Source organism: Panthera onca, chromosome D1 (genome assembly GCF_046562875.1).
Source record: "Panthera onca isolate mPanOnc1 chromosome D1, mPanOnc1 haplotype 2, whole genome shotgun sequence".
In the NCBI taxonomy this organism is placed as follows: domain Eukaryota; kingdom Metazoa; phylum Chordata; class Mammalia; order Carnivora; family Felidae; genus Panthera; species Panthera onca.
Window position 1 is genome coordinate 106,644,441 of NC_138348.1, and position 144,179 is coordinate 106,788,619.

Sequence of the window (144,179 nt, forward strand, 5' to 3'; positions counted from 1 at the left end):
TGTTCATCAGAGATCTTGGCCTATAGTTCTCTTTTTTTGTGGTGTCTTTATCTGGTTTTGGTATCAGGGTGATACTGGCCTCATAGAATGAGTTTAGAATTTTTTCCTTGTATTTAAAAATTTTTTTAAATGTTTTTATTTATTTTTAAGACAGAGAGTGACCGCATGAGCAGGGGAGGGGCAGAGAGGGAGGGAGACACAGAATCCGAAGCAGGCTCCAGGCTCTGAGCTGTCAGCACAGAGCCTGACACGGGGCTTGAACTCAGACTGTGAGATCATGACCTGAGCTGAAGTCGGACGCCTAACCAACTGAGCCACCCAGGCACTCCACTTTCCTTGTATTTTTTAAAAATTGTTTGAGAAGAACAGGTGTTAAGACTTCTTTGAATGTTTGGTAGAATTAGACTGTGAAGCTGTCTGGTCCTGGACTGTTTGGGAGCTTTTTGACTCCTGATTAATTCTCCTTGCTGGTAATAAACCTGTTCAAATTTTCTTTTTTTCCCTGATTCAGGGCTGAGCCACCTGAGCCATCCAGGTGCCCCAGTTTTATTGATTTCTTTTTTTTTTTTTTAACCAGCTCCTGATTTCACGGATCTATTTGTTTGCTATTTAAGTTTCTATGTTATTTATTTTTGCTCCAATCTTTATTATTTCCTCCTCCTCCTGCTTTTGGGTTTTGTTTGTCCCCCCCCCCCCCCCCCCACCCCAGTTCCTTTTCAGTGTAAGGTTAGGTTTTTAAAAAAATGTCTTGCTTCTTGTGTTAGGCTTATATTAACTATTTGCTTCCCTCTTAGAAACACTTTGGCTGCATCTTGAAGCTTTTAGACCATTGTGGTTTTCATTTTTATTTCCATGTACTTTTTAATTTCTTCTTTGATTTCTTGGTTGACCCATTCATTGCTTAGCAGCATGTCATTTAACCTCCATATATTTGTAGTCTTTCCAGAGTTCTGGTGGTTGCCTTCTAGTTTCATAGCCTTGTGGTAAGAAAAGATGTGGGGGTATGACTTTGATCTTGAATTTGTTCAGGCTTGTTTTGTGGCCTAATACGTGATTTTTTCTGGGAATGTTGCAGAGAATGCGTATTCTACTGGTTTAGGATGGACTATTCTGAATATATCTGCTAAGCCCATCTGGTCCAGGGTTTCATGCAAAGCCACTGTTTCTGAGGAGTTGAGATGGCAGAGCTGCATGGAGACCCTGACCTTGTCTTGTCCCTGAAACGCCGATAGATCAGCACCAAACCATTTTGAAAACCTAGCAAACTGACCTGAGGATCAATGCAACAATCTGCATAACTTGAGCCACAAAACTCACCAGAAAGAGAAAAATTTATTTTTATTTTTTTACTTTATTTTTCTTAAAAATTTGTTTATTTCATCTTATTCTATAAATTTCTTTTAATTTTTAAGTTTTTTCTTATCTTTTTTTTCCTCTCCTTTTTTTTCCCTCTGTTGTATCAAATTTCTTTCAAGAAGCAGACTGAAACACACCTAGGATCTAGCTCCCTTTAGTTGATTTTTGTTTTTAATTTTTAATTTTATTAATGTTTATTTGTAAGAGAGAGCACGGGCAGGGCAGAGGCAGAGAGAGAGGGACACACAGATTCCGAAGAAGGCTCCAGGTTCTGAGCTGTCAACACAGAGACTGACGTGGGGCTCGAGCTCGGGGACCGTTCAGATCATGACCTGAGCTAAAACTGGATGCTTAACTGACTGAGCCATCCTTTTCTTCCTTCAAAAGGACAAAATGAAGGAATTCACCCCAAAGGAAAAAACAGGAAGAAATGACAGCAAGGGACTTAACACAGATATAAGCAGGATGTCTGAATTAGAATTTAGAACCACGATAATAAGAATACTAGCTAGGGTTGAAAAAAGCATAGAAGACACCAGAGAATCCCTTTCTGTAGAGATAAAATAAATAAAATCTAGTCAGGCCAAAATTTCAAACTGCTGTAACCGAGATGCAGTCTTGAATGGATGCTACAATGGATGTAAAATTATGGAGAATAACGAAGCAGAAAAAAAAAGAGGGAAACAAAGGCAAAAGACCATGATACAGGGCTTGGAGAACTCAGTGACCTCTATTTGCATGATAAATGTTTCTTTATCCCCTTACTTAACATCTGCAAGTGTCTTTATGTCTGAAATGAGTTTGTTGTAGGCAGCATATGGATGGATCTTAATTTTTTATTTACTCTTTTACCCTCTGTCTTTTGATGGGAGCCTGTAGTTGATTTACACTCAGTAATCGTTGATACGTGTTCCTGTCCTTTTGTTACTTGTTTTGGGGTTGGCTTTGTAGTTTTTCTCTGATCTTTCTCATGCTCTCTTCCATAGTTGGCTGGCTTTCTTTAGCGATATCCTTGGATTCCTTTCTCCTTATTCTTTGCATATCTATCAGTGGTTTTTGATTTATGGTGACCGTTAGGTTTGTATATAACCTCTCCATATAGCAGTGTATATGAAGTTGGTGGTCGCTTAAGTTTGAAGCCATTCTGTATACCACCTCTGGTTTGGGTTTTATATGGTGTCATATTTTACATCCTTTTGTTTTGAGAATTCCTTGACTGATTTTTTTTTTTTTTTTTAACAGAAATACTTACCTTGACTGCTTTTTTGTTTCTTACTTATCATACTCTCACTTATGGTCTTTCCTTTCTACTCAGCAAGTCCCCTTTAGTATTTCTTGTGGGGCTGGTTTATTGGTCACAAACTCCTTTAGTTTTTGTTTGGCAAACTCTTTTTCTCTCCCTCTATTCTGAATGATAGTCTTCATGGATAGAGGATTCTTGGTTGCAGATTGTTACCTTTCAGCACAAGGATACTGTTTACCACTTGGTTTTCTTCCTGAATGTTCTATCCATTGATGTGAGTGAGTTGTTAAAGTTCCCTACTTTTATTGGATTACTGTCGGTTTCGCCTTTTTTGTATGATATTTTCTTAGGCATTTAAATTTGCTTTAATATTGGGTGGATTTGTATTTATAATTGTTATATACTATTGTTGGATTGATTATCATTGTGTAATGTTCTTCATTGTCGCTCGTTACACACTACATTTTAAAATCTATTTTGTCTGATGTAAGTATTCCTACCCCAGTCTTTTTCCCCTTCCATTTACATGGAATATCTTACTCCATCTGTTAACTTTCAGTCTGTGTGTTTCTGAACATACAGGTCTGAAGTGAATCTCTTATAAGCAGTGTATGGATGGGTCTTTATAATTTTGTAGAAATTTTTAATGTTTGTTTTGAGAGGAAGATCACATGTGCGTGAGCAGGGGAGTGGCAGAGAGAGAGGGAGAGAGAATCCCAAGCAGGCTCCATGCTCTGTGCAGAGACAGATGCAGAGCTTGCCCTCAAGACTAATAGGTCATGATCTAAGCTGAAATCAAGAGTCAGCTGCTCAACCAACTAAACCACCTAGATGCCCCTATGTAGGTCTTTTTCGAAAAATTCATTCTGTTACCATATGTCTTCTCATTGGAACATTGAAACGGCTTAAACTTATTGCTGGTAGGTATTTACTTATTGCCATTTTGTTAATTGCTTTCTGGTTGTTCTGTTTTTCTTGCTCTCGTAATTGATGAGTTTCTTGAGTGTTAATGCTTAAGTCTCTTTCTTTTTATATTGTGTATATCTTCTATAGATTTTTGTTTTGAGGTCACTGTGAGGCTCATATATAACATCCTAAGTATGTTGTAGTCTATATGAAATTGATAATTACTAAAGTTCAATAACATTCTGGCAGAACTCCATTTTTATCCCCTCCACATTATATATATATATATGTTGTCATATTTTACATCTTTTTATTTTGTAAGTCCTATAACCAGTTTCTTAGATATAATTGATTTGGTCTTTTAGCCTTCATACTTGCTTTATAAATAATTGACCTATCTTTACGATCAGTTTGTTTTTCTTCATGAAATTTTTAAAAATAATTTTCTTCCAATTCGGACCTTTTCTTTCCACCTAACGAGGTTCCTTTAACAGTTTTTTTTTTTTTTTTTTAAGTCTGGTTTAATGGTGTTAAACTCCTTTTAACTTTTTGTCTGGGAAACTCTCCTTCAGTTTTTTTTTAACACTATATTATTAAGTACTCAATAAATTACACTAGTATTGGAGGATACTTTTGTGTATTTTTTTCTTTTATTACTTTTTAAAATTTACATCCAAATTAGTTAGCGTATAGTTGCTATAATGATTTCTGGAGTAGATTCCAGTGATTCATTCCCTATGTCTAACACCCATTGTTCATCCCAACGAGTGTCCTCCCTAATGCCCCTTATCTACTTAGCCCATCCCCCCTCCCACAACCCCTCCAGCAACCCTCAGTTTGTTCTCTGTATTTAAGAGTCTCTTATGTTTTGTCCCTCTCCCTGTTGTTATATCAGTTTTGCTTCCTTTCCCTTCTGTTCATCTGTTTTGTCTCTTAAAGTTCTCATATGAGTAAAGTCATACAATTTTTGTCTTTCTCTGACTAATTTCACTTAGCATAATACCCTCCAGTTCCATCCACGTAGTTGCAAATGGCAAGATTTCATTCTTTTTGATCGCCGAGTAATACTCCATTGTATGTATATACCACGTCTTCTTTATCCATTCATCCATAGATGGACATTTGGGCTCTTTCCATACTTTGGTTATTGTCAATAGTGCTGCTATAAATATTGGGGTGCATGTGCTCCTTTGAAACAGCACACCTGTGTCCCTTGGTAAATACCTAGTAGTGCAATTGCTGGGTCATAGGGTAATTCTATTTTTAACTTTTTTTTCAAATAAAATTTATTGTCAAATTGGCTTCCATACAACATCCAGTGCTCATCCCAACAAGTTTTCTCCTCAATGCCCATCACCCACTTTCCCCTCTCCCCCACCCCCCCCATCAACCCTCAGTTTGTTCTCTGCATTTAAGAGTCTCTTATGGTTTGCCTCCCTTCCTCTCTGTTTGTAACTATTTTTTTCCCCTTCCCTTCCCCCATGGTCTTCTGTTAAGTTTCTTAAGATCCATATATGAGTAAAAACATATGATATTTGTCTTTCTCTGATTTACTTCACTCAGCATAATACCTTCCAGTACCATCCATGTTGCTGCAAATGGCAGGATTTCATTCTTTCTCACTGCCAAGTAGTATTCCATTGTATATATAAATAACATCTTCTTGATCCATTCTTCAGTTGATGGACATTTAGTCTCTGTCCATAATTTGGCTATTGTTGAAAGTGCTGCTATAAACATTGGGGTACAAGTGCCCCTGTGCATAAGCACTCCTGTATCCCTTGTATTAATTCCTAGCGGTGCTATTGCTGGGTTGTAGGGTAGGTCTATTTTTAATTTTTTGAGGCACCTCCACACTGTTTTCCAGAGTGGCTGCACCAGTTTGAATTCCCACCAGCAGTGCAAAAGAGTTCCTGTTTCTCCACATCCTCACCAACATCTGTTGTTGCCTGAGTTGTTAATGTTAGCCACTCTGACTGGCGTGAGGTGGTATCTCTCAGTGTGGTTTTGATTTGTATTTCCCTGATGATGAGTGGCATTGAGCATTGTGTCATGTGCCTGTTGGCCATCTGGATGTCTTCTTTAGAAAAGTGTGTATTCATGTTTTCTGCCCATTTCTTCCCTGGATTATTTGTTTTTTGGGTGTGGAGTTTGGTGAGTTCTTCATGGATTTTGGATACCAGCCCTTTATCCAGTATGTCATTTGCAAATACTTTTCCCATTCCGTCAGTTGCCTTTGAGTTTTGTTGATTGTTTCCTTCGCTGTGCAGAAGCTTTTATCTTGATGAGGTCCCAATAGTTCATTTTTGCTTTTAACTCCCTTGCCTTTGGAGATATGTCGAGTAAGAAATTGCTGTGGCCAAGGTCAAAGAGGTTGTTGCCTGCTTTCTCCTCTAGGGTTTTGATGGTTTCCTCTCTCATGTTCAGGTCTTTCATCCATTTCGAGTTTATTTTTGTGAATGGTGTAAGAAAGTGGTCTAGTTTCATTCTTCTGCATGTTGCTGTCCAGTTCTCCCAGCACCATTTGTTAAAGAGACTGTCTGTTTTCCATTGGATACTCTTTCATGCTTTGTCAAAGATAAGTTGGCCATACCTTTGTGGGCCCGTTTCTGGGTTCTCTGTTCTGTTCCGTTGATATGAGTGTCTGTTTTTGTGCCAGTACCGTACTGTCTTGATGATTACAGCTTTGTAATACAGCTTGAAGTCTGGGATTGTGATGTCTCCAGCTTTGGTTTTCTTTTTCAGGATTGCTTTGGCTATTCGGGGTCTTTTCTGGTTCCATACAAATTTTAGGATTGTTTGTTCTAGCCCTGTGAAGAATGCTGGTGTTACTTTGATAGGTAATGCACTGAATATGTGCATTTGTGTAGAATCGACTTGGATCATTACTTTGAACTCTTTATTGGGCCTATTGCTTATGTCTGTTTTGTTTAGCTCTTTCTCTGAAGTTTTTGTCTGATTCTTTGATTTGGAGCATATTCCTTCGTGTCCTCACTCTGACTTTCTGTGTTTGTTGCTATGAATTAGGTGGAATAGTTGGTTCTAGCCGTTCAGGAATGGACTTATGTAGGGACATGACCTGTGTAGACCATGTGTGCCTGTTGGGTTTGGCTGCCTGATGGAATAGCTCACAGGCATGGGCCAGGGGAGAGGTGGGGGTGTCCCAGTATTGGCCCCACTGGGACCACTGTGATGGGAAAGCTGGAGCTTGGACAGGTGTGGGTATGGGGCCGGGGCTGGTGCAGGTTAGGGCCCCGGGGCTGGGCATGGTGGCAGGCCAGCCAGGGCACTAGGACCTTGCCATCAAAGTGGAGGGGAACATCACCTGTTTTACCCACCAGCCCACCCGATGCTGGACCTAGTCCCAGCAGCCCCCTTGCCATTTGGCAGATGATCGACCCCTGGTTCCTTTTATAAACTGTAGATTTTTTGGGGGGGGGGGGGCGCCTGGGTGGCTCAGTTGGTTAAGTGTCTGACACTTGATGTCCGCTCCGGTCATGATCTCAGGTTTCATGAGATTGAGCTCCTAGTTGGGCTCTGTGCTGACAGTGCAGAGCCTGCTTGGGCTTCTCTCTCTCTCCTTCTCTCTTTGCCCCTTCCCGGCTCAGTCTCTCTCTCTCAAAAATAAATAAATAAATAGACATTTAAAAAATTTTTTAAATGAATGATTAGAAAAAATCAAGTGTTGTGATAGAGTCCCCTACCTAAGGAATGTGGTGAGGAAAAAAACCCTTCAAGATAAGGGGACGCAACCTGGCTCTCTGACTGAACATGACATTCTTCACGACGCTGTCCGACTGTACGTGACATTCCTCAAGACCCTGTAACATGAGGCCACCCGATCAGACCTTATGTCTGTGTATTACCATGTATACGAGACCAAGAAGTAGAAAATTTATAAAAGGCTACACCTCACTACGCTGGGGGCTCAGTTTTCAGGGTATGAACCCACTGAGCCGATGCTGGCACGAATAAAGCTGCTTCCTGGATAGAAAGACCTCAGTGTCCCGTCCCTCTGTGCGAGAATCCTGCCACACTGGAGGGTTTTTTTCCTCTCTCGCCACAGGGCAGACAGATCTGCTCCAGGTTCCTTAGTCCTGCCGCAGTTGGCAACACCAGGGTGGGGTCCGTCTCTCCCACTTTTCTCTCTGTGGTCCCTTTGTCCTCTGTCGCACAGGAGCTGTTCATTCAGCCCTCAGTGGTTCTTCAGGAGAGACTGCTCTGTATGCAGGTGTGGATTTGGGGAAGATGTGGTGTGTCCGTGAGGGAGGCGCGTTCAGGGTCTCCTGAGTTGCCATCTTGGACCCTCCGTCTTCGGAATTACAGTTTTACAACTGCTGGTCAAGAAGGCTTCTCTGAGAAGGTGACACTTGAGTAAAGACCTGAAGAAGTGAGGGAAGGGACCAGGAGGGTTAAAAGCGCGTCGAGGGTAATGATGGACAGGAATGCCCTGGGAGGGGAGGAGGGAGCACAGTCGTTGAGAGGCTGTCAGAAGGCCGGGGTAAGGGGTTGGATTTCCACAGAGAAACACGGCCTCCCAAGGGTGACGATGGTGCTGTTTGTTGCTGTGGGGCACGGGGCGGGGGTGGGGGGGAGCCAGGTAACACTGTAGGTGGCAGAGGTGACGGAAGAGGTGACTTCCACAGGGGACACTCCTGGTGGGATCAGTCTCAGCAGGGGATTCCCCCTGCGCTGGGAGTGGGGGAAGATTCTCTGCAGCAGGGGCGGCGGCAGGAGCGAGTAGGGGAGCCTTTGGCCGTGTTTGGGGAACAGGCTGTGGTCCAGCTTTCCTGGCACACAGAATAGAGAGAACTTGAGGGCCAGGCAGAGCCACGCATCTGGCCTCAAATTTTGCAGCTGGACGGCTTTCACGTGGAGCAGGGGAGTGAGGCCTGATGGGTAATGTGTCCTATCTGGATCTGCGAACCCACTGGAGGGTTTTCAGCATGGGACAGACCGACCTTTGTCATGACCCTGAGAGAGTATTCTGGTTGCTGCTCTGTGGAGAGTGGGGCTGGCCGGGGCAAGAGGAGGATTGGGAAGAAGGGGCCTTAATGTCGTACAGGTTATGTACAGGCCAGGGCAGTGGCACTGGCTGGCCCTCTGCGACGGCTACAGGATTTTACGTGTCCTGGATGGCCATGTGGCGAAACCCTCGCCCAGCTTCCCCCCAGTTGAAAGTCGGGTTTCATTTGACCTCAGAGGCGTGTCCCTCACACGGGCCCCTCTTCTGCCCACTGAATTGGTCTTGTTTACGTGCTCACGGGGAGGGACAAGCAGGCAGGTGCCCCATTGCTGACCCTCTTCTAGATTTATCCACCTCCTCAAAATTGTGTCCTACCATTTAGATGTTATTTAAAAATCTCCAGTATTTTCAGTGGCCCTTGTATTGCCTGTGTGCAGGGACCCCACGCCCAAATTCTCGAGGAGGCAGCCCCGCGGTGGGGCCGCGTCGGAGAGAACACACCCCGGGCCACGGGTGTTCGGACAGCAGTGAAACAAGAACGCTGTGCTGGCCAAGGATGAAGTCTGTTGCTTGCTCAGGCTGCTGCAGCCCCTGTTGGTAATGCTTTAAAGGCCCCAATTCCGAGCTGCTCAATAAGGATGTCTGCAGTCTGGCCTCTTTGGGTCTCCCAGCTTGCCCCCCCGCCCATGCACGCAGTAATTTAGCCATCTAAGGCCACTGTCCCCAGAAGGCTCTCTGTCACACCCCCTTGCCTCTGTGTGTGGTTTCTTCTGACTTTTATGTTTTCTGCCCCCATACAGCAATCACCCTCTGGGAGCCGGGTTCAAGGTCACTGTCTCTATGAAAATGTCCTGTCTTCCCAGAGCACTATCACAGGTTGCAAGCATCCCGCACTGTTTCCTCTGTTCTCTTTGGACTATGACCTCCTCAAGGGCAGAAGCCAAGTAACCTGCTAGCTAACGCGTAGCCTTGAACGTGAAGGAGGTGGTGGTCATCGTCAGTTCTCTCCGTGTAGTTTCTTCTTCAGCACCTCCTTCAGCAGCAGCTAATTTAGCGATTGATGAATGAATGAATGAGTCAGTCAAAGAGAAAAATGGAATCCGACACAGCCACCGGTCTTGTGGCACACATGCTTCGGACAAAGGGAGAAAGACGGTGAGCCGGTAGCTCCTCTAAAGCCGGCCCCAGGACCCCAACAGAGGGCTGCGCTCAAAGGGTATGAGCCTCCCTCCTGTCAGAAAGGCTGGAGAAAGCTGTAGGTAGAGGCTGGCCTTTATGTGGAGCCGGGTATTCTGTTTCTGCTGGTAAAGTGGAGCAGCAGGTGCTGGAACCTGGAGGGTTGAGAGCGTGGACCGTGCCCAGCGTGGGCGGGGTCGGAGGTCCAGGGTCTGTGATGGGTGCAGGGGCGGGTGGTGGACCCGGAGGTCACCGTGATCGAGGGCTCCGCATGTTGTAACGAGGCATCTGTCTCCATCATGCGGGCAGTGTGTGTGTGTTTTGGGGGGGGGGGATGAGCTGGAGGTGGGCAGCCAAAGGCTTCTAGGAAGCGTATTGTTAGGTTAACTCGAGCTACAGAGTGGAAGGGAGAGGGGTTTGATGGAGGCTGAGTAGGCGGTGGTTCCCAGAAGCCTGAGTCCACGCAGCGTTTGGGCAGGTGGTGATGAACCTGACATCTAGAAAGTGGGCTGAATGGAGAGCTTGGGAACCGCTGTGTGTGGTGTGAGGGAGGGAAGGAAAGGCAGGGGGCGAGGCGCCATTATGTCACAGGTTCTGGTGCTGGACGTTCTGCATGGCTATTTTATTACCCTGGTGCTCCTGGAAGCTGGGTCAAAATACTCCTTTTATTCAACAGAGGAAGTGGCTGAACTTGACCACGAAGGACTTGACTGCCCAAGGTCGTCCGTGTGGCGATTGGCTTTCAGATCGGGCTGCAAAGTTTGTGCATGTCCTGTTGTACCCTGGTACCTCCCCTCCACCCGGTAGGAGTGAGCCCTGCTGTGCTCTAAGCCAGAGAGGAGCTGGACACTCACCAGATCAGATCGCCGGTCCCTGTTTGCAGGTGGGAAAAATGGAATTCACCCACAGGAGCTTCCGGTTCCCTCCACCCGCCTCTCCTGCTGTTACTTTGCTTCTTTGCCCACGTGTTGCTTTGAACTGCAATCTTCTCACAGCCAGAAAGAGCCAATGTCAGGATGCATGCTTTTCCTTGGGATGGTGAGCCTCAGGAACGCTGGGGCTCGGAGGGTCGTGTGGGCAGAGTCACCGGGCGGTGGCAAGGGTGGCTGTGGACCCCGACCACGCTGATGGCGGGAAGTCATGCTTGCCCCCCCAGGTTAGCAGAGAAGGCTCCGAAGGCGGTCTGGTGATGCTGCTGCATGTTGAGATGGACAAACAGCCCTGAGAGATGGTCAGTTAGGACATACACCTGCCCCTGTCTCCTTAGGAGCTGAGGAAGCAAGCTGTGACGACCGTCCCCTAGCTTCTGCTGGGGCCTCTAGAGCCTGGCTGCTCAGTCCTTGAGGCACATAGATTTTTGCAACATCCCTAAAGCTTGTGGCCGGATTCAAATGTTCCCTTCTCTACCCCTTATGCACTTGGCATTCCCTGCTACCCATTTGGAAAGTGGTATAGGAAGCCTGCGTCTTAAATTCCTGTTGCATGGGTCAGGGTCTTCCAAAGCCAGTTGCCGCCTTCCTCTTTCCCCTCCCCCACGACCACTGCCACCTGGTGAGCTCAGTGTCACCAGGCAACCTCTGGCTGGGGAGGGGGCAGGGCAGAGCTGAGAATCTGGACCTTGATGGATGTCTGGGAACCGGGGAGAGATGGGGCAAGGGTGGGGGTGGGGAGGGTGTCCGTGAGGTCAAGGGCCCGATGGAGGCAGGGAGGTTTTTTAAGACCCTGGAGCTGGCGGAGCCTGGCTAAACTGCCCTGGGGCCGCTGGTGGCCTCCAGTCGCACTCTGGCCCCCTCCCACGGCTGTCCACCTCCACGTGTGCAATATCAGCCGTGAATTGAGCTGAGACTAGAACGTGCATGTGCTCTGGTCCTCACCCGACAGATTCAGAATTCATGGCATTTGAACATTCACTGCATTCGCCACTTGCAACGTGCTTTGTCGAGTCTTGTTAGTTGGGTAACAGAGCTAGCAAACCCATAAATCTCTGGAGTGTACAGAATCGCTTTTCATGTAGTGAAAACTGTCCTTCCCTGAACCTTTTCATTTGCACGTTTGAAACCGTTATTCAAGTGGAATGATAAGTCCATCTTTGGAAAGTGAATTGGGGAGAGAGTTCTGAAGGCTGGGGACGGAAAAGCCTGTGCCCCGGGACTCCAGTGTTGCAGTGTTCGGTGCTGGCGGGTCCCAAGCAGTTAAAGGGTGGCTGGGACACTCTGACGCTTGCCAGCACAGGCTTCTGGAAAAGAGCGGGGAGGGCAGGGCGTTCGGTGAATGGGAAATGCACTTAATCCTTGTATTTCCTGTGAAGCTTTGAGTGTTGGGTCCCTCCCTGAGCTCTCCAGGGGAACGGAAGGGAATGTGTTGGACCACCTAATTAAACTTGTCTGGCTCTAATCTCATGCTGAATTTGTGCAAATACAAGGCTTGGGAACTGCAAATGGCAGCTGCTTCGCGTGCAAGGTGTTGTTTGCAGTGGACAGAGTGAGAGTCCTAGAGCTAAGTGGGGGCTTCGCACAGCACACCCCAGAAGGGCTCTGTGCATGATTGGAAACGTTAGCAGTGAAGGTACTGCCTCTTACTAAGACCACAAGGGGCGCTGCGGAGGGAGTCGGGAGTCCAGCCTCCAATCTTGGTGGCACAGAACCGGCCAGTCTTGCTTATCAGAGAGGCTGGGGGTCCGTGGGTTTCCCAAGGCCCTGAGTAGGGAGCTCTGCTCCGGCGGCTTGGGTCTTGAGCCGAGCACGGCTTCAGGCAATCAGCACGGGCTTCAGGACAGGCGGATCTCTGGGTGTTCTCTCCCTCCAATATGAGTGACGTCCTAGTTATGCCTAGTTGTGCCTAAAAGCAGAGTGGTGAATGTGTGTGGGTCTAGTGGAGTACAAAAGCCAGAGTTCTAATTTCTGTTTTTCCTAGTCTTTCCCTGACCCTGGTGAAGTCAGAGCACAGGGTTCATTCCTAAACGTTCAGACAGGAACCCACACTAAGGACAATCACGGGCACCTTTCTGAGCACTGTCTTGCAGCATAGTAAACGGAAACAAGCATTTTGGAAGCAGCAGAAGGATTTGCCTTTGAGCAAGTGCTTGAACCTTTCTGAGGCCTCATTCTCTCGTTTCTAAAAAGGGATAATGCCCATTGCACAAGATTGCGGTCTAAGTACAGTCCCAAACCCTCAGATGTGAATGGTCTGCCGGTCAGCGCTCTGTGGATTTGAGAGGAGCAGTTATAAACAAGAAGGAAGTGCTCAAAGAGAAAAAAGCAATCAGCGGATTTCATCTGGCATCTTTCCACAAACGCGCATGGTCTACCTGAGCACATGCGGCTGTGTCCAGACCGGCTCTGGAGTTTGCCGTTGCCGGGAAGTGACATCCCCTTTGACTCAGGCCCCGGGGCCAGGGTGTGGCCTGGTTTGCTGAGCGGCACCTCCAGGAGTGAAAGCGGAACTGGGGGTTGGGGGGCAGTAATGCCATACTTGACCTACTGAGCTGCGAGCTTCTGGAAGGTGTACCTGGTTTTTATCATTTTTGTTACTCCATTTACATCTCTATTCTGATATATAGGAAACTCTTGAGCCATGAAGGGCCTGAAAATGGGGTTGCATGGATATGGGGTGCCAAGACCTCTTGAAACAGGTTGAAAGGTCATTCCTGAAATAGACCCCGCCAGTGAAAACGTCACACCACAGGCTTATTGGAACCAAAACTCTTGAATATTTTTAGCTCTGTGAATCAGAAGGCTCTGGGGGGAACATCTGGAAAGGACTGTGTATTTATTTATTGTTAAAATTTTTTTGTTTGTAAATGTTTATTCTTGGGGGGGGGGGGGCAGAGAGAGAGGGAGACACAGAATCTGAAGCCGGCTCCAGGCTCTGAGCTGTCAGCACAGAGCCCGACATGGGGCTCAAACTCACTAGCTGTGAGATCATGACCTGAGCTTAAGTCAGAGGCTTAACCCAAAGAGCCACCCAGGTGCCCAGGACTGTGTATTTAAATACCTGACATTTACATAACAATGACAGGGTGGGCTGAGGCCTGGCTGTGCCTTGCAGAGGGTCTAACTCAGTCCTCACAACCCTCTTTTATGGGGGGTTAAGAGGTGGGGACTCCTCCATTCAGTAACATGCGTCTCTGCCCATAGGGCGTGTGTGGGACTTGGCCGCCAGGGGCTGTCTTCTTAATGGCCAGAATGACAGTTGCACAGAGAGGAACGGATTTTTAAAAAGGTTACTTAAAAAACCCGAAAGCCTTTAAAATGTCAAAAGATTTTTTAAAAAGCTTTGAAAAATCTTTAAAAACACCAAAGGAACGTCACTGACTCGAAACCAGCATCAGATGCTGATAAATACACGTTCAACTAACGAGACACCCAGGGAGACTCATTTGTTCTGAGTAAACACGATTCTAGTTGCCGTCTCCAACTGCCCTTGACTTGACTTGATTCGGCAAGGTGTGTGAATCCTCTGTGGACCAAGGGGCGCGGTGGGGGAGGAATAAACTAGCACTGGCCCACGGGGTAGGCTCCTCGGATACCCCCGAGATCCTGTCTGACCTCTCCTACTACCGACAGAACGTGTTGGGTTCTCCACCGACTGTAGCTGAGTGAAGTCTGCTGACAGAGATGAAATGAAGGACCTAAATCCACACCCCAGGTAGAGAGCTTAAGGGGAGGGGTAAGGGGTAAGGAAAATACCTGACAAATGGCAAACACACACACACACACACGCACACACACACACACACACAAGCGCGCGCGCGCGCGCATACACGCAAACATCTGACAAGAGGAAACAAAAAACAACCCATCTGATGTGGAAAGAAAAGTTTCTTCGACTCTGACAGAGAACGTGAATACGCTAAAGTCATGAAGATCATGACACCAGTTTGGGTTTGTGACCACATGATGAACTAAGAGTATTTTCAGGTCACAAGGGAAGGGAACCTACTGCGAGCAGGCCCGGGGAGGGTACTAAGGCTGGTCCTTGCAAGGAGAGAGGTAGCAGACATCTATACAGTGAAGAGGTCTTCGGGTCACAAGAGGTGAGGCCCAAAGCCAGAGACAGTTGAGGCTGGGAATAGCCTAGGCGGGCAATTACTAAAATGGTAGGGAAGGGCCAGTAGGTCTCTGTGGCCTTGAACTGCAATTTTCACAGGCATTAATTTGGCTCCACTGCACCCATAAGGGGCTGGTGGGTGTCCTGTGGAACACCCCCGTTACCGCGGCCGAATGTCGGCAGGCCAAGGGACAAGAGAAAGATGCTCTGATTTCTTTAGCATCTGTGCCTCTGCAGGAGGTCCGTTTCCTTGGGAAACAAAAACAAACCACCATAAAAAAATGAACTTTTTAATTTTTTTTTTTTCTCAGTGGCAGAATCACATAGCTGTTTTGATAGGGATTTCCAGTAGGTCTAAAATACTGCTTTTTGGAGTTGTAAAAATTCCAATACAGAAACACACAGAGCAGACATAGGATAAATAGAATCACATCACTTTGTCCAATGGTTGTTCTAAACATTCTTGACTTTATTTTCCTAGAAGAAAAGTCTGAAGGGCTGAATTGGAAATTCTATCGGCACGCGTCTAGGGTTCAGGAAGAACACCACCTCACAGGAGAAGATGAGATCAGTCTCTGGTCACGTACAGCACTATGTTTACGTCTCTGAGGAGGTTCGCATGTTTGTGGGTATTTTGTGTTGGCTAGGAAACATAAGTTAAAAAAAAAAAAAAAACGAAGAAAATCTAAAACCTAAACCGTTAAAAAAAACCAAGCCACTGCTTTTCAAGGTCTTTTTCCCTAAAGACCTAAGCTGCTTTACGAGAGGGGTCAGAAGCTTTAATGGACAGCAAACAATTGGTTATTCTTTTGAAATACCTACACGGACGACTGACAGATTGGATATGTGGTTGAAAAGCGGAACTTTAAAATTTTATAAAACTAAATGAAGACGTGCACCAAATTCTCCAAAAAATTTTAACTGCCAAATGGTCAAAACCTTAAATTGTTTTCAAATCTTAGAGGCTACGGACCTTAGGGAAAAAGCTACTCCTAGCACATAACTGTGTTATTGTAAGGGAAACAAAAAGCAGGGGAGCGGATGACCTTAAAGGGCTGGGGGAAGTGACCGTTTTAAACAGTGGATGCGGTCAAGAGCTAGAGGTGTGTTGCAATTTTAAAATAAAGTAACTAAACTGGACGGTGGTGTTCCACCCCATTTACTGTTCCCAGTGAAACGGTGTGAAAATGTGACCACCACCGATGACAGTGCTGTGAGTGAACGTGCCCGACCGTGCGTGGTGCCGACAGACTTAAAATCACACGTGACCGTGTTCAGAATATTCACCAAGGACTGTCCTAAGGTGTCTCAAGAAGCTACACTAAAGATCTGGACAGAGAGAGCAGGGGTACACTTGGATTCTTGTAAAGAGAGCCACAATACAGCAAATGCACTCACATTATCGCTACAGTTACACTAGTCACAATTTAAATCTTACAGAATAAAGCTATATAGTATGTGAAATTACAGTATGTTTATCTTCTTAAAAACCACTTTTAAAGAAGGGCACATCTGTCGTCTTTTTTTTTTTTTTTTTTTTTTTAGAAGTCAAAAAACCAGCAGAAAAACAGAACGGATAAATGCAGTCTTTAAAATATTTTGTGGCTAATTACATGCTAACTTTGAAAATACAACAGAATTTTTGGTCCGTGAGGCCCTTAAAACACAAAATGTAGGCAAGGTGTTCCCATTTATCAATAGAAATACAAAGTTCGTGAAAAAAATTGGATACTTAGTAAAATATCTGTTGACCAAATGCTTTCTTTGTGTGCGGTTCAACGTTAAGAAATGTCGCTAATATAGAATGGGTGTGACTGAATAAATAAGAAAGATGCTTTAATAGGACAGGCTCAAAATCTTCTTTTGAAAGCCATCAACAGCATCAACTGAAATACCGTTCTCACTTCTACGTTAACACGGATCAGAACTTACTGCTTCATACGCCTGTTTTTCTCCCTCTAGGACAGAGATGAACAGACTGGCCGGCCGCCTGTTTCCCTAAGTCAGGTTCTGTTGCTGCACAGCCACACGGCCCGTTGATGTTCCTGTCTGTGGCTGCTTTCATGCTCTAAGTGCAGAGGTGAGTAGTTTATACAGAGGGTATGATTCTCGAACTCTGACTTAGTTACTGTCTGACCCTTTACAGAAAACGCCTGTCAACCTCTGCCCGAGGGAGTTGCCCAGACCAATCAAAAATAACGCACGTTTCTCTACTTTTATTAACTCTTTCTCTTATTCTCATGCACGTGTGCAGTTCATGTATTTTACGCTTCATTTGACTGGCTGGTGTATACCTAGGAAGCTCATCTTATATAAGGAAGTCGGACAGCAAAAATGAGAACGACAACCAAATATACCTTAGGGTCAGTGCCATTAAATTGGGGGAAAAACAGCTTGAGAGTTTTCAAAACACACACACCTCTGTACCCAGAGGCACCCTCTAACTTATCACAAACTAACAGCTACGACATAATCAAAGTATATTTGCTTTATAAATATATTACTGTCCATATACATAGATACATCCATAAAAGACATGTTAAATAATTATCTGTATAATCAATACTACTTTGTGTGTGTGTGTGTGTGTGTGTGTGTGTGTGTGTGTTTTAAAATTACACACTCTATTAAAATTATCAAAATAACTCTTTAAAAATACCAGGAATAAAACCATTGAAGAGTTGCTTTCCATTCAAGTGGTTCTAAATCTTATCATTGGTCATCCAGACTCCAGGCTTGGTCGTCCGCAACTCAGAAACATACATAGTTCAACGAAGGGAAAGTTAGCCACCGAAAGCCTACCACCCTCCTGTTTTTAATACTTGATAACAAATACGTATGCATGTGTGTATATATACATAGAAAACCGCGCTTATTAGTTATATTACATATTCTCATAAAGGAAATTTCATAAAAGCACAAAGTTCAAGTTTCTACCAGTATCAAACATTTTATACTGGTGTGCATTTCATTCAATGTTGAGGTCAATGACAAACTCTATCAGGATACAGAGATCATCAACAGACTGAAAACTGACATTATCACGTGCAAGAAAGGAGGAAATACTGACGGCCAGTAACTGGCCAGCTGGGTGCTACTCCCTCTGTAGTAAGACACAGAGACAAGGAACCGGCTAATGACTGTGCAAAGTACCGTCAACTGTCAGTTACTCGGGGCAGAAGATTCCAATCTGAATTCGTTCTCTTCTCTCAGCTGACCCCTTGGGGCAGTTTTCCTACTACCTCCCTCCCTTTCCAGTTATTTATTAGCAAGTCTGGTGAAAGACAGGATTAAGGTGAAAGTTTTGGCGACAATGAAGGTTTGGGGTCAGCTACGGATTTAACTGAATGATGGATCCTTTTACTTATTGCTTTAGATCATCAAGAATTCGCTGTATCTAAAGTCTGCCAACCATCTCATTCTTAAGCTCTGAAAGCCACATGGGTGTCAAAACAAAACCAAAACAAAACAAAAAGGAGGGGGGGACAAATTGTCCTCTTAAGAAAACTGCTATTTCTCAACTCACAGTGAATTACACTGAAGGATTTCAGTGTGAGTCGTTCAGAGCTATTCACTTCAGGACAGGTGCTCACAGGCTACAACTACTTTTCCTTAATCTAGAAGCCAGGAAGCAATGACAGGTGGCTACAAACGGTGAGCAGGCCACGTGAAAAGTAGGACCTACATTTCACCGAAGACCTCATTTCAATAAATGCGGTAAAGTGTGGCAGAATCTTCAGCTAATGGAAATGCTAAGACTAAGAAAATGGAAGCAAAACCTAGAATTTACAAACGCTTGCACGCTTAAGAGAAACAAAACAAAACAAAAAAGGCTTAGAACAGGACTACAGTAAAAGGTACTCCACACTGGTAACCCTATTTTTGGCACTCATTTAGCCTCTACACTGAAACTTGTTCTACAGATAGTTGACCGACGGAATCGAGGAGAACGGAGTCACGAGTGAGCAGGGTCGCGCTCAGACACCCCTCGGAATGGCAGGTGTGGCACCGTCCGCACGGTTTCCGGGCACAGACGGGGGCCACCCTCACCTCAAAAACAACAGCAATAATTATGTAGAACGCCACTTTCCTGAATTAAGTTTGCTGAACACGGTTCAGATTATTGGATATGTCAATATGCACAATGCCTTTTAGAAGCATTTACTGTGTACCCGATTCCTACTCGATGTGACACACAGTGTCACACAAGTAGTGAAAATGTTATCCTAGTCAAAGGTGCTCGGACGTTATTTTCAGGCAGCATTTTACCTTTATTTTTTTAAGTTCTCACTAGGTAAGTTTTAGGAGAAAGAAAATGCCAATAAGTGTATTTAATGTATTTTAATGTATTATATAAAACTAACACAGACACTTTTATTTACCTAAATTGTTACTTTTTATGCTCTACCCTATTCTAGACCTCAATTTTACTTTAAAATTTTGTATTTAAATAAGGGATAAAATGTTGCCCAAAAGTCTAATCATAGTTACACATTGGTGTGTTCACTAGATCTACAAATCAAAATAGTTCTTAGAGTTAAAAAGATACAATTTGTATCAACAGTAAAAGGTACTTTCTGGCTTTTCAGGGCTTTACTTCAAACTGTGGCATGTAGGGTAATCAGAACGACCAGGGCCTCGAGGCAGAGATCAGAGGAGTCTGTCACACGAAGAAAATTTCAGAGCCTGGAGGCAACAGTGGAGGTCGTGACAACCCCTCCCGCCGTCCGCCCCCGCGTGCGAGGTACGCCCTTTAAAGACAAACATGAATTCGCATCTAGCAAAACCCATGACTTTGAAACCAGAAATATCCCTTACTAATACTAGAACAGACTTTAGTCTGTAGCTAAAACTACACTATTTGTGGCAAGAATCTGGCCTTAATAATATAACAGGCCCCCCCCCCCCAAAAAAAAACCTACCTTCAGGAAAATGGGAAATATACACTATCTTACAAACGTTTTAAGTTACCATTTACAAGTCCACCACCACCACCTCCCCTCTAGTGCAGTACCAGTCAGCTTTGCATATGCTCAACACACAACACAACCCCCCCCCCCCCAGGCCAGCCTTGATAAATAGCGGGAAAGCTAAAGAGTATATTAAATATAAAAGTTGCATTGAGAATAATTAGATTCATTAAAAACAGGCAAGTATTGTGAAAGGGTCATTTTATCCAGTCTTGTTGTGCCCCCAAAAGAAAAAGACAAACACATGGAAAATACAGGTGAAGGAGGATCTGGGAATTCAATTCCGTTTCTAGCGTCTAGAAGCACATCATAGCTGGGTCGCACAGCTCTACGCTGGAGCACACGCGGCTTTTGCCTTATTGGGTAAGAAAAATAGTAATAAAATGGAAACCATTTTTTCCATTGATTGCATCTGCTTTCCTTTAAATCAACCATATTAAATTAACTCATTACTTAACAGAAAAAAAAAAAAAAAAACCCGAACAAAACTAGAACAATGAAAAGTGCCATATTGTAAATCATTCTAATATATAGACGGTTACCCATTTCAACATAAACTGGTAACTTCCGTTTTGTTTCAAATATAAAGTCAGTGCGGTAGTATATCTTTGTTTCTATAAATAATGATTCTAGCACAAAGAAGCCCACTTTCCCCAAATAAAAATAACTTAAAAAGCTGTAAAAGATTCCAGTGAAGCTTGGCTTGAAAAAATAGTCGGCTAGGGTCTAGTCAAATGTTCAACGTTCTGAAGGTATCGTAATTGCTCGCGATTGATAGACAAACACCAAGTTAAGAAAACACGAAACAAGGATAAAAAGTGCTGCATATAAACCCCTGATGCACCAAAGAGGAATATCAAAGATCACAGAGACATCTAAGAAATCAAACTGGAAAAATCTCCAGCCGAGGAGAGAGCTTTAAAAAGGAAATGTTAAAAAAAAAAGTTTCCATGTAAAGCAATCCCGTGATATTTCCACTAGGTGGGGCGATACATACAGATTCCATGATACAGTACTTCACAGAAATGGATACTATAGAACCTCCTTGCCGAGAAGGAGATCACATGTGCTATTGTAGCAAACCTCCCTCAGCGTTTGAGCTGAACAAAAAACTACTAAACACCACAAAGATGCATCGTCTCTCAATAACCCAGCTGGGACTTCTCCACCAAAATGGCTGCGGCGAGCTGCTGGGCGTCTGTCATGTGAGGGTTCCGTTTCATGACCGTCCTCACGAGGTCGGGCGGGAAGATGTTGCACAGGTTGACGTAGACCTTCTCCCGGCTGTCCTGGTACCTCGGGGGCTCCGCGGGCGGCCCGCAGTAGGGGACGCGCCAGGCGGGCTCCTGCTGCTCGGGGAGGCTCTGGAAGGTGAACTGCTCGTAGCAGGGCTGCGTGGAGCTGTCCGGCAAGGAGTAAGTCTGCCGGTAGCCGTACGCGTCCACCCGGTAGCCGGGCCGCTCCCAGCCCCCCGGCCCCTCCTGGTGCGAGTAAGGCTTCCGCTGGCGGGAGGGAGAGCCGTCGTAGAGCCGCGAGTCGGAGATGCTGTCTATCCGGGTGGCCACCAGGGCGCGCCCCAGGTGCGGCGCCTTGGAGTGGGCGGAGCCGGGCGGCGAGGGGTAGTCGCCGGGACAGCTGGCCCGGGCCCCGGCGGCGGGGTGCTGCAGGTGCACGGCCAGGTGCGGGAGAGGCGCCTTGGGGTGGTACTTTGGTTCTTCGTGACCGTAACTCTGCACGCGGGTCACGGGGTCGTGGAAGTTCTGCAGGAAGGGCTGGGAATTAAGGCGGCTGTGCGGGTGCACGTGCTGACACTTGAGACTCTCTTCCAGCTGGGGGTCGGGAGAGCTGACGTACGGGCGGTCGCCGTAGCCCACGTACGAGTCGCCGCTCCCGCAGCTCACGCTCCCTTCGCTGCTGCAGTCGGAAGCCACGGAGCTCACCCTGTAGTCCGTGTCCAAGGAGAAACGGCGCTCGGGGCTGCGCGGGCCGGACACGCTCAGGTTCGAGTAGGCGTTCAGCATGGAGTAATACCCGATGTCCACAGGCGAGTCGCATTTGGGGTACTGTTCGTAAGGCATTGGCGTGCCGTGATTTTTGGTTGCCATCAACATCGGAGGATACTGCCCCTGTATTCTTTGATCCTGAGGTGGGAAGTGAACTCCGGATGGAAGGCCGTTGCTTAAAGACGTAGCGCTTTGGGGTTTTGCGGTGGCAGTCGCCGGGATGCTAACTAAAGAAGGGACGGACCTGGTTTCCAATTTGTTTTTGGTGGGCAGCTTTTCCTCGAGGTCCTGGTAGACTTGAGTCCTGATGCTGGGGTCCGACTGCCTCTTGGGAGCGCCTCGTTTGACATCCGAGGCGCTGTCCGCTTTCGTGCTGCAGGGGACGCTGTTGCTTTTCACCAGCCCGCCTTCGTTCGCCGTTTTGGCTGCCGTGTTTCTGGACATGGCCCGGAGTTCGTCAGCCACCGACCGCTGCGGCTGACTGCCCCTCTCGGGATGGTAGTATTTGCACTTGTGGCCATAGGTGCACTTCTTCCCTGCGGACAGGAGAGCTAGTCAGGCAAAGGAGCACGCCGCCTGCCCCCGGCCCCTCAGCGTGGCGCTGCTGCTGGACCTCGGGTAAGAAACCCAGGCGGCGCGGCGGTTCGCGGGGCCGCCCCTCTGCTCCTTACTTGGGAGAAGGGCCGCCTTTCGGTGGTTCCCGCCTCCGTCCTATCGAGTCGCTTCCAGAGTCCCCAGCCCCCTCCCTCCCTGCCCATTCTCCTCGGGACGGCTTCCCCATCAGGCAGGACGTGGTTTCCAAGAGCAAACCACCCCGCGGGAATGTGATAAACCCAGGCCAGTCTGACGTGCACGTAGATGGAAGAAACTCCACGTTTTGAGCCGCCTGACGACTCACTTCACGTAGCACTGGCTGAGTTTTTGGAACCGTGTTTAAACTCTGGGAAGGGCATCTGCACTGAAGCCAAATAGGTCAAAATGATGAATTTTTCAGCGCTAACGCGTTTCCTCAAATTTAATTACAATCACAAGAACCGCACACTATGCCGTCTGAAATTTAAAATATTTAAAAAAAAATTTTTTTTAACGTTTATTTATTTTTGAGACAGAGACAGAGCATGAACAGGGGAGGGTCAGAGAGAGAGAAAGAGAGGGAGACACAGAATCTGAAACGGGCTCCAGGCTCGGAGCTGTCAGCACAGAGCCCGACGCGGGGCTCGAACTCACGGACCGCGAGATCATGACCTGAGCCGAAGTCGGACGCTTAACCGCCTGAGCCACCCAGGTGCCCCTGAAATTTAGAATATTTTTAGTAACAGGAGTTTAGCAACATATTGTGCACTAAAGGCGTATATTAGGGCACCTGAGCGGCTCAGTCGGTTAGATGTCCGACTCTTGATTTTGGTCCAGGTCATGATCTCAGGGTTGGTGAGACTGAGCCCCGCGTTGGGCTCTGCACTGACAGCACGGAGCCTGCTTGAGATTCTCTCCCCGTCCCTCTCCCTCTCATGCCTGGTCTCTCTCTCTCTCTCTCTCTCTTTCTCTTTCTCTCTTTCTCTCTCTCTCTCTCTCTCTCAAAACAAAACAAAACAAAACAAAAAAACCACACACACACACGCACAAACCCCCCCCAAAAAGGCATAAATACTTATAAAGAAAATTACCATATGGACAAGGCTGCTTTTTGTGTTCAGGAACAATAGGTTTCTTCCTCAGAAAATTATCGAGGCTTGGGCCGTGTCTGCCAAGGGGGTCATCTGGAGGCATGAACCTGTCAAGGACAGAATAGAAAAGATACCTAATTAGAAGGCTGATCATTTAATTCTAAAGACAGAAGGTCGACATTGATTCACTCTAAGGTATTTATAAAATTTTAATTTTAATTTATTGTCAAATTGGCTAACATACAGCGTATACGGTGTGCTCTTGGTTTTGGGGGTAGACTCCCGTGATTTGTCATTTACAATCCAATATTTTGATTCCACGTGTATGGGATAAAAAAAATCAGTACACGAAACTTTTTTAAATGAAAACAAAATGTGTCAAGCCAAATTTGTATTTGTTGTAATTCAAGTAAGTTTTGAGCCTTGCGTGTCCTCATTAATTCTTTCTTCCTGTCAGTCTTGGGATTTTGTAAGGGCTTCAGAAAACGACACCCTGAAGTTTTAGGAGGGTTTCATGACCCTCGACCTGGTGCGGTAGTAACAGGGGAAGGTGGGGGGGATGATGGGAAGATGTGATACCCACCACACCCCGGTCCGTGTTCCATGCCCGATGCTGGGCGTACCCCCTTTCTCTTCTTCCTGATCGTGAGACCTTGAAGTATGAGCTCCATTTTGCAGATTAATACACTTTCCTAAGGAAGGTTTTTGACCTGAGTTCACATGGCACAGTCAGGGTTCCATGTTTAACCCCCCAGTCCATTCTCTTTGCCTCTTAGCGGAGATGGAAAAAATCTCATGGATGCAAGATTTCAGGGCACACACAGCACCACAAAAGGAAGTTACACCTCGAGAGTTGTGCTAATTATGTCACTGAAGTTCAAATGAGCCAAGCAGTTACCCATATGTGAATAATGTCGTATGGACTCTTAAGAGAGTGTCCACGTGGCCGGGTAAGAACACTTAGCGGATAAGTGTTTACTATTAGCCAAACCAATATGGCAAAATTATTAAAAATAGAAGAGCTGCTCAATCCTGTAACCTTAATACAATTATTTTCCCCTTATGTGTTCCATTTTAGTTGTTTCTGTACGCAAACACATCTCACAAACACAAATACAATTTTGTGCTTTGTCTTCTTAACAAATATATTTCCGTTCCTTAAGAGTCTCTGTAATCACAATGCTAAAGGGCTGAAGAATATTCCACGAGATGGAATATTCCAGCGACTGAACTGGTTGCTCTGTTGTACCTTTAGCTGCCTCTGAATTCTTGGGTTTATAAATACAGAAATGAGCATCTCTGGTCTTTTTCCCCTCAGTATGTAAATTCCAAGAAATGAGATGGTTGAGTTGAGAGGGTGTACGTATTTTCAAGGCTTCTGCTAACCAAACCGAATTGCCTATCAGTTTCACTACATGTTTAACAGCATAAAGCACGTGCAAAAATATTTTTGTGAATTAAATGGGCAAAAACTATGTTCTTGATAGATTTGGTTTGCATTTTTGATTATCAACAGGTGAACTTTCCCCACATATTTGTAAATATTTCTCAGAAGAATTGCTTTTATGTCATCTGTCCGTTTATCAACTTAATCATGCATTTAACAAATGTATTTGAAAAATAATTAAGCCATCAATGCTTTAAGTAGATTTTGGAAGGCAGTGTTTTGGAGGTCAATATGTTTGAGATCTGCTTTCTCTGAAGATGGACACTGTCCCTGTCAGTGATGACAGACTTGCTCTGTGCGTGTTTTACAGGGCACGACCTGTTGCTCACACACGGCCTCCAGAGGCAGGACTCCGCGGTTTTCCTGACTCCCACTGAGGATTAGAGGGGAAATTGGAGGGTGGGGTGGGGTGGGGGGGGCGCTCCAGGAGCGGCTGCCAGGGTAGTGTGTTTTCAGGGAATTTCAGGGAAGCAGGATCACCGGTAAGGGAAGGGTCTTGCTTACTTGTCATTGACAAACGAGTACATTAACAACCGCTCATCGATGAACTTCTTCCACTCTGGTTTTTCATTGGCCAGGTCCCTGTAGTTGTCATTGGACACGATGACCCCGTCCGACTGGAAAGCCAGCTTCACGATGAACCTGTCGTCATAGCACACCACTCGCCTCCCCTGCACTCGCCTGGAGGGCGTGAACACCAGGATCTTCTCCTTCTCTAATTTGCGCAGGATTTCTTGATCTGCAGGAACAATCAGGGTGAGATTTCAGGAATCAGCATGTACCTAACACACAGGGCTATTTTTGTGCAACGTGAGCTTTTAAAATAGGAAATGGGTTTATGTAATCATTAAAAAAATTTTTTTTAACGTTTATTTTTGAGACAGAGACAGAGTATGAGTGGGGGAGGGACAGAGAGACGGAGACACAGAATCCGAAGCAGGCTCCAGGCTCTGAGCTGTCAGCACAGAGCCCGATGCAAGGCTTGAACCCAAGAATTGCGAGACCATGACCTGAGGCCGGACACTCAGCTGAGCCATCTGGGTGCCCCGTAAGTCCTCACTTAATTAGGATAATCTGCACTGTGTGGACAGAACTTACTTGTATCTCCCTGTATTTGTACCTCAGGGTTGCAAGGCTTGAAAAAGAGCCCAAAAAAGTGAGCTTAAAACGGTTTAAAACTTGGAAAGAATAAAGCTTAATGAGAATGTGCTGGGCTGTCTGCTACTACAGAAGGTTTTGCTGGAGAGCTGGGGCCCCAGGCTGTGGCAGGCACTTGGCTTCTCTCACACTCGCGCTACCCGCTATTCTGACAAAGCAGCTCTGCAACCGAGTCCCCCCCGCCCCAGCCCTGCCCCCCACAAGTCTGTTGGTTTGTAGTTTTGTCTTCTAAGCAGTGGGACTAAGTGGGACAGTCTGAGAAGCTTTAGAAGTAGCAGAGGCAGCAAGGGGGAGGGTCTCAGGCAGAAGGCTCACAGAGGAGGCAAGAGTCAGAGCTGTGGTTACAGATGTGGCCACTACATGTCTCGCGTCTTTTCCTGTGAAACGTGTGGCAACAAATGACAACAGCCTGACAGGGGCTGGACTGAATGAGAAGAGATCAGAAGTGATTCCAGGGGAGGGGCGCCCTGGGGGGCTCAGTCAGTTAAGTGACGGACTTCGGCTCAGGTCATGATCTCACGGTTTGTGATCTCACGGCTCTGAGCTGGAGCCTGCTTCAGATTCTGTGTCTCCCTCTTTCTCTCTCTGCCCCTCCCCGTCTGGCACTGTTTCTCTCTCTCTCCTCTCAAAAATAAACATAAAAAAAAAAAAAAAGGATTTTAGGGGAGAGCTGCCATAGAAAAAGAACAGGTAGAGGAAGGCTCCCAATGTCTTGTGTTGGAACATTCTTACGGCCCTTTGTAATGGACCCGTGTAGTGGTGTTTTTTTTTTTTTTTTTTTTTTTTTTAAAAAAAGGTGCCAGAGTTCATATTGTGATTCGTGATAAAGATTCTCCCCCAACCATCCCTTCTTTCTACTTTTGCTCTCACACTTCGTGTCTTCCCACCATTGTTTATACTGGCACAGAGTCATGAGGTCATGACTTTTTTTTTTTTTTTTTTTTTTAAGGCCGCTTCTCCATGTTTATTAACTGGAATGACTAATTTAAAAAAAAAAAATCGCTCTCTCCAGCGACTGATCACGGCTGTGCTATGATACCATGCTACGGTATGTGAAGCATCAACCGCCACCAGCATTAAGAAGGACCTCTCTTCGGGAAGCCATCAGTCACTGGAGGAACATGCAAACCAAGTAAGCAAAGGCTGGAATTGCCACAACAGAAGGATGAGCAGGGGACCCGGGAGGAGGGAACACAAGAGCCATTAGGGGTCTGCTGGCTCCGACGCTGGCATACGGATTTCAATGACGTTCCTGACATGAGATCACCGAGACCAGAACGTTGGTGTAGAAAAGCAGCAGAATAGAAGTGGTGGAAACGGGGGTGTTATCATCAGCAAGTAAGTCTCAGGTTCTGGCACTTTCTGTATCCGGCAGTCATATCTTATTGAGCCGGAGAGGCAGTCGGTCGGGTGGGAGAAGTCAGTGAGTCAGTGAGTTGTCATGTGGAAAAGCACTTAGCACAGTGCCTGGCGAGTTCTCAGTAAACACCGTTCTTCAACTTAATTTTAAGAGATAAAAATCGCAGAAGACCAATACAAAATCAGAAGCCTGGTGTCAACTATAGGATTTATCCTACTCTAATTATTTGTGCTTCCCTGATAAAAGAGACGTGGTGCCTGCCCTCAGAAGGTTTATGGCCATGGCCTTCGGCACGGTAGCAGATACTCCGTAAGCGTCTGCAGAATGAAGACATGAGATACTCTAGAGATGGATATTCTGGGGTCCTCCAGGTTCCTGACTGTGTTCATCAATAACCCATGGTACTTTATCTGTGGGAGTGTTTCCTCATACGTGGTATGCCACGAAGAGACTGAAGAAACAAGTGTGCTGGCCTAACGGTCATCCTGCTTAATCTGCTTTTTCTGTAATAGCTAATGAGGTAAAAAGGACACTGATTAGGAAAAGAAATCCGACCTTAAATAAATACGGGTTCAGTATGGTTAGTAAGTTTAAGTGGCTCTCAGATTCCTCACACAGTCCCTGATACATAGCTTGGTGCCTGGGAAGTAAGTCTTAACTTGCCGGAAGGCTGGCAGACACACTAGTCTGAATCTTCAGGTGACACGTTGCAAGATGTGTCATGTTTTTAAGACGGTGAAAAAATAACGGACTGTTTACCAGGTATGACCTGGTTACAGGTTTTCGTTAGAACGATGTCCCTGAGGGAGAAAACCCCTAACGACCTTTAAGCGACCCCTGAACAGCACAGGACTTAGGGTACTTGCTGACCCCAGACGCGGTCCAAAATCCACATAACCTTGGACTCCCTCAAACATGACTACTGTAGGCCAGTCGACACGTATTTTCTTTGTTGTGTGTATTATACACTGTATTCTTCAAGTAAGCCACAGTGAAGACGGTCCCGTGAGAATTACAAGACCGTATTGTAAAAGGTCGGCTTCGGAGTGGACCGGCGCAGCTCAAACCGTGCTGGTCAAGGGTCCACCGTAGTTGCGTGCATTTTACAAAGTCAGCCGCAGCCTGAGGTGTTCCAGAGGCTTGGCAGGCTGGCCTCTTAAACCCAGCCACTCTCCCCCTCCCTGTGATCACTTCCCCTTCTTCTTGGGCTCATGTTCCTTTCGTGCTCAAGCTTTCCAGGCACTGACATGTTTCAATATGTTTTCTTTTTCCATTTAGCTTTCCCCCGATCACTGAAGTATTACAAGTTCCTTGAGCAAAATGAGGAAAGGTAAAGAGAAATACTAAGAAGTGGGGAGAAACAAAACCTCACGACGTCATGACGCAGAGTCAATTACCGTTAACACTTCGGCTAGTCGTTTTCTGCGTATTGTGTCCTCTCCATCGGTGATCTACGTACACACATTCATGTGTATATGTGCATATGTACACGCACACAGTAACAAATCCTTTCATGTAAAAGATCACTTCCTCGGATCGTTAGAAGTTCTGCCCAAATACTCGTATACTCTGACTCCCTGAACCGTTCTAACGAAGGTAGGGTTTATTTCTATTTTTTTTCTACTACAAGTAACTTTGTGGTTGTATATCTTTGCTTGTAACTCTGCTTATCTTCTGTGGACTTATTCCTGGAAGGGGAAATAGTACATCTGAGAGTATTAATATTTTAAGACCAAACTGCTTTTTAGAAAGGTTGTCACAAATTCCGTTGCCACAGCAGTGAGGGAACAGCTCCGGTCGGGCACTGAGTCTGACCAGTGTTTCAATCTCTGCCAATTGGCTGGCTGAAAAATAAGAGTCGTTTGAGGTTGCCCTTCTTTAACGACGAATATGGTTGAACTTTTTCCTCTTATGGGGCACTTGAATTCTTTTGTGAGCAGACTATTCCCACCACATTACCATTTCTGGGAGGGCTCTGCATTGATTTTACCAATGTGTGTGAGCTCTTGATGTGTTAAGGACATAAGTTCTTTATTTGTTGTACTTTTTTTCCCTTAAACACGGTAACTTTTCTTATTTGCCTCAGAAGATTTCCCAAAACACGCAAGTTTAAATTTTAATGCAAGTACGTGTCATTTCCTTCCTAATGTCTTCTAAAAATGTTACATTTAGAAAGGTCTTCCCAGCCACTCGGAGACGATAGTGTTGTGAAAATTCTTCAACCGTCTGGAGTTTACTGTCACATGGTATAAGAGAAGGATCTAAATATGTACATTTTCCCCAAGAGTTATCCAATGTCTTGATGCCCCTGGTTGAATTTATGGCACCTTCTTCCCTTGACAGTTTATACACAGCAGGATCTAATTCCACAGCTCTGGACTCCTCCATGTCTTGTCTATCTGTTCTTAGGCTAGCTTAATAATGGTTTCATGATTACAGATAAAATTAGAGTCTTTAATCTTCCCTTCAGGTATGTGGTATGTGGTCTCTCTGTTTTTGATTTGAAAATGTCGTTTTCTTCACACAGGCTCTTTAGATTTTGTTCATGTTGGAGGTGAAGAGAGGGGCAAGAAGGGTTGTACGTGGACAGAGAATCACTTGAGCAAAATGTTCAACAGTCATTGACAGTTTTTGCCTGAAACTCACACATTTAAAAATTACAAAACAGTGCGAAATACAGATACTTTATTGAGATCAAGTCGTTTCCTTCTACTTGACCCCAGAGAGCATACCTCCAGGGTGTTACAGGTCTGTTTTGACCAGGCACTAATTTCATACAGCAGATGAGAAAACGGAGGTCCAAAGATGTTCATTCAGCATGATGCTCCCGGTCAATGGCTGGTAAGTATGTGGCAAAGCCAGAATTTTAAAGGTCAAAATTTCACAGAATTTGCAGTAAAAAGCTGCCAAGTTAAAAACGAAACACCAAACCCAAATAACTGGCTATGGAGCAAGGATTGCTGTTTTCTTAACATAATCAGATAGCTTGTAAACTCACCGGCAACTCTGAGGTGTCACCCAAGAGAGTGTGGCGGTCACACGCACTGAGGAACCAGAAACAGATGAGCGTCTCAGTGAAACACCTGATAGTGCCCGACACCTGCACAGGTGTGTATGGAAGCTACAAGCCAACAGCAAACGGGGCTTACCTGTGATAAGAGCATCAGGTCGGGATTGCTCTTTCCTCCAAGCGGGAACAAAAACTGTAATATCTTTGTGGCCTCTTTCCAAAAACCAATCCACTGCCAATTTTATTCCCCGACAGGAAAAGACTTCTTTGTTTCCATGGCTGAAACATTATTTGAGAACACGTTAAGACACAACAAAATCTAAATTTACAACTTCATTCAAATTTGTAAATAGAAATGATTCCCTAATGACAAGAGTAATGCATTTCAAATTTAAGATGGAGTTGTATAGCTCAGAGAAACATTAAGGTAAACTGAAAAGCTGAAAATCTGTGAGAAAGAAATAGGAAAATTGAGATTAATTGGTGGAGAATAAAAAAAAAAGTTTTTAAATGTCAGTTGTAAAGGTTAACTAGTCTGAAAGTTACAAGCTCTTTTAAATCAGGACAGGAAAAAGGGAAGACTTCACCACCACAGCAAGCATTTCAGTCAAATGTAAAAAGAAGCCACACAGAATAATATCTATAAACGGAAAATCACGCTTACAATGCTTAATCTCCTACAAGAGACACTTCCCGTGTTCTTCAATGAAAAGACACCTGGTTTCTGTTTAACACTATTGTGCCCGACAAGGCTTAATGATGACAAAAGGGCATTCAAAATTGGATTAAGCAGTCTTAGTGCCTAAAAGAAAATGCTCAAATAAAAGTGCAGTCACTCAATAAATACTTATCTAGCACCAGACTCTGCCTGTGCATTTTAATCTAATAATTCAAAAATAACATTGATACAGTTTTTAAAACTTTGAATGTAATGATTGTTTTTTGTTTTTTGGTTTTTTTTTGCAGCTTGAGCTCCATAATGGAGACAAATATTCTTTACTTCTTGGTGCTAAGGAGGGGGTGAATCAAGTAAGGTAAGTAAATGCTCTGTTCATTTTTAGCACAAACTGAACTTTAGGTGTATTAATATATTCTCGTAGACTCCTCCGAGGAAGTACTAGAACCATCTATATCATCCTTTTAAGGATAAAACAGAGATAGACCGACCTGCTCTGTAGATACTGAAGGCTGGAGATGCAAACTGCAGTGTTAACACTCCATGTTCCAAAAACTGGGTTGGGGCAAGGTTAGGGGCAGAATCAGAGGCAGTAAAGTCTCAGAGAAAGGGATACAGGAAGCGGGAGTCTGAGGTCCTATTTCCTAGGTAAGAAGGGCTACACGATGGTCCTGCCGATGCTCCAGCAAAGGACAAAGTGATGTTGAGTTTCATAGAATATACTGAAATCAGTCTTTTGAAAAGCTATAGGAAAGAATGGGATCATCTCTTAAGAGACTATATATACCGTTCCTAAATACAAACACTTGCTAAAAACTGACCGTATTTTTATTTTGTATTAATGCTTTGAAATCTAAGTGTGTTGTACTTTGCTAGTCCCAAATGACACCTGGTTTACTGAAGCTTGTGCATTTTACTGCTTCTGGCTCTACATGAGCATTTGCTCCCTGGTGACTTCACTTGGAAAGGGAAATGGTCACATTTTACTGCAGAAATAGAAGATTCTATCTTCTAATTAAAGAATGTTCACAAAATGTGTGGCAACAGCAAATCATTTACAGTCACAGAACAGAGATTCTCCAGATGCTTCAAAGGGGTGTCAGGCCCCGCAATCCTGATGGTAAAGGTTGTTGTCTTCTCCTTGTCCCACAACCCCCGTTGCCATCCGACTGGCCCAAGGCAGGAGGGGACCACACTGTGAATGATGCACAAAGACATAAAGAAAGCCTGGTTTCTGAGCAGAAAGACCTGCACCTATCTTTTGGACCTTGTTATTTCAGAAAAAATACTTCCCCCATTTTAAGAAACTGTAGTCAAGTTTTCTGTTAGTTGTAGCTAAGGACATCCTTGTCTGCTTTTTTAGTTGTACCATAAACTAAAGAAAACTTGGAAAGCTCTTTTAGTGTATAAAAACAGAGGGATAAACAAGTTATTAAATAATAGTAAAAATGAATTCACAAAAACGAATAGTAAAAACGAATTTAGGATAGGAAGCTATCCTAATTGTGAACTGAGTAATGGAAATGATGAACGGATTACTAGAAGAAAAAATAGTAATTGAACGATGAAGCAGAAAACATTTAGTAAGAATATAGATGACTGGATCCATGACAAGCTTGATCTCATGGACATGCACAAGACCCTGCAGAGAATAAGAGAAAAATCTTTTCAAGACCATGTGGAAGATTTATAAAATTGGCTATGTACTACGCCACCAAACAGATTTCCACAGACAGGACTGTATCCTACAGACAATATTCTTTTACAACATGTTATTACACTGAAGATACAAGGTTGTAGTTAAAAAATTTGTACTGTTATACAGTAGCAAGCCAATTTAAAGTTTTAATTAACAAAAATCCCATTTGTAAAAGTAACAAAAACTAAAGTCTAAGGAGGAAAAAGAGAGGCAAGAGTTTTATAGAGAAAACAAAAAGAGAAAGCCTATAATGAAGGCATAAGACAAGACCTGGGGGCGCCTGGGTGGCTCGGTCGGTTAAGTGTCGGACATGGGCTCAGGGGATGATCTCATGGTTCTTGAGTTCAAGCCCCGTGTCGGGCTCTGTGCTGACAGCTAGGAGCCTGCTTCAGATTCTGTGTCTCCCTCTCTCTCTGCCCCTCCCCTGCTCAAGCTCTCTCTCAAAAATAAATGTTAAACAAAGGGAAGACATGAATGAAAGGAACAATATACCATTTTCATGGATGGCAAGACTCATTTTATGTAGACAACAATTCTCAAATGAATCTGCAAGCTCACTGAAATTCCAATAAAAGCCCTCCAAAGGATTTTTAGGGAACTTGAGAAGCTCATCCTAAAATTGCTATGGGAGAAGAAAAAGGCCAAGAATATTAAAGAACAAAATGGGAGGAACTTCACCACTAACGATCAATATGTAGCATAAAACTAGTGATACCCAATCAAGGTTATATTGATACGGGCAAAGATTAAAAAAAACATGTAACAGAAAAGCAAGCTGAAGGTGAGACTTGTGTATAAATGACATGAGAAATTAATTTGAAGATGGACCATTTAACAAATGGCACTAGAACTGGGAGTTTATATGGAAAACATAAAATTATATTTTTTAGCTCTTACCATAGACAAAAATAAGCTGTATATCAAAGATTCAAATATGAAAAATACTATAAAACTTTGAAAGAAATTACAGGATACACTGACATTAGGATGGGGAAATACTTCTTAAAGATGACATACAACTGTGCGTTATCAAGGAAAAGATGGATAGACTTGAGTACATAAGACTTTTTATGTAAAAGCATGAACAAAAATGCATATGCATAAACAGGCCATAGATTAGAACAAGATATATGCAACATACAGAGCCAAAAAAAAAAAAAAAAAAGAAGCTAGGACTCAGATTATGTAAAGTATTCCTATACATTGAGAATAACCATTTTTTTAGGGCAAAAGATATGAACAGTGAATTCACAGAAGAGGAAACCCAAATGACCAACGAACATATGAAAAGATGCTCAATAGTGAAGAAATGCAAATTAAAGCCAAAAATGAGACACCACTTCACACCCATCAGATTGGAAAAAATAAAGTCTGCAAACACCAGATGTTGCCAAGGATGTGTGAAAGTAGGAACTCATACATTACAGGTGGGAGTGTAAATTGGTACAACTATTCAGGAGAACAATTTGGCAATACTTGGTAAAGTTGAAGGCGTGCTTTTCCTAAAACATAGTAGTTCCATCTCCAGGTATAGTAACACCCCACACTAATGTGAAATCATATTTAATGCAATTAGCAATTGGCTCTCATGCTTGACCCAGATCAGAGCTCACGTGGGGGCAGGGAGAGGCAGTCCAAGTGCTGATGTGAACAGTGGGTCTCCCAGCCTCTGGCCCTTTTCTCAGCCAGTCGTCTCCTGATCAGATCAAAGAAATGAATGCTAACCACGAAATCCCTGGAATGGTGGCTGTTGTCTTGGAAGTACCTTCCAGCCCCCAAGGCCCAGAGTCATCCCCAGAATTATTAAAAGCCCAAGCAGAGAACTACTCGGTGGTTCCCAAGTGCAGATGGGACTTGTACAGACTAGGAGAGCTTCAGGAGACTGAACTTAAGGTAACCTTCCTGAGGCATGTTGAAGGATGTGACTAATCGCAGGTGCTGGATACAACAGAAAGGGCAACTGTAGGAGGTTCTGATAAGGAATTAGAAAAACAGAGTAAGCCTGATGAAAAAATATATGCAAAACAGGACGTCAGAGCAAGCACAATGTAGCTACTAGGGCAAATGAACTATCTGTTGAATGTTTACCAGAAGAAAGTAGGATGATGTTTAAGAACTGAAGCTTTAATTCCATATAAATAGAGAAGACTCATTACAGTCTGTAGTCATTTATGGGCTATGTCTGCATGCATTTTCTCTGTAATAAAAATAGCTAATTCTATATTTATGAATTGGCATATTCCATTGGGCCTTGATTTTTTTTTTTGTTTCAACAATTTGGCAATAAACATGGCATACCTCAAGTGAGTCTTTGTAATGCTGAATTTGTTGGAACATTTGTGGCCACCTGTGATTACATAAGAGAGCCTGAGTGTTTGACAGAAGGTGTCCTTTTGACTCAGTTCGACTGGGTTCCCAGGGAGAATCTGAAACTCTTACTGCAAATTCTGAATTACTACTGAGCAAAACGTGTAATACAGGCTCAAAGTTCACAGGTGATTCACCAGTACCCGGGGCCTACCAGCAGGTGTCTTTCTTAAAAGGCTTATTTTACTCTGTCATGTTTGGAATCAGCATGCTTATAAAAATCCTGCTTTGCAGTGGCCACAGAAAGGCTCAGATGAAGTAGAGAAATTGGTATATTTATAAGGATTTTTAGAAAAACCTTACTGAAAATAATAAAAGGAGTATTGGTATCTCTGAACATCAGGAAATTAATGAAAAGATGAACTGGGACAGCCATAAAGAATGAATAAGAAACCCAACGCTCCTTTCTCCTAGTTCTCAAAGCCTTCTCTGCTGTTCCTCCTTTCCCCTCTTTGTCTGGAACTGAGAAGAAGGAGACAACTTTTTGGATGGATACTTCCCAGTGGCTTCAGGGTCTGAGGATAACTTCCCTCTGGAAGAAGGAAAATTGCTGGCCTTACCCAAATGTTCTGATGTGAACTCTACCTCCAAGATCCCCTACATTCATCATGTAAAACACAGGGCAGCAGAAATGATGAAGAGGAAGGAACGAGGAGTCTTGTGAACTGGGGTAAGATAAAGTATCCGGCTGGCAAACGGTTGCCCTGATAACTAGAAAGAAAGGGGAGACAGGAGTCACGCTACCAAACAGTAAGATGAAACTGGCCGGAGAGCCATACAAAGCAACTTTTCATCTCAACATGGGGAAGCCTTCTCCCTTCGGAGCTGCAAGGACTCAAGGGTGTTAAGAAGTTACCCAGCACTGCTGGGTGGATCAGACAGGGAAAGAGCCCAGGTGCCCTTTTCATGGCTGACATTCTCCATCTTCACTTACTTTCCCCTGCTCTGCAGATACGTGCAGACATGTACCAAAGTCCTCCACAGCAGGTCTTCAGTCCTACAGCCCTCTGCGGGAAGACGGATACTGGCTGCCTGCCTGGGGTGGTGACCCTGCACGGCTCTGCTTGATGCATGGAACAGGAATGACAGGGGCTAAACATGAGCCCCCCCCTCCCCCCCACAACCGAATGCCTTGGCCTCGGGGATCTCCGACAATGCAGGCTGTTCCTGAAGCCTCACACACCTGCTGGGAGGCACTGCTGGTGGCAGTCTTTGAAATCTTTCTGAAAAGGTGACCTGGGAGAAGCCGTGGGGCTGCGGCTGGATGAGTCTTCCACCCGTTTTCATCTGTGATTCACAGATGCATTTTCCAGACCCATGGGCATGGATTCAGGGGCAGATCAGAAGAGACCCTTGACCCTCTTCGCTTTTTTGGTTACCTTGTTACTGAAATGCAGGCACAGGTAAGAGACAAAGTTATTGGGTGATAAGGATATATACACTTCCTCACATACTGGCGTTGGGAAATGATGGAGAAAGGTGGAGGCAGAAAATCAGACACATAGGTCAGTGGAACAGAACAGAGAACCCAGAAACGGACCCACAACCGTATGGCCAACTAATCTTTGACAAGGCAGGAAAGAATATCCAATGGAATAAAGACAGTCTCTTCAGCAAGTGGTGCTGGGAACACTGGACAGCGACATGAAGAATGAGCCTGGACCACTTTCTTACACCATACACAAAAAAAACCTCAAAATGGATGAAAGACCTCAATATAAGACAGGAAGCCATCAAGATCCTCTAGGAGAAAGCAGGCAAAAACCTCTTTGATCTTGGCGGCAGCAACTTTTTACTCAGCACGTCTCCAGAGGCAAGGGAAATAAAAGCAAAAATGAACTACTGGGACCTCATCAAAATAAAAAGCTTCTGTACAGCAAAGGAAACAATCAGCAAAACTAAAAGGCAACCGACAGAATGGGAGAAGATATTTGCAAATGACATATCAGATACAGGGTTAGTATCTGAAATCTATAAAGAACTTATCAAACTCAACACCCAGAAAACAAATAATCCAGTGAAGAAATGGGCGAAAGACGCGAATAGACACTTCTCCAAAGAAGACATCCAGATGGCCAACTGACACATGAAAAAATGCTCCACATCACTCATCATCAGGGTTATACAGATCAAAACCAATGAAATACCACCTCACACCTCTCAGAATGGCTAACATTAACAACTCAGGCAACAACAGATATTGGCAAGGATGTGGAGAGAGAGGATCTCTTTTGCACTGCTGGTGGGAATGCAAGCTGGTGCAGCCACTCTGGAAAACAGTATGGAGGTTCCTCAAAAGAAATTGAAAATAGAACTACCCTATGACCCAGCAACTGAACTACTAGGCATTTATCCAAGGGATACAGGTATGCTGTTTGAAAGGGGAACGTGTGCCCCAATGTTTATAGCAGCACTATCAACAACAGCCAAAGTATGGAAAGAGCCCAAATGTTCATCCATGGATGAATGGATAAAGAAGATGTGGTGTATGTGTATGTATACATATATACACATATACATACCTACATGTATATATACATACATATATACATATACATACACACACAATGGAGTATTACTCAGCAATCAAAAAGAATGAAATCTTGCCATTTGCAACTATGTGGATGGAACCAGGGGGTATTATGCTAAGCCAAATTAGAGAAAGACAAATATCATCTGACTTCACTCATATGAGGACTTTAAGACACAGAACAGGTGAACATAAGGGAAGCAAAAATAATATAAAAACAGGGAGGGGGACAAAGCATAAGAGACAAATATGGAGAACAAACAGAGGGTTACTGGAGGGGGGATGGGCTAAATGGGGAAGGGGCATTAAGGAATCTACTCCTGAAATCATTGTTGCACTATAGGCTAACTAATCTGGATGTAAATTTAAAAAAAAATTAAAAAATAAAAATAGAAAAGAAACATGCTTTATCCAACCTTAACCTTTCCCTGTCCTTGCTCGTGTCTGCAATTTGTATGGACTTTTCCTGTTTCACCCAGGCCCAGAAACACACACGATGGGGGGTATACCTAGACACCTGTCCACTTGCTCTTTCACCTGTGAGGATCCTGAGCAGCACGTGTCCCTCTGGTGTCCCCCAATGCCATTAATCTGTGGGGAAGAGACCTGCTGTATAGTATTAAGGGCTGCCATGTTCTGTACTACAGGCAGAGTATTTTGAAAGTTGGAAGCCCCCGAGAGACCAGGCACCTGACTTAGTAGATACTTGGGGAGTGTCTGCCAGGCCGTGGGCAGAGTTTGAAGAAGACAGGCTTTGTAACATCAGTGGCAACTACTAAGCCTCAATTTAATAAGCCACAAGCTGCAGATTTCTTAGTCACTGCAACTTCCCCAACAGCTTTGTGTAATTCACTGTAGAGATCACTTTGCAGACCCAACAGCAGAGAAGGATACTGAGTTCGGGCCCAGGTGACGGAGGCCCAGAGACTTCTGTGGAGGGACTCTAACTCACAGACACGAGCAACCCCCTGTGAACTGGACCCTGGAACCCAAGGCGAGCTAAAATAGATGCAGATCATCTTGGCATATTCTTCCTAAGACTGGCACTGTCCTAACTTTTCACTCGTAAATTCACGGTCTCCATATCTAACAGAACTATCTTTATTCATATGTACCTCTGTAACAAATTTGAAAAGTACACAGTTTGGTCTTCAACAGGACAATTCCATAAACACTCGAAATAACATGACTTGCTATGTAACACCACCACATACGCTTCCCAATGGAGAATTATAGTATACTTCTTGATGTGTCTTTAGATTAGTCACCTCTGACGATTAAAGGGCTATAAAGGCATACTTTGTAATAGAAAAATTCAGGGCACTACGTATTGTAATGTAGTTTGCCTCAAAACAAGACTGAGAAGAAGGGGCTAATGGGCCAACCATTCCATCAGCAATATGCAGGAAATAGAATGTCCTATATTATTTCTCAAGTTATATATGCACATATCATTAACTGGGTTAACCAAAGGATAGGAAGGGTTACTTTAGAATTCTAACTTCTAGGGATGCCTGGGTGGCTCAGTCGGTTAAGTGTCTGACTCCTGATTTCAGCTCAGGTCCTGATCTCACGGTTTTTGAGTTTTAGCCCTGCATTGGGCTCTGCGCTGACAGTGTGGAGCCTGCTTGAGATTCTCTCTCTCCCTCTCTGCCACACCCCTGCTCATGCTCTCTCTCAAAATAAACATTAAAAAATAAAAGTTTAGGATTCTAACTTGTCATCAGTGGTAGACAGGAGGATTAACTGAAAAACACAGAAATCTAAAAGTGGAATGAGGGATCTATTAAAAGGGACTGCTTTTCAATTCTTTTGATGGCACTGAAAGGAGAACAAATGAGTCCCTTTTTCATTATCTTATCTCTTCCACATTGATTCTGCTACCATTTGAGTGTTTGTTTTGCATTAACATGTTATTTGTGTTGCCTGTAAAGAAGGCTGCAGGGAGGAGGCCGAGGAAGGCGCAGCACGAGGATCCTGAGCACGTTCCCCTCCCGGGAGGCACTGACACAACCCCTCCACTTCGTGGAGACCAACACAGCAGGCAGGCATGGGGAAAGACACCCTAATGTGGCGGCAACCCCCCAGTGGGAGGGGACCACAGGAGCAGTTATTCCCTGAGGAGGGAGGCGACCAAGGAGGGCATACCTGGCCCTGGGACCCTGCACTGAGAAGTCAGGCCACCAGAACGTCAGGCTTTGAAAACTGGTGGGGCTTCACTCTGGTGGGGGTGGGGGGGGCGCTGGAGGGCTGTAGTAAATCGTGTCTCCTCCCTTAAAATGTCAGCATGCTGTATTTCTTAGCCCAGGACACAGCAGAGAAGCAGCAGGTTGCAAAGTGCCTGGGATACATGCGAAGGGTTACTAACGTGGGAGGTGTACGTAAGGGGCAGGGATCTGAAGGTGCTCTGGGCACCGGTCTCCTTGCTCTCCTTCACTCTAGCTGGCCCAGTGCTTGCAGGAACCAAGTTGGACACTGCACCTACCTTGCCAGCCCTACTCTTCCTGCCCAGACATTCCCCTGAGGACTCACCCCACCCAATGGATAGCCCTGGTCAGGACTGGCACCTCTCCATAGCAGTTTTTCCCCCGGGGATGGGCCACTTAGCCCCACCAACCAGTGCACCTACACTGCAGCCAGACCTCTCAGAGGCACCAAGGACAAGCCCTACTGATCATGTGCCCACAGCAGTGGTGCTAGTAGTCTTTGCAGACAGCTGGGCTGAAAGGCAGTTCCGCTCACTGTAGCATCCAGAGGAGTTGTGCCCAGCCACAGCAGGAGGGTGCACTGTGCTTCTGGACACCACAGAACGCCTTGTACACGAGGCCAGGAGATGTAGCTGACCTAACACATAGTAACACACACGGTCAGACAAAGTGAGGAGATAGAGGAATGTGATCCAAAAGCAAGAAAAAGACAAACCCCAGGTAAGGAGTTAGACAAAATGGAGATAACCTATCTAACTGATAAAGAGTTCAAAGTAATGGTCCTAAAGACGCTCAATGGATGAGAGTCCTGAAAATACATGAACTCAATGAGAACTTCCACAAAGGGAAAATACAAAAAAAGGACCAGTCAAAGCTGACAAATACAGTGACTTAATGAAAAACATACTAAAGGGAATCAACAGCAGATTAGAGGATGCACAAGAACAGATCGGCGAGCTGGTAGACAAGGCAATGCAAAGCACCCAAGCTGAAGAGTAAAAATTTGAAAAAATGAGGAGAGGTTAAGGAATCTCTGGGGCATCAAATACACTAATGTTTGCATTATAGGGGTCCCAGAAGATGAGAAAGGGGTAGAAAACTTACAAGAAAGAAGATGTGAAAACTTCCCTAACCTGGGAAAGGAAACAGACCTCCGGGTTCCAGGAAGCATAAAGTGCCCTAAACAAGATGAACCCAAGGAGATCAGAATTGAAGGAAAAAGAGTTTCCCTGCACAGAGAAAAGTTAGAGGAGTGCATCACCACTAAACCAGTCTGAAAAGAAATATTAAAGGGACTCCTTAAGTGAAAAGAAAAGGCCCTAACTAGAAGCAAATTAAGAAAAAACTTCACTGGTAAAAGGAAACTTAATGGTAGAAGATCAATCACTTACAAAGCTAGTACAAAGATTAAAAGTAAAATTATATCTACAAAAATTAGACAAGGCACTTGAAGTAAAATAGGACCTAAACATAACATGGAGTAAAAGTGTAGTGTTTCAGAATGTGTTAGAACTTAAGTGACCATCAGCTTCATATATAGCATCCTAAGTATATAGCAATCTCATGATAGTCACAAACCAAAACCCTGTAATAAATACACACAAAGAGAAATCCAAGCATAAGGAAACCGAAGCATAAAGAAAATCATCAATCACAAGGAAAGAGCAAGAAAGCAGAGAAGTACTATAAAAACAACCAGAGGGGCACCTGGCTGGCTTAGTTGGTACAGCACGTGACTGCTGAACTCAGCATTGTGAGTTTGAGCCCCATCCTGGGAATAATGATTACTTAAAAATAAAATTTTAAACAATAAAGAGAAAATTAAAAAAAAAAATACCTGGAGACAAATGAAAATGCAAACACTACAGTTCGAAATCTTTGAGATACAGTAAAAGTAGTTGTAAGAGTCAAGTTTATAGTCAAAAATGAGAAAGGTCTTAAATAAAAAATCTAAACGTATACCTAAAGAAATTAGAACAAACAGGGATACCTGGGTGGCTCAGCTGGTTAAATGTCTGACTTCAGCTCAGGTCATGCTCTCACAGCTCATGGGTTCGAGCCCCACAGCTGTTAGCTCAGAGCCTGGAGCCTGCTTTGGATTCTGTGTCTGTCTGTCTGTCTGTCTGTCTCTCTCTCTCAAAAATAAACATTAAAAAAAAAAAAAGAACAAATAAAACCCAAAGCTAGAAGAAGGAAGGAAACAATACTGATCAGAAATGCACACTAAAATAGAATAGGAAAGATCAATGAAGCTAAGAGCTGGTTCTCTGAAAAAGATAAGATTGGTAAAACCTTAGCTAGGCTAACCAAGAAATAAGAGAGGACTCATGAATGAAATCAGAAAAGAGAGTTTACAACTGACATCACCAGAATACAAAGGATTATGGGAAATTACTCTGGAAAATTACATGCCAAGAAAATGGGTAACCTAGAAGAAATGGATAAATTCTTAGAAACATACAATCTTCTAAGACTGAATCAGGAAGACACATAAAATCTGAACACACTGATTACTGTAATGAAACTTAGTGATCAAAAAACCGTCAAAAACCAAAAGTCCAGGAACATATGGCTTCACAGATAAATGCTAACAAACACATAAAGAACAGTAAATCCCTCTTACAAAAAACTGATAAGGAATGCTTCCAAATACATTCTATGAGGTCAGCATTACCCTAATCTTAAACTAGATCAGGACACTGCAAAAGAAAAAAAAATAGACCAGTGTCCCTAATGAAAATAGATGTAAAAATCATCATCCAAATATAAACAGAATTCAAATCTAAGTTAAAAGGATCATCCATCATGATCGAGTGGGAATTATTCTATGGATGCAAGGATGGTTCAATACCCACAAATCCATCAGTGTCATACACCACATTAACAAAAAGAGGAAGACAAACCACATGATCATCTCAACAGATGCAGAAAAAGCATTGCCAAAATTTAGTATCCCTGTTTGTGATAAAAACTCTCAATAAAATGGGTACAGTGGGAACATACCTCAATGTAGTAAAGGCCACATACGGCAAACCCACAGCTAACATCATACTCAATGGTGAAAAGCTAAAAGCTTTTCCTCTAAGATCAGAACAAGACAAGCACATCTGCTTTTACCCCCCACCCCCATTTTTTTTACATTTGTATATGGTCTCACTAATTGTTAAATACCACAGTACTACTGAAACAAGAGAGCTGAGAAAACCTGTTTTTCATTCACATTAAACATCAACTAAAATTGTTAGTAAGATACAGTTTCGCTATTTTTACTACCCAGTAAATGAGGTACATCCAGGTGTTGGCTTGTTATTCCTGATTGGCTAATGGTCTTTTCATTTAAGGATGGGCTTCTAGCCACTCTTACCTGACCCAATTCCTGCACCCTTCTCTCCCTCTCCCTACCCGGGACGCAGGCCCAAGACAGAAGCTCCCCAAGTTGAGGACCAGTGTTTGCTGTCACACTGACGGATTTAGGAATAGACCCAGGACACAAGTTAGGCCAGTGAGAATTTTCACTATTTTCTCTGGAGCTCTGAGGAAAAGACCATCACCTATTTCTTCTTTTAAGGATGAGGAAAGGCCAAGTAGCTTGTGGGGCTGTTACAGAAAGAGTCTGAGAATGACGGTTACATGGGAGAAAGCAGAACCAAAGGATCATGGGAAAGACAGAGTCACTGACAAACTGTGGACTCCTGAATCCCACCTGGACAACTGCGACCCGATCCCTTATCATTCCCAGTTACTGAAACAATAATATTGTTTTAAACAAGCTAGCATAATTTATTCTACCAAGGCCAGCATGACCCTGATGCCAAAGCCAGAAAAAAGAAAAAAGAAAAAGACAAAAAGAAAAAAAAGAAAAGAGAAAAAAGAAAAAAAAAAAGACAATCACAGAACAATATCCTTGCTGAACAGAGATGCAAAAATCCTCAATTATCAACAAACAATTCAATAATACATTAAAAGGATCATTCACCTCAATTTATTCCAGGGATGCAAGGCTGGATGATTTGCCCCATTAGCAAAACGAAGGATAAAAAAACCACACAATCATCTCAATAGATGTAGAAAAAGCGTTTGACAAAATACACATCTGTTCATGATAACTCTTAACAAAGCGGGTGCAGAGGGAACATACCTCAATATAATAAAGGCCATCTGTGACAGACCCACAGCTAACATCATACTCAATGGTACAGAAAAAAAAAAAAAAAAACTTTCCCTCTAAGATCAGGAATAAGGCAAGGATGTCCACTCCCTCACCACTTTAATTCAACATAGTATTAGGAGTCCTAGCTAAAGCAATCAGACAAAAACAAAAAAATCAAAAACAAAAAAACAAAAACAAAAAACATCCAAATTGGTAAGGAAGAAGTAACAGTCACTATTTACAGATGATAAGATATTACATACAGAAAATCCTAAAGACTTCATCAAAAACCCATCAGACTAATAAATGAGTTCAGTAAAGTAGCATGATATAAAATAGCTGCATTTCTATACATTAATAACGAGCTAGCAGAAAGAGAAATTAAGAAAACAGTCCCACTTGGGGCACCTGGGGGGCTCAGTCGGTTGAGTGTCCAACTCTGGCTCAGGTCATGACCTCATGGTTTGTGAGTTCGAGCCCTGCGTTGGGCTCTGTGCTGACAGCTCAAAGCCTGGATCCCGCTTCGGATTCTATGCCTCCCTCTCTCTCTGTTTCTCCCCCACTTGCACTCTGTCTCAAGGTCTCTCTCAAAAATAAAGAACAAAAAAACAATCCCATTTACAACTGCCTCAAAAAGAATTAAATACTTAAGAAGAAATCTTCTTTTACATGTTTATTGTTAACAAAGAGGGGGAAAGAGAATCCAAAGCAGGCTCCGTGCTGTCAGCACAGAGCCCGATGCGGGGCTTGAACCCACAAACTGTGAGATCATGATCTGAGCTGAAATCAAGAGTTGGAAGCTTAACCAACTGAGCCACCCAGGTGCCCCAATACCTAGGGAGAAATTTTTTTTTTTTTTTTTTTTTTTTTTTTTAATTTATTTTTGGGACAGAGAGAGACAGAGCATGAACGGGGGAGGGGCAGAGAGAGAGGGAGACACAGAATCGGAAACAGGCTCCAGGCTCCGAGCCATCAGCCCAGAGCCTGACGCGGGGCTCGAACTCACGGACCGCGAGATCGTGACCTGGCTGAAGTCGGACGCTTAACCGACTGCGCCACCCAGGTGCCCCGAGAGAAATTTAATCACAGAGGTGGAATATCTGTACTTTGAAAACTGTGAGACACGGATAAAGGAATAAATATTGTTAACATGTCTATATTACCCAAAGCAGTCTTCAGGTTCAATGCAATCCGTATCAAAATACCAACAGTATTTTTTTTTTATAGAACTAGAAAAATAATCCTCAAATTTGTCTACAACTATAAATGACCCCGAATAGCCGAAGCAATGTTGAGAAAGAACAGCAAAGCTGGAGGTGTCCCAATGCCAGATTTGAGGATGTATTACAAAGCGATAGTACTCAAAATAGCATGGTAGTGCCACAAAAAAAGACACATAGATCATTGGAACGAAGATCAGAGCCCAGAAACAAACCCACATTTCTATGTTCAATTGATCTACAACAAAGGGGGCAAGAATATACAAGGAGGAAAAGACAGACTTTTCAGTAAATGGTGCTGGGAAAACTGGACCACTTTCTAACACCGTACACAAAAATAAATTCAAAATGGATTAAAGACCTAAATTTAAATCTCCAAATCATAAAACTACTAGAAGAAAACATAGGCAGTAATCTCTTGGATATCGGCCTCAGCAATATTTTTCTGGATTTGTCTCCAAGGCAAGGGAAACAAACCCAAAATAAACAGCTGGGACTACATCAAACTAAAAACCTTTTGCAGGGGGTGCCTGGGTGAGTCAGTCGGTTAAGCATCTGATTTTGGCTCAGGTCATGATCTCACAGCTTGTGGGTTCGAGCCCCGTGTCGGGCTCTGTGCTGACAGCTCAGAGCCTGGATCCTGCTTCGTATTCTCTGTCTCCCTCGCTCTCTGTCTCTCTCCCACTTGTGCTCTCTCTCTCTCTCTCAAAAATAAACATTAAAAAAATCCTTTTCAAAGAGAAGGAAACCATCAACAAAATAAAAAGGCAACCTACCTAATGGGAGAAGTTACGTGTACAAGAATATATCTTACGTCTATCGAAAATATATAAAGAACTTGTACAACTCAAAAACAAAAACTCTACAAATAATCCAATTAAAAAAATTGGCAGAGGAGCTAAGCAGACATTTTTCCAAATAAGACATAAAGATGGCCAAGAGATACATGAAAAGATGCTGAACACATCACTAACCCTCAGGGAAATCAAAACCACAATCGGATTACCGCAAGCCGGTCACAATGGCTAGTTTCAAAAATGTTAGTATCAAAAATGCAAGAAAGAACAAGTGTTAGTGAGGAAGCAGAGAACAGAGAACCCTCGAGCACTGCTGGTGGAATTATAAATTGCCATAATCTGGCCACTATGGGTAAGAGTATAGACGTTCCTCAAAAAATTACAAAAGAAGTACTATACAGTCTACTGATTCCACTCCTGGGTATTTACTCAAAGAAAAAGAAAACACCAGTGCGAAAAGATACATGAACCCCTATGTTTATTGCAGCACTATTTACAATAGGGAAGCAACCTAAATGTCCATCAGAAGAATGGATAAAGAAGATGTGGGGGAGATAATTCAATGGAACATTCCTCAGCCTTAAAACGTATAAAACCTTGCCATTCATGAAAACACGGATGGACCTAGAAGGTATTATGCTAAGTGAAATAAGTCAGACAGACACGTTCTTTGTGTGCAAAGAACACACTGGTCATCACCGGAGGGAAGAGATTTACGGGAAAAGGCAAAAGAGGTGAAGGGGACCGAGACAGACACACTTCCAGCTATAAAATAAGTCACAGGGAAAAAAGTACACCACAGGCAATAGAGTTGATAATATCCTAATAACTTTGTATGGTGACAGATGATAAGTACACTGAGTGTGGGGAGCCTTTTCTAATGTGTAGAATTGTGGGGTCACTATGTTGTACACCCGAAACGAATACAGCATATGGCAACCATATTTCAATAAAAAAAATAGGTGATTTTTATTCTCTTGTTTTGGTATTGATGTAGCAAGCATAGGACTTACAGGATCAAAGGAAAGCTCTTCCTGCTTAAACAAGTCTTTCCATAACTGATCTAATTATAAAAATAATACCTAGAAGGTCATACTAGTAATAAAGTAGCACAGCTAATTATTGTAACAGAAACAACAGCAGTTATAATACCAGGACTGCTCAATGGGGATGGCTCTTAGGGAGTGGGCCAATAGGGTGAAAATGACCGACCTTTGGGATGAGACAGGTGATCAGGTATCTTTACCACTTTTCTGTGTGACCGCAGTGAGTCACCCTGAACCTCAATTTTCTAACGTTTAAAACAGAGGCCAACCTGTGTACCCTGCGGGTGGGAGACGAACAAGGCGGCGTCCGTAAGGCACCCAGGAGGGCGCCAGGCGCATAGAGAGCCCTCGTCACCTCACTGGTGGCGACAAACCAGTGCCTCTACTCTCTCGTGTCCCTGTAGTCCTAATTTGTAGAAAATGGAAAACACTTACTTTGGAATGAAAATGCAACTGATAAAATAATCTCACCAGTAACAGTAAATTGTGATTTTGAGGGAAATGTATTTGATGTACAGAGATCACCACACTGAGTTTTCAAAAGAAACCAAAAAGTAATCAAGCTCATCAATCAGAGGACTGAAAAAAGGACACTTGCCTTTTTTTATAACCTTCTGTATATCATTTTTTATTTAAGTATAATATATGACCTAGAAGTATGCTCTCCCCTCCCCTGGAAGGTCCAGGGAGGATTATAAAACTCCTACGGCTTTAATGGGTCATTATATCAAGCTACCTGCAAGGATACAAGTTAGCAGGGTTTGTCAGTCAAGTGCCTACAGTGAAATATGTAAGAGCCAAAGGTATCCCTTTAAACTAGAAAACCATATTTGAATCTTTTGTACTAAGTCCTTGGAGTTTAGACTTAGTTATGTTGCAAGAAGTCAGGGTGCACAGGACGTTAATGACAGAATAATTGTAATATGATAAAACTAATAAAAAATATCGAGCACTAAATTATTAATATAGTCAGGGACTCTTCAAATATTTGACTACTTGATTTTTTTTTCTCAATTTTTAGGCCCTGATCGTACATAGGCCATACTGGACATATGAAAACAGATTTTAATTTTAAAGAACTCTTTAAAAAATGGCTTTAAGACCTTCTTCACTAACATATTTTTTTCATCGTTTTCTGATTATGGAAAAGAATGTCTCACGTCTATCCTATGTTCCTTAAGCAGGCAGAAAAGAGTGGAGCTGGATAGAACCTTGAATATGGAAAGAAGAGAAAGTTTTGCTTTCTATCACTCTGGAGTCTAAATTTTATGTTGTATGAGAATGTCTAATTAATTCCAGGTGCTGCCTCACAGGAATCCAAAATTTTCTTTTATCCTGAAGGTTCATACGACTGACTGACCGAAGCCAATTTTGTCACTCGTATAGCTGCTCGAGTTTATGATCTCTGATCTTTTTTCCGATAGGCCAAGATCACTTGGAAGCTAAACCTGGTCTTGAGGATACTGCACGTACCACCGGAAACTACATTGCTAGAGATTGTTAGTAATCTCTAACCATCTCTCCCTTGTTAGAGAGTACTTAATCGGTATTCACCAGACTGAATGCCCAACTTCCACGCTGTGGCTCAGAGACCCTTCGAGGCAGCAGGGAAGAGGATTTTTAAGTGGGAAACAAAGCTCTGCCTACACCACTCAATTCAAACAGAACTCTGATTTTGTCGGTTTTGAAAATGGGCTTCCTGGGGCGCCTGGGTGGCTCAGTCAGTTGAGCGTCCGACTTCGGCTCAGGTCATGATCTCGCGGTCCATGAGTTTGAGCCCCGCATCGGGCTCTGTGCTGACTGCTCAGAGCCTGGAGCCTGTTTCAGATTCTGTGTCTCCCTCTCTCTCTGACCCTCCCCTGTTCATGCTCTATCTCTCTCTGTCTCAAAAATAAATAAACGTTAAAAAAAAAAAATTAAAAAAAAAAAAGAAAAAGAAAATGGGCTTCCAGCAAGATTTGCAGGGTTATACTGCTTTTAAGAAAATACAAGTCTGAAAAATCACTGATGGAATAAGGAAAATATTCAATGCCCAAATTATGATGAAATATATGAAATGTAAAACAGTTTATCATTACCCTCCACTTGGTTACAGATTTAACGGCAGGGGGGCCAAGAGAGTTTTGAGAATGGAGAAGTGTGAGGAAAAAGGGAAGGAGAAAGACTGTGTTGACTTTATGAGGTCCATTATTTGAAGCCAAAATTAGTAACAGGAAGCACACCTAGTTAATCTCGATCCAAGTGCTGAAGAGAACGTATCTATTAAGTACATGTAAAGAGGTCTTCAATTTCAGCAAAAGTAGGGAACGTAGACCCTAATCACTTTTTCCTTTTTCATATAATTGGGTAACATTTCCCATGTCTTATTGGGAACACTACTTAGGTGATCTTTAATTAACTTCATTCACAGGTAATAGGATTACTAAGGTTGCTGATTGCTAGGTTACGGTTTAAACACATCTGAGATAACACGAAAGTTTATGGACCACTGGCCTATTAAAATAAAACTCATGACCGATGACCACCACATCTGCGGATTTAAGATTATAAAGAGATGCAGTGGAATATAACTAGTTCTTGTCTCTGTCGTATTCCACACTGATAGAATTAAAAACAGAAAACTAGTCATGATTCTTCGATTCTTTTTGTAGTCGCTAAGGATGTTCTTTACAACAGTAAGAGAAATGGGACACGGCCAGCTAGCCTGTAAGTAATACCCAGGATACTCACTTAGGGGGAAATTAAGCTGTCCTTTAATTAAAGGTAAACCCCGATTGAGCTGGGGCGTAAAAAGCATTCCGCTGAGAGGCTATCTAGTAGAGATACCACGTGAGCCATATACATCATTTTAAAAGGCATGATACAGCACATTTTAAAAGGAGAAGGCGGCTGAGACAATTTTAGCAATATTTAACTCGACTTATCAAAAATGATCATTTTAACATAACCAACACAGAAGTTAATAAATTTCGCATACTTTTCCAAAATGTGCTATGTATTGTACGTTTACAGAATATCTCAATTTGGACGAGGTACCTTACAAGTGCTCAAAGCCACACAGGTCCGTTGCACAGAATTTTGATTTGTGTTGAGAACCAAAACCAAATACAAATGAACTCTGGCATTTCGCAGTCTCTCTGTTAGTGCAAACTGAACACCTGCACTAGGTGTCCAGGAGGATTTTACTTTATTAATCGGGGGATGGACTTCAATGGCAAACAGGCCCGAGGACAAGGAATCCACCAGATGAGTGGAGGCAAATTTTAGAGCCTGGGTAAAATGACCTTCAGTATTCAAACTGACAACTGAAACCAGTTCTCAAGTTCACAAAACCTCACAAACCAGATTAGGTACGTGAAAGCCTTTGTGGTTTGAAAAGATCAGAAGCTAAATCACATTTATCAAGAATACTAAACTCTGCTTGTAGGTTATAAATACCTGGGTTTACCCCATTAGTCTTGATGTAAAGAAAAGTTATCACAACTTACACATATTCTCTGCTCACACTCTGACTCTAAAATCTGTATCTGATTTCCGTTCACTCTTTAAGGAAACGACTTCAGTGTTTCACCTGGAGAGCTTGTCTACATCCCTGTTAACTAACACCAACTGGTTCCGATCACAAGCCTTATTTGGGGGTGGAGGCAGATATGGTTAACGTCTCCATTCTCTGCCCTTTGATTAGTGTACGAGAGCAATGAATATTCTTAGTTCATCCTTTTTTCCAGTTGTCCATAACTTAACCTTTGCATATATTTTCAAATATAATTCTGTCCCCTTCTCTGCAGTCTCAGTGCTGAAATCCTTCTCTAAACTTCTCTACAGAGTGAACTTTTTCAAGGCAAATTTCATATACCACTCTTCCCTTATGTAATTGTTTTTGGTGGCTCCTTATCATTATCAGTGAGGCAATACAAGCATGGACCCTACTGGCCCAAAGTGGTCTACCTGAAATTAGCAGCAAAGAAAATATTTATCTTAATACTCTGCACAAAAATACACCAATAAAGGTTACCTACCAGTCAGGAGATTTGATCTAAACCCAGGAATCCTGGTTCCCTGACCAAGATAGAGGACTTGCCATGATGCGGGGGAAGGGACAGGGAGGATTTTCAATAATTCGTTCATATCAGAAAGAAAAGGCTGGTGTGCCTCGTTTTCATTCCATTCAACAGGAGAATCTGTACTACATCATCATGTGGGGGACTGATGACGGTCTGGTTTTTTTCTTGTTGTTCACTACTCACATCACGGATAGAAACTACAGCAAAATGTGGAGATACAGTTAATTTTAACGAAGTCATCAGGTGACCAGGTCATGGAAGCCTGCTGAAGAAGTCAAGGACTGGGGGGGTGAGGAGAGCGAAAGAGGAGGGGGGGGGGAATCTCTCTCCCCTCTCTCCCCTCTCTCGCTCGCTCTCCCTCTCCCTCTCCTTTCTCTCTCTCTCTCCCTCTTAGGGTCGGGAAGACGGTTCGGAGGACCCCGAGCTCACCTTGTCCCATGGATACACCAACGGCTACACCCATATAACTAATTCTGAAAATGACCCTCAGACTGGCAGAACAGACCTTTTACATGTAGTCATAGGAAGGGGGCTACATTGAAAAGGGTGGGAGGGGTGGAGCCCCGGCTGGGAACCTAACCTCTGGTGGGAACACCCACAAGTGGGAGGGAATCGTAAGCGGGGAGAAGACGCCCACGCCAGGTGCCCATGGCCCCAGGGGACCTGTCCTGGGAAGATGAGGCCACCCACATCTGGCTTTGAAAACCAGTGGGGCTTAACTTCAGGAGCTTTAAAAATCAGCAGGGCTCAACTCAGGGAACCACAAACATCAGTGGGCTTAATGCCAGTAGAGCCAGAGGGCAAGAGGAAAGCGAGTCCCCGCCCATCAAGAGCCAGTGGAGCAAAATCACCCCCCCCAAGGCACAGCATGGTAGCAGCAGTTTGAAAAGCGCCTATGGTATACACGTAAGAGTTTTATTGGCTAATCTGAGAATGTGTGATGGAGGGGGAGAGAACTGTGGATTTCCCCTGGGGCCAACGTGCTGACAGGTGCCATTTCTGATGCCCAGTCCAGACGGCCAGAGGCTTGCAGGAGCCAGCCCTAGCCACTCTACACCCACCTCGCTACCACCACAAACCCTGCCCCGGCATCCCCTGTGGACCTGCACCGTCTCATCCACCCACCCTGGCGGGCAGGCCTCCAAAGCTGCTTATGTCCCACCACACCCTGCAGGCAATCCCAGAGGGCCCGGCACCACTGCAAAGTGACTCCTGTCCCCGGGAGGGAGGTAACCCCACACGCTGGTGCGCCCACAGCTCCAGCAGGCCAGCCTCTTAGCCGGCGGCATAGGGGGGTAAGCCCTGCTCTTCAGTGCACCTGTAGATGTGGCAGAGAGGACAACGGCACGTGCCTTGTCTGACAGCCAGCTCCGCTCACCAACAAGAGCCCCTCTGTCACACGGGGAGCACGCCCGGTGGCTGTGGCAGAGAAGCTAATTGCAGATACCGAGTCTGACCGCTGGCTTGCCCACCAAGCAACCACGGCAGTGGCCTCAGGCCTCTCAACAGTATGGAGTCTGATGGACTCCAGTATGCCCAAACTAGACAAAGCGGGTCAATGCCGCTTGCTGGGTCGAAAGCAATCCAGATGAGCCACGACAGCAAGGAACATGCAGTCCACACGGGGAACACAGGACACAGAACCTCTTCTACACGAGACCACTGCAAGACGAGAAGACCCAGAGAACCTACCTAACACAGGAAAACAAATACGGAGTCCGACAGAATGAGGAGACAGAGAAATATCTGCTAAAGAACAAGACAAGTAACAAGACAGTAAAAGAGCGAAATGAAATGGAGATAAGCAATATGCCTAAGAAAGAATTCAAAGTAATGGTACTCACTAACTTGAGAAAAGAGTGGATGATCTGTGAGAACTTACAGAAATAGAGACAGGGATAGAAATAGAGATAGAAAATATGAAACAGGAACCTGTCAGAACTGAAGAATTCAATAACAGAACTAAGAAAAACACACACTACAGAAAATAAATAGCAGATGTGAGGACACTGAAGAACAGATCAGTGATCTGAAAGACAGGGTAATGGACAGCAACCAAGCTGAATAGCAAAAAAAAATAAATAAATAAAAAAATAAAAAAAAATAAAAAAAAATAAAAAAATGAGAGTAGGTTCAGGGAATTCAACAACATCATCAAGAGTAGTATCATTCACATTAGAGGAGTCCCAGAAGGAGAAGAGAGACAGCAGAAGGCAGAAAGCTTATAAGAAGAAATAACAGCTGAAAACTTCCCTAATCTGGGGAAGGAAACAGACATCCAGGTCAGGAAGCAGAGACGGCCCCCAAGAAGGTCCTTACCAAGACCCATAATAATTAAAATGGCAAAAAGTAGTGTTAAAGAGGAATTTAAAAAGCAGCAAGAAGAAAGAAAATAGCTACACGCAAGGGAAATCCCTTATGGCTGTCTGCTGATTTGGGGGCAGAAACTTTACAGGTGAGATAAAGTTTTGGATAAAATTCGGCAGGAGTGGCATGATATGTTTCAAAGTGCTGAAAGAAAGAAAAAAACCGCCACAACCATGAATACTCTACCCAGCAAGATCATCCAGAGGAAGAAGAGAAATAGTTTCCCAGATAAACAAAAATTAAAGACCATTACCACTGAACCAGCCTTACAGGAAATATTAGAGGGAATCCTTTAAAAGTGAAAAGAAAAGGCCATAACTAGAAGAAAATTACGGAAGGAAACTTCACAGGTAAAAGCAAATATAAAGTACAGTAAAATCGCTTATATCCACATAAATTAGTCAAGGGATATACAAAAAAAGTTGGAAAATATGAAATCTATATATAAAACATGGTGAGGGGAATACAAATTTAGTGCTTTTAGAATATGTTCCAACTGAAGTAACCATCAACTTATATAGCCTGTTATACACATAAGATGTTATATATCAACCCGATGATAACCACAAATCAAAAATGTATAAGAGACATGCAAATAATAAAGAGAAAGGAATCTAAGCACACTAAAGAAAGCTATCAAACCACAAGGGAAGAGAGAAAGAGAACAGAGAAGAACTAAAACAAACAAACAATCAAAAAACAAAAAAACAAAACACCCAGAAAACAACAACGAAAATGGCAATGAGTACACAGCTGTCAATAATTACTTTAAATATAAATGGACCAAATGCTCCAATCAAAAGACATAGGGTGACTGAATGATAAACAAGACCATTCTCTATGCCGCCTGTAACAGACTCACTTTAGACCTAGAGACACATACAAACTGAAAGTGAAGGGGTAGAAAAACATACCATGCAAATGGGAGCCCCCAAAAAAGCAGGGGTAGCAATACTTCCATCAGACACAATAAGACTTTAAAACAAAGACTGTAGCAAGAGACAAAGGACACTACATTATGATAAAGGGATCAACCCAATAAGAGGATATAACAATTATAAATATCTATGTTCTCAACATAGGAGAACCTAAATACATAAAGCAAATATTAACAGACATAAAGGGAGAAAATGACAGTAATACACTAGTAACGGACTTTAACACTCCACTTACATGAGTGGACAAATTACCCAGACAGAAAATCAACAAGGAAGTAGTGACTTTGAATGACACATCAGACCAGATGGACCTAACAGACAGAAAACATTTTCTCCCAAAAGAGCAGAATACACAATTTTTAAAAGTGTACATGTAACACTCTCCAGAACAGATACCATGATAGGCCACAAAGCAAGTTTCAATAAATCTGAGACTGAAATCATATCAAGCATCTTTTTTGACCACAACTGCATAAAACTAGAAATCCATTATAGAAAAAATCTGGAAAGAACAAGAATGCATGGAGACTAAAAAACGTGCTACTAAACAGTGAATGGGTCAACTGAAATATCAAAGAGAAAATTAAGAAATATATGGAAACAAATAAAAATGAAGACAAATGGTCCAAAATCTTTGGGACACAGCAACAGCAGTTGTAAGAGGCAAGTTTGTAATGGCACAGGGCTCTATCAAGAAACAAGAAAAATATCAAATAACCTAACTTTACACCTAAAAAACTAGAAAAAGAAGAATAAAACCCACAGCTAGAAGAAGAAAAGGAAGAAGAAAGATTATAGCAGATATAAATGAAACAGAGACCAAAAAAAAACAAGAGAAAAATCAATGGAACTAAGAGATAGTTCTTTGACAAGATAAACAAAACTGATAAATCTTTAGGGACACTGATCAAGAAAAAAAGAGGACATAAATAAATAAAATAAGAAATGTAAAGAAGTAACAACGAACATCACAGAAATAGAAAGGTTTATAAAAAAATATCATAAAATATTATACACCGACAAACTGGATAACCAAGAAAAATGGATAAATTCCTGGAAACATACAATCTTCCAAGACTGAATCAGGAAGGAAAAGAAACAATGAACAGACTGGTTACTATTAATGAAATTGAATCAGTAATCAAAAAACTCCCAACAAACAAATGTCTAGGACCAGATAGTTTCACAGGTGAATTTTACTAAACATTAAAGAAGAGTCAATACTTACTCTTTTCAACTATTCCAAAAAAATAGAAGAGGAAGGTAAACTTCCAAATTTGTTCTATGAAGCCAGCATTACCCCAATACCAAAACCAGACAAAGACTCTACAAAATAAAACTATACCAATACCTCTCGCGAACACAGATGCAAAAATTGTCAACAAAATATAATCAAACTGAATTAACAAATACATTAAAAAAAATAATTCATCATAATCAAGTGGGGTTTATTCCAGGGATGCCAATGTTGTCCAATATTTGCAATCAATCAGCATGATATATCATATTAACAAGAGGAAGAATAAAAATCACATGATATTCTCAATAAATGCAGAAAAAGCAATTTGATAAAATACAATATCCATTCATGATAAAAATTCTCAACAAAGTGGGTACAGAGGGAACATACCTCAACATAGTAAAGGCTGCATATGACAAACCCAAAGCTAACATCATATTCAATGGTGAAAAACTGAAATCTTTTCCTTTAAAATCAGGAAGAAGAGAGTGATGTCCACTCTCATCAGCTTTTATTTAACATAGTACTGGAAGTTCTAGACACAGTAATCAGACAAATACAAGAAATAAAAGGCATTCAAACTGGTAAGGAAGAAATAACACTATCACTTTTTGCAGATGACTTAGTACGCTACATAGGAAATCCTAAAGACTGCACCAAAAACTACTAGAACTGCTAATTTTAGTAATGTTGCAGGATACAAAATTAATACACAGAAATATGTTGCATTTCTATGCACTAAAAACAGGGGAAGAAAGAGAATTTAAGAAAACAATTCCATGTACAACTGCACCAAAAAGAGTAAAATGCCTTGGAACAAATTTAACCAAGAAGGTGAAAGACCTATGCTCACAAAACTAGAAGAGGTTGATTAAAAAAAAAAAAAAAAAATTAAGGATGATTCAAATGGAAAGATACACCAAGTTCATGGATTTGAAGAATATTGCTAACATGTCCATTCTATCCAAAGCAATCCATAGATTCAATGCAAGGCCTATCAAACACCAGTAGCATTTTTCACAAAAGTAGAATAATACTAAAATTTGTAAAGAACCACCAAAGAATCTGAGTAGCCAAAGCAATCTTGAGAAAGAAGAACAGCTGGAAATATCACAACCCCAGATTTCAAGATATACTGCAAGGCTCTATGAATCAAAACAGTATAATACTGGCCCACAAACAGATCAATTTAATAGGGTAGAGATCCCAGAAACAAACCTACATCTACATGGTCAGTTAATTTATAATGAAGGAGAGAATATACAATGGGGAAAAGACAGTCCATTCAATAAATGGTGCTGGGAAAACTGGATGGCTACATGCAAAAGAAGGAAATTGGACCACTTTCTTACTCCAAAATTTGTACTTCTAAATAAAATATTTCCAAAGTAAATATTTCTTTACACAAAAAATAAACTCAAAATGGATTAAGGACCTAAATTTAAGACCTGAAACCATAAAACTCATAGAAGAAAACAAAGGCAGTGAGTTTTTTGACGTCAGCTGTAGGAACATTTTTCTAGATATGTCTTCTTAGGCAAGGGAAACAAAAGCAAAAATAAGCTATTGCAAGTACATCCAAGTAAGTTTTTGCACAAAAGAAACGAACAAAATGAAAGGCAACCTACTGAATGGGAGAAGATATTTGTAAATGGTATGTCTGGTAAGGGTTAATATCCAAAATATCTCAAGAATTCATACAATTCAACACCAAAAAAACAAACTAGCAAGGATGTCGAGAAAAGGGAACCCTTGTGCACTGTTGGTGGGATTGCAAACTGATGCACCCACCGAGGAAAAGAGTAGAGAGGTTCCTCAATAAATTAAAAATAGAAACACCACACGATGCAGTAACTGCACTACTGGGTATTTACCCAAAGAAAGGGAAAACACTAATTCAAAAAGAAACATGCACCCCTATGTTTATGGCAGCATTATGTACAATAGCCAAGATAAGGAAGCCATCTCAGTGTTCATCTAGAGTTAAGTGGATAAAGAAGATATAGTTACATACCTACACACACACACACACACACACACACACGCACGCACACGCACAAGCATATCACTTAGTCATAAAGAGTGAGATCTTGCCATTTGTGACAACAGGGATGGACTTAGAGAGTATTAGGCTAAGTGATGTAAGTTAGGCTGAGAAAGACAAATACCCTATGGTTTCCCTTATATGTGGAATCTAAGAACAAAACAAACGACTAAACAAAAGAAAAAAAACACAATTAAATACAGAGAACAAACTGGTGGTTGCCACTGGGGAAGCTGGTGGTGGACGGGTGAAACAGATAAGGGGGATTCAGAGGTACAAACTTACATACATAAAATAAATAAGTCATGGAAATGAAAAATACACCATAGGGAATACAGTCAATATTATCGTAATAACGGTGCACAGTGACTACACTTATCCTGGTGAACGCTGAGCAACATATAGAATTGTCAAGTCGGTATGTTGTACACCTGAAACTAATATAACATGGTCTGTGAATTATACTTCAAGAAAAAGGAAATAAAAAAAAATTTTTTTAAAAAGAAAAAGGAAATCAAGGAATCTCAGGCATCAAAGTACACTGACCCCAAGTTAATCATACTCCCATCCATGACAGTTCTCAGAACTGTACTTCGTTAATGACAGGACAAGTCACCTGGTAACTTAAGCCACATGTAAAAGAAAAGAGCACTGGATTTCTTTAAGGAAAAATATGAATTTAAACTACTGGACACAGGGGCGCCTGCATGGCTCAGTCGGGTGAGCATCCGACTTCGGCTCAGGTCATGATCTCACAGTTCGTGGGTTCAAGCCTTGCGTCGGGCTCTGTGCTGACCGCTTGCTCAAAGAGTGGAGCTTGCTTCAGATTCTGTGTCTCCTTGTCTCTCTGCCCCTCCCCCGCTCACGCTTTGTCTCACTCTGTTTCTCAAAAATAAATAAATGTAAAAAAAAAAAAAAATTTAAACTACTGGATACATGTGGACTGAGACGAATTCAACTCTGCTGATTCCAGTTTAACGGAATCACAGGGTTTGAAAAGTTGTAAAGCTACTTGGAGGAAATGAAAATCACAGTATCCTAAGAATTTAATTTCAGAAATATGATAAACATTAATCATGCTTTATTTCTGAGGCATGCATTTCATGGAATATCTACATTATCAAGTATCTGTCCCATTAAGGAAAGAGGTCTATTGACTGAATGACCAGTTTGCTAAATTACTAAAGAGGGATTTTCTTTTTTTAAGGAATTAAAACCAACCGCACTTTTTGTCAGGATTTGTTACTCCAGCTCCACTCAATATAACTTTCACTCTGTTTCATATTTCAGAAACCCAACAGGTTTTGAATTCTTACTATTTTATATGCAAAAGTTTAGGGCTTTCTCTAAACTTAGTTCACCTTTCTATTTTAACACACTGACGTCCTCCATACTTAGCAGTGAAATAGTATCACAAATTATGCTACAGTAAGTTCTGGGTTTAACTGTCAATTTTTGGTGAATTGTTTATTCAACAGACTTACCCAGAACTTCTATCCATGTGGCGCATTCTAAAAAGCATATTAATCAGGGGCGCCTGGGTGGCTCAGTTGGTTCAGTGTCTTGATTTCGGCTCAGGTCATGATCTCACGGTTCATGAATTTGAGCCCTGAGCTGGGTTTCACACTGATAGCATGGAGCCTGCTTGGGACTCTCTCCCACTCTCTCTGCCCCTCCCCTGCTCATGCACACGTGTGCTCTCGCTCTCTCTCTCAAAATAAATAAACATAAAGGAAAATAAAGCATGTTGGTCAACGGGAAGTAGAAGCATGCTCCCTCCAAGGCAACACAGTAGGACCCCTGCAACCCTGGGACCTCTGGGGTCTATCTTGGTTATGCGGCTTGTCTCCGTGCAACTTTGAAGGCACCCAGATCTAAGATCCAAGGCTCCTTTATGAAACTGTAGAAATCATCACAGAAAACCACCAATATAAAATTAAGGCAAAAATTAAAATATTCCTATAAATCATAGGAACAAAATGGACTGCTAAATTGCTATGCTTATTAAACACTTAAATAAAACCCTAGGATAACAAAGTATTCATTACATGAGTTACTATATTCTGGATTGAAATCTAGAATCTAGAGCTAATGCAGTATAAGCGTAATTACTGAACACCTATTACATCCCAGGCACTTGGTATTAATTACCTTTAAGTCTAATAACAAGCCTGTAAGACTTCCCCCTTTTTCAGTTCTGAAAGTGGGGCTGGAAAGTTTTAACAATTCAGAATCACAAAAGTGGTATGTAAAGAACTAATTTAGACAAATTTTTAAATTTTTATTTATTTTTGAGAGACAGAGCGAGAGAGAGACAGAATGCGAGCGGGGTAGGGGCAGAGAAAGAGGGAGACACAGATTCTGAAGCAGGCTCCAGGCTCTGAGCTGTCAGCACAGAGCCCGACGCGGGGCTCGAACCCCCCCAACCGTGAGATCATGACCTGAGCTGAAGTCGGACGCTCAACCGACTGACCCACCCAGGCGCTCCGAGAACTAATTTTTTTAAAAGTCTCCTTTGGCAATTTCAATAAAAATGCCCTGGCTTTTCTACCTTTAACTTCTATCTAATCATTTTCTATCACTTCTATAGCTAGCATTTAAATGAAACTAAAATATACTCATCTTATATATGGAATCATTCTGCCTGAGAGATCAGAAAGAAAATAAAATAGTACTCTATTCTTAACTCATGCTTGTATTTACTTATTTTGCGTATGAATTTATTATGTAATAGGTTTGCTTAACTTATCAGGAGTGGGAAATTAATCTGAAAAGTAAAACCATGTTATATTTTATGAGACATGACATGGATGAAATCTATCTACATTTCTGTTAAAATAAGATTATGAATCTGAAGTAGATATGTATTTTTAAATGACTTTTTTTTACTTTATGTAGATCTTATAAATGGCAGAATATGAAAGTTTACTATGAATTTTCATGAGTTCTGGCACTTTCAAAGTTATGGACGTGGTACAACATTTTATTGTGACTGACAGTATAATTCTGCTATAATAAAAATTTCCTGTCAACCTGTTCTGTCCTGAAATGCCTGAAGCACTTTCGTTTAAGTGTCAGATTAAAATATATGACGGAGAGGAGAACAGAATCTGCACTGTCCCGTCTTTACAGCAAGCGATACAGGGGGGTGCCAAAAGGGTGTGGGGGTAGACGTTTGTTTTCATAATTATGTAAGAATAGATTGTTCAAATGCCTTCATTATGCCATCTATTTTTGAATCAGTTTTCCTGTGGATAATTTTCACCATGTGGGAGAAGTAAAGTTTAGAGTCTTACGTAAATTTTCCATTATCCAAGTACCTTTCATTTCCATTGGGAGCCGGTTTGGGTCATATGAGTTGATGTGAGGCTGACCCAACTGTGACATCATTTATCTAAAGGACACCCATCTCAGAAATTCATTTCTGCGGGCTCCAGGTTTTATAAATCTCATGCCCTTTGCGCCTCTCTAAAAGTGCGTTCCCCTCTAACGCCAAATACTCCACTTGTGCCTTTCTTGTTTCCTCCGTCAGAATTGCAGTTGGTTCGGTCTGAAGGCCAAACCGTCCTAGTCTTACTGTCTTTGTCTCCTGTGGAGACTCTCTTTCCCACCCCCTCCTTATCTAGGTTCATTCTTAAACTGAAAACGAAACAAAATCCTGCCCCAACATTCCTTCATCCTGTTTTTCCCCTTCCTCTGTCAACTTTCTACAATACTGATCTAGCTGTAGTTCTTCATTGCTTTCTTTCTTTCCTTTTTCTTTTTTCAAGTAGGCTCTATGCCCACTGTTGGGCTTGAAGTCACAACCCTGAGACCAAGAGTCACGTGCTCTACTGACTGAGCCAGCCAGACACCCCCATTGCTTCTTTTCTTGGCATCCCTGTAACCGGGCTTCCATCTTTAATGCCACATGGCATTCCTGAAGACAGTGACTTCCTGGCTGTCGTGTCCTCTAATCTCTCTCCTTAAAGCCTGCTCTTCTTCGAGTTTGACGGCATTTGTACATCCTTGGTTTTTCTAGCATTTTACTTTTTTCTAACATTTGTGCTTTTCACACTACTCTTTCCCTGAACTACCACTTTCTTCTGCTTCCTGATCTGTAAATATGCACATTTCATGCTAAGTGATTTTTGACAATGGCTACACATCCGAAATACCTTCACCCTTCAAAAATATATGATCATGTGGGCTCTACCACAGCCCCGTTCCTTCAGATTCTCCAAGCGTAGAGCCCAAGACTTGCCCTGGTGATTGTCATATCTGGCTATAGTTACAGGTGACCCTCCAGAACCTTCCTTCGTTAGGCTCTCCCCTGGAGATTCCATGATGTTTAGACCTTACAAATGATCACTCTGCTAAAGTAATTGTTCGCTAGTTCTGGATTTTTACAAGGAAAAAAAAAAAAAACTCATTCGGGAAAGATTAAACAGTAGGTTATTTTACTGAAAGACTTCTCAAGGCCGTATGTACACTTCATACTTCTATGCCACTTTAGGCCCTCTTTATCCCATTAGAAAGGGTTTTTTGCACCCAAATTGATCTACCTCCTATAATCCACTTTCTTTTTTTTCCAGTTTATTTATTTTGAGAGAAAGTGGGAATCAGGGAAGGACAGAAGGAGAGGGAGAGGGAGAGACTCCCAAGCAGGCTCCGTGTTGTCAGCGCAGAGCCCGAAACAGACCTAGAGCCCACGAACCGTGAGATCATGACCTGAGCTGAAGTTGGACACTACACTTGACCTTAGCCAAAAGGCCGAGAAGCGACTGCAGTTGGATGCTTAACCAACTGAGCCAGGTGTCCCTATGATCCACTTTAAACATCACTGCTAGATTATCAGTCTAAGGCACAACTGTACTCTTATAGTCCTCTTCTCAAAAATCTTCAATTATCTTTGGATTAGGGTCAAGTTTAAATTCTCTCGCTTGGCACTCAAGGCCTTAGAAGGTCTGACCTGAACCTTTTCAACTTGTTTTTATCTCTCATTATCCGAAAAAAAGTGTACAGACTTCAAAGTCAGGTATACATGGGTTTGAATTATGCTTTACCTGGGAGGAGCAATGCAAATCCTGCAAGTCTCATTGGCTTATAACTGAAAGAAAGATAATGCTGGTCCTACCTGAGAAGGTTATCTTGAGGCTTACAAATTGGTCCTTCTCATACCCTGTGTGTAAGTCCTCACCCTCACCCGCTAAAAACAGTGCTTCTCAAATGTCAGTACACATTCTTGGTAGCTGGCATACTCGTTACACAAGGAGATGTGTGAGTTGCACCTGGGTCTGGACTTGGGCAGTCCGCGTGGAGAGCTGGCAGGTCTCTAGAGTTACACAGCCCAGTATGGTGGCCACCAGCTCCAGGTGGCCCTTGAGGACTTGAAGTAAGGCTCGTCTGAACGGCAACGTGCTGTGAGCGTAAGATAGCCAACTTTACGACTTAGTATCAAAAGAGTAAGGCGAAATACCTAATAATAACGTTATCAATGACATGTTGAAAGGATATTTGGGGTCTATAAGCCTAGATAAAATATATCATCCATGTTAATTTTACCTGTTTAACTGTTTAGTGTAGGTACTAGAAAATTTTAAATGATGCACATGCCTCACAGTGCATTTCCAATGAACAGCACTGGTCTAGTATGTGCATTTCTAATAAGTTCTGCGACGATTCTGTGGTATCCTCAGATCACTTTTTAAGAAACCATGTGTGAAATGCTAAGCTCTCTGAAAGAATCAATGCCTTTACACATCTTTATAAGCCTCATAGTGTTCTGAACATTGGGGGTTATTTACTTTATACTAATTGAATTTAGATGCACTTAAAATTTTGAGTTCTTAAAATTCATAGAAAGAATTTCATTAGAAGTTTCGCTTTGGCTTTTTTATCCCCAGCTTGTAAGGAATTATTTTTGAATTTACATTCCTTAAGTGAAACAAAAAAATTTGAAACTCTAACTTTGATTTGTTCCCAAATCAATATAAACAGTTTTCTGAAGGAATTGGTGTTTTCCCCTAGGATTATTTGACTTCACCTAGAAATAGACTGTTTAACTGATTCCAAAATTGTTGAATATTATCACAGTCAAGTTCTTCGTTTAAAACTAGTGGTCAACACTCAACCAGGAATATACATGGATTTCTATGGCACAGTAATTTAGCCGGATGAGGAACAAAAAGACATGTATCTGGGGAAAGAGGGTCTGTATCTAAGGATGAACGGGAGGACAACTGGCAGAGCCCCCTGGCAGCTGGGAGGAAGAAAAGTGAAAGAGATGCGATTCCAAATATGTAAGCTAGGGGCACCTGGGTGGCTCAGCCGCTTGAGCGGCCGACCTTAGCCTAGGTCGTGATCTCCTGGTTCACAAGTTCGAGCCCCACGTCAGTCTCTGTGCTGACAGCTCAGAGCCTGGAGCCTGCTTTGGATTCTGTGTCCCCCACTCTCTGCCCCTCCCCTGCTCCCTCTCTCTCTCTGTCTCTCTCTCTCTCTCTCAAAAATAAAAACATTAAAAATTTTTCAAAAAATACATAAGCTAATGTGGGGATGCAGAATAACCTTGACTTCAGTGACTATTAGAAGAGAAATTGGTCACGACACTAGGAACACCTCTCAAAGATGGTTTAGTAATACCCAGTGAAGACTTTGGCACTTACCTCATGGCCACATTGCTGCCATCGATGACTACGGGTCTCAGGTTCTCCCCGTCATCCGCCACGAGCTCTTGCATCGGAGAGTCCGACCGCTGAGACTCCAGGGAAGGCGCTTCCCGCGTGAGACTGTTGACCGTACTAACCGTCTGTTCGGCCTCACTTTTGTTTCCAAGCTTGACGAGCTCTCCCAAGATGTCATTGATTAAAGCATCGGTACCGAGTTTATTGAGCACAAGCTGAACCTGTTCTTCAGAATAGCCTAACTTCAGTGCAAACTCTAGTTTTGTTTGGTATTCTCGCACCACATCGGGGGGTTTCTTCACTTCCTTGGAGGTAGTCTGGGACTCCTCAGGTTTAAAGTCTTGCAAAATGTCACTGCGTTTGAGTATGTGAGGCTCTAAGCAGGGAGACCTACACAGTTGTCTGTGAGTCTTGGTTAATAAGCATGGCTCTGCTGAAATGCTTCTCGACTGGTCTGACTCGTTATCGGAATTTGTGCTTTCTTCAGAGTCACCAGAGCTCACATTCTCTTCAGACACCTCTTTCTCTTCCTTCCCGGAATTAACTTTATCCATTGTTGGCTTTTCCACCATTGACCAAGGTACAGATGTACTTAAATGTGGGTCAGTGCTCTCCACATAAAGGTGGCCTAGGTCATGCCCCAGATGATCCTTCAAGCCCATGAAGCTGTTATGTGTACTTGACTCCACTTTGCTATTTTTTCTGTATTCCTGAATGCAAAGCACCCCGTATTCCTAGAGAAAAAATGCAAAATATTTAGAATCTCTTATGTACAGTTTCATTCCTGTTTCAGTGAAGAAGTTGAAAGATTATTTATTACCAAACTATACTGAATACCTACTTTGCAGTTACCTACATCTTCTCATCCCGCGGAACACCTTTGCCCAAGATGGCATCATGCCCCGTTTTTCAGATGAAGAAGTTAGGAATTAGAATGCCATGCGATCCCTCTGAGGTGACAAAGAAAATAACCAGTGGAACTGGGTTTTTTTTTTACCCAGTTTTGCCCGACTCCCAAACCCATGCTTCGCCCACTGTGTCATGATGCTTCTCGACCATCACGGAAGAGATCTTTCCACTGTCAGAAAGACCAATGTTTCCAGAGCGACACCTAGAACATTACCCAAAAGCATGTTTTAGATATACCAGGATAGGTTCTGTACAAGTTCTCTAAAAGAGTTGATAAACATCTGTAAAGATTAAAGAGAAAGCCATACGGAGAGAAAGGAAAATATTAACTTTACTGTAATTGAAAAATTGACGTTAATTTGGATCAAGCTTAACGACTTTAGGTTGACTTTATGTCAACCTAAAGACATTTCAAAAAAAATTTACGTGGTGTGCTGTAAAAGCACAATTGTACAACGGCCAACAAAGAATGAAATAATTACAGAGTGAATTCTACTCCATTTAGGAGATGAACAGTTTTGTCCTAACAATCTTTATTTTGTGACTACTGAACATAGTAACGAATACAAATCTTAATGACATGCCACCCTTACTGTCAAGGACACTACCATCTACTTCACTCCAGGGGAAAAGAGCTCTTTTTTATTCTGTGCACATTGCTAGAAAGCGCAGAAATGAAATCGTTCTCATAAAATTAGCAGCATACAGTTAAGTACACTGACCGTTATCTTAATTTCCTGCATTTTACAGAAGAAAATATTTCCCTGTATTATATCAGATAATTAGTTCACCATTATCTACGTTTTGCTAAAAAGTCATCCTTTCTGCTACTCCCTCCCCTGCCACCCCCAGGAATGCTTTACTGTTTAAAATGCTTTTGCTGTTTTACTAGTTTTCCTCAAAGTCTATTGGGAATCATTGTTATTTCTCTACCAGGAACAGGTTAGCAAAATAAAATTATCTGTTCTTGTGCTTCAGTGCAAGGGCTGTAAATTTACTTATTAAGGCAATTCCAGTGTTCCAACTGGGAGATTAGTAAGGCAGGGGTAGGTGAATTTGAGACTGTCATAAAACACCTATTTAAGTAATCTAAAAAAGAAAATTGTAAAAAACATTTTATTCTAAAGCTCTTCAACATCTTATTTACACTAGAAAGGAGCTATTATATAAATGTTAAGAGAAAAATGCTAAGTGTTCTTCTAAGAAGTCAAACATCTGAATGCATACTTGGTGAACTTATTAGAGAGTGAAGTATTTCCACATAATGAAATAAATTCTATTAAGTATGGTAAATACTAGAGAACAGAACATGGAATCTTTAGCTTGATAACCACACACTTCACATTTCTTCCGTGTGGAACTCCTACACACTTCTACAGGAGTTTCTCCGGGTTTTATCCCTCGAGAAGACAGATAACGCTGTTCTATTAATAGAGCGTTCATTCGTCTTAAAGGAACATCAAGTTCTCCTGGCCTGGGACGGCACAACTGATAAAAAGAAACACTCTTTAGGAGAGCTCTGAGCCGTATCTATTTCATTTTTTTTCTATTAATATGGATATGCACGAGCCCAATTATTTAGAATTAAAGGAAGGGATTCTGAAAGCACATCTTTACACCCAATGATTTATTAACTACTGTAATATACTGACACCATAATGCAAGTAACAAATCACAACAGAATCCTAATGAAGGGATACAGTTAAAAGAAAAATCTGCACCGTGGCCTTCGCAGAGCTCCCACCAAAAGTATCTCGAACAAGGAAAACCCTATTGGAAGCTGGGCTGCCTGGCAACCAGAAGCTGGTTGCTAAGCTGCACTCTTTTAACATGCCATCATGAATGCTAGCACAGTCAAAGAATAATTTGGTATGAACAAAAGCCTATAAAAGAGACTGGGACTTAAGTGCGTCTGGTTTACCCTCCGAGAACAATGCAGCTGCCAGGCCAATCTGGAAGCTCCCACATCATTGTTCTGTAAACCCCGCAATCTGTTCTGACTACAGGAAGTGTATTTAATGGGCCACGCTGCTGATCTCCCCCGAAAAGTTTGGGTTCTGCACAAGCGCTGTTGTGGGATAATTCTTCATGGTAATGACTCACTGACCCAATCCCCGACTTGAAGTAGGAGATATTATTTTAATATTGAGCAGTAGTGTCCTCCTTTGGGACAGTTTCAGAAAAGATGAATACTTTATCAAAAACACAGCCACTGGGGAACAGGGAAATGAAATGTTATGTTTAAAGAGTAAGTGAAATTATTCTGAATTTTCCCATTTTCCAAAGAAATGAAACCCAATACTGTAAAGATTTTTAAACCATAAATGATCCACCCTAAACAAATATTTAAATCTTTCTATATCACTTCAGTCTAATCTAAAAAAGTGTTCATGACACAATGTAAAACTGCTCTACTATTAAATTTTATTCTACAGCTATAATGATAAAATAGGGAGAAAAAAATGAGATTGCCAATAGTTTACTTTTTATAATATTAAACCACAGAAAACGCAACTGTATACAAATGTAGTGAATACCACACACCTTTAACTTATAATCACTCATGTAATTTATATATCCTATTTAAAAAGTTTACGATAACTGGGCTAACACGATTTTTAACACTAAGGATAAAAGTAAGCTTGATCTACCCTACTTTAAAAAAAAAACTAACATTTTATGTTGTTAGGCAAAACAGTTTTTTCTTTTCAAATATTCTCACTGAACCTTTTTTTCCACAGTGACAGGCCTCTCTCTTCATGTTCTATATTTCAACTGGTTACTTCAGAGTTTTCCAACGTCATCTTCCCTAAACAAGCAGTTAAATAATTTTTAGTTCCTGTCAATCAACAGACTAAATATGAAACAGTAAGAATAAGGGCAAAGGAGTTGTTACCAGGCCTATAAGCCACACAGATTTTCTTCACTGCATAATCCAAATCTGAAGCAGGCTTATTTGTACCGATCAAATGCCAAACATTTGGTTTTTAAAACTTTCATCTCTGAAATGCTTCCTTACCCATTCGTAATTAGTAAAAGACTGCCCTGACTTAATATGGCAGTTAAAATTTTTTTCACAAATGATCTTGAAATCATTCAATAAAATATTAAAGGCTAGTCTTAAGATTTAAAAGCTGAAAAAATATTTTCATAGGCTGCAGTACTTGTTCATGTCATGTGCAAAACTTAAAGGAACTATTACAAGAAATCTTAGGACAAAGAACAGTAAAGCGTCTTTACTCTCGTTCAGGGCCTTCAAAATTATCAACGTAATGTTGAAAAAGACAGCAAAGACTTCAATAACATCACATTTCTTATTACATGTAAGACAGAAAATACTTTTCTCCTTAACTCTAAATTGCTTATTAGACTTTTAAGGTTTGCATGTACTCAAATGCAAACATATGTAAACCACCTTTCATCAACTATTAACCAATAAGGCTAATTTCCCCCAGTTCATGAAGAAGCAATGTAGACAAAATTTCACACATAAAACAGGTCAGCGTTTATACTCCCATCATTATCAAAAAACTACAAAAAATATGGCTTAACTTTTAAGCTTTATATCAGGAATCTGTTGTAATTGGCCTTTGCACACTATATTCATGAATACAAAAAGCACTGGGCAAAAATATAATGGTCTGAACACAGATTTCTACACTTACAAAGCTATAGCTTCCGTCCAGATACTATACTGGACACAGAAATAATTTTCTTTGCCAAAGGCCTAATAGATTAAAAATCAAATAATATTATTTGTTGAAAAGTAACCAAATTTTCATGCTAATTTTGTAGATGATGAAGTGTAACTATTTTAATTGTCAAAAAGAAACTTTCTATTAGCTGAAAGTAGGTTTATAATAGAACGGTTATTTACTAGAAATGTGTTGTATACACACGAATTTCCCCATTTGGTGAGATCTTTGAAAGTTCTCATTAGATGACTTGGATAATCCTTCACCTCAAATCCAGTAAAAAAGTTTTTGTTTTTGTTTTTGTTTTTTTATTCTAAAGAGCCTCACAGATCCGGAATATTAGACCACAAAGTTGTTAAATCAATTTATTTGTTTGTAATGTAAAGTTACAATGCCATAAAGTGGGTTCTGGTTGTTATCCAAATGGTAATACTATGAGAACAATGAAAATAAAATAATGAATATGTAATAAATACCTACTGCTGTAGTCTCTGTGTATTTAATTACCATTGTATTTCAGTGAGTGCTGTTGTCCGCATCCCTCTAGCTAACAAAGGAAGGATGTCCCTTTCAACAGATTGGTTAATGCTCTGGGGCAGCAGATGTCTACTGGAACGGCAGGAGACCAGCAACTGGTGGCCTGCCCATCTTCTGAAAACTTTCAATAGACTCCTGCATATGTTCACACAATAGGGCATGTGGTAGAAAGGAAAACCTCTTTTTAACCCTTTATGCTCTCTCTTTCCCTCCCAACTGATAGATGAAAGTCTTTGTCTCCTCTTTTCCCCATTACACAACTCGCGAAAGCAATAGTTATTGGAACGACATCTTCAGCCTAATGTTTGAAACCACTGCAGGGAAAAAGAGATGGGAGAAATCAGAACTCTATGTTGCTATCAAAAACCGCTGACAGAGCAGGTGAACACTTAGTCATTGTATTTACAGCAAGCTGTCTGAAACATCTACCTGTGCATCGGTCCATCTCCCCAAGCTAGATTTTTACGACAGTAGGAAAATCGATCATATCTTACTATCAGCTTAGAGCACCTAAGTCTGACAGTGACACTTTAAAGAACCTAAGAATGTGACAAGATAAAATCCTAATTCACTGTTTGTCAAAATATCAGAACATGTGATCATCACTTATCTTTAAGTACCGAATGATCACGTGCCATGCGCAGCGCCTTGCAAAGGTTCGTGAGGCTGTAATGACTGATCGGACTCCAGAAGATAAACCTGTAAAAAATCTGCTGCACGTATTTTACAGAGAGAATGATCTTGTATTTTGGCACTCCGTAATAATCTGTAGGCTTTCGTTTGAGGCGTATTCTCTCTTTTACAAAGTTCAATACTCTCGGTATTTAGCCAAGTTGAACTTGGAAGGCAGGCATTAAGTAGCGCAGATACTCACGGCGGCAGGAAAATACAAAGACGTTTCTGCAGCAGCTTCAGCGGGAACTCCTTAACACAGTGGTAGCCGCAGACGTGCAGGCAGCCAGGAAGAACAATGAATGGTTGGACAGATGCAATGGCAATGTCTTTGCTGAACCGATTACCGAGTGGAGGGACAGCCAATCACGGCGCGGGAGCTCACAATTAGTTGGGCAGATGCGGGCCAAGCTCGGCTCCCTGCGTCAGGTTCGCAGGTTCCTACGATAAGCGAGTTGATGTCATTCCCGGGGCCTGCCCCGGGCAGCGTGTGTATTAACGAGGGGTGTGCGGGCAACAATAGGCCAGACAAAGGCCACTCGCCGGCAGCTGCTCTTTGGGAGCCGAGTCATTAGGCAGCAGGCTGCCAACAAGAAACACCTGGCTTGGGCGGCCTTCGGCTTTTCCTCCTTGCTTTTCATGCACCAAACAAAGAAACGAATTCTATTTTCAAGTAGTCAGAGTTGCATGTTTCCAAAAAGTTGAGGCTCCACTCCAGTCTATTAGCTTTGGGGTTTTGAGAAATAAAGAAAATGAAGTGTGTCAAAGTAGCGATTCCCTACTGCAGTAATCCCTTTCTTTAATAAATGAGTGACTAGTGAAATGAGACAGAAGGCTACAGTCAAACGATTTCCCTGGAAACACCGGGAAATCCAAAATATTTTTAGGTATTGGTTCGTTTGTTGCAAGGCAATAAAAAGACAAAAAAGGGAGGGGGAGCGATAAGAGCTTACAAACAGAATTTTAAAAAGTGAGTTCACTAGTCCTGTAGTGTGGGAAGACGAAACGAGTGTGGTCCAACTGTGTGCCAAACGTGTCATCCAAACTGTACATTTAGACAAAACTGCTTATATTCAGCCTAAAATCGCCAGCACGGCTCACCTTACACATGTGCAACGCCACGTAAAACTCTTTTATTACGGATTCCACTCACTCGTCTCATTAAATAAAAGCTTTCATTATGTTCTAATATACAACATTATCATACCTGTTAAAGGGATTTGTATTTCAGCTCAAATTCCAGCTCAGGAACAAGTTAATTTTATGAAGAAGAAATATGGGGGGGAGAATTACCAAAATGGACCTCCTCAGGGAGGAAGCTTGTTAGCCCAGATTTATTTCCAACTTCCAGAATGCAGTACTTACAATGCTACCACTACCTGCTTTTGAGGGCTGCAGTTTCGTCCTGAGTGGCCTCAATGAAAGAAGTTCAACCAAAATTTAAAGCCCCTCAGGTGCTGTGAAAATACTCCCCTGCTAAAGGAAACCTACCTCCGACGCACCACCTACTTTTGTGAACTCGCGCCCCCACCCGCCCACACAAGCACGCACCCACTTTGCACTTTCCTCCAGGTGAAGCAGGAGCTGCTACTAAAACTCGACTTTCTGATACAGGCTGAATTATGCACAGCCTAGGATTTATCATTGTATCATTATGAGAGCCAAGATGTAAAATTTGGTTAAAGCACCCCTAACGATAGAAACCGATCACAAATACCGGAGCTGCTCTCCGTTAGGGTCATTTGTGAATACGTGGGGGAAAAGTGCCAGTTGGGACTCCTGGCCACGCCCTTACTGTGTCCACTCAAGTGTCAATGAGATTTTCTCTATTTACAACCTAAGAGGAAGGCCTACTCCATACAGTTACAAATTTTCAGTTATCTCACTGAAGAAAACATTCCTTACGCCTACCAGAAGCCTAGAAAAGTCCTGTTATCAGAAATAAAATAAAAATGCAGAGTATACTTTAGATCACTGTCTATATTTTTTCTCAAAAGAGTTTACTATTTTATTAAGGTATATCATTCCCGAATGTTAGAAAAGTTCAAAATCTGTGGAAATATTTTCTAACTAAATGTAATTATTAGGTCTAAAGCAGAAACCATTCTTTTTCTGCCAAGGGTTATTTACGGTAATGTTTCTGCAGTGAGGTGAGCCTATGGTCTAATGTTGTAAGCGCATTAAAGATAAAGCATCTCTAACGTAGTTTACTGCAAGTTATAAGGTAAATTACACAGAGTTTAGACTTTATGTCTTGGGTAAGCATATGAATGTCACAGAAGTGAAGAAAGTTAAAAATTTTTTTAAAAGTGACGTGGTGGTATTTCTCTTTAAAATTTCATGAGCTAAAGGAGTAAGAAACATAAATCAAGGCCACTAGGATGGTTAGCAAATGTACTTCTTTTGGTAAAATGGAGTTTGATTTAGCAAGATAAAAAACAAAAAATATAACACACACGAAAGCAAAGTAGTTACAACTAAACCCTAATAAAACCTAAGCTATGTACTCAGAGAGACAGGTCAATATTTATGAATTCATATTAAAACTTTTTTGTGTGTATAAAAAGGAAACTCTTTAGTATGAATAGAAAGTCCTCTCTTTTCCCCTGGGTTTCCTTTCTTCTCTTTATCCCCTGCTACTATAGTTACTACTTTATAGCTTTAATTCAGGAGGAGGAGGAGGAATCTTCTCACTAATTCCTGCCACTGTGAACACAAAGAATGAGAGAAAACTACCCAAGGGCTCAGCAGGGAGCCTGATCTCTAGCACTGGATTAAGCTTTTTTGCAAACAGCAAATAAAGGCAGTGATCTGAAAAAGCTAATCAGATCCTGCTGGGGTATTTAGACTATCTTGGTTGCTAGTATTGGATAATGTTAAGCACATTAAAACATCTGTAGGTGAAAAGCCCGTCTGGCTTTCTTAGTCATAGGCCCTGCCTGGTCCACTTGCCCGCCCGCCCCCCGCCCGCCACGCCCCACCCCAAAGCCAATACAAACAGCTGCACTGGGCTCTCTCCGGGGCGTCGCAAACCAGGGCTGAGCAGGCCTGAGGCTAAGACAGGAAAAAACAAGGCAGGTGTCATTTGTAATTTGGGGAGCACGCTGAAATCTGTCAATGCCAAGGGGGTGTCTAATGTTAGGACCTTGTTTGCTCAAGTCTGAATGTGAACACGTGGGCTCTGATGCTGATGTCTGGAAATCAATTCTCTTTATCACTGGTGATACAAGCCCGCTTCCCAGTACCTTCCCCCTAATGTGGATTTGTTTCCCAAAGTACACGATCTTCCTTGATCCTAACAGTAACACCGTGGAAGTGAAATTACCATGTCACATTTTCCCAACTGTCTCCCAAAGGTTCAAAGGTTAAAATTTCAGCCAAAACTCTTCTCTAATTTTTGAGAATTAAACTAAGAAACAAAATAACCAACCTACAAAAACCTAATCTACACACACAGGGTAAGAGAATAAAGCAAAATCAATCAGGTACCAGCATGTGAACGAAAGTGCTTGTGGGCGAGTTTTATTTCTCTTTCATGACAGGGTGAGCTTCTCCAAGAGCCCTCAGCTCTTTGCAGTGTTCCTGTAGCCCTGGTTCTGCCACTGAGGCTGCTGTCAACATCCAAGGCAGCGGTGGCTTGAGGGCACATCAGCCTCTCTGTGATGAGAGGTCTTTTCCTGGCGTCTCCTGCTCTGGCTTCAACTTCCCAACTACAGTGGCCTCCTTGGGTACAGCACTCCATCTGGCCTCTGCCTCCTCACTGGAGGAGGACTGATCTGGTGGGGGAGTCTGGGAAGAAGAATTTTGCAAGCAAAGCCTGGCCCCTTCCTCTGCCCTTTTCCCCTGGGCATCTGCCCACGGACAGAGAGTACACGGCTGCCTTGCTCCCCAGCACTGCCCAAGACTGGGTGGTTAAAGCTTTCTAGTCTGGACGTTCAAGGTTATCAAGCCCTCCAAGCTGGGCTCTGCCATGGTTCCACCAAAAAAAAGGCTATTTTGATGTCCATCTGTCTGGCTCCTTTGTCTATTTCTCACTTGGTTCAGAACTAAGGCAGGAAAAACACCCCCTCAAACCACACTCAACAAAAGCTTTTGCTATCAAGAGCTATTAAGGGGAACAAAAAATGGTAAGAAGACTTAGGTAAATTAACTCTGATCAGACTACTGTTAAAACACATATAATGGGAAAGTTTTTTTTAAAAAAGAAACAATTCTGCGACACCTGGGTGGCTCAGTTGGTTAAGCATCTGACTCTTGATTTCGGCACAGGTCATGATCTCACGGTTTATGAGACTGAGCCCTGTACTTGGGATTCTCTGTCTCTCTGCCTCTCCCTCCCATATGCACGGGCATGCTCGCTCTCAGAATAAACTTAAAAAAAAAAGTTCTACAGAAGAAAAAGTCCTGTAATAAGAGGGAAGATAAGGGGCGCCTGAGCGGCTCAGTCAGTTAACCTTCCAACTTCGGCTCAGGTCGTGATCTTGCAGTTTGTGGGTCCGAGCCCCTTGTCAGGCTCTGTGCTGACAGCTAGGAGCCTGAAGCCTGCTTTGGATTCTGTGTCTCCTGCTCTCTGCCCCTCCCTCCCTCATGCTCTGTCTCTCTCTCTCTCTCTCTCAAAAATGAATGTTAAAATTTTTTTTAAAAGAGGGAAGATAATGTCCCTCAATATCAAAATTCTAAGGGTCTGACAATCTTTCAGTGCTACATCACTAAGAGGGTTCAGAGACAAATAGCAAATACACAAAAAACAGTTATTTCTTCCCTGTAGACTAAAAGCAAAAATTTTTCTGCAGTCATTTTAAGTGACAACATACTCCACAGTGTAAGCCTTCAATTATTTCCCAGTATTAACTTCTTATTCAGTATTTTTGAAAATTCATTAAGCAGTAAGTCTTTAAAAAGATGCTCTTCGGGATGCCTGGGTGCCTTACTCGGTTAGGTGTCCGACTTCGGCTCAGGTCATGATCTCACGGTTTGTGAGCTTGAGCCCTGTATAGGGCTCTGTACTGACAGCTGAGAGCCTGAAGCCTGCTTCGGATTCTGTGTCTCCCTCTCTCTCTGCCCCTCCCCCACTCGCACGCTCTCTTGCTCTCTCTCAAAGATGAATAGAAAAAAAAACTTTAAGAAGATGATCTTCAATTCTTATCAAACTTGTAAATAATCAAGGAACAAGGAATTTTAGAAAAGCTCAGTGAATACAAATGACATCCTGAATGCTCACGTCACAGGTTCCTAAAGCGGCTAATGTAAAAGGGAGTAAAGGGAGAGAAAATTCATGGGCATAAAAGACCACAAATGATTTTAAAAGAGGTAGAAATCATCTGATATCATCCATATTAAAATACACAATTACATTAAATATAACTGAAACTCCCAAGAAAGGCTGACCCAAAGTGTGTAATTTTATATGAAATACAGGTAAGACATTCTCCGAATTAGGACAACCTGATGACACCTTACCTCTTACAGTAATGACAATATTTGCAACCTCATTATCAAAGCCTAGTCAGAACTGTTCTCTCCTGATGCTGTGGGGGCCCCTATCGGCCACTGTCTCTGCCGTTACCCCCGCTCCACCCACTGTGTACTCGTTCATGTACAACACGGTACCTGCAGCCTGTGCATCCCAGGGGAGGACGGACATGGGTCTGGTTCTTTAGGTGTTAAATAATTCCACGCAGCAAACTAATTCAAACACTGCTTGGTCAAGAGCATTGTTGAAAGGTGAGACTGACAGAGTCAGGCTATAAAGAATAACTATCAGACAGAATTAAAAGAAAGCTCTGTCATAAGGTCTGATCTTACGAATGGCCCAGAAGAGTGTGTAAGAGTGAACGGAGTAGAAAGGAACTGGAGAGAGAAAAGCATGGGATGCAGAAAATGACACAAAAGTAACTACAAACCAACTATGACCCAACCAAAGTTCTTTATCAAGAATTCCATCGAAATTCTCATTAATAGTCATGATAGAAATAGTTCCTGACATACCAATTCTTCTAAGACGGGAAAATGAAATGCTGGAGCTAGGGCCCTGTAAGGCCCTCACGCCAGTGACTTCCAAGTACTGCACTACTCACTTCAGCCAACTGTCCTGGTATTCAAGAAACTGAACAAGACGGAGAGGCTAGCCAACCGAACGGTTGTGTTAGATGCTGCCGAGTGAAATCGGCACAGGAGTTCATAACATTTTTCTCTACAGAGTTCTATTCCATAAGAGAGAGATGTAATCATTTAGATACTAAATTTGGATTTCTGAGCCTCCCTGACAAAACTCCTCCATACCAATCACCATATACTATAAGAAGTTAAATTTAGAATGTGAATCACCCTCAACAGCTGCCAACAGCGTCTGTCAACTCTAGCATGGCAGGGACTCCTGGGGTCTTGCTGATGGATCCCCCGTACCCCGCCAAGTGCTCCACATACAATAGGCACTCAAGACATATGCAATAAAGAACTGATAGCATTTCAATACCTGGGCCAAAATTCCTTTTCCAGATTGATTTGATCTTCCTGTCACATAACCTATATTCTTCCCAAACATGAGTATTTAAAGCAATGATTCTTTCAATTTGGTTGCACACTAGAACCATCTGGGGAGTTTTAAAAGATATGGATGCCAGAATCTCATGCCTAGAGAGGTTTAGTTGTTTATTTATTTTGAACTGGCGATAGCCCAGGTGCGTCTAATGGGTACCCAAGTTTAAAATGGCCAGTGACTTACAGGTTTTTTCTTCTAAAACACCTTTTCTTCACAGCTTCACGTGTTAAAATCCTACCCATTACTACTGAAGATTCAGCTAAGCCCCAAATCTGCAGAAACCTTTCCTGGAACACAGTTAAATTTATCTTTGGAGGACATGAGTTTTGCACAGGGCCTGGCCTATGGCCAGGACTTGATAAATGTTTGAGCGGTAGATCATTCCAGGAGCAGAGCACAGAGAAACACAATACATATTTATTGAAAGACTGATGTACAGGTGGTCCTCGTTACTGGCAGATTCTGTGTTTGCAAATCTGCCTCCTGGTAAAGAAATATTTGTTCCCTCCAAATTCATACTCGTTCAAAGCCGTTTGGCGGGCCTGTGTGAGGAGAGGTGGAAAATCGGAGTTGCCTGAGGCACATTCCAGCTGAGGCTGAACTTAGTGAGACTGTGCCTCTTCCTTCAAGCTCTCCTACTGTCAACACGGCTCCTGAAAAGTACTATTTACTGCTGGGTCTTCTGCATCTTGTGCTTTTTGTTGGATTTGCAGTTTAAATGGCTCTCCAGCCTGGCGCTCAAGCGCTGTCCAGTGTCCTGAAGCGCAGGAAGGCCTTGCATATAAAGCACGCGCCCCAGGTAGGCCCGACCTCAAGCGCTGCTGGCCGTGGGGTTGGTGTGGGTGAACGAACCAACACTATATATGAAATAACAAGTCTTTACGGGGCGCCTGGGTGGCTCAGTTGGTTGAGCATCCGACTTCAGCTCAGGTCATGATCTCGTGCTCTGGGACTATGAGCCCCACGTCAGGCTCTGTGCTGACAGCTCAGAGCCCGGATGGAGCTCCTTCTGATTCTGGGTCTCCCTCTCTCTCTGCCCCTCTCTCACTCGTACTGTGTCTCTCAAAAGTGAATGTTAAAACATTTTTTAAAAAAGTCTTTAAACAGCAACACACTGGCCACAGGTTTATGTGTTGATTGGTCCATGGAAGCGTTTTGACTGGAGGCTCACAGGAACTTACTCCTCTATTTCCTCTAGGAGCAATGGTTCAGGACTTGCAGCAACTTTACAAAAGTACAATGAAAAACAAGAGCTGAGTGTAACTTCTCCCTCTCCTCAGAACCTTTAGGACTGGTATTTTTAATGCCAGTTTCAGTAATTGAGCACCTCTGAGGTGCAGGTGCTGGGGAGATAGTAGGAATGAAGGAAGCCCCCTTCTCTCCCCAGGCTTACTGTGTAGTGTGGCTGGGGGACAGGGAGAGAATATATACAATACATAAATGCCAGGCGATGGAAAAGGCTACAAAGAAACTTTCAGTCAGGGAAGGCTTCTCTGCTAAGGTGATATTTGCACAGACAGCAAAGAAAATGTGCACAGGAAGAGGGAAGATTTAGTACAAAAGCCTGACAGGAGTGTGTGTTTACGGAACAGCAACATGGCCAGCAGGACGGGTGGCAAGTGAGCAGGGGGAGGACTGAGAAGATGAGGACGGAAAGGGACCCACATAAGAAGCCAGGTCAAGTGGAGCTCTAAAAGGCAGTGCCTCACAGACTTTACACAGCATTTGCACCATGAACATCTTCAAGACTGTGACTGAGGAAGTCTGGGCTGGGGTCTGAGATACTGCATCCTAACAAGCTCACAGCTGAGGCCATGGCTGTTGGCCCACTGACCCTACGGTGAGAAGCAAGACTGGAGGTCACACTAAGGTCTTGGCTTTTCATCTGAGATGGGAGTGATAGGACCCTATTTTATACTAATGTCCTGTAAACTTGGGCTTACTTACTATCAATTCTGTTCCATTGATTTTTTTCTATTTCTGTGCCTATACCACATATTAAGACTGTAGACTGATAGTATATTGGGGACCCTGAATGTGCAAGTCTTCCATCATTACATTTTTAAGCAGGCTTCACGCCCAGCACAGAGCCCAATGCGGGGCTTGAACTCACGACCCTGAGATCAAGACCTGAGCTGAGATCAAGAGTCAGGCGCTTAACCAACTGAGCCACCCAGGTGCCCCAATTACATTTTTTTCTCATTTTCTTATTCTCTTCTTGGCTATTTTTACATGTACATGCAGATACTTTAGAAATGTTTTGACAGATTTTAATCAAAAAGCTGTTGGTAACTGGAGGGAGACTGTGCTATAGTAGGACTTGCTTAAAAAGTACTGCTGATTTGTTGAACTGTTGAATCAAGAATGATCTGGTACACACACATATCACTCAGCCATAAAAAGAAATGCGATCTTGCCATTTGCAACAACGTGGATGGACCTAGAGAGATTAAGTGAAATAATTCAGAAAAAGAAATATACCATAGAATTTCACTTATATATGAAATCTAAAAAACAAAACAAATGAACAAAACAGAAATAAATGCAGAGATACAGGAAACAAACTGGTGGTTACGAGGGGCAGGGGCGGCGGGGGGGGGGCAGGGGAGGGGCAAAAAAAAGGGATTAAGCGGTACAAACTTCCAATTACAAAATAAATGAGCCACGGGGATGTAATCCACAGCCTGGGGAGTGGAGTCAAGAATACTGTAATAACTTTGTATGGCGACAGTTGGTAATGACACTTTTCATGGGGATCATCTTGTAATGTATGAACATACTGACTATGATGTACACCTAATATTCATACGATATTGACTGTAAATTATACCTCAGCAAAAAAAAAAAATTGATTTCTTCACAAAAGACAAACTTCTTACTAAGCTTGTCTTAAAATGTTTTGCTTTTGTTCTTGCTGCTGTGAATGAAGGTTTTTTTCTTCTGTCATTATATTTACTGACGAGTTATTGTTGGTGTCTAAAATATTATTTTATTCACATAAAACTTCAGTGAACTAGGTACCTCCGTGAACTCCGCATGTTTCCATCAGTGTCTCCCTGAGGCTCTGGGGATTTCCAGATACATACAATAACGTAAAATCATCACATGGCCTCTTTCTTACCAATGTTTAGATCTCTTACTCCATGCTTTTGTCTAATTACACTGTATTATTAGATAACAATGGCTATTTTGTGTTTTTCCCTATACTGATGGGAATGCCTCTGGGAGTTTATTATTAAGCATATATGGACTGCCGGCTAGGTGGTGTTCACACATACAGATATACAACACATACATACCTCACCTTGAGCTTATTTACCACGCCAGGCCCCATTTTTCTCAATAGAAAAAAAAAGATGTGATATGGTTGCTCTGAAATTTAAATGAGCTAATATAGAACACTTGGAATGGTGTCAGGCACATAGTAAGCATTCAGCAAGTGTGAGCTATATGCAATTCTTTGTTTATATGCAACTATACATATACACATCACGCTATATAGAGCCTTTGAAAAATCACTTATAGAAATACATTTGCCTCCTACATGAAAGATACGGGGAAAAAAATCAGGAATGTGGATTGCATTAATATGTTAAAGGGATCATACTGTTTTCTTTGGCTTACTAACATTATGAATTATATTAATAGATTGTCTAATATAGAAACACAATTACATTTTGTGGATTATATATGCTTACATTTCCCCAAGAATTTTTGTATCAATAATAAGATTGTGTTGTCACTTTCCTTAATGTATTTGCTTTGCCATATTTGGGCACAATTTTGCTGTTAGCAAAGGGATACGGTCAGTGTACCAGAGAGTGCCTGACTAGACTGGGTGGGCCATGCTTTCCGATAGAGGAACCACTATTTCTACAGTTCTGGTTTAGTGCTATTCTGAACCACGTCCCTGAACCTTGACTATAAATTCCAGGGCAGAGTTTGTTCCAGCATAGGGTCCAAAGAAAAAGAGGCTGACCTCCTAATTTATGAGTATAAAAACCAACACCATACCATGCCCTCTTCCAACAACTGAGTAACCTGGACAAGTTATTTAATTGCTCTCAGTTTCATTAACCAGAAAATGGGGACAATACCACCAACAGCACAGGGTTGTTATACAGATTAAATGAGTTAATACACTTAGTTTAGTTTAGTTCCAAACATTTAGTTTGGAAAAACCAAACATACCCAAGCTTTTTGTAAGAAAAGCTGAAGACTGAAGGGTCATGATATCTTGGCCAGTGAAAATAATTACAAGATGCTGAGGGAAAGCCAAAAGGGAACATGATGATAAAGGTGGTTGGGAGCCAGTGATTCAGAAGAAAAACACTGGCATGAAGGTGGGCAGGAGTAAACGGATGAGGGAGAAAATGGAAGCATAATTAGAAGAAAGTAATGAGAGGCACCTGAAAACAAACAAGGATTTTTTTTTTTTTCTTGTAGAAAATAAGAAAGCATTTCCTTCAGTTTAACAATTTAGATGGTGGGCTGTGAAATAAATGGCTCTAGACAAGGCGATCCCCTCCCACCTCTCTCATAATTTCATTAACATTTTAATTTCCTAAAAGTTCCACAGAACTTTCCTAAAGTAATAAACTGCTTCACTTTTCAGAGTTAGCTTTCTCCTAAGACCTAGAAGTTATTAACTATTGAACAATTAAAGCTGTGATAATTTTTCCCTTAAATAATTGCTATTGAACAAAATCTTTTATGAAAAGAAAGAATTCCTATGACTGAGGGATTTTATCGATAGTAACATCATTAATTATGGCGTACCTCGGTTCTTGGGGCATTTTTATAGAAGTTAGGTAGCTGATCACATTTCATTTATACATTTAAGAAGTAATGCTCTGATGAAAGGCGGGAACTAGCATCGTCCGTGAGCACCCAACCACACTGCATGAGAGCTTAAATCTGGGTTCCAGGTGTCCACATGCTCACTCAACAAGTGTGTATTTAAAACCCGCTGTGACAAAGGGATAATGCTGAGCGAAGATGAGAGACGATATAAACATGGATACAAGTGCTCCCTAAGGGATATAAAGCTGTACTAGGGAAACCCGATAAATGACCATCTGTGTAGTAGAGGGTATGTCAAAATTAATGCTATTAACACATAAGGGTACAAGAGACAAGGACATTGGCTATGATTTGAGAAGGTTCTGAGAGGGGAGTACAGACAGATGATGTCAGTCCCACCCAGACTATGGTGTATGTGTCTGTGGCTGGGGGGAAGGTGGTGAGCGAGGTAAGGTGGGAGGAGAAGGGATTTTTGCCCAGAGAACAGGATCGAAGGCCCAGAGATGTGACAGATAATAAAATATGCAGAACACTGTGTGATTAATACTGCTGTTTGATTAATTCTACTGCCGTAGAAGAGGCTAGAAAGAGGCCATACTAGAGTTTCAACTTTGGTACTGGGAAACTATTGAAGGTTTTTTATTTTTTAAACAGTGATGATGGTAGGGAATACAGGCAGTAATGTCTATGACGTGGGCCATAGCAACATTTTCCTACATGTATCTCCTCAGTCAAGGGAAATAAAAGTAAAAGTAAACTATAGGGACAAGATTAAAATAAAAAGCTTCTGCACAGTGAAGGAAGCAAAACTAGAAGACAACCTACTGAATGGGAGAAGATATTTGCAAATGACATATCTGATAAAGGGTTAGTAACCAAAATATGTGAAGAACTTATACAACTCAATACCCAGAAACCAAATAATCCAATTTAAAAAGTGGGCAGAAGACCTGAACAGGTATTTCTCCAAATCAAATAAGACATCCAGATGGCCAACGGACATATGAAAAGATGCTCAACATCACTAATCGACAGGGAAATACAAATCAAAACCACAGTGAGATATGACCTCACACCTGTCAAAATGGCTAAAATGAAAAACATACGAAACAGCAAATGTTGACGAGGATGTGGAGAAAAAGGAACCCTCACGTACTGATGGTGGGAAACCATCATGGAAAACAAATGGAGGTTCCTCAAAAAGTTAAAAGCAGAGCTACCCTATGACCCACGAATTTCATTAGTGGGTATTTCCCCACCCCTCCCCCCCAAAATGGAAAGAGCCCAAGTGTCCACTTACTGATGAATAAATATGTCTCCCTCTCTCTCTCTCTCTCTCTCTCTCTCTCTCTCACCCACACACACACACACACACACACACACACACACACACACACAATGGAGTATCAGTCATGAAAACAAATATCTAGCCATTTGCAACAACATGGATGGAACTGGAGAGTAAAATACTAAGCAAAATAAGTTAGTCAGAGAAAGACCAATACCATGTGACGTCACTCATATGTGGAATTTAAGAAACAAAACAAATGGGGGTGTCTGGGTGGTTCAGTTGCCTGAGTGTCTGACTTCAGCTCAGGTCATGATCTCATAGCCAATGGGTTTGAGCCCCGCATTGGGCTCTGTGCCGACAGCTCAGTGCCTGGAGCCTGCTTCAGATTCTGTGTCTCCCTCTCTCTCTGCCCCTCCCCTGCTCATTCTCTCTCTCTGTCAAAAAATAAACATTAAAAAATTTTTTTTAATTAAAAAAAAGAAACAAAACAAATGAACAAAGGAAAAATAAGAGACAAACCAAGCAAAAGACTCTTAACTACAGATAACAAACTGATGATTACCAGATTGGAGGTAGATGGGGGTGTATGGGGGGAGGGATATGTGAAGGGGATTAAGGAGGCACTTGTGACAAGCACTGGGTGATGTATGGAAGTGTTGAATCATCACTATATTCTACACCTGAAATGAATACTACATGGCATGTTAACTATATGGGAATTAAAAATTTTTAAAAGGGACTGGTCTATTTCTTCCCGTAATTTAGAAAGGTAATGGGGAGCCCCTGAAGGTTTCTGACAACAGGAATGATGTGTTTCTAACTACATTTTAGGATCACTCCAGCTGCATTGGTTTTGAGGGGGGTAAAAGAAACTCAAAGATGACGTGTCAGGAAGGTATTATAATAGGCCAAGCAAATGGTGACAGGTATCTAAAGCTACACAGGAAAAAAGAAAAGAAACAAACAGGATATATTATCTCAATTAGAGCCAATGGGTCTAGACCAAGAAGAAGTAAAATATTAAAAAATCGAGGGCAGCAAATGACACACATCCCCTGCAAAAAGGCTGAGGACACTGGGTTAAGGGGGTTAGCGGCCTCGCAGGGAGCTACTCCAGGGCGACGGAGAGAGGGGTGGACGGCAGATGCTTTTTCCGAGTGTGCCAGACCTCCCCTTCGCGGGCTAATGAAGTCTACAGATCACTTTTCAAAGAAGTGCTGGTCAATACGTAAAATAAAAACATACATCCCAAAGAACAAGATGCAGCAGCAGACCCGACACGGACTGAGATTTTGCAGCTAACAGTGAAAAAGGCATTTCAGAGAATCTACCTCAACTGAAACAGAGAGGGACACGTTTGCAATTTCTACTGGTGACAAAGTCAGGCAGGCTGTTCTTGATACCGGGTTTATTGCTTACATTCACCATCGGGTGAACCGCTGAATCATCAGGAACATAGGAGGTCTAGGAACACAAAGATGTAAACTTCCTCCTGCCCAACATGACAAAAGGCCGTGTTCTGCCCATGGGTCCCCCGGGGAACCGCAGGCCACAGGTTACAACTCCCAGCCACAGAGTGTGTGAAGAGGAAAGGACAGCACATGTATCCTTTTGAGAAGTTTGGCGGCAGGCAAGGAATAAGACGCAGAAAGAGACTGTGGGGGGCGTGTTGGAGAAGGATGAGGTTTCTCCTCTTTAAGAAGTGCAAGGCAGGAGAATGGAGTCAGTGGGGCAGAGAGAGAAAGGGTGCGCACATCTGTGTGTGAGTGAATGAGAACAACTACAAGCCTGTTAACGTTACCCCAACTCTCAGGCTGTCCCTGCTTCTGTGCGACCAAGGGGGCCAGGACTGCCAGGGGGCGAGAGAGAAAAAGCCTCTCCCGGCAAGAAACTCAGGAGCAGGGGCTTGTTTTTTGTTGCTCTCCTGCCTCCTTTTCTAACACATCTTCCACCTTCTTGAGCAGCCCTCACCACACCTGGGGCTTAATGCTGCGCCTACAGACTCCCTATGTTGCTGCTTCAGTCCCTCCCCCACCCAAACCCCCAACTCCCAAAGACAGACCACTGGGGGCGCTGGGAGGCTTGTGTAATTCAAGAAGTCATCACACATCTAAGTGAGAAGGATTCTGGAGGACGGGGTGAAAGGACAGCTCATTAGAGCAAATGACTACTTAGATGGGGAAGCTGATGAAAGCCGGTGAAACGTGACAGCATGAGCACACTGTGGGTCCTCAGCCCCCCTACCCTGCCCCCGCACCTCACCTCCTCCCTGCTCGCGTGCGCACACATGTGCACAGAGAACGGAGGGTGCAGGGAGGGCAGGGTCAGCTTATCCCGTTCCTCACTCTTCCAAGAGACTCCTAACCCATTTGGTTTGGTAAACAAAAAGCTACTTTACTGGGAAGCAAAGATTTGGCAAGTGTACAAATTAATCAGTCTTTTGAACTAGTATTTCTAAAATAAGTAACTCATCTTTTTATCTTATCTTCCAGTTTGGATTATTTCTGTAGAGATAATACACACAAAATCGAGTCCGAGGCTAGCACACGGTGACAAGAAAAATTATTTGGATCAAACGTGAATCCACGTTGAACTGTCCTGCTTGGATTAGGTGCTGATCATCGAAGAGGTACCCAATCTACTGAAATGCACAAAGAATCTAAGCGCTCATTTGCTACCAAGGTGGGTAATAAACACTGCTGATCTACCTGTTATTCGCAGGAGCGTTCGGGCCCAACACTCAGCACCCAGCAGCACACTTGCCAAACTGGCATTCTGGCTGCTGGCTGTCACCCAGGAGCTCCAAAGTGCTTTCTCCACCTGCCCCGGCTTCCCTCAGGTGCTCTCGTGGCACGGGGTGGTCTCCAGGCCGAGCTGCAGCTGCCAGCCTGGCACGTGCTTGCCCACCGCCCAGGCCAGCAGGGAAACTGCCTCCCTCGACCAAAGTCGCAGCATCAATTCTGTGAGATTTCTCCTAAGAAGCGGATTCCTGGTGTTTCTCCAAAATCATACTTTAAACGGCTACCTGCACTCTGAGTCTAGGGTCTGTCTCAGTACAGAAAATCTGTGTCATCTGTGGACGGGGTACAGACATTAGCAGGCTCTGGTTCCCAGCTTGCGATCTTTCTCCCAAAGGGGAAGAGCGCGGACGTGTGGGGACCAATCAGCAGCTCTCTCCCGAATGCAAGCAGACGACCTCAGCGCACACTGGACAGCAGGGAGCTTACTGGGAAATAAAAAGGCAGCAATTTGAAGCACTTGGTTCTCCTTCAGAAACAGAGTAATTTGTTAATTTTCTCACAGGAGCCACCAGAATTGCCACCACTCCTCACCTTCAAGAATGTGAAAAATTTCTGCCATTCCTCTTGGCCAGTTTATCCAGCCATCCATACACAGGTCAGGAAAGAACAGTTCATTTTTATTTCCAAAGCTTTACAGTCTTGAGGGGGGCAGTGGGGAGGATTCGGAAGACGCTCCCTGTCATACCATTAAATCAGTGAAGAGCACAGGGAGGACCATGGAGAAGCCACAGGTGCTCACTCAGCTCCTACCCCCAGAACATCCTAGAAAGCACAAAGGAAGGCACGGTACCAGGGCCAAGAAGTGTGGAGATCTAGGAGGAGAGGAGCTCCACTTAAGCAACTCAAACATTTTTAAAACCAACTGTGAAAACAGCTTATTTTGGAAGTTAAGACACACAGATGACAGAAAGCCCCCCAAATCCAAAATGTTACATTTACTTCTCTTATCCACAGGCCTTAAATGATGATGAGGGCATTAACCTCCCAGGTGTATTCGTATTTAAGCCATAACAATGATGGTAACAATGATCCTTATCTCAAGTACTCACAGAGTAATTCGCCACAGGCTGCCTGACTTCAAAGTTAAGATAAAGACAGCCGCGGACACTAGCCTACCTTCTTCAAGGCATTTAGTAAAAACCCAAACCTAGACAATGGAAGTACACTCTGACCATGATACACAGACAGGAGTTAGCAGCAGAGCGCCAAAAACAGGTTTTAAAAACCACCGATCTATAAATTAGAAGTCTCTTCCAAATAACTCTGTAGTTAAATAAAAAAAAAAAATTATAACCTATGGGATGTGGCCAGAATGAAACTCAAAGAAAAATTAATTGTTTTTAATAGAAGACAAGAAATAAAGGAATTAAAAATTTAAACTGGAGGGGCGCCTGGGTGGCGCAGTCGGTTAAGCGTCCGACTTCAGCCAGGTCACGATCTCGCGGTCCGTGAGTTCGAGCCCCGCGTCAGGCTCTGGGCTGATGGCTCGGAGCCTGGAGCCTGTTTCCGATTCTGTGTCTCCCTCTCTCTCTGCCCCTCCCCCGTTCATGCTCTGTCTCTCTCTGTCCCAAAAATAAATAAAAAACGTTGGGAAAAAATTAAAAAAAAAAAAAAAAATTTAAACTGGAAAGGTTAAAATGAACAAGCGAACCAAATAAAGTTGAACAAAGGAATAAAATTAAAAGCACAAAGAAATTAGGAAGCAAAAAGGAAAAAGCAGAACCGGTCAAGGAGGAGTGGTTCTGAATGCACGAATGAACGACAACCCCCCTGAAACTGTGACCAAGAGGTGGGGAGTTCTGCAGATAGGGAATGTTACACATGTCATGTTCACGGAGATGGAAAGGATTCTTCCCAGAAATCTTCACGCCAATCAATTAAGAATCCATCATTAAAGCTGACTTAAGAAAAGGTTACGAGTGTCAATAACCATGGAAGTAATACAACCTTGTGAAAGATTTGTACCCTTGACTCCATTCCTGGTGAAGGCTGCTGAGCCTTCAGGTTCCATGGGTGTGTTCTAGCAAAACCTCAAAACATCCAGCTGGAGACCATGGAGAGCATGTGACTGGTTTAAAAGTCTAATATAATGCTGGTGACAAAACCTAACAAAAATAGCACAGAAACTAACCAAATATATGCATAATCTTACTTCCATCCATAGAAGTTCTACATATAAAGTGAATTGCATAGCATATTCAAACTGTCACAACACACATTACCCGGGTAGACTTTATTCTATGGTAATAGATATTTCTAATATTGAACAACCTTGTTAACTCAATTCCTTACGTGTATGGATTAAAGGCTCATGCGCTGGCTTGGTTGTGGAAGAGGAAGGAGGGACCTGGGCAATCAAGGGCTTGGTAGATTTTTGGTTTGAGCAGCTGAGAAGAAGGTAATGAAGGACACTCAAGCGGGGAAGGCTTGGAAAGAGACAGATTTGGAAGGATAGAAATTGTTGTAGATGATTTTCATTTCAGATACCAATAGCTATCCAAAGGGAGCTGTGTCAAGGTAGCTGCATAAGAGAGAGATAAAGTTGGTCATCCCTGGCATATTGACGGGGTTTTAAACCGTAATGATGGATACATGGAAGAACGTAGAAAAAAGAAGAGACTCAAGGACCAAAATTTCAGTAACCTCATGATAGAAAGATACTGCCTAGATTTGTGAATACCGTATTTTCATTGTAGCACATATTGCCATACTTAATCATCTCTGTAAACATGCTAAGCTAGGACTTCAGTATAAAATCTAATAAAACCTCATGAGATCACGAGGTAGTTCACCTGCTAACTTCTGAAAATGTCAGTTTAGTGGCACTGTCAGTTTGGGGGATTTAGAAATTACTTGAATCTTTCCGGAGGGGAAGAAGTTTTCAAGTAGTGTTCTAAAAGAGGCCTCAGAGGCTCAATAACGAGGACGCTGGGACCCTGATCCTGAGACTTCATTTGAATAAAAGGTTCTATTCCAGGGACAAAACTGTTTCATTTACTCTTACGACTATTCTACACATATGATACAACAATGGACAATAGTGAAAACAAGAGTAGGTCTTGAAGGGCGTATCAATGAGACACGGATCGAAAGCAGTGATATTTCAAACTTATTGAAATTGAAGATATATTTAAATTGATTGCATGTTCAATAAAAAAAGAAGAGAATGTGAATTAAACACTGAAAATATATTTTTGAAGATGTGCCTAGTAGATACTTAAGGATTTAGTAACTTAAGAGAATCCTCCCATAACATATAAATCTATTTTCAAGTTTCTCACATTTGACTTTTATGGTTATTTGCAGGAATATGTGTATATATTCCTACCTATCTATGAAAGCAACAGCCACTGACATTTAGTAAGTGAAATACCAGAGAAGACGTCACATTAAAATCAGAAATAAGCCCAAGTCATCAACAAATGACTACTATTCATCAACACTGTTGTCTAAATTCAACCAACACAATGTAAGAAGAAAAAGCAGAATTGAAGTATTGAAAAAAATTGTTATTATTGTATCACCATTACCTATTCTGAAAAACCAAGAGACTCAGACTGAAAAGGTGCTGGAACTAAGTCCTACAATTTAAGAGTACGCAGAAAAGAGTTCAGGAAGGTAGCTAGATGGTTATTTAAAAATGAGTAATTTTTCCTTTATACCAGCTACGACTAGGTATAAAATATAGGCATACCAAAGTATAAAATATAGTGATGGGAAATCTCATTTATAATAAACAACGACAGCTAAAATCTCTCAAGGACGTACGCTTCAATACACATCATCTGTTAATCTCCACAACCACACTATTAGAGGACAGTACCATGAGTGTAGGTACTGCTATCACAATTTTACAGAGGAAAAAACCCAAAAACTGAGGCTTTGGGAAATAAAAAAATTGTTCAAGATCACATAGCCAGTGAGTGTCAGAAAAGGAATTCAAACTCAGTCCCTCTGCCTCCAGAGAAGGAGCTGCTTAACACCATCATGCCCATTCTTCTCTCTCAAATTAGCAAAGCTAGGCTATGTGGGGAAATAGTAACAGGTACAAAGAATGGACAGACACGCCGCCAGTAAGAATATAAAATGGTGCCATTTTCACGACACATCTAGGAATTTGTACAGAACAGAATCAGGGGCGCCTGGGTGGCTCAGTTGGTTCAGCACCTGACTTTGGCTCAGGTCATGATCTCACGGTCCGTGGGTTCGAGCCCCATGTCGGGCTCTGTGCTGACAGCTCAGAGCCTGGAGCCTGCTTCGGATTCTGCATCTCCCTCGCTCTCCGCCCCTACCCCGCTAGCTCTCTCTCTCTCTGTCTCTCTCAACACAAGCAATGTGTTTATATGGGCTAAAAGTTTAAAAATGGCACCCCTATACCAAAATGATCTCTGGGTGAGAATCACAGATGATTTTCAGCATCATTTTAGATTTTTTTTCTGTATTCTAAAAATGTGATAAAGTGAAGGTGTTAAGCAAACTCAAAATTTAATTTTAAAAGATAAAGTGAAGTATCAAAATAATAGAAATGCAGTTTAGGAAATATTTCCGCTACCTCAGAGTGTTTCTTCCTATGCACTCTATTGCCAATTTTAACATACTTTTATGCCCATGACTTTTATGCTACTTAAGGTACTTTTCTCTCTTAGCAAAAACAGGAATACTTGCTTTATCAACATAGATAATTTACTGCACGTTTTAAGCCTTTTAAGTCTGTACTAATCACTTAAAATTTTAGCAAAATTCCAGAAGGTATCTAATATAGAAGATGGCCACATCAGTGAGGCAATTAACAAAAATGACAATTCAAAGGTAGAACAAAAATGTCTAAGTCAACAAGCAGAAAGCCTCAATTGCATGGGGAACTTGTTCCCTGTAAGCACACAGTAAAAATGAGCTAGAAAGTAAAAGCCAAGATGTGAAACAGACTAAGTCACAGAATAAGGATAAAATAAACCCACATAATTTTGAATAGTAAATGAGGACAGATGACGAAGAACAAAGAACAAAAACTAATTTTAGCTTCACCCTAAAAAACATGAAGTAATAGATTTGAAAGCCCTTTGGAAAATCTATAATACAAACTGATATATTAAAAGCAGTAACGGCAAACTCGATTTTACAGGCTTTTCCTACCTGGGAATCCCAACCACTCAGGACATGATTAAGAGCCTGTGAATAAGGAGACAGAAAAACAAACCAAATCTCTGTCCAATCAAATCAACGGATACAGCTAAAGCATTTTCTAATAATCCTGAGCGCCTGGCACACTTCTGTGCTCATGATCTTGATTCAGTAAAAACAACTCTGAGAAGTACACAGTGTCCGATGGCCGAGAAAAGTCAAAGGGAAACTGAGGCTTGCCTAAGGTCATGGTCTGGGAAGGGCAGAGCTGAGATGCAATTCTGAGGTCCCACCTGCTTTCTCTGCAGCATAAGCCTTCAGTTGTCCAACCCGGCTTAGTGGGAGGGAGGGAGGGACAGTGTCAGCAAGGAACAGATAACATCAAGAAGACCAAAGAATTCACTGATATAAATCAGTATACATCATGAGGTCCTGCTGCCCCCGCCATTTAAAAAAAAACAAACAAAAAAAAGGCATGAACAAGTATTGCCATTTAGTTTAGAATAAACCAGAAATCTCGATAACCTTGGCCAAGTTAATAAGCATCTCTGGACATCAGTTCCATCACCTAGCAGATAGGCAAAACAACCACAGTATAAACCTAACAGAACTATGTGAAACTAAATCAGATAATGTAAGTAAAGTGCTTAATACCGGTGCCTGGCACAGAGTTAGTGCCCAATTAATGTTAGCTATTATTAGATTTCACAGTAAGTGAAATTATAAGCTGCATATTATTTGAAGGTAGAAAACTATCATGTCTGCATACAAAATCTTCCACTTAAAACAGTTTAAACATTTCGCTCTTCGAAGACTTTAAGAATAAACGTTTTACACAAATCAATTTTATAATATCCTTCCCCTGCTAAGCGGGGTAGATAAGGTTAATTATATTCTTAGAAGGCAAACCTGTATGGCCCCTCAAGAAATCTCATCATTCATTCTAAGTTAATTTTTACAGTTTGGGCACCAATTCTCTTATTTGCTCTGAATCAATTACTGTGACCATCTCTTCACCATCCACAGGCTTTTGTTCATCCCACCCACATTAGCAGGTTCATTTTAAGTGCTATGTGGCCCTTCAATAACAACACATTCATGAAATATCTACTGGGTGCCAAGCGTTGTATAAGAGTTGGGTTAGAACAATGTAGACCAGAGTCCTAGCCCTCAGGGAACCTAAAACAAAATAAAAAAATCATATGCACATATAAGGTACTGTTATCAACATTTTGTATTATCAGTATATCGTTATGACAAATCTATGCTCTAGGTAGTATTTTCTGTTTGCAGATGAAGAGTAGAGGTGCAAAAAGCAGAAAAGAAAGAAGTAAACAGTTAAACATAGACAAATATTCAAAGATTAGGGAGGAATATGTAATATTTTGAAAACACAGGGGAGCAAGCAAATAATTTTGCCCCAAACTGGGAGATTATGGAACGCTTGTGTTTCTACGTAAAAACCCAAGTAAAAACTCTGTAAAGTATACCTACGGGAATAAAAAATAGAGGATTTATCCAAATATTTACATTAGTTATTTCTGGGTAAGGAGATTCCAGGTGGCTTTCATTCTCTCTTTGCTTTTTCTTAACCAACTTGTAGTACTTAAACAATTTAAAACATAAGTCAAAAAAAAAAAGCCAGCATTAAAATTAGGTATAAATGCTCATCTAGCAAACTGTCAAAAATTTTATTAAAAAAATTTAGAAAAAAAAAATTTTTTTTCAACATTTATTTTTGAGACAGAGAGAGACAGAGCATGAACAGGGGAGGGGCACAGAGAGAGGGAGACACAGAATCTGAAACAGGCTCCAGGCTCTGAGCGGTCAGCACAGAGCCCGACGTGGGGCTCGAACTCACGGGCAGTGAGATCATGACCTGAGCCAAAGTTGGACACTTAACCGACCGAGCCACCCAGGTGCCCCTAAAATAAATTTTTTTTTAATGTTTATTTATTTTTGAGAGACAAGGGCGTGTACACACACACACACACACACACACACACACACACATACACACACACACAGAGTGTGAGCGGGGGAGGGGTAGAGAGAGAGGGAGAAAGAATCCGAAGCAGGCTCCAGGCTCTGAGCTGTCAGCACAGACTCTGATGCAGGGCTCGAACTCACCAACAGTGAGATCATGACCTGAGCAGAAGATGGACGCAGGAGCCACCCAGGCGCCCCAAAAAGTCCATAGTGCATTCAAACATGATGAAATCAAATCTCTCTCTCTCTCCTCTCTCTCTCTGCTACCAGGTATACGTATCCATTCAACTTTTCTGGAAAGCTTTCTGGCCATCAAAAACCTTAAAGCTTGTTGTGTTTGAGCATAACTTCTATGACTCCTAAGGACCCAGGTGCAGAAAACATTTCATTGGGATGTTCAGCTAAAGCATAATGATATTAAAATATTGGGGGGAAAACATGTGTAACTCACATAGAATAAGGATTAAATGACATGTTCTTAGCAAGAAAATGTTTGAAATACTTTGAATATCCTGAGAAAAGCCTTAGTGTATGCTATCTGGGGATGGGAAGGTGGGGGGCAAAACTCTATCATTCTACCTGCACAAGAAAAAGACTTTTAGAACCAAACTTTTTAGAAACCAAGCTTTTTAGAACCAAACTTCTAAGAAAGAGGATTCCATCACATTGTTTAAATCTCACATTACCAAATTTATTAACACACATTAGGTTACAGAACCCTTAATGTTTGTTTAAAGCAGGGGGTTGTAAACCTGACCAACCTGGAACCCTGGCTCTGCCATTATTAACTGTGAGACCTCCGTAAGTTATTTTACCACATTGTGGTTTGTTTTCTTCATCAGGGGAGGAAAGAAAAAGAGGCCATAAATACTTTTTCAAGGGCAGTGCAGTATAACATACACGGACAGCACCTGGAACGATGATTGGCACAAATAAGTGTTACCTACTGTCATCAGCCTTAAAAATACAACAAAGCAAACCAAATGAGATCTAAGCAGAGGCCTCGACAGTGAGCCAGGAGCCGAAGAAAAGATAATGTTCCAGGCAAACAGGACAACCTTGGGATTTTCTGCTTATTCCCTATCCACCCTTAAGGAGTGGGTAATTACCTTGAAGGCAGAACACTTTGACTTTTCAGACATCTGCTTGTGGGCTAGTTCACTGAGCCTAAGAATTACTGTCAGTGTTGTGATGTAAAACCACATACACTAGGCTTTACGGGGGGGGGGGGATTATTTTTCCATTTTCATTTTAACGAAGTAAAACAATCCTTTGCTGGTACACAGCAAAGTTAAAGAGGGAAATGCGTCGTAGTGTTTTTAGCAAGCTCTGGGTCATAGAGGTTTAAAAAATTGTTTACATTTGTCTACATTTTCTGAGTCTTTTACCAGGAAGCATGTGACGTTACTATAGCCAGAAAAAAGTGTTGTAAACGTCAGTAAAATTCACTACTCATAAAAACCTTTGTGGTTTCTGCCAAAAGATGCTCCTTCTGGTGGGACTACATTTCTGTTGAAATGTTCCCCATGTCAGACTAAAACTGTCTTCAGGTTTGTCTTCTTAGGGACCCTAAGCAATCTGCTGAAAAGACACGGTCCTTGCCTCCAAACTATTTCGGCCAGACAGGATTTCATATTGTCCAGACCCGGGAGTACTTGGCAGAGAGTAAGTTAGTGTATGTCTTCTCATCTTCCAGACCCATCAGTGCTAATGATCATGCATCTCTTAATTTTCAAACGATGTGTGTCTACATATGTACACACGATGACACGTCTTAGGGAACAAAGTAAAAACAGAATCACAGGGAGACAGAACTGCCCAAGGGTTAAGGGCATGGGTTTCAGAGTCAGGCAGCAAAGGTTCCGGCTCCCTTCTGCAACTTTCTACCCGTGTGACTTGAAGCTATTTGAACGCTGTGTCTGGGTTTCCTCATCTATAGAATGAGGACCAGAAGAGCAGTGTGTAAGCATGGGGTCGGGCACATCGGCACACAATACATAACAGCTGTTATGTCAGCTACAAAAACCACAGCAAGAATGGAGAACTGGTGTCTCCAGATCACAGATCTGAAAGCTACCTTTACGCCATAAAGCACCAGATGTGACAGACAGGGCGCACATTTCCCAGGCCACGTCATTTAAATTGCTCAATTACCCTATAAAGTCTCTTCCCCAAGACACTGGAGATATATTCTGGGATGAAATACATAAAAAAAAAAAATTCAATTGTTCATCATTTCTCCAAACTATGAACAGCAGCAAATATAACAGGTCTTCTGGTGGACCTTAAAATTCAAGTTTTGTAAAAATCAGGGTATTTCATACGTCGTAAGTCCACGAGGCATGTGGGCACCTCTGAGACACAAGATTTCTTATGACGTTTGGTAGACTGGAGATCAAACCCCAGCATCTCAGGATTCTAAATTTGGTTTCACTTTGGTTTGCATTTGGAAACCTGACTTAATACATTTTTTTGTTATTCACTGACCTTATTTACTATTTCTCTGTCCAGTAAAAGCTATACCCGGAAACTGTGTTTGCCACTCACTGCTCCTATTGGCCCATCCACGCCCTGCCTTCCTTGCCTCACAGTATTCGCTTGGAAAGGACTCTTATCCCGCTCTACTTGAATCTTACTTTGGAGACCTGGCCAACAGCTTTTCCCACTACAATACCTGCATTTCCTATTCTTCGTTTGTCCCCCTTAGTCCATTTCATCCAGCACCATGTTCTAGCTGTTCCTAATCTCTCTTCTTCTAGAGGTCAGGGGCCTTATACAGCACCTAGATCAACACTAAATTAATTATCTGCTGAGGGAATAAAAGTTTACTGGTGCCCAGGGAGCAGTAACTGGAGACTGGTTTACAATCCTACATTCTAACACTAACAGGATTAAAAAAAAAATCTACTTAATATCTTATGTTTGTTTCTTTAAAATCGCTATCCCATCAGAATGAGAGAATTCTTCTAAATTTACGCACAAAAAACAGTGAAAAGCCCAGAAAGAGTATAAAAACTTACAAGAGGGTACAGAAAAGGAATTGAAAGCTATAAAATGATAGCAACACTTTTACGGCTGTTACAGTAATTAAAATTAATGTAAAAACCACTGTGGTCCGCTAGAATGAAGACAAGGTAACTCAGGTGCAGAATGAGGAAAATACTTCAAAAATAGAATTTCCATGAAGCACTTGGGGTCCAATTTGGCAGATATAACCCGTGAAACCCAGCTCCTGGAGAAGCCAGTAATATAAAATAGGTTATTTTTATTAGTCTGGTAATTACAACAAATACTTAATAAAAGGAAGTGACTAATAAAAACTCCCATCAACAATACAAACATTCCACGCTTCTGTTTCCTATTCTTTAATATTTTCCACTGTTAATCAACTAGTTTCATTAGATGTTCATTATCAAAGGGAGATTTAAATTCAACGACCTTTTTGTTGTCGTTTGGTTAAAAAGTTTATTTTACTTTGTAATGTTCCAGTACTTTAGTGATGGCCAGATGCCCGAGGTTGAATTTTACAGTACTTGGAAAGTAAAACCCACTCTTTAAGTAAAAATACTCAAATTCAAAACGTTTTGGATTCTAGATTTCAAAACGTTTCAAATTCTAGATTTGAGTTACTAGATCATTCCGATATTTAAGGGTATCTTCAAAGAGACAGGTATAGATAACGTAAAATAAGAACGCCAAATTGGAAGCAAACAGGTGAACAGAGAGGTAAGATAGTAAGATAATTTTACAAATATTTGGCGAAGCTATGTTTATAGTCCGGTAACACCAAGATGAAGAAACTGCCATTAAAATTAACTTAAATGTGAGTGTTTAAATACATGTAAGTCATACCTTCTACAACCTAAACAAACTTCTACAACCTAAACATATTTAGACTTAAATACATATCTATCTCTATAGATACCTCCTATCTATCTCAATAGATACCTCTATCTATCTATAGAGATAGATATGGATAGAACGCTGTATTGCTGACTTCTTGTGGTTCTTGGAAAGCCCAAAAAGTGTTTGAGGCATATCCACTGTTTCCCGTTTAGAAGATGCACTGGAAAAACTCAACGAGGAAATGAGTCAAGAATTGATGAATTTTACCAAATTTCTAAATATACTACTAGCCCAAGTGTCTCTGTAACTATTCCAAGATGGTTAAAAAAAGGAAAGGAAAGAAAAGAAAAGAAGGAAAAGAAAAAAGAAATCTGAATCAATAAGCGTCTCACCGGCCTGGGGGATACTCCAACCCAGCCTTGCAACCAATAGGAAAACTTTGACTAAATCTGGATTCAGATTTCATCTCTTTATCACAAAGCACGGAGCACAAACCAGTATTGTTAACGGTTACCCAAATGGCAAGACTCCCAGTTAGAGTAATCGGTACTTGGAAGCTCAGGCTGCTTCTGAACGGGTTGAAGGGGTGAAAGGGGAGGCAGTTTAGGGAAGGAAAGCGGGGATCCTTTCTCCGAGTTCGACGTGGAACAGGGCTGTGTCGGGGGTTGAAGGTGGGGAGCAGCGGCCCGTCTAAAATGAACGCGAGGTGAAAACCGGGGTGCGCCCCGGGGCCGAGGGGTGAGGGGCGCGGGGCGCAGGAGGGACGGGGACGCCGGAGGGGTTTCCGCCGGGGCCGCGTCACGAAAGCTAAGGGCTGGGGCTGGATCCGAGGTGCCGGGGGATGCCTCACCCCGCGAGCGCGCGGCGCCCAGAGCCGCAGGGGCAGCGCCGTGGGTCCGTTTCCGTCCGGAGCGCCCGGGCTCGCCTCCATCTTCGGCGGCCGAGCCCCGCGGCGGGCGGGCGGGAGTGGACCGCTGCCCTAGGCCGCGGGGCCCGGGTCTCCGGCCTCACCCGGCCCGAGGTGCCGGCGAGGACGGCTCCGGCCGCGGGGACGGCGGGCCGGGCTCTCCGCTCGGCCCCACCCGAGCTTGCGGGAGCCGCGGGCGCTCAGTCCGGCCCCCCCCCCCCTCCCCGCCGCACTCCCCGTCCTCCGGGGGGGGGGGGGCGGGCAGACCCGCCCGGGCCTGGAGCTCGCCCGGCGCCGCCGCTCCGGCCTCTCCGCCCGGCGCCCGGGCGCGGCCTCCCGGCGCGCCGCCCTCCCCTCGCACGGCTCCCGCAGGGCCCCTCCGGCCGCTGTCCGCCCCCTCCCCCGCCGCCGGGGGGACAAACCTGGCGGCCGCAGCCCGGCATGGCCGACGCCGCGAGGAAGCGGCGCGCCGGCGGCGGGGCCCGCAAGCGACGGCGGCCGGCCCCGGCCCTCCCCGCGCCGAGCCGCGCCCGCCCGCGCGCCCTCGCTCTCTCCCTCCCCGCGGACCGCGGCCCCGGCGCCCCCTCCCCCGGGCTTGCACAACTCGCGCCCCGGCCGCGCGCGCACAATTGTTGCTCAACCTACTTGCGGTCTCTTCTCCGCGGCCATCACGACATGCCCTGGAAGCCGGGGCGGCCCCGGGGCCCTCCGGCGGCCGGCCGCCTCTCGCCTCCGCCCTGGGCCGCCGCGGCCGCCGCTAGGGCGCGGGGCGAGCGGGAGGCTCCCCCATGCCGCCCGCCCGGCCGGCCGGCCGCGCGCCGGGGCCTCGGCTCGCCCGCCGCCCGCGCCGCTGCTCCGCGGGCGAGAGCGAAGCCGGCTCTCCCGCCTGCCGCCTCGCTCCTCGGCCGCCCGCCCGCCCGCAGCCGCAGCCGCAGCCGCCGCCGCCGCGCCGCTTCCTCCTCCCCTTCCCTCTTTTCCTTCTCCTTCGCCTCCTCTGGAGCCGAGGTTGGCAAACCAGCACCTGCTGCTGGAGATCACCGAGAACTGAAACAGGAAACCCCGAGCCAAGGGGAAAACCCGGGAGGCGTGGAGAGGGGTGAGGGGAGCCACTGGAACCTGTCGGGCTCCACCGAGCCAGCCTGGCCTCCTCCCCTCGCACCCCTGCCCTCCCCCGGCCCGGCCCGGGGGTCCTGGCCTCCTCTCCCGGCCCGCCCCCCGGCCCCGTCCGGGAGGGCGCCTCTCTGCTCGGCGACACCTCGTCCTCGCAGCAATAAGGCGGCCCATTCATTCCCTGGGCGGGCAGGGGAACCGACAGGCTGCCTACTTAGGGCGAGTTGCCCGTGCTCCTCTGCTTATTATCAATAATTCTGTAACGAGGAAAAACCACACCCGCGTTAGCAAGACCAATAAGGGAACTTACACAAATGAAGCTGTTGGGATTTCACCCAGGGGAAGGACTTCTTTCGGCAAGGAAACTGGCCTTATTGGAAATGGCAGTGTGTCAAAATCGAGGTTAAACACGGGATAAATCCAGATCTCCCGCTGGAGGTTGGGAGGAGACGGACAGCCCTGTGCGCTGAGTTGCAAGAGTGAAGAGCGCTGAGAGCAGAGAGCCTTTTTTTCTCCTGTCAGTAGTCCAACCGCCGGCACAATTTAGGTCAACATTTCAGTAATGTTCAAATAATCGTATTCGCCTGCCTGTGGAATTCTCAGCGGCTGCCCCACTCCTAGCCTTGGGCCGGATGAATCCGCCTTGGGAGTGAAAGGGAAGGGAATTTATGTGGCTTGTGTCCCTACCATGCGCCACAGACTGGGTAGCCCGCTTTAAATGCATTGTCTCATGTGTGTGTCACCACAGCCACGTGAGCTAGGTGTTATTATCCCCTTTATCCCTCAGAAAATTGAGGTTAGAAAAATTTGCTGAAACGACACGGTTTGAACAGGAAGGATATACAGGCCTGTCTGCGGCCGAAGCACATCCTTGTTTCACTGGACCATCATGCCTTTGATGATGAGACTTTTCACCTTTAATGAAATTCTTTCTTGTCTCTCTGAATTGTTTTCAATAGAGCATATGTGATTTAAGCCGGGATCTGCTGAATTTGCTTGGGTTACTGAATGGTAGTGACATCCATACCGCTCATTGGGGCTACAACTTTATAGTTCCCAGTTCTTAAAAAAAAAAATCTGCCTCTATGGCTCCGTCGAGCAGTACAGGTGTCCCCACTTATTTGGCCACCATTTGTAGCCCTTTAGCTATTGATGACGGGGTCCCAGCTGACAGCATCCTGCTGGCTGGTGCCCATGGACATCCTGGTAACTGTAAGACAGAAGGTACACCTTGCTGAGCCTGCTTTCTGCTCCAGCAGGCCGGGCTTGGGGCCTATTAAGGGAAATAGCAGACAGATAGGCTTCTTCTGGGACACAAGAGCTCTCTGGTCCACATTTCTAGTATCACCTTTAAGACCCTCAGGCTGTCTGGCGCCCTGATCTCTGCAGCCCGGTCCGTTTTGATTGGCAAGCAGGGAGGGATGCTCTGGGAAATCATCCCCTGTTCGCTGAGCCAAACCCTCAGAAGTCTCTTGTGCAGTATCGGGGAGCGGCGGGGACCTAAAAAGAGGCTGGCTGGCTGACAATAAGTGACAGCATCTGTGGCATGATTTTAGTGATGCCAGGAGTTCCCCTACTCCACAATATATCACCCACACAGTCTTAGTTCCCTCATTGACTCAACTGAATTCCATTCAGTATTGATTAAGCATAGTTACAGACCAGGGCACTATATTAGGTAGTCTGGAGCTAAGAGACATGAATAATTATTGCAACGGCCAACATTTGTGAATGCTTACCATTCTAGGGACTTGGCATGTGTTGTCTCCTATTAGGCACACAAAACCCCTGTGAGGAAGTAAGTATCATTATTTCCATTTCACAGATGAGAAAACTGAGACCAAGATCACAGTCAGTAACAGTGCACGGGTGGGAGCACAGTCTCCCTCTGGAATCAGGACCCACTGCGAGAATACGATATGGTAACTGCCCTTAGTTACCTCACGACGCAGCTAGGGAAATAAAAACTCATGAAAGTTCAAAGAAAACAAAGAAGACAAGAGAATTTATAAGTGTTTAGTGTGTATCATGGGTCATAAATCCAATGACGTTTCAGAGCACAGAAGGGTTGCCTTCAGTTGGAGCAGTTGAGAAGACTGGCAGAGAAGAAGAGCCTGGGCTTCAAAAAGACAAAAAAATGAAGCTGGATAATGATGAGGAATAGTATTTTGATCAACAGAGCGGATGGGGAAAGGCGTATCAATGAATTGGAAGGGTTTTGTGGAATTGTGAAGACTTTTGAATGCAGGGTGACGTGGAGAACATCCTATTTTAGGAAAATAAATATTGTGATGGTTACTGGATGGTTTGGAAAGGGGAGGGACCGGGTATGAGCAGGGAGACACGTTTGACAGCCAATATGGCAGAACAGACATGAAATACTGAAGTAAATAGTGAAGGAGAGGAAGGGACAGTTTAGTGACGCACTGGGACTTGAAAAGTACTGAGGCTTTGTGAATGATTGCATACACTTGACCAAGACAGACGTGAGAAACGGGAGAAGTCCAGAGTAACTCTGTGAGTGTAAATGTAAAACCTATAGTATTGCAGACTGGGCAAAAGAGGAAGCTTAGGGGTAGGGAAACTACTTTTTTGAACAAATGTTGAGAATACTTTGGTTTTAGGCATGTATTTGTGGTAATAGTGGAATATGTATGTGGCAATGTTTTATGGCCTTATCTAGAAGAGACAAATACTTACATAAATGAGACTTTTATGTTACAGAGAGGGTAGGAAAACTTTGAATGCTCACTATTATAAGAATAACCAGGCGTGGTTATTCGTCTTAAGTCAACAAGAGTTGAAAGAAAATCTCTAACAAAAATAAAATGCTTCTGTGCCCCTGAGACAAATAAGTATTAGGGAATGTCTCTCTTTTTGAGTCCAGATTATATTAACTTAGAAGCAAAAGAATATACAGGAAAGAAAATCCATGAGTTCAGAGAATATAAGACTGATGAGAGAAAATTAAGAGCTCATTTGGCCTGATCCGACTTTTTGTTTTGCAGATGGTGAAATTGAGGATCAAACTTTGAATGTCTTGACAATAAAATTTCAAAATAGGCATTTGGCAACTATGGCACATTTGCCATGACCAATTCTGGAGAGACAGCCAATCTGTATTTTAGTTATAAAATCAAGCTTGGACCTCGAGCTGTGACTTTGAATTGCACATAATGAAAAGAATTTGAGTGGCCGCAGCTCCACAGAAGTTAAAGCCTTGGGACAGCGTCACTAGTCAAAAGCAAATGCTTTGGAAAGAACAGATTAGGGACAGGGGGTTGGTCAGGGTGGAGAGAATGGGTACAAAAGCAGCACTTCGTGGGGCACCTGGGTGGTTCAGTCGGTTAAGTGTCTGCTTTTGGCTCAGGTCATGATCTCGTGGCTCGTGAGTTCGAGCCCCACATCGGGCTCTGTGCTGACAGCATGGAACCTGCTTGGGATTCTCCCTCTCCTCTCTCTCTCACTGCCCCTACTCTGTTTGTGCTCTCTCTCTCCTTCTCAAAATAAATAAATAAACTAAAAAAAAGAAAAAAAAGAGCAGTGCTTCTTTCTAAACTATAGCTCCCAAGTAGACTGCTGCACACTTATATTCACATTTGAACTTCAAAAGACAGTTTGAGATGGCCATCACCTCCCACCTGACTGCCCTCAGCCTGGAGCTTCCAATTGCCAGCCGCCTTTTCTAAGACCTCCAGGGACTTAAAAAGTGAGGGCCCATGAGCCACTCTCAGATTGAAAAGTGTCACACACCCTCAGCAACTGCTTCTATTCTATCCAGAACTTTCCTAGTGATGTCCTTCGAAGTTTCCCCTTTGAAAATGTGTGTATACAATGGATATGCTTGAGGATGCGAGAGAACTCTCTCTCCTGCCTCCACCTTTTCCACCAAAGCACTTACCTTACTCAGCTGAGACAATGTCGGTGGTCCCTTCCGTGCACTTCATTCAGCGCCAGCCCTTTGGCCAGCACTCGACTTCCTCTGGTTGAAGAGCTTTGCACCCACAGCCGGACGACTGCTGTGACTTTTCATTCGGTTTATGTCTTCCAGACAATTCTGGTTAATTCCAACCAGCCACAAAATGTAAAGTTTTCTTAATAATATCATTCCCCTAAACAGCATGATCTGTATAAGACAGACACAGAGGGAAAAAAACACATCCTTGCCCAGGTCCTTCAGGGACTGCTTAGAGTTGCTTTTTAATGCTGAGTTCGTAGGGAAAGGAAACTAGAGGGCACGAGATACGTGCTGTTGACCAATCCCAGGACTTCTTTCTCTTGATGGAGTTACCACAAGATTCTATATCAGCAGCATGACTCCTTGTTTTTTTTCTTTTTTTTCTCCAGCATTTGTGGGTGGCCCCCAGAGAGCAGAACACAAGGTTTTCAATATGCTGTGTCATACAGTCATGTGCTTGGTTTTCTACCTGAACCAGACAGCGTGGCTGCCCTAATTTACCACATTTGGTCAACATAGGAATTTTGAGAATCACGAACGTTTACTATTGAATTTAAAACTGCTCCTAAGGTGGCACGTTGCCATTCTGACAAGGACCAACATGTGTCATGACAGTTCACCTTGCCCAGAAGTTGAAAGACTTTTTGTTGTAAAAATTGCACAAAATCTTTTTTGTGCAATTTTAAGTGTACCAGAAACATCCTCGTCACCTCTGCAAGCTTCCCTTGTTTTAAAAGGAAACTGGTATACAGAATTACAAACGCACATAACTGAGCCAGTTGGAAAGAGAATGATGGAATTTTCGGGTTAAAGTATACCCGGTGTTAAAAGGCTATATCACGAGAATATTAATTGTAGCATTATTGGCAGAGGCAAAAAAAAAAAAAACTGGAATAAACCTAAATATCTATTCATAGGAGACTATTTATACGAATTGTGGTATCTGCATACATTAGACTGTCATTCACCTGTTAAAGAGAATGAAGTGGCTTCATGCATTTGGAATTGTTTTTGAAAAAGTGATGTCAATACCAGTGTATATAATATTCTACCATTTGTGTGAAAAACAGAATATTTCTACATGTGCTTACACGTGCCTGCATTATCTCTGGAAGGACACACAAGAAGCTGGTCATGGTGGTTGTCCTGGGCAGGGGGACTGGATGATTATTCAAAGGATGCATGGAAAAGAGATTCCCTTTTTATTCTATAACCATTTATAACTTTTGAATTTTAAATGGGGTGCTTGATTTAGCTCTCCCCCCAAAATTTTTAAGTCTACCTTTATTGGTGATATGTGCTACTGTCTGCCCTTTTCTATTGGATTTTATAGATAGGCAGATATTATTTTTGCAAAGAGTACCCCAGCCACAAGGAAGAGGAAGTTGAGAGTCCTGTGAGTTGCATGTGTGGGTTCTGGGGCTTCCCAGGGAAGGGAAAGATTCCTACGGTCATGTGGAAGGGGAGGTCCCATAATTGCTAAAGGATTCCCAGCCAGCATGAGTGGGATTAGTCGCTGTTTTCACAACTTAATTGTCAAAAGCTTCAAACTCAGATTCTATGAGGATTTTTGATGGGAACTGCTTTACCTTAAAGGAGCCTTCAGGGAAGTTCTCACGAGCAGATACAGGCCCAGTTCACGTAAGCGGCTGGAATCACAGAAAATCAGCGGGAGGCCTGGCGCCCATGAACATGTTTCTTTTCTCTCCACAGTATTCACTCCTAGAATTATATTTGCTTATCTGTTTTACTGTGTCTCCTCACATCAGCAGGTAAGCTCCTGGAAGGTGGGAGCTCTGTCTGTCCTGCTCTCTGCAGTGTCCTCAGTTCTTCTGTGCCCAACGTGTAGAAAGCACTCAAGCTGGCTCCGTTCTGGGGACCACAGCATCCCGTGACTCTCTAGCCCATGGCTGCCTCTTTAGGCATTAATCTGCCAGAAGGCAGTACAGACATGGCCAGGGGAGCCAGGCCTCAGGCCTCCAGCATCTGGGAGCATGGACAAAGCAGAATTCAAATCTCAGAAGAACTGGGGAGGTAGAAAACTATTTATGCATAGAGGAATAGGGCAAGGAGCCAACTACTGAATAGCAGAACCAGGTAGGGGCTTGGTAAAGATAGAAGGAAAGAAAAAGGAAGGAAGGAAGGAAGGAAGGAAGGAAAAAGGAAAGATAACCAATCACAAACGAATTAGAACAAGACAGCTTCCCCAAACACATACGAGTAGCACAACAATAAAATGGAAGCGAGAGCCCTATAATTAGGGCTGCAGTTCACAGGAAGCAGAGCGGGTTTGCTGCTGAGTCACTGTGCCACTGGAGAGTTGGGTGGTTAGGTTGGGAAAGTCACCTTGATGTAGGGTCTAGGCTGGCTTCAGAGTCTAGGATGGGGGACAGGTAAGTGAGCCTAGTGGCTGAGGTCAGAGGGAGACAGGGAAAACAGCCAACCTACAGGCTTCTGGGTATTTACTTGTAACCTTAAGAGTGGAAGTCACAGGGAAATTTCCACTCTCGGCTCTTTGGGTCTGAATGTAGACATTCCAGGGGATATTAGGTCAAAGAGCATCCAGGAGTCCAAAATGAGGATTCGAGGAGTCCCGCCAGGCAGGAAGCATTAAGCACATGTCTACGGGTCCCCTAAGTGAGTGCCACAAGCCTAGGTAGGTGACCGAGGCTCAAGAGAGAAATATGATACAAATATCTGATGGCTTTTCGTGGTTTTGGGAAGTCACTGATCACAGTCAGGAGTTTGGTGGAGGTGAGCTCTGATCATAGAGGAGCGATTTGTGTTCTGTCTTGCTGATCCTGTGGTCAGTCCAGAGCATACAGGTTTACACTTGACAAGCAGAGGCAGAGTCAGGCAATACCTTAGCCTAGGGTTCAGCCATGTATTGATTCTTATCCCTCATGGTCCTTCATTTTGGTCACAACAGTTACCTTATTTGAAGCAACATCAGTATTCCCCTGAAATGTTTCTCTAGCTCTTTAGTTATCATGTGACCTCCTCCAGTTTTTTATTTTTTTTAATTTTTTTTTTTTTTTCAACGTTTATTTTATTTTTGGGACAGAGAGAGACAGAGCATGAACGGGGGAGGGACAGAGAGAGAGGGAGACACAGAATCGGAAACAGGCTCCAGGCTCCGAGCCATCAGCCCAGAGCCCGACGCGGGGCTCGAACTCACGGACCGTGAGATCGTGACCTGGCTGAAGTCGGACGCTTAACCGACTGCGCCACCCAGGCGCCCCTTTATTTTTTTAAAGTTTATTTATTTATTTTGAGAGAGACAGAGACAGCATGAATGGCGGAAGGGCAGAGAGAGGGGGGGAGGGAGAGAGAATCCCCAGCAGGCTCCATGCTGTCAGTGTAGAGCCCGATGTGGGGCCTGAACTCATGAGCTGTGAGATCATGACCTGAGTGGAAACCAAGAGTCAGACTCTTAACCGACTGAGCCACACAGGCGCTCCCACATTTTTTTAAATTGTAAGGGTGGCTGTTTATCTCTGGGTGATGGGATGAGGGAGAATTTGTTATTTCTGAAAACTTGTGTTTTTACGTGTCTTAAAAACTTTCTGCCGTGAACATGTATTCTCGTGATAATTTAAAATAATACATCGGAATACTACCCGGTACTAGAAAAGCCAGTGAAAACCACTTCCGTGGTTAACCGTGTTCAAGATCCATGAGGCAGGAGTACTTGACCCTCAGTTTCACTATCGGCCAGCTGCATATATAAAAGAGCCTTGGTAAATCCTAGCTATTGCTTTTGTATATAAAGAATTGACCACCCAAGACAATACAAGTTATTGTATAGACTCAATCCTACCAACACTCTAAAATGTTGTTACAAACACGTAGTTTAGCAAAGTAAACGCAGAAAGTGATGACAATATATTTTATCTGGACATGCCTTCTAGTAAACAAGTTGTCCTTGCCAAAACTTACTGAACATTTAACTGCCTCTTGGAGCCATCCAAAATAAAATAAGTTCCTGAATTTCTCTAGAAAGGTTTCCAGTAAAAAGTAGGAAATGCTGAGGATGCCTGGGTGGCTCAGTCTGTGAAGCGTCTCTTTATTTTGGGCCAGGTCATGATCTTGCGGTTTGTGGGTTTGAGCCCCCCACCCCCCCCCCGCCGATAAGTAAATAAACACTAATTTTTTTTTTTTTTAAATTCTGTATCTATATTCCACTACCTTTCTTGATTTAATTAAGCCAAGCAAGTGTTGAATTCCAGCACTGGACTTTCCATCATAAAATAAAAGACATGGTCTATGTCCTAAATAAACTAAATTTTTGTTTTTTATTATTTTTAAAAGTTCATTTATTTATTTTGAAAGGGGGGGTGGAGGGAAGGAGGAAACATGTGAGCGGGGGTGGGGGGGTTGCAGAGAGAGTGAGAATCCCAAGCACACTCCATGCTGACAGTGCAGAGCCCAGCATGGGGACCTGAGCTCAAACCAAGATTCAGACTTTCAATCAACTGAGCCACCCAGGTGCCCCTAAACCAATTTTTTAAATAAAGGGTTTTTTAAATGTTTATTTATTTTTGAGAGACAGAGAGAGCACAAGTGAGGAAGGGCAGAGAGAGAGGGGGATAGAGAATCTGAAGCAGGCTCTGGGCTGCCTGTGTAAAGCCTGACTGACAAGGGCTCAAACCCATGAACTGTGCAATCATGACCTGAGCCAAAGCCAGATACTCAACCGACTGAGCCATCCAGGCGCCCCGACCCTACACCAAATTTTTAAAGGAAACATTAAGACATACACTGGGGGCGGGGGGGGGGGAATCCAGGGAAAACACTAAATTAAATATAATCAAATGCTAAACTTGCCTGAGTTAGGGACTCACTCAGTTAGCTGTGAACCCCAGGATGCAGATCTCAAAATAATTCTCTGTCCGCCTTAGGGATTCATTCATTTAACAAGTGCTTTTTGGGCACCTGCTCTATTCTGGGCACCATTGGGATGTCCCCCTATTTCCTAAAGCAGCCTTGGAGAATTCCTAAGCTGAAGGCCAAGGCTGCTGCCTTCGGTCCACCCTGTACATGGCCAACCCCCTGTCTCTCCTACTCTCCCCTGCTCATTCTCCACCTGCCACAGTGGCCTTCTTGCTGTTCTGCCCATTCCTTCTCTCTGGAACATTCTTCCCCAAATATCCACAAGGCTTGCTCCTTAATTCCTTCAGGCTTCTGCTTAAATGTCACCTTATCGGCAAAGTCATCCCTCAACACTCTTATCTGGAATATCACACATAGCCTCCCTTCATGTATATTCTGGTCACTCTCCATCCCCTAGCCCTGCCTTTTTTTTTTTTTTTTTTTTTAAGCCCTTATAATTACCTGAGAGAGGTACAAATCCAGATCTGGATCCAGATCCAGATCCAGATTTAGATAGACAGATACCAGAGATATATAGATACAGATATCTATTTCCAGCTAGGATGCCTACATAAATGGACATTTGTTTATCTGAAGAGGAGAATTCTGGAAAGTTTACTTGAATTAAGGTGAAAGGAGAACATATATGACATCACTAGTGAGCTATATCCCAGGATACCCAGACAGAAAGTAGATAGGTAGATAAGGCTTTCTTCAGAAGTCCCCAATGGGCACACAACACAAATACAACACAGTCAACAAGTCTCAGCCACATCCCAAGAAGCTACTGCACAGAATCATCAGCCAGAAGCAGATTATCTAATCAAGTGGTAATTTATATCATGGGCTCTGTTCTCCCTTGGTTTCTGTGATACCACATCTCTCCTGCTTCCCTTTCACCTCCCCAGATCCGTCTCTTTGGGGTTTTGTTCTGTCTACTCCTACATAGAATTCCTCTCTGACCCATTATATTTTGGCTCCACATGCCTGTCCCGGGTTTTCTCACCCATTCCTATGGCATGAAGTGCCACCTATATTCTGGTGATTATCAAATCCATTTCTGCAGCCCAGAGTATCTGGCAGTGAGTAGGTGCACAGTAAACGCACCTTCTGTTTACTCAAAATGAATAGATGGCCTTTTGGGGGCTCCCACTATGTCAACCATTGTTGTAGGTGCTGGAAAACTTTCCCGCTCTGGTAGAACTTGTATTTAAAAATATACAATTAAATCAACAGATGAAAGGCACAAATAAATGGAAAATAATTTCACATACTAGCAAATGCTCTGAAGAAATCAGAGCGGAGTACTAGCATAGCAGGTCAGTGGTGGCTGTGGGCAGTGATCAGGGAAGGATTCCTTTAAATCCCATCTAGCTAGGGCACCTGGGTGGCTCAGTCAGTTAAGCGTCTGATTTTCAACTTAGGCTCAGGTCGTGATCCCACGGCTCGTGGGTTCGAGCCCCACCTTGGGCTCTGCACTGACAGTGTGGGTCCTACTTGGAATTCTCTCCTTCTCTTTGTGCCCCTGTCCCACCTGTGCTTGCTCAATCTCTGTCTCTCTCAAAATAAATAAACTAAAAAAAATTTTTAAAAACTCCCATCTGAGCTGAAATGATGCAAAGAAGCCAGCCTACACAAATCACATTCCAGATAGAGGCCATAGCAAGCGCAGGAGCCCCAAGGGAGTGTAAGCCAGGTGGGTCAGGGAAGAGAATGAAGCCTGTATTGGGAGTAGAAGCTGGCACCAGTGGATGGTCCCTTGCTCTCCAGTTTGCCCCGATCTCACACCTTCCCATTATCGTATCCCTGGCCAGCCCCTCTCACTTACCTTACCTGCCTGGCTCTTGTAGGCACTTGAGTTTGTCCCCCTTCCTTGCTCTTGGTAAAGTGCCTTGGCAGTTCTCAGAAGGTTCCATGCTCTGGTTTATTCCTGGGCCTCCACCTGGTGTGCTCTTTCTGCTGGCAACACCTTTCCCCTAATACTTTGTGAACAAAGATTCAGCACAGCAATTCATTCCATTCTAGAAAGCCTTCTTTGATCTTGTCTCTGAGTTAGAGGTCCCCCCTCTATTCTACCAGGGTCCCGTGTGATAACCAAAGCACAGAAAAGTTGAGTAACTTCCCCCAAAGCATGCTCCAGAGGCAGGATTTGAACCCGGGCTCTTAACCATGGTGCCCTGGGCCCTATCTCCCAAGGCGGTTGGGAGAACTACATGGGATGATCCCTGCAAAGTGCTTAACATAAGCCCTGACCTTTGGCAAATATTCAATAACTGTTAGCTCTAATTATACACACAATCTCTGCCCCTGAGAAGAGTTATGGTCAAACAATGAAGCTAAAAATCTACTAAACAGATGGGTAAGTTGGAGAAAACTTTGACTATCTAGAAGGATCTGGACTGTAGTCTTAAACGGCTTCTCTCATTTGCAATCCTTTCTGCAAAGTACCTGCCACTTAATAATCGTGGTGGTGATGCTCTTTGAAAAAGAAAATATTAAAAGCAAGAGCAGGTCTTACGGAAAAATGATACACTTCGGTTTTAGACATGGTGAACTTGTCTTTTGGAAGGGCTTCTGGAACATCCAATTAGAGATGAGCAGTCGGTTGGGCAAATGGCTGCATAATTCCCTCTGTTACTTAAGCATCATCCCTGATTCTTCTCCTCCCTGGCTTCCACGTCTAATTCAGCAGTCAGGCTTTGTTGGTTCCACTTTTGAAATATATCTGTTAATCTGCCCCCTTTTCTCCTCTATCACCACCTGGACCCAGACCACCACCACCCCTCTGTGTTTTCATCTGTAAAATGGAGACACGAATAGTATTTACCTTATGGGGTTGCTGTGAGCCTTAAAAGAAGATAATTTATGTAAAACACTCCAAGTGCTGCCTATCATGCAGAGAAAGGATCGAGACTGTGTGGGACTGAGGAGCCCACAGAACAGAATCTCTAAAAGGAAAGTAGTTATCGGAGATGAAGAAGACTGGGAGGTTTCAAACATGTGAGGTCCTGTAGGACATGTTTATGTAAAAGTGGTAAAATAGAAAGTTGAACAAGTTTGTTCTCCACAATCCGTTTATCAGAATAGCATTTACAGCAACTATCTACAGAAAGGTTGAGTCAATTATGGTCTCCGGGTTAGAAGCAATAAGAATCAGCTAGAATCTGGTTGACTCAGGTCACCTCTGTTGAGTCAAAACTTCTCGTGTCAGGCCACCTCAGAGACTGCTGACCAGTGTGTGGATTGCCTTTCTTTGGGATCAGCTGTCCGCCCTTGTTCAATCAATAGAAGCCAGAGAGGGGTGTGAATAGCCATCCTGTCAGCAGGGGCTCAGCACGGAGCAATTTCCCTTGGAAATGATTCTGGGGTCTGAGTGTGAGGGCCACCATGAATGACACAGCTGAGAGATACAGTCACATAGAGGAAAAGTATGAAGTTTGAAGCCTGGGTTTTGAGTCTCAGCAATCTAGTCCCACTTTCAACCAGTTCTGTGCGTTGGGCGAGTTAGTATATTTTTCTAATGCTTACCATCTCCTTTATTAAGTGGACATGTTTATAATTTCATAGATGTTTGCTTTGGAAAGCTCTATGTGAACTGTAACCACCTCGAATCACTTAGGTCCCAAGCAGCCTGGTGGCTTAGTAGGAGACCACTTAGGTTTTAATCGAAGGGTTAAGCTAATTGCTGAAAACTTTCTTAAGTAGCAGTACTCTCTGGGAGTAGGATAAAGATATAATTCCCACAAAAGATTTTCTATTCTTTCAGAGGTGTAGGAAGAAGAAATTCCTTAAAGCTGATGAGAGATAGTATAGCAAGAGCAGTCTACACATGCACAGTTTCCTGCCATTCTGACGAGCAAGTAGAAAGACAATGAAGAAAATGAGGGAAAGTCCCATGGAGCAAGAAAGCTGACCTAGAAGCCATGTCTCTGGTGACAGGTGCAGACACCACAGCTTTCCTATCACCACCCCATGCTGGTACCAGAAGGGGCCTCGAGGATTGCTGCACCTCTGGAAAACAAGTGTAGCTTCTGGCCCTGTTATGATTCTTGCCAGAAGGTAGCCCATGAGGGCTCTCTTTCTTCGGTCACTAGCTCCTGGTTCAAATTCTGATGTGAGTGCATCCAATCAGTTTAGACCATGTGCCAGTGCTATAGCTGCAAGGGCAGCTGGGCAGACTGGCACCTGGAATGTTCAGCTTCTGCAGTGAGGGGCGGGCTCTGCCTCATTAGGTTTCTCAAGCCAAGCAAAGAGTTTTAGATGCTGGGGAACCAAAACCATTAAAAATATATATGAAGTGTGTCTTCTAAGAATGCTTGATGTTGGTAACCAAACACTTGATTTAGTTAATACAAGATTCTAGACATTGGGGCGCCTGGGTGACTCAGTTGGATAAGCTTCCGACTTCAGCTCAGGTCATGATCTCACGGTCTGTGAGTTCAAGCCCCAGGTCGGGCTCTGTTCTGACAGCTCAGAGCCTGGAGCCTGCTTCAGATTTGTGTCTTCCTCTCTCTCTACCCCTCCTCCACTCATGCTCTGTCTGTCTCTCAAAATAAATAAATAAACATTAAAAAATTAAGGGAAAAAAAAAGATTCTAGACATCTCCTTTTAGCTCCCAATCCTTGCTGGTAACTCCTGAGAAGGCCCCAAGAAAGTGAAGGCAACAGCAATTCATGAGACCCTTTTCCCTAGGTAATTTTTTTCCCTGTGGGATGGTATGTAGATAGTTTTTTTACTTCAAAATTGTGAACATTTACTAGCATTAAAAATCAAGATGTGTTTTTTTGTTGTTGTTGCACAAAGATAATTATTAATATAGCAAATAAGTGATCACCTATAAAAATAATGAATAGGTTGAAAGAAAAGCTTACATGTTATAAGATGCTTTTGTGCTTAAGATATGCATTACAAGGTGATGATAATGACAGTAATAATAATAAACAAGGAAAGGGTCACACATTAAATGTTTGATTTATGCTTAGATTTTTTTCTTTTTCTGCCCAGACCTCTGACAGTATATACTTACAGAAAGAAACGTCAATCTCTCTTTGTCACCAGTGGAATGTTTTCGTGGTCCAACATCTCGACTGTAAATAATAAGCTTGCTTTTTAAAGCTATCTAATAGTCATTTCACAATTGATTAGCAATGCCAGTCCTGATGCAGATGCATGCCACATGCAAACATTTGTATACCCGTGACCCCTGTATATCCTCTGTCAACTCCTAGTGTAGCTCCTTTGGAAGACAGGCAGTTGACAAGCCAGATGGGAATGAGACTGTCCTCAAAAGCCTGGGAGATTTTTGTCCATATGCTTCTGGTTGTTCCATAGCAAGACCATATTGTCCCATGTGATGCTAATGAAGGGATGAGTGGCCTTTCGTTAGTGCTTACTCAGTCTTTGTCTTTCCTGTGAGTCATTATTGTTTTCCAGCGAGATGCTGTGGCCAGCCTCGCTTTCAATGTGTCATTTTCATTCATTTGGAAACTAAAGAGCTGAGCTTTGCACCACGTCCTTAATGTCAGCAAAGCCCGCTCTCTTGGATTAAAATGCAAGATGTATTTGCAGCTAGTGCAAAGTGCTGAAGGCTGTCTGAGCCCAGCAGCCACAGTGGGCATGCCAGAGGTCCCCTTCAGAAGGGCTCAAGGGCTGGATGCCTGGGGCTAGTAACATCTCAAGGCCAGCCGCAGCAGGAAAGCTGCCTGTATTTTGTGCCTAGGAAGTACAGAATGTGGCATGTAAGGGAGGTGTGGGCTGGCAGAAGTCGCTATAAAATGGTGACATGATATTTACCCTTAAGTTCTCTATGGGATGAGCTCCTTGTAAAAGACAAATGGGTTCATACAATAAAGCACTTAAAACAATGATTAGTTAAACTTTTTATATGTTATCTCATTTAATCTTTACAACAACTCTATTCACATGAGAAAGCTGGGTCCAGAGATGTTAAGTAACTTACCCAAAAGCACACAGTGACTTTACTGGTTGGGAGCCAGCAGCATTCAAACCCAGCTCTGCCTGACGCCAGAACCCTTAACCTTTACCAATGAACTCAAATTCAACATGTAGAATTATATTCTGTTGCTAACAGGAGAGGGGGAGAGCTGTACTTGACATGGGGAGGGAAAAGTGTGAATTAAAGAGGACTGCTCCACGGTGATGCTCAGATAAAGGAAGGCACTCCCTGCTAACCAGACTGGAAGTCCCAGAATGGAGTCCCTCTAGCTAAGGCCAGAAGCCACTCAAAACTCGATGAGGGATTCTGTTGACTTTCATGTCTCCCATGTATTTACACTTCCCTCAACTTACTGCATTGCATCAACGAACCCACAGGTGTGGGGAAACGGAGTGTGAGATCATGGAGAAAGGAAATGAAGAATTTAAAAAGTCAAGAGATGCCGGCCCTTGGGGGTAGCGGTAATACACACAGTGCCCCAGTAGATGTCCAATAAATGTTTCACTAATGCAAGAACTTAGAGATTGTCTCCGAATGTCTTAGATGTGGAGCACACGTTACATGCAAAGAGAATCAAGGTCTTTCTGACCATAATAAAAATCATTGATGCCTGTATAATTTTAACCGGTGCTTTGAAAACACCTGGATCCTTCCAAGAAGAGACGTAGTTGCATAAAGCAGGAAGATTTATTGCAGTGAATTCTAGGAGAGCTAGGATATGGCCCCAGGCATCTCACAACATATTGTGCCTTCAACTCTACCCACTTCTAAGGGTGGCGTCTTCTTTAGGAAGTAGTGTTGCAAGGAAGCTAGGGTTGCTCCGGGCTGCCATTAATAACACGAGAAGGGTGCCCCTGGGCAGCTGGTTGGTCAGTTATTAACTTAGTGGGTGAAGACTATACCTCCCAAAGACTCCACTCTCCTACCTTCAGCCAGATTTCATTCCTCTGACATCAAAAATCAGATGGTTGCTTTTCCTCAGATTTTCCTTTGGCATTTGTGTGCTAGTTCATTGTGACTCTCACAGGACCTGGTTCCTATGCTCGTTTACTTGTCTGTGTCTTTCTAGAGGCTTAGGACTGCCTTCTGTTCACTAAGAAATCTTAACTGTCTTAGCACAGTGCTTGGCCCAAAGCAGGCACTTGATGGATGAACGGCTCAGGTGAAGTCATAAAGGAAAAGGCAGTTATAAAGAGAGCATAGGGAAGGAGGATCTCTCACTGCAGTTAGTACAGCGTGAGCCACTTGAAATCCCTTGCATTTGAATTGCATTGAATTGCAAGGAGTTCTGACATTCATATTTTACACCACTATTAGGTTCAGCTAAAAGCCCACTTGTTGTGCGTTTACCATATGCCGGGCCCGGTGATAAATTAGACATGATTCTTGCTCTTAGGAAGCTGCCAGTCCAGTGGGGTGAAGTGAAACCGAATGTGTAGCCACCCCAATGTGATATGATCAATGGTAGAAGGGTTCACTATGCGTCAGAACCTGCTCCAAGCACTTGTATTTCTTTACATTGTTTAGCTCTAACAGCTCTATGAGGTGGATAGTATTATTGCCCCCTTCTGCAGGTCAGGAAATGGAGACGCAGAAAGGTTAAGTAAATTGTCCAAGATTGCCATTGCTAAGTGGTAGGGCCAGGAGATGAACTCAGATTAACTAGAATTCAGAGAGTCAGCTAGAAAACTTTGCATCATCCATCTCCAGTACAGAAGAGGGAGGGATTACTTTGGGAAAGGAGAAGGGGAAGGGAGAAGGGAAGCCAGCAGGCATTAGGGAGGGGGTCTTCCTTAAGCAATGACTTGAATGACAGATAGGAGTATGGCAGATGAACAGGTTGGCAAAGGAAGGACGAGAGGCAGAGTTTGCAAAGATGCGGAGAATTGAAAGACACAGTGGGTTCAGGGAACTGGAGTAGTTTACTATCAGTTAAGCATAGTGTGCAAGGGAGGGAGAGGGTGTAAGGGGCAGACAGGGATTGTATCATGGGAATCAGAACAGTCTCAAAAGTCAGTAGCCTCTGGCAGAATCTGCACTTTTGTGGGCTAGTATCTAAAATATATAAAGAACTCACCGGGGCGCCTGGGTGGCTCAGTCGGTTGAGCGACTGACTTCAACTCAGGTCATGATCTCACGGTCTGTGAGTTCGAGCTCTGTGTCGGGCTCTGTGCTGACAGCTCAGAGCCTGGAGCCTGCTTCTGATTCTGTGTCTCCCTCTCTCTCTGCCCCTCCCCTGCTCATGCTTTGTCTCTCTCTGTCTGAGAAATAAATAAACTTAAAAAAAAAATTAAAGAATTCACCAAACTCCACACCTGAAAAACAAATAATCCAGAGAAGAAATGGGCAGAGGACATTAATAGACACTTCTCTAAAGAAGACATCCGGATGGCCAACAGGCACATGCAAAGATGCTCAACGTTACTCCTCATCAGGGAAATATAAATCAAAACCACACTGAGATACCACCTCAAGCCGGTCAGAGTGGCTAAAATGAACAAATCAGGAGACTATAGATGCTGGAGAGGATGTGGAGACACGGGAACCCTCTTGCACTGTTGGTGGAAATGCAAACTGGGGCAGCCGCTCTGGAAAACAGTGTGGAGCTTCCTCAAAAAATTAAAAAATAGACCTATCCTATGACCCAGGAGTAGCACTGCTAGGAATTTCCCCAAGGGATACAGGAGTGCTGATGCATAGGGGCACTTGTACCCCAACGTTTATAGCAGCACTTTCAACAATAGCCAAATTATGGAAAGAGCCCAAATGTCCAACAACTGACAAATGGATAAAGAAATTGTGGTTTATATACACAATGGAATACTACTTGGCAATGAGAAAGAATGAAATCTGGCCTTTTGTAGTAACATGGATGGAAGTGGAGAGTGTTATGTTAAGTGAAATAAGTCATACAGAGGAAGACAGATACCATATGTTTTCACTCTTATGTGGATCCTGAGAAACTTAACAGAAGACCATGGGGGAGGGGAAGGGAAAAAAAAAGCTAGAGGGGAGGGAGGCAAACCATAAGAGGCTCGATAAAACTGAGAACAAACTGAGGGTTGATGGGGGGTAGGAGGGAGGGAAAAGTGGGTGATGGGCACTGAGGAGGGCACCTGTTGGGATGAGCACTGGGTGTTGTATGGAAACCAATTTGGCAATAAATTCCATAAAAAAAAAAAAAAAGAATCTGCACCTTAGTTAAACTGCATGTCCCTCCAAAGTCCTTATGAACGTGGGGCCTGGGGTTGCAAATGGAATGTTTCATCGCCTGGTGCTTCTTGATGTGCACGTGTCTGGTGATGTCTGCAGAGTCCTCCAGCCCACAGAGACCACCGCTGGCATCCGACGGCCGAGAAGGTAGCCAAGAGCTTGCGCTTTTTGCCAGAGGAATCGTGGGGTTGTCAAAGAGCTAAGGATAACTTAGCCTGAGTTGATTCTTACCTTAGCTTATCAACTCCATGACTGGTTCTGTCTCATCCATAACCTGCAATATATGACACGGTATTTGGCAAATAGTGGGCTCTCACTATATCAATACATTTTGTTGAATGAATAAATAAGAGAATAGGGCCGGGAATTTACCACTAGAAAAGGCTTACTCTTAAGGAAAATAGAGGAAAAGCAGAGGAGATAGAGAAGGCGGCTTGTAAGCTCAAGAGATAGCAAGGAAGGGCTGGGATGGCCGTGTTACTTGGTGTGGCTCAATCTAGCTTTTCCTGCGAACTGGGCTCAGAGCACCCAAAGAAGTCAGCTACTGCATTGCGATTTTGACTTGAAAAAGGAGGAAGCAGAGTAGCTAAAACTGTCTGAGTCCTGTTTTGTTTCTTTTTCCTTTATTTTATTTACTTTTAAAGATTTTATTTTTTTAGTAATCCCTCCTCCAAAGTGGGGCTCGGACTGAAAACCCTGAGATCAAGAGTCACATGCTCTACCTACAGAGTCAGCCAGGCGCCCCTCTTTTCCCTGTATTTTAAAGAAATATTACACATGAAACTTTCTTTTTTTTAATTTATTTTTTTAATGTTTATTTATTTTTGAGAGAGACAGAGACAGAATGCGAGTGGGTTAGGGGCGACAGAGAGGGAGACACAGAATCCGAAGCAGGCTCCAGGCTCCGAGCTGTCAGCACAGAGCCCAATGTGGGGCTCGAACTCACGAGCTGTGAGATCATGACCTGAGTTGAAGTCGGTCGTTCAACCGACTGAGCCACCCAGGCACCCCTATGACACATGAAACTTTCTGTTAAGGGATGGTCATTAATAATCCCAGTGATTTTTTAAAATAGGAAATGGTATGACTGTTTCTTGCAGGCTTTCTAGATGAACATCTCATTTGATTCTATTCAACAATTTTATATAGTACGTAAAAGAGCAGAGAGATTGTGTATCATAAGAGATACTATCTAAATAATTATTATTTATATAATTATATATATTTACATAAATACATAAAATAGATTATATATTAATATATATTATCTATTTACATAAATTTATATATTTATATAAAATACCATTTTCCCAGAGGCTCTTGATGGGAGTTGGCTAAGAGGTAGACAAAGCAGAGATTGCCTTCTCTGTCCAGGGCCTGATAAGTCAATGGTCTCTGTGGCTGGTGAGATCGATATGTGCTTTGAAAGTAAAAACAGCAGAGAGGCCAGATTGCCATCCTATTATTAATATATAAGCTCGTTCACTACACTCTTGGATGATCATTTCTGCCCTACGTGGAAATGAATCAGAGAATCATGAGCACAGCATCTATGAGACATGGGACAGGGTAGAATTTGTTCTTCCTCCCCACCCAACTGTTCAGAATTAAAAAAAAAATTAAATATTTAATAGAACCACCAAAGCATATATAATCAGCTATGTCAGTTTAAGACAGATCTCAGGGTTCTATTTATTCTCTGATGCCACACGTACCAAAATCTTATTTTTCCTTCATTACCATAGACAGCAATAACAAAAATTTAAACTACTAGGAACAATCCTACGGTTCCATCTCTTCTGAGCAGATGTCCTGTCTGCCCACCGGCACGCTTCCTCGCAGAATGGATTACAGACTCACATCTCTGGGTGCAAATTTTCCTTGTCTCTCAACTTGTCCAAAATTGGTTTGTTCTGGTGTCTTACCTGGTAGCTCATATATTTGAAAATGTTATCAAAGCAAAAGCTCCTATTTTCCCATTTTTAACCTGGCAGAACCATTAGCTGCTCTCTTTTTAAATTTCTTCCTTCTACTTCCTTCCTTTCTCAACACAACTTCTTCCTTGTCAGAATTCCTGGCGAATGGTCAGGAATCACCGGGGTCACAGAGAAACTGTCACAACATATGGCTCAAGCTATAAAGGACAGGCTTTTCCTTCTTCTCTTTCACCATAATAATAATAATAAAAAAAATCAGTGATATTATCCAACTCTGGTAGAAATTGACATCCAAAAGTCATGTTAAAATTTTCTCAAGAACGTGCTTTGGAGGCACTCTAACATTTCTTAATTCATTTGTTTGTTCTTTCACTCAAGAAAAAATATGGGTCAGATATTACACAAGGGACTAGGACTTCAAAGACAGTTAAGTGGGCAGACAAACATTAAAAACAAATCATAACAGGGGTGCCTGGGTGGCTCAGTTGGTTGAGCATCCGACTTCAGCTCAGGTCATGATCTCATGGTACGTGAGTTCCAGCCCCACGTTGGGCTCCACACTGACAGTGAGGAGCCTACTTGGGATTCTCTCTCTCCCTCTCTCTCTCTCTCTCTCTCTCTCTCTCTGCCCCTGTCCCATTCGCTCTTGCTCTCTCATTCAAAATAAATAAATTAACTTCAAAAACAAACAGAAAAACCCCAAATGATTACAGTGATATATAACAATTTTAGTAAAGAGCATTATAGGACCTCCAAGAATGACATGTTAAGCTCTTTTCTGAGAATTAAAAAAAAAAAAGCTTTCTGAAAAAGAAAGCATTTATATTTGAATACTGAGTGAGAGTTCACTTGATAAACAGCGTAGGAAAGAACATTCTAGAAAGGGGGGATATCAGAGGCAGGAAATCATGGTGTACTGTGGGAGCTGCAAGCATATTATGATGGTTAAGATGAAAACTATGATGGGTAGAGACGGATTGAGAGTAAGAGTCTGGAAAGAGTGGTTGAGGAGTTGAGCGTAAGAATCTAGAAAGAGTGGTTGGAGCAGGATTTTGCCCGCCATGTTTGCCATGGGGAGTTTGGACTTCATCTTGAAGGCCACAGGGAACCATTGAAGAATTATAAGCAGGGGAGAAACAGTATAAAAATTTTATTTTAGAGCGATGAATTTGGCTTCAGTGAGGATAGATTAGAAGGAGATAAAGCTGGAAACTTTCCAGGTTCCCTTGGCATAGCTGCTGAAAGACTTGTGTGGGGAGGGTTAGGAGTATCTCTTATCCAAATACTCGGTGGCGAATGTGGAAGGCAAGTGTCAGGATTCTGCCTGACAGAGATGCTGGGTTGAGTTGGAGTGGAAAGTCCAATGGGAACCATCAAGGTTGGGGTCAGGGGTGCAGAAGAGACAGGAGTAGAGAGTACCAGATTGGGATACGTGGAACAGGAGATAGCATGTGTAATTCCAAGGATGGAAGCCAGGACTGCAGAGGCCCTGTTACATGGTGGGACTTTTATATTTTCACACATTTCTGTGGCACAGCTACATATTTTCACACATTTCTGTGGGCAGAATGGGTTCATTGGAAGTACCCAGGATGAAACAGACCAGAAGCATAGAGACTCGTTAGAACTCGGTAGAGCTGTCCAGTCAAACATTAAAGGACAAGAGAGTGGCACAGCTGATGAAGAGGAAGGTGGATGTTAGAGCTTTTCAGTTGCCTTCCTGGGGTATTTTCCAGGGTAGATTGATGGCAAAATGTATCTCCAGATAGCAAATCACATTAGTTTATGGTAAGTGTTTTTCTTTTTCTATGTCAAATTTTGGAGTTTAATCTTGGAGACTATCAAAGACAATATTTTTAGCTTTTGCATAATTAATACTGAGCCTCTCTTTCTGGCAATAGATTCAAGGCCCAGTTGTTTGTGAATCCACCCCCTGGCTCATCATAAAACATTATTAATTGCAAGAAGGAGGATACTTGTCTTCTTGTTATATATGAGAGAGGACACCCTCCCCATCATCTAAAGTAATTCTGAATTATGAATGTGGGGCCAGAATGCATACGGCTAGTGGTTATCGTCTGACTTATCAGGAGGTCTCTTGTGCCTACCCTCATTTTGTGTGAATGTGGGTAAGCAGAGTTCCTTCAGCTAGGCCCAGGGCCACTTCCTGACTCCACAGGAAGCGGGCTGAGACAGGGCACTAAAAGTTGTGGGCGGTAGCAGTGAAGGTGCCCCCTCTTGCCTCTCCTGGCCGGAGAGAGTTGTTCAAGCGAACCACTGTCAGGTTCCCAAATCCAGATGTGACAGCCTCTCCTTTCTTGCCCCACCGGGTATCCAGTGGTTTCTATGTGTCCAGATCATCTTGGTGTGTGTGGACTCAAAACACATCCTGGTGATGGCTGGGGGAGGTCTAATATTGCTTCTTTTAAACAGCCTGCCGCAGCATTAGAGCTCACCCACGGTGCCCCACACCATAGTTCTCTTGGGCTAATTCAGGTAGCATTAGGACCTTGCTGGGAATGAGGTCCAGGCATCCAATCCCCAGACACGACTGTTTTGTCCTCCACTTCTAGTTCCGGTGACCTCACCTCCTTCCTCCCACCCTCTTTTCCAGATCACAGCGCTCTGTCCTCCCTTCTAAAGGTGGCCACCCTAACTACCCATGTCCCCCCCGGAGGAGTAGTTCCCTAAATCCTCACATATTCCTTTCAAGGTGGCCCAATCTAAACCCTGCAGTCCTGCGCTGGGTCTGAGGATGGCCGCACTAAATCCCTATCCTGTCCCTTCTCAGGGGGCGTCTTCAGGGAGAACGAGAAGGGAAACGATAACAAACGTGTCTCAAGCAGGCATTCAGTCCACAATCTTAAATTTTTCTTTTCTGATTTTCTTTTCTTTTTTTTTTTTTTATGAGATGAGGATGTAACATAGTCAGTGGTGGAGTAGGAACTAAGTAAACGGCTCTGTGACAAAGGACAGTCACCCTACACTTTAATTCAGAAGCTGTGTTCAGATGAGTTGTAAGACCGGTGACCAGGTTCAGTCCGGGAACAGCGTAACGTATATGAAACCTTAGGAACTGAAAACAAAGTCACTTTAGATTTACAGAGCTTGAAGAAAAACAGGCCTTTCAGACATTCATTTTGATCTGTGCTTCCAATTCTTTTTTTTTTTTTTTTTTTTCTGAAAGCTGTACATTGGAAGACTGTCAATAAATAGATCTTTATAATTATGCAAACCAAGCATAGGGTCTCCTGTCTTGATTTATTACATTTATTTTATATATATTTATGGTATATATTTCTTGTAAAAAATGTTTATTTTTGAGAGAGAGAGAGACAGAGAGACAAAGCAGAGACAGAGTGTGAGTGGGGGAGGGGCAGAGAAAAGGAGACACAGAACCAGAAGCAGGCTCCAGACTCTGAACTGTCAGCGCAGAGCCCGACGCAGGACTCGAACTCACGAACCAAGGAAATCATCACCTGAGCCAAAGTTGGATGCAAAACTGACTGAGCCATCCAGGCACCCCTATTTTATGTATTTCTGTATTATTTTATATGTGCATATTTTTAATATTTTTCAATGAAATAGAATGTATTTCTTGAGTGCCCACATGTGATAGCTGGACTCTTTCAGGTTGCAAAGAAATGATACATTCTAGTGTGGCCCCAGTCGATTTAAGGAGCCAGTAGCAGCCCCACTCTGGGGCTTGGCTCTCTTGTCTGTTAACTCCTTTGCCCCAGCCTCCCCCCATGTGGGGTGTTTTACACCTTTAACTTCCCCAGTGAGAGGACCGGAGGCAACTGACTGGGATAGTTGATCATGGTGCTTCTAGACCAGCTCGGCACATGGGCACACGATGGCGTGTTCCCCTTTACCTTGCTAACCAAGCCAGGCTGGTGCTCACGACTAACAGTCCCCACAAACTCCCATAGAGAGAAGTGATACAGTTAACAAGCCAGCAGGGGAAGTTGGCAGGGCAATTGCAACAGGGATTTAGAAGCTCTTCTTTTTTTTTTTTTTTTTTTAATTTTTTTTTCAATGTTTTTTTATTTATTTTTGGGACAGAGAGAGACAGAGCATGAAAGGGGGAGGGGCAGAGAGAGAGGGAGACACAGAATCGGAAACAGGCTCCAGGCTCTGAGCCATCAGCCCAGAGCCCGACGCGGGGCTCGAACTCACGGACCGCGAGATCGTGACCTGGCTGAAGTCGGAGGCTTAACCGACTGCGCCACCCAGGCGCCCCAAGAAGCTCTTCTAAGTTACAAGGAAAAGATTCCTACAGAAATAGGAACATTCTTCCATTGCAGTTTAACAAACTCCTGTTTTAAAAGGTGCAACAATGTGTACAAACAGGTTTAGGAACCACTACCATATAATGACAGGGCCGAGAAGACAGGACCTGTTTTCTCTTACATCATTCATTAGCCTCCTTAATTAAAAAAAATTTTGTTCTGTTTTTCACAGTTAAATAGCTTTATATTTACATAAAATGGAAATTTGGCATTAAAAATATTTTTTAATGTTTTGTTTTGGGTTTTTTTTTGAGACATAGAGAGACAGCATGAGCAGGGGAGGGGCAGAGAGGGGGGGGAGACACAGAATCTGAAGCAGGCTCCAGGCTCCGAGCTGTCAGCACAGAGCCCGACGCGGGCCCGAACCCTCTGACTGTGAGATCATGACCTGAGCCAAAGTCAGACGCTCAACCGACTCAGCCACCCCGGCGCCCCGGAAATTTGGCATTTTATACAAAATACAAATTAGGTAATATAAAATATATTTGTCAATACATAAAATATATTTACTTATAAATATAATAAAATAGTGGAGACTGAATATACAAACGGACAATGCCCAGACCATCTATAAAACCAGAACTCTGACGCACAACCTGAAGCAACCTTTCCAGAGAAGCAGCCCATTTACCTACGAAATCAGCCCGGGAAGCCAGCCTGCAGTAAGCCACACTTTCAGGAGGCCAGATGGCTCTCTCTAGAAACGATCGGGTAAGCTAAACAATAACATGCAACAATCACTCCAAAATGGGCAGAATTTGATTAGGAAGTAACAGCTTCCCTGATTGTCTCCGCTTCCAACTTAGGACCAATCAGAGAAAGCCAAATGTGCACTCCTAACCAATCACATAGGATGCACCCCGCCTACTGTCCCCGCCCCGCCCCCACGCCAACAGCCTTCAATCAGGGCATGCCTGATGACTCCTTTTGTCCACTACCAAGCTTTCCCATTCCTCTGCCCGCCTTTGACTCTGCCAGAATTCTCTGGATAGTGGCTGTCTCCCTTGCTGTAGCAAGCTCTGAACATGTAGGCTTTGCTTTTCTATTTTGGTTGGTCTTTATTTCCACAGATATAATATATAAATACATTTATATAAACTATAAGTAGCACGTGCTCTTTCTTTCTTTTTAAATTTTTTAATGTTTACTTATTTTTGAGAGATAGAGGGAGAGGGTGAACACAAGCTGTGGAGGGACCGGGAGGGAGGGAGACATAGGATCCAAAGCAGGCTCCAGGCTCCATGCTGTCAGCACAGAGCCTGATGTAGGGCTTGAACTCACCAACCATGAGATCAGGACCTGAGCTGAAGTCAGATGCTTAACCGACTGAGTCACCCAGGTGCCCCAAGTAGCACATGCTCTTTTTAAAGAGTTCAAACGACATATAAAAACAACAAAAAAAGGGGGTGCCTGGTTGGAGTCCATGGAGCGTGTGACTCTTCATCTCTGGGTTGTAAGTTCAAGCCCCACATTGGGTGTAAAGATTACTTAAAAATCTTCAAAAAAAAAAAAAAAAGAAGTCAAGTTCATCTAAGATTCTACTACTCTGAGGTAACCATCATTAACCTTTGATGATCATTGTTTTATGTCTTATTTTAAGATTATATATAAAAATAAAAATTAAAAAATATATGTATGACTTTACACGAATAGTAATTGCTCTTCTCATGGACACTTACCATCCCACCCTGTCTAGACTTTCATATCCCACTTCTGATCACCATCCATCCCAAGTGACCCATGTTAATCCTTAGCGATTGTCTCTCTCTCTCTCTCTATATATATATACACATATGCATATGTATATGTATAACGTTTGCTTATTATTTTTGAGGGAGAGAACAAGTGTGTGTGCCAAGCAGGGGAAGGACAAGAGAGAGAGGGAGACAGAGGATCTGAAGTGCACTCTGTGCTGAGAGCAGCGAGCCCCACGTGGGGTCAAACTCATGAACCGCGAGATCATGATCTGAGCCGAGGTTGGACACGCAATCAACTGAGCCACCGAGGCGCCCCGTCTTTTTCTATTTTTATCAACTTTTATATAATTCTATATGGGTGTATTAGATCTATCTATATATATCTATCGCATACAGATTATTTGAGTAATTTTTTTTTTTAATGGGAACAAATTATATCGTACACATTTTTTTTTTCCTGTCTTTGTTTTTTGTGGTTCTGGCTTTTCTCCTTCAAAAGCTGCTTATGGGACCCTCCCAGATCATCTTGTATTGCCCTACCTCCTTCTTTTCCGTGGCTGTGTGGTGTTCCACGAGCGCCACGCTTATTCAGCCACCCTACGGGATTTCCTCTTTGTTTTCAGTTCTTGGCTCTCACATAAGCATCCTTTTATACAGGCACTTTTGTGTCCAATGGGTAGATTCCTGGAAATGGAACTGATGAATTGAAGAGTATATATGATTTTAATTTTTAAAGATATTGCCAGATGGCTTTCCAGAAAAGTCTGTGGTGCTTCAAATTTCACCTGCCATTGATTTTAGTACTTTGCCCTTCTTCCTCCCCAAATGCAAGAGAATTGAGAATAAAGTGAGATTTATACTAAACTCATTACCAGAGACTGCCCTTCAGTAGTATTTGGTGGAATTTACACACTTTCTAGGGGATTTTTTTTTTTTTTCATTTAGGTTAAAATAACTCTCTCCATGCCATGTGGAAACAATCCTTTTGGTCCAAGCCATCTTCTGGAAAGATTTTGCCACGCGTGGAGGAAATCTTGACGTTGCAGCCTTTGGAGGTAAATTCCCATCTCTCAGAGGCCATATACCTGAGCGATCAGCGTGCATCGTGGCAGGAGAGCAAACCCGAAGGCCTATCACACTCATCTTATTGAAAAGCAGGAGCAGGTGTGGATAAACGGGTTGCTATCATGTGATCCTGGGACATGAGTGACAGACCCTTTAACATGGCTTTAAATTGCAGAGACTCTTCTCTCTGTCATTTTCTTCTGTAAGAAAATTTTAAAAACTTTAATTCTTGCAAAGGAGAGGATTATTTTTACTGGAATCTGGATTGGTCAATGGCATAAGGTATTAAAACAAACAAAGCCTCCCATTATACTGTAGGAGACAGATCTCTGTCATTTGCAGAAAAGCTCCTGGGGATCTCCTGAGCCTGGCAGGAGATGACCATGAGAGTCACAAAGCATAGGGCTGGGGGCGCCTGGGTGGCTCAGGTCATGATCTCGCAGTTTGTAAGTTCCAGCCCCGTATTGGGCTCTGTGCTGACAGCATGAAGCCTGCTTGGGATTCTGTCTCCCTCGCTCTCTTCCCCTCCCCCACTTGCTCTCTCTCTCTCAAAATAAATAAAAATAAACTTAAAAAATAAAAACAAAGCAAAGGGCTGAACAGACCTTTTATTGCTGGCTAAGATGGAAACCAGAACTGGCTAGACTTGGCTTATCTCTCCCGAGGTCCGTAAAGCAGAGCATCAATGAACAGTTCACTGAGGTGAAGACCAGGGACCAGTGGAAATTTAGCAGGCACGCAGGGGTCCCTCTGCCCTGAACCAGCCGGTGGAGAAGAATCATAGCACTACAAACCATGGCAGTAGAGGGGACTGAGGCTCTAAGAAGGCTGAGCCGTAAGCCCAAAAATGAAATTTTGCAAGGAAAGGAAATACAATGACAGCACGAATGGTTGGATTCATGATAGAGGGACTCTTGCTTAAACATATTCTTCGGGCAATGTAAGGAGAAAATTAACAGGTGACATTTCCCTTAGTTTACGGCAATCGTGGACGTGGGCTAGGCCCTGGTAATAAATCAGGTGGTGCTTAGAAAGTCAAGTCTCATCAAGATGGCATCCTGCTTTCTTTCAGGGAACTAAGCCCTGGTACATAAGCATCTTGCCTTAGTCCCTCCTTTGTTGAAGAATGACTCATTTTTCATCAAGGAAAGGAGCAGATTATACATTCTTGTGGGGCTCTGGGATTCACAGAGCCCCAGGCTGCTTCCTAAGATTCTGGACTTGAAGTGATTCAGAGTCAAAGAAAAGAGCAGCTGAGTCGAATATACGTGCACACACACATAGATTTATATACTTATGAAATACCAAACCGAAACCGAAACCAAAACCCAAAGCCAAACCCTGTTCAGGATAATTCCTGCCAGAGCTCATTTCTCCTGGAAACTTAAATATGGGGGAGGAGGGTGGAAGATCTACCCCAGAGCAGAAGTTTTGACGGCAAGATTTGAAAAACAGCAAACTTTGAAATGAAACTCCCTATTAATTCGGGAGTTTATATTTTGAAGGTTTTGTTGGTCTTGATGCGGCTCCTTCTCTGGAGAGATGTTACAAGGTTGGAGACCCAACCGCCTCATTAAAATAGAACCCCCCCCCGCCCCCCCCTCCCCCAGGGACAGCCTGTCGGGGTTCCTCTAGGAAAGAAAGCTGGCACCTCCCTCCCCCTGCGGCCGTGTGGGGATTCTCTACAGCTCCTGTTCCTGTTGTCTGTCAATCTGTACAGGAGAGATAGCAGGCTCTAGAAGGACATCACAACAAACCCCATTCCCAATGTGCGAGTATGTGCGGCTCTAAGGGGAAATTTGTTTTCCAGGGAAGGAGTGGTAGTGGGATCTCCTGAACTGTGAAAGGCTTTAGCTGGGAGTTTGGGAGAGTGGCGGGGAATGGGGAGCGGCTGTTAAAACTGGAAGAAATAGGGAGCCACTGAGCAATGATATGAAATCAGAAGCAACATTGCAACTAAAGAAAAAAAAAGAGAACAAATCGATATAGCTATTATTATTTATTTGAGAGAGAGAGAGAGAGAGAGAGAGAGAGAGAGTGTGCAGGTGGGGAAGGGGCCGATGGAGCGAGAGAGAGAGAGAGACGGAAGGAGGGAGAGAGAATCCCAAGCAGGCTCCATGCTTGGCACAAAGCCAGACGTGGGGCTCAATCCCCTGACCCTGGGATCATGACCTGAGCCGAAATCAAGAGCCAAGGCTTAACTGACTGAGCCGCTCAGGCACCCCAAGTATAGCTATCATAAAAAGTGGTCAGAGAGTTGAAAGTGGCTAGAAAATTAGATAAAATATAGGCTTTTGACTATTGTGAAAAACATTCAAACGTAAACATTAAACAGTAAGGAAGACCAAATGGGCTAAATATGACTAAGGTACAAGAAAGCCATTATAGGCAAAGAAGATATTTAAAAGATAAAAATAATCCTATGTTAGAAGAATGCAACGAAGCCAAGAGATTGCAAAATTGAAAAAGCTAAAATCCATGGAGTTAACAACGAAAGTACAAATGGGTCAGAGATACCAACTCCAGGGCTCACATCTCCACACGCGGACCTGCCTCCGAAGCTCCCAAGATGAGGACACTTGCTTCCAAGGTGGGGCCCCAGACTGCCGAAGACCAAGCCCGAGGTCGTACAGCCTCCTGCCTGCCCCTGGCGCTGCTCGTACCGCCCCCACCCCTGTGCCCACTTGTCCGCTTGGTCAAATGTCCTCTGTGCTGCGGGACGGCTGTGCCCGTCTACCCTAGACAGCGGCTGTGTGAAGTCCAGCCTGGAGCACCAAAAAGCAGCCTTGGGTGCCGAGCCACGTCGTCAGCGTTTGAGCTGGAGGACAGCCTCCCGAGGTACCAAGAAAGCGCATATAATGCTTTAACATGTTCCCGGTTTAACAAGATGTAGTAGCTGTGTTTGGGTTTTTTCAATTCGCCTGAACTCTTTGTGTGTCGCACTGTGAAGCCGTCGGGCCCCGTGGCCGAAATCTAGTAGTCGCACCGTGTGTGTTCTAGCATGTTCTTCCGTAGTGGAACTGTGGGTTGAGCTATTACCAGAGAAGATGGTTGAAAAAATCCTGGGAATCCCGGGTTCCCCGTCTCTGGGGGAGGTACAGCTCAGAACTCGGTGAGAAAGACAGTTGGAATTCAGTGTGGGGCGTGAAACGGAGCCTCCGATTATGCTCCTCGGTGGTGTTTCTCACTTGCTTCACTCTGGACACGTGTTTTACCCTACGGTGTTTAGCTCCGAACGCAGTGACCTACATTTCAGAGACTTCCAGTAATGAAGAGATGGTTGAGCCTGACTCAAATCTCGGTGGAGTTTAGAGAATTGACTTACAGTTTTCCTTGCTTCATGGAAATGTGCCAAATCGTGTCACTTCGTCTGTACATGTTGTTGTACTCAGATGGCTTTACATATGCTGTATGTGTAAAAATATTTTCTGGTCTTTTTTTTTTTTTTTCTGGAACCACATCTATAGCCAAATTTTTCTGTGTATTGTTTTACGAGTTTTTCAAGGGATTATCTAAAGCTGCGTTCAAGCAGGGATGATCCCTTTTTCTCCTCAGCTTTGCAATACCTCTTGCTTCATCATCAGTCTCCGTTGCGGGTCTTGAGTCTTAGTTGGCGGAAACACTGAGGCAAATGCGAGAGAAATGACACCACCTCCCGACGCCGCGTCTACTTACTCGTGTTCACCTACGGCCTTCGGCTCTGCCCTCCCCCGTGACTCTCGGTGACCCTTCCCTTGGGCACAAGAGCCACGCCCCCCTTGCCTCCTCAAGGACAATTACCCCCTCCCTCTAGCAATTACCCCCTCTTTTCCTCGCAGCTTCCCTTTCTGTGTTTCCACTAGAGCCTTCCCACCAACCTACAACCCCCCACGGCTGCCAGGCCACTTCCCCGGCCTTCCTCCAGCCTGTTCTTACTTCAGCAGCCAGAGGGATCCTGTAAAGACCTGAGTCACACGTGTTAGAAACCACCTGACAGATTCCTATCTCAGTCAGAGGAAAGGGCAAAGCTCGTAGAACAACCAGCGGGGCTCAGGATCCTTTTCTCTCAACCCGCCTCTTCCCCTTTCTCCTTATTCGTCCTGCTTCGGCCGTATCGAGCTCTTTGCTGTTTCTTGGACACGCCAAGAGCGTTCCCAACCCTGGGCTTTTATGTTTGTTTCCTGCTGCCTGGAATGTTCTTCCCCAGACCTTCTGCTGCCTCACTTCCTGTAGGACTCTGCCCCCATATCACTTTCTCAGCGACTTCTACGTTGACCACCTTACTTAAAATTGCATTCCTTGTCCATTCTCTCTAACCGCCCCCTGGGTTTATCACGTTCCAATATACTGTGTGAGTTACTTATTTCCTTTGTTATGTTCTGTTTTTCCACCGTCTCATGGCACAGGGCAACCCCTGCAAGCTGCAGCGCCTCTGAGGTGGCTGCATGTGTCCTCTGCTTTTACCTGCATTGGGCTCAGAAATAGTCTTCGATGAAAATGTAACTAACTTGCGGTCTTCAGCCTCAGTTGACCCCTCAAATATTTCCAAATGATGCGGTGAGCCTGGGGAGGGGGGTGGTGGTGGGCCGGGGAGAGCAGTGGGGAAAGGTTGGGATCATAAGCGAAAGGCCAGTCATTCTGCCCCGGCTTTTTATGTGTTGGATCACGTTTGTTAATTCTCATCTGAGAAATATTCATAACATTTCATCTATGCGCTGGCCACTGAGGATACAATCCACTCATTCATCCTTTTATTCAACAATGCTGAATGTTGCCCCCTGTTCCTGCAGCTCTGACTTGTCTCTATAGTAGTGGTAAGTGTCCAGACGCCGGGAGTGGGGACATGGCCTTGGGGAATGGGGAGGAGACTGTTCACAACCTTCTCCTGAGAGGGGCTCATGCAACTCGAGGCTGGGGTCCACCGGAGCCCCACCTGTGCCACAGGATACTGTGAGCCCAAAGGAACGAGCAAAGCCCCCAGCTGTCCTGGGGGTTAAGCCTTCTTTAAGTGAGGATGTTATGTGACTCTCCTTTGATGAAAAAAGAATCAGAGGTCGAATTCACCTGGCAGCAATTTCTTTTCTTTTTCAATGTTTACTTATTTTTGAGAGAGAGAGAGAGAGAGAGAGAGAGAGCACAAGCAGGGGAGGGGCAGAGAGAGAGGGAGACACAGAATCCGAAGCAGGCTCCAGGCTCTGAGCTGTCAGCACAGAGCCCCACGCGGGGCTCAAGCCCACGAACCGTGAGATCATGACCTGAGCTGAAGTCGGATGCTTAACCAACTGTGCCACCCAGGCTCCCCATCCTTATCTTTTTCTAAATTCAGTGTTCCTCTGTTTTCTAGAAGCGTATACAAAAAAAAAAAAAATTGGCAAACATCAATCACATCAATGGTAGGTGTAGATTCCCTCTCTTCACTTGTGTGGATGGAAGGGAGAGGGGGAGACACACGTCATTCTTGCCAAAAACCTGATTGTGAATGGAAGCCAGAGACTGAGGTGAAGCCAGAGAAGGACACTGAGCAAAGGGTGGACTTTTGCTTTTTTATTGTTTATTTGTTTTTGAAAGAGAGAGAGAGAGCGCAAGTGGGGGAGATCATGACTTGAGCCGAAGTCAGGTGATTAACCAACTGAGCTGCCCAGGTGCCCCACAGGGTGAACTTTTTAAATAGGATGGAAGGAACTTCACCATGCATATGTGGCCTGAGGGGAGGCAGTAGAGAGCGTCACAAAATAAAATTCAACTGAGTAAAGTTGGCTTTGTGGAACAATTCATGAATTGGGTAGTATCGCACCTCACAAGTAGAGGGGAGCTCTGGTGAGCTAAACCAGAGAATAAATGGTTTTTAAAGGCAGAGAGAGAGAGAGAGCGAGAGAGCATTAAAAAAAGAAGAAAAGAATTTTAAAACACTTAAAGGCAGAGAGAGAGCATTAAAAAAAGAAGAAAAGAGTTTTTTAAATATGTATTTGTTTTGAAAGAGAGAGAGGGAGAGAGAGAGAGCGTTCCAAGAGACGGGGGCAGGGGAGGGGCAAAGAGAGGGAGAGAGAGAATCCCAAGCAGACTCTGCACCGTGAGCACAGAGCCTGACTCGGGGCTGGATCCCATGAGCCATGAGATCATGACCTGAGCTGAAGTCAAAGTCAGACTCGCAAATGACTGAGCCACCGGGCGCCCCAAAAGAAAAGGACTTATTAGCAAGGAATGCGTTGTTGAGGCAGGGTGCCTCTCCTAAGGGGGGTGGAAGTCTCTATCAGTAAACTTCCTACTATTGGCCAGGAAATTCCATGTTGACCAGTTAAAGGTTACATTGGGGGTGCGGGGTTTGAAACTGCAGTTAGGTTACGTATTAAGTGTTGGTTTCCTGACTTGGGGCCTGAACTTAAGTGATGCCATTTTGCACATGTATTTTCTTTTCAACGAGAGGCAGTGATTCCAAATATATAGAAGACAAAAGAAATAATTACATGATGAACGAAAGAATGAATCAATGCACTCAGGGGGTGGAGCACGTGGTGGGGCTCGAAGAGAGTGGTGAAGGATCAGAACGGCCGCTAAGGCCCTGGATCAGGGGTCGACCACAGGCGTCGGGGACCAGTAACCTCACACGCTCTGCAGTGAGGGGATAACAGATCACCTCACAGGGACTGGAATAGACAGTCTTTGTAAAGGCCCACCCCAGCGTCTGGTACATGGAGGCCTTGGGGCAGTAGGAATTGTTATCATCATAACCTATGAATCACTTAGGGAGAAAATACAGATTAAAAAAATTTTTATCCTAGGGGCGTCTGAGTGGCTCAGTCGGTTAAGCGTCTGACCTCAGCTCAGGTCATGATCGCACGGTTCATGAGTTTGAGCCTTGCATGGGGCTCTGCGCCGACAGCTCAGAGCCTGGAGCCTGCTTCTGATTCTCCCTGCCCCTCCCCTGCTTATGCTCTGTCCCTCTCAAAAATAAACAGTAAAAAAATGTTTTTAAAAGAGCTTTATTCTAATATAATTTCATGTTGACATGGCATTGCCCTTCTTTACTATTGATTTTACAGTTCTCTATGTGCGTGTGCATAATTTTTTTCCCTGACATCTTTAAGAGTAAGTTGAAGATACAATGATTCTTGACTTTTAAATACTTGGATGTGTATTTCCTAAAAACAAGAACATTGCTGCCACATGGCCACAGAACAATTATTAAAATTAGGAAATCAACACCACTCCGATATGATCATGTAACCAACCTATAGACCTGACACAAATTTACTTTGGTAAAATTTTAAAAAGTGAATTATTATACCTGTCATCTTTGAAGAGACTAGAAGAGATTCCTTTTCTAAAACTAAGATTATATATTCTCAGTAAATTAGTGCAAGGAAAATGAAAAAGCATGCTTTTTTTTAAAGGCAAATAAATGAGGCTTTTGACAACTACACATTCTATTAAGAACAAAAGTGGATTGATTTAGAATTGTTTGCAGTGGTTATGGGAAAAAAGTCTGTTCAAACGGGATTGCTAATGGGGTTTTCGGTAATGGCAAAAAAAAAAATAGGATGCCTGGGTCATTGTTTTTACAGTAAACTGCCACGGAACTCGGGATGATTTTAGAAAATTACTAATGGAGACGTAGAAATAGCGACTATCACCTTTCTCAGACCTTCTTGTAAAATGTGGCATTTCTATTTATAGCGTGCAGAACTGTCAAGATGTGTCCAAACAGGAAGGCGCTGCTGAGACCACCGTCACACTCAGCAGCCAGTGTTACAGGCCTGCAGGAGGCAAGAGGGCCTGTCTCCTCAACGCTGAGGTCAAAAAACTCCTGGACAAAACAGCAGAAAGGACAGCAGGGCAATGGGCAGCCGTTTTAAGTGACCACTGACGGAACACTGCCCTCTTTCTGGACAGTTCCTCCTCAATTCTTAGAGTTCTGTTTAAGGCTGTTCATTAACTCAGTCCCAAGGAAGCATGCACATACTCTGTCTTTCACTCCTTTTCCTAACCACTTGTTTTTAAAAAATATTTACTTATTTATTATGAGAGAGAGAGAGGGAGAGAGAGAGAGAGAACACAAGCCAGGCAGGGGCAGAGAGAGAGGGAGAGAGAGAATCCCAAGCAGGCTCTGCACTGTCAACATGGAGCCCATGTGGGGCTCAAACTCACAAACCATGAGATCGTGACCTGAGCCGGAATCAAGAGTCAGATGTTTAACTGACTGAGCCACCCAGGCGCCCCTCTTATCCACTTATACAGATTGCAGAGGCAACACATAAAAAATTCTTCCTCCCTTAAGCTGAATTTTATGAAGCTTTTACTTTTGTAAGTCAAAGTGGTAGAACACCAGCCATTTCAAATAGTCCAATCTAATAAAAGAGGTGTAACCTAACTAAAGGTTCAAACAATAGACCCTATACAGAACAAAATGTTAAAAGCTCTCTATCCATACTTACTCCCATTACCCTTCCCGGAAGTAATCTCTAAACAGCTCAAGAGTAAAGAGGATAAAAATCCCACGGGGGAATGAGACAGGGAAACTAAAGGGATCCCATTAAAAAAGGCTCCCCCTCCTCCACTTTGCTGCAGCTTCTATTCTTGCCAGGGCATCCCCAGCCCAACACATGACTTGTCATGCAAATAGCATACGACCTCTGTGTAAGGGACAAAGAGATAATGATATCTTTGGAATCTTCCAGCGCAAGAGATAACATCCAAAGAATGACTGAACGAGGTTGTCATAAATGGTCTCCAAGAACGTGGACTCCAAACACCTTGATGCAAAGACCCCTGACTTGAGGGAATGCATGACTTATCGAGGATACCCGGACCCTGTCCTTGTTCTGACCAGTAGTTGGATGTCTAAGAGGACACGTACCCCAGACTACGATTGCCAGTAAAAAACCCCAGACCTCAAGACATGCTCTTTTCCTTTCTGAGTCTCCTGGACTCTCTGTCTGTATCTCTGTCTCTATTAGATACATCTTCAATAAACTCTGCTTTCACTTAAAAATAAAAATAACAATTTGAAGCATATTCGCCAGTCTTCTTCTGAACATTTATATTATACACACACACACACACACACACATACACACACACACACACACACACATATTTATTTTAATGTGTAAATAGACTCATTCTGTATACATTGCTCTACAAATCGCACCATACGTGTGAGATTTTTGCGTGTCAAAAAATTTGGTCTGCCTCGTTCTGGTGATAGCAGACTAAGGAGTTCCGTATGATTGTTTCGTGGTTTATTTAACCGTTCACTTATTAATTCCCTTATTAATAGGTAGTTCTATTTTTAAATGTTTTGGATAGTCCTGAAGATTCTAATGCATATTTATCTGTACACATGGGCAAAATTTTTGCAAAATAAATTCCTAGAAATGTAATAGCTAGACCAGAGGTACGTGCGTTTAAAATTTCATTAAGTGCCATCAAATTCCCTTCAAAAGAGTTTACCAATTTATCTACTAATAGTGCCGAGTTTCCTGCATCCTTGCTTGTAGCCGGTAGTATAAATCTTTTAAATTCTTATTAACTGATGGTGGAAATACGATATTATATTAATATGTATTTCCTTGATTATTACTGGTTAGACACCTTTTGATAGGTTTTGATGGGCCATTTATAGCTTTTCTGCCAGTATTGGGTAGTAATTCTCTATGTGTTTTGTGTTCTATTATTTTCTACCACTACTGTCTTTTTACTTTATTTATGGTCAATGTCATCATTAAGAAGTTTTTAAACTTTATTTAATTAAATCAATCTTTCCCATTTTGAATTCTTGTGTTTATAACTTAGGAAGGCCTTTTCAGTTTTAAGATTACAAATCTGATTTTTTTTTTTTAATGTTTATTTACTTTCGAGACAGAGACACAGCGTGAACAGGGTCGGGGCAGAGAGAGAGGGAGACACAGAATCCGAAACAGGCTCCAGGCTCTGAGCTGTCAGCACAGAGCCCGACGTGGGGCTCAAACCCACGAACTGTGAGATCATGACCTGAGCCCAAGTGGGACGCTTAACCGACTGAGCCACCCAGGTGCCCCTGATTTTTTTTTAATGCTTATTTATTTTGAGACAGAGAGAGAGAGAGAGAGAGAGAGAGAGAGAGAGAGAGAGAGAGAGTATGAGCAGGCGGAGGGACAGAGAGAATCCTAAGCAGGTTCTGAACAATCAGTGGGGCTGGATCCCATGAACCATGAGACCATGACCTGAGCTGAAATCAAGAGTCAGATGCTTAACTGATTGAACCACCCAGGAGGCCCTTATTTGTTGTTGTTGTTGTTGTTGTTTTATTGTAATATTTAAATTTGTTTTTCACCTTTAAGCTCTCTATTACATTTGCTGTTACTTTCTATGTATAATTTGAAATAAGGGTCTAGTTTTATTTTATTTTTTCCAAATACAGATATTTATCCTCAGGCCATTTGTTCAATGAGTATATCCTCTCCTAACTGATTCTGATGCCACCTTTATGGAATATTTTGAAGTTCTTTTTATATGTGAGTCTGTTTCTGTTTTATTCTGTTTTATTTATCTATATATTTCTACATCCAAATCGCATTAATGTAATCACTATGGCTTCCAAATATTTCAGAGAATAATCTAGGAGACACCTATCCTCTTACAATTCTTTTTTTTTTTTTCAATCTTGGCGATTGTAATTATTTTCTTTATCATATGAAATTTAGCAGTAAAGTTAAGATTTATGAAATTCTTTCTGAAGCTTTATCCTGTGTTATGTTAAATTTATGGATTAATTGGGGAAAATGGGCATTTTTTCAGTTTCAACTTTGAGTTTTTCCATCCAGAAACTTACGATGTTTTTTATTTTGGTCTTTTTTTTAAAATCCTTCTTTCTTAATATTTCTTCATCGTTTTCTTTTGTTTTTCTTGACAGGTTTTCTCATAGCTACTTTACGGTTTTGATTCTATTGTGAATGGATAGTTTTTCATTATGTTGTGAAATTATTAAGGAACTAGAAATAAAATTGGTTTTTATATATATTGATCTTATATCTGACTCTCCTACTAAAATTTCCGTTAGTTTTAATAGGTTTTCAGTTGACTCTCTTTAATTTTTTAGACAGACAATCATTGGCAAATGGGAAGTTTGTCTTTTCTTTTACAATATTTATACATCTTCTTTCTTTCTTTTTTTTTGCAATATTATTTGACAAACAACTCCAGGATAATGTTAAATAACAATGGTATTAAAAATCCTTGCTTTATGTTTGAATTTAATGGAAATGCTTCCAATATTTCTTAATTAAGTATGCTGTTTGCTGTGCATTGCAGGAACATACTCTCCACCAAGTAAAGGAAGTTTTCTTCCAGTTTTATCCTAGCATTCTTTTTTCTTTTTTTAAAAAAGTCACGTTTAAAAAATTGCTACACAATGTACATATAGTGCCATGCACAAATCTTAAGGGTTCAGCTCGTTGAGTTTTGACAATTGCATTTACTCACTTAACCACCACCCAAAGTAAGGTATAGAATGTTACCATGACCTCATAAAATTCCCTCATAACCCTTTCCAGTCAATTCCACCCTTTCCCAGAGGCATCCACTTTTTGACTTGGATACCAACTGATTGGTTTTTCCTGCCTTTGGTGTTGTTTAAATGGATACACACACAGTATGCATTCTGTTGTGTCTGGTTTCTTTCACTCAACATCATGTCTGTGAGATTCATACTTGTAATTGCGATATCAGTACTTACTCCGTTTTATTTCTGAGTACTATTCCATTGTATACATATGCCACAATTTGTTTTTGTATTTTTCTGTTGATGGATTTGTTTCCAGTATTTGGCTGTTATAAGTAAGGTTTGTGTAAACATTCTTATAAAAGTGTGTGTGTGTGTGTGTGTGTGTGTGTGTGTGTGTGTGTGAACAAACTTTGAGACTTTGCTTCTCTTTGGTAAATACCTAGGAGTGGAGTTACCAGCTCATAGGTAAATATGTATTTACCTTTCTAAGAAACTGCCAGAGAGTTCTCCAAAGTAGTTGTATCATTTTGCATATCCACCAGCAACGTGATTGTTCTGGCTACTCCACATCCACACCAATATTTGGTGTAGCCAGTCTCTGATTAAGCCATTCTAGTGTAAAGGAACTGTTGTCTCATTGTGGTATTAATTAGTATTTCCTTGATCACATTGAGCACGTTTTCATGGGCTTATTGGCCACTCATGTATCTTTTTTTTCCTTAAGGGACTATTTAAATCTTCTGCCCATTTTTAAATTGGTTATCTTTGTATCATTGATTTTTAGGGGATATTTTTATATCTTGCATACAAATATACTCTGTCTATATACTGACACCATGAATATATTGTCTCCCTCTTTCTGTGGCTTACCTGTTTTCTCTAATGGTGCTTTTTGAAGAGTAGAAATTTAAGTTTTGATGAAATCCAATTTACTAATATTTTATTAATACATTTTTTGTCCCTTTCAAGAAATGTTTGCTTACTCCTAACATTTCAGAAGATATTTTTCTATGATTTCTTTAAAAAAATTTTTTAAAATGTTTATTTATTTTTGAGAGAGAGACACACAGAGCGCAACTGGGGGAGGATCAGAGAGAGAGGGAGACACAGAATCTGAAGTGGGTTCCAGGCTCTGAGCTGTCAGCACAGAGCCCAATGCGGGGCTTGAACTCACAAATGGTGAGATCGGAACCTGAGCCAAAGTTGGACGCTTAACCAACTGAGCCACCCAGATGCCCCTTTTTCCTATGTTTTCTTAAAGAAGCTTGACAGTTCTGGCCTTTAGAGGTACATGTGTGATTCGTCTCAAACTGATTTCTTTTAATCAGGATTTTTTTTTTAAACACCCACTTCCTCCCTCAAAGATCCCTGAAATTCTGCATTTTAACACATGGCTTGAGACTTCGTGGTGAATTTGGCCATAGACTGAACTGTTCGGGGAGCAAGTGTTCTGTTGGCTCAGGCCACGACTTTGCCCTCTATTGCTCAAGAGTCTCTTGAGTTGAACTCTTTGCTGCACCGTCGGGGTACATGGAGTGCCACAGATACCATCACATAAGATCAGAATGACATTATTGACAATAATGGAAAAATGGGAAAACAAGGAGGAATAAGATGTTTAAACAAGGATGTTTAAAATATTTAAATGTTGGATAAATATCCAAAGCGAAATGTCCTCTTTGGTAGGAAATTACATAAGCCTAGAGAGGTATAACCTCCAAGGCAAAATTTAGTAAGAAAACAAGCACTGAGCATAAACTGAGCAGTTCACTTACCCGACGAATTAATAAACATGCTCTTTGAATCATTGAATTAATATCAATTCTATGTCTACTGTGTTCTCTCAGTCAATATTGATTACATGTCTAATATTTTCCCCTACGTCTACTATCATCTACTATGTGAAAATCTGGAAAAATATTCCCTTCCTTTTTCCGTATTTCTGACTTCAGATTCCCAGTCGTAAGACGAGATTGACATTTGTGTCCTAGAATTAGGCAGCTTTTGGCACGGCTCACAAGACATGATCTGGGTTAGAATCCTAGACAGAGAGCCACCTGGGACAAGGAGATAAAATCCAGGACAGTTCAGACCAATACAAGACATTGATTATCTTATAAACAGGTGGCATTTGAAAAAGATGGAGAATCTAATTTTAATTAAAAAAAATTTTTTTAACGTTTATTTATTTTTGAGACAGAGAGAGACAGAGCATGAACAGGGGAGGGGCAGAGAGAGAGGGAGACACAGAATCTGAAGCAGGCTCCAGGCTCTGAGCTGTCAGCACAGAGCCCCACGTGGGGCTCGAACTCACGGACCGTGAGATCATGACCTGAGCCGAAGTCAGGCGCTTAACCGACCAAGCCACCCAGGCGCCCCTAATTTTAATTTTTTTAAATGCTTATTTATTTTTCAGAGAGAGAGAGCATAAGCGGGGAAAGGGCAGACAGAGAGGGAGACGCAGAATCTGAAGCAGGCTCCAGGCTCTGACCTGTCAGCACAGAGCCTGATGTGGGGCTCGAACTCACGAGCCATGAGATCATATCCTGAGCCAAAGTCAGATGCTTAACTGATGGAGCCACCCAGGTGCCCCAACGGAGAATGTAATTTTAAAGCAAGCATGACAAATCGCCCTCTCTTCTTCTCTGGGTGTCTTTAGGACATAAGTATTCTTTGTAGAATATTGTCCACTTTATGAGAACTAAAGTTTTGATGTGGTAAATAAAAAAAATGGAATATTTCTCTTATTATAATATTCATTTTCTTTTTTTTTTTTTTTTGACTTTTCAAAAGAGGAGTTTTAGGTTCATAGCAAAATTAGTTCTCATATACCTCTTGCCCCCACACATGAACAGCCCCCCATTATCAACATCCCCCACCAGAACAGTACTTTTGTTACAACTGATGACATGACACTGATACATCGTTATCAGCCAAAGTCTATAGCTTACATTAGGGTTCACTCTAGAATGTGTTGTTGCACATTCTATGAGTTTGGACAAATCTGTGACATATTATCCACCATTACAGGATCATACAGAATAGCTTCACTGACCTATAAATCCTCTGTGCTCCTCTTATTCATCCCTTTCCTCCCTGGTCCCCAGCCCTTGGCAAACACTGATCTTTTTAGTGTCTTGGTGTTTTCCAGAATGTCATATAGTTGGGATCATACAACATGTTGCCTTTTCAGATTAGCTTCTTTCACCTAATATGCACTTAAGATTCCACCAGGTCTTTTCATGAATTGATAGCTCATTTCCTTTTTGCCCTGAATAATATTTCCTTGTCAGCTACTGAAAAACACCTTGGTTGTCTCCAAATTTTGGCCATCAGGAATAAAGCTGCTGTATTCTTTTTGCAAAGTAATAAATATTGGGGGATTATGTGTATAAGCCCCTGGATATGGTTCTTTTTTTTCTCCTTTATTTTCTCTCTTCTCTCCTATGTCCTTTTTTTTTTTTTTAAAAGCTTATTTTTATTTTTGAGAGAGACAGAGCGGGAGCAGGGGAGAGGGGAGGGGCAGACACAGAAAGACAGGGAGAGAGAGAGGAGACACAGAATATGAAGCAGGCCCCAGGCTCTGAGTTGTCAGTACAGAGACCAACGTGGGGTTTGAACTCACGAGCTGTGAGATCATGACCTGAGCTGAAGTTGGGTGCTCAACGGACTGAGCCACCCAGCTGCCTCTCTCCTTGATGACTTCACCCAGATCCGTGGCTTAAATACCACTTATATGTTGCCTGTTCCCAAATTTATACCTCATCACAAGCTTTTCTCTCCTGCGCTCCAGATTTGTCTTTTCAAAGGCCCACTTGGTGTCTCCACTTGGATGTCCAATAGTCACATGAAATCAACGTGTCCAGAACTGAACTCCTATTCTTTCTTGCCTTACCCAGTCTCAAATCCACTCTTCTTGTAGCTTACCTGTTTCTGTCTCAGCTGATGTTACCTCCATCTTTCCAGTTACTTGGGCCCACCCTGGATTCTCGAATACCTCCTTATATCTAATCCACCAGGAAATCATGCAGAATATTCAATACGTTGTACTCCTACTTATATAGCTCTGCCATCTGACCCCTCCTTCCAGAGCTACAATCTGCTTGAAACCATCCCCATGTTCACCAGTCCAGGTGAGTCCTAGCCTCCCAAGGGCCTCAGCATTGAGCCTTCTTTCGGCTTTATTATTATTATTATTTTAGTTTGAAATGATCGCAAAGTTACAGAAAAGGTGCAAGTTCAGTACAAAGAACTTATTTTTCCCGAACCATTTGCGCACACGTTACTGACCTGATGCCTCATCACCACCCCCCCCCCCCCCCCCCCCCCCCCGCCAAATACCTTAGTATGTATTTCCTACGGACAAGGACATTGTCCTGTGTAACAACACAACCAGGAAAATCAGGCAACTAACCATGCTATGTCCCTATAACTTAATCCTCTGGCCACGTTTATGTTTCACTAATTTGGTCCCAATAATGCCTTTCATAACAAAAGGATCCAGTTTTATATCCTGCGTGGCACTTAGTTGTCACGTTTCTTCAGACAACTTTAGTTTCAACAGTTTCTCAGATGTCCTTGACTTTCAAGGCATTCATATTGTTGAAGATCACAGACCAGCTATTCTGCAAACTGTTTCTCAGTAAGGGTCTGTCCCGTGTTTCCTCATAAACAGATTCAAATTATACAGCTCTACGGGAGTATTACAGAAGTGAGCTGTGGTTTTCTCATTACGTCCTATCAGGTGGTATATGACTTCAATTTGTTCCATTACTGATGAGTTTCAATTTGATCAGGGAATGTCTCCCAAGCTTCTCCACTATAAAGTTATTATTGTGTCCTTTGTAATTAGTAAGTATTTTGCTTGGAAGTACTTGACAGTCACGTACATATCCCTTTCCTCAACACACTTGACATTTATGTATTCTTTTTGTACCAGTATGGGCTCACAGTTTCCAATTCTGTTTAATTTTTTTTTTTAAACGTTTTATTTATTTTTGAGACAGAGAGAGACAGAGCATGAACGGGGGAGGGGCAGAGAGAGAGGGAGACATAGAATTGGAAGCAGGCTCCAGGCTCTGAGCCATCGGCCCAGAGCCCGACGCGGGGCTCGAACTCACAGAGTGTGAGATCGTGACCTCAGCTGAAGTCGGACGCTTAACCGACTGAGCCACCCAGGCGCCCCAATTCTGTTTAATTTTTAACTTAGAATGTTTTACATTTTATTTATGCTGCCATTTGATTCCTATCTTACATATGGGCACCACGACTTATTTTAATGCTCAAATCGTCCCTAATTTGGTTAGTGGGAACTCTTTCCAGCTGGCTCCTGGATCCTTTTGCCATGTGGCATCATGGCATCATTTTTTTTAACACTCTCTTGTTTTTTTTTTTTTTTTTTTTTTTGGCACAAGATGTTCCAGACTCACCTGTACTTGCCCTGTCTGGCCCTTGGACTCGGGAATTTTTTCCCAAAGAATTCTGGTTCTTTTTTGGAGATACCACCACTCACCCTCCTTCTCTCCCACTCGTGGCTCTGACTCCCCTCACCAGGCTTCCCTGCCTGGGATCCTCTGCTTTGGCTCCAACATCCTGTACTAGCTGTTCTGCACCCCAGACACTCTCCTAGCCTGTTCAGGCAGAGGCCTTTGAACACTCAAATCAGATCGTATCACTTCTCTGGCTCACAACCCATAAATGGCTCCATTCGACTCAGAGTAAAAGTCTGAGTCCACAGCATTTGGTACCAGCTTTAGCGCTATGGGGATCAGCGTCCCCTTCCCTTCCCATGTCCCCTGCTCCCTCCTCCTTGCTCAAGGCTCCCTGAAGGCCCTGGACCCTCTCCTGCTGCAGCGATTTTGCTCTACCTTACGGGAAGCTTCTTCCTCCAGAAAACCTATGGCCAGCCACCCCACTGCCTTCAAGCGTTCGCTGAAATCTCACAGTTTCAATGAGGACTCCCCAGACCCACCTGTTTAACACACCGCAAACCTCCCTGTGCTTAGGCTGATGTTTCTTTCCTTTAGTAAAAATGCAGAAACCGACTGGTTGGTCATGGAAGTCAACGCCCACGTAACAAGGGACCTGAAAGGAAGTGCAGAACCATAGGGATCTGACCTGCTTCTGCCAAAGAAAGCGAGAGGAATTTAAATTTGCACAGGCAGCTCCCAGGAAGGGCGGGGGCCCTGGAAGAGAGTCGCCACAGCGGGAGAAGGTGCTGGGTCACCAGAGGTGATCCAGAAGCATGAAAAACAGGGTGTCTCACACTCAGGTGTAAGCTGTTCCTTGCACAGAAATGTGGCTATGTTGTTTGGGGTGCACTGTATGTTCAATCCAGGAAGACAGACTTCAGTGGGGATGGCCCACTGAGGTGAAAGGTATCGGTGAGAACACACATACGTCCAGGAAACCTTGGGGAGGACACGGGCCTTCTCACAGCATGTGGAATGACATAACATCCACGGTGTTGGTTGCTGAATATTTTAGGCGGGGTGAAGACACTAGTCAATACTCTATTCATTTCCCTTCATTCAATTCAACAGATATTTACTGAATACCAGTTCTGGACTGGGCAGTGTTCTAAGCAGTGAGGACACAACACGGAACAGAACAAATAAATCCCTGCCAAAATGGAGCTGACCTTCTAGAGAAATAAATTTTTCCCTTTCTTTCTTTCTTTCTTTCTTTCTTTCTTTCTTCTCTCCTCTTTTCTTTCTTTCTTTCTTTCTTTCTTTCTTTCTTTCTTTCTTTCTCTTTCCTTCCTTCCTTCCCTTTTTAAATTTTCAGCATAGAGGCTCATGTATCTCCTACCTGTGAGTCAGATCTCAACATTTTTTCATGCTCGTTTCAGTTTTTGTTTTTGCTTTTTTAAATAAAAAACATTGCACATTGAGTCAAAAGTCTCTATGTAGCCTCTGGTTCATTCCCTCGGCATCTCTCCTTGCCAGAGCGCTATGGAGAGAAGTGTGTCCTATCAAAAGTCCTATGTTAAAGTCCTACCTTCCAATGTGAATGTAGTTGGAGACAGGGTCTATAAGGAGGTAATAAGGTCAAAGGAGGTCATTAGAGTGGACCCCTAATCCAATAAGGCTGGTGTCTTTTTTTAATGCTTATTTATTTTGAGAGAGAGAGAGAGAGAGAGAGAGAGTGAGAGAGAGCAGGGGAGGGGCAGAGAGAGAGAGGGAGAGAGA

The 144,179-nt window shown here is 43.0% G+C and overlaps 1 protein-coding gene and 1 long non-coding RNA gene across 6 annotated transcripts; one reads left to right on the top strand and one right to left on the bottom strand.

Moving 5' to 3' along the window:
• Positions 1–14,972: 14,972 nt before the first annotated feature.
• ZC3H12C (zinc finger CCCH-type containing 12C) lies at positions 14,973–102,719 on the bottom strand. 5 transcript variants are annotated; one of them, XM_060604627.3, is made up of 6 exons: positions 102,439–102,719; positions 64,298–65,049; positions 30,448–30,587; positions 25,285–25,519; positions 23,334–23,440; positions 14,973–22,205 (listed from the first exon to the last, which is right to left on the bottom strand). In XM_060604627.3, the coding sequence occupies exons 2-6, from the start codon at positions 64,975–64,977 to the stop codon at positions 20,809–20,811; spliced, it is 2,559 nt and encodes an 852-aa protein (XP_060460610.2). In that variant the 5' UTR covers positions 64,978–65,049; positions 102,439–102,719; the 3' UTR covers positions 14,973–20,808. The 5 variants fall into 5 exon arrangements, with proteins under 5 accessions (XP_060460610.2, XP_060460611.2, XP_060460607.3 ...); XM_060604628.3 differs by lacking the exon at positions 102,439–102,719 and adding an exon at positions 98,848–98,937; XM_060604624.3 differs by lacking the exon at positions 102,439–102,719 and adding an exon at positions 98,073–98,830.
• Positions 26,743–31,392, top strand: LOC144612890 (uncharacterized). The gene is made up of 3 exons (XR_013550012.2): positions 26,743–27,070; positions 28,577–30,139; positions 31,275–31,392. It is a non-coding gene; the product is annotated as an uncharacterized LOC144612890 (long non-coding RNA).
• Positions 102,720–144,179: the final 41,460 nt, after the last annotated feature.

Bases quoted from the DNA above. Each gene is read 5' to 3' on its own strand.
- ZC3H12C (XM_060604624.3), bottom strand. From the start codon at position 98,711: ATGGGCCGCCTTATTGCTGCGAGGACGAGGTGTCGCCGAGCAGAGAGG. The intron at 30,588-64,297 runs GTAAGTGCCAAA...ATAATGTTTCAG, and splicing joins GGCAGCAATGTGGCCATGAG to CCATGGAAACAAAGAAGTCT. The intron at 22,206-23,333 runs GTAATTTTCTTT...TCCTGTCCGCAG, and splicing joins AAAGCAGCCTTGTCCATATG to GGAAGAAGTGCACCTATGGC.